General features: G+C 33.0%; 9 protein-coding genes and 1 non-coding gene across 15 annotated transcripts; 4 read left to right on the top strand and 6 right to left on the bottom strand.

Moving 5' to 3' along the window:
- Positions 1 to 9,360: 9,360 nt before the first annotated feature.
- LOC144855311 (transmembrane protein 209-like) lies at positions 9,361 to 21,892 on the bottom strand. 2 transcript variants are annotated; one of them, XM_078713128.1, is made up of 14 exons: positions 21,741 to 21,892; positions 21,102 to 21,248; positions 20,407 to 20,603; positions 19,899 to 20,149; positions 19,093 to 19,207; positions 18,406 to 18,498; positions 17,877 to 18,121; positions 17,569 to 17,665; positions 17,229 to 17,354; positions 16,987 to 17,084; positions 16,329 to 16,443; positions 15,615 to 15,712; positions 10,420 to 10,493; positions 9,361 to 9,869 (listed from the first exon to the last, which is right to left on the bottom strand). In XM_078713128.1, exons 2-14 carry the CDS (start codon positions 21,245 to 21,247, stop codon positions 9,815 to 9,817), a joined length of 1,710 nt encoding a protein of 569 aa, XP_078569254.1. In that variant the 5' UTR covers position 21,248; positions 21,741 to 21,892; the 3' UTR covers positions 9,361 to 9,814. The 2 variants fall into 2 exon arrangements, with proteins under 2 accessions (XP_078569254.1, XP_078569255.1); XM_078713129.1 differs by lacking the exon at positions 21,741 to 21,892 and having other exon boundaries at positions 20,407 to 20,623; positions 21,121 to 21,237.
- A 220-nt stretch (positions 21,893 to 22,112) lies between these two features.
- LOC144856414 (uncharacterized) lies at positions 22,113 to 32,521 on the top strand. Its single transcript, XM_078714420.1, has 10 exons — positions 22,113 to 22,191; positions 22,583 to 22,778; positions 23,396 to 23,479; positions 24,161 to 24,224; positions 24,842 to 24,937; positions 25,147 to 25,232; positions 25,554 to 27,828; positions 28,144 to 28,864; positions 29,558 to 29,613; positions 30,138 to 32,521. The coding sequence occupies exons 2-10, from the start codon at positions 22,626 to 22,628 to the stop codon at positions 30,185 to 30,187; spliced, it is 3,585 nt and encodes a 1,194-aa protein (XP_078570546.1). The 5' UTR covers positions 22,113 to 22,191; positions 22,583 to 22,625; the 3' UTR covers positions 30,188 to 32,521.
- Positions 32,522 to 41,819: 9,298 nt separating this feature from the next.
- LOC144856449 (uncharacterized) lies at positions 41,820 to 44,022 on the top strand. The gene is made up of 2 exons (XM_078714463.1): positions 41,820 to 41,926; positions 42,150 to 44,022. Exon 2 carries the CDS (start codon positions 42,301 to 42,303, stop codon positions 43,858 to 43,860), a length of 1,560 nt encoding a protein of 519 aa, XP_078570589.1. The 5' UTR covers positions 41,820 to 41,926; positions 42,150 to 42,300; the 3' UTR covers positions 43,861 to 44,022.
- Positions 44,023 to 44,601: 579 nt separating this feature from the next.
- LOC144856436 (threonine synthase-like 1) lies at positions 44,602 to 70,473 on the bottom strand. 5 transcript variants are annotated; one of them, XM_078714443.1, is made up of 10 exons: positions 70,203 to 70,473; positions 58,947 to 59,097; positions 58,199 to 58,345; positions 56,821 to 57,617; positions 56,510 to 56,580; positions 56,274 to 56,375; positions 55,757 to 56,025; positions 55,175 to 55,332; positions 45,669 to 45,853; positions 44,602 to 45,305 (listed from the first exon to the last, which is right to left on the bottom strand). In XM_078714443.1, the coding sequence occupies exons 1-10, from the start codon at positions 70,262 to 70,264 to the stop codon at positions 44,989 to 44,991; spliced, it is 2,259 nt and encodes a 752-aa protein (XP_078570569.1). In that variant the 5' UTR covers positions 70,265 to 70,473; the 3' UTR covers positions 44,602 to 44,988. The 5 variants fall into 5 exon arrangements, with proteins under 5 accessions (XP_078570569.1, XP_078570571.1, XP_078570570.1 ...); XM_078714445.1 differs by lacking the exon at positions 70,203 to 70,473 and adding an exon at positions 59,656 to 59,779 and having other exon boundaries at positions 58,947 to 59,153; XM_078714444.1 differs by lacking the exon at positions 70,203 to 70,473 and adding an exon at positions 59,656 to 59,761.
- Positions 51,818 to 53,418, top strand: LOC144856079 (uncharacterized). Its single transcript, XM_078714052.1, has 4 exons — positions 51,818 to 52,259; positions 52,399 to 52,481; positions 52,838 to 53,042; positions 53,158 to 53,418. The coding sequence occupies exons 1-4, from the start codon at positions 51,818 to 51,820 to the stop codon at positions 53,304 to 53,306; spliced, it is 879 nt and encodes a 292-aa protein (XP_078570178.1). The 3' UTR covers positions 53,307 to 53,418.
- On the top strand, positions 60,437 to 64,643 carry LOC144856457 (leucine-rich repeat and fibronectin type-III domain-containing protein 4-like). Its single transcript, XM_078714473.1, has 3 exons — positions 60,437 to 60,499; positions 61,902 to 62,183; positions 62,982 to 64,643. Exons 2-3 carry the CDS (start codon positions 61,928 to 61,930, stop codon positions 63,989 to 63,991), a joined length of 1,266 nt encoding a protein of 421 aa, XP_078570599.1. The 5' UTR covers positions 60,437 to 60,499; positions 61,902 to 61,927; the 3' UTR covers positions 63,992 to 64,643.
- A 438-nt stretch (positions 70,474 to 70,911) lies between the features above and the next one.
- Positions 70,912 to 86,862, bottom strand: LOC144856419 (adhesion G-protein coupled receptor G7-like). The gene is made up of 17 exons (XM_078714426.1): positions 86,754 to 86,862; positions 83,408 to 83,438; positions 82,038 to 82,481; positions 81,620 to 81,724; positions 81,093 to 81,203; positions 80,084 to 80,188; positions 79,706 to 79,810; positions 79,227 to 79,340; positions 78,602 to 78,715; positions 77,729 to 77,847; positions 76,670 to 76,816; positions 75,468 to 75,959; positions 74,754 to 74,909; positions 74,296 to 74,444; positions 73,850 to 74,112; positions 73,079 to 73,145; positions 70,912 to 72,399 (listed from the first exon to the last, which is right to left on the bottom strand). The coding sequence occupies exons 1-17, from the start codon at positions 86,802 to 86,804 to the stop codon at positions 71,835 to 71,837; spliced, it is 3,138 nt and encodes a 1,045-aa protein (XP_078570552.1). The 5' UTR covers positions 86,805 to 86,862; the 3' UTR covers positions 70,912 to 71,834.
- Positions 86,863 to 87,836: 974 nt separating this feature from the next.
- LOC144856230 (uncharacterized) lies at positions 87,837 to 108,688 on the bottom strand. The gene is made up of 31 exons (XM_078714179.1): positions 108,663 to 108,688; positions 108,079 to 108,143; positions 107,315 to 107,635; positions 106,096 to 106,374; positions 105,677 to 105,910; positions 104,817 to 105,056; positions 104,376 to 104,519; positions 104,165 to 104,278; positions 103,750 to 103,904; positions 103,191 to 103,307; positions 102,450 to 102,768; positions 101,540 to 101,683; positions 100,706 to 100,825; positions 100,255 to 100,409; positions 99,736 to 99,852; positions 97,998 to 98,313; positions 97,536 to 97,731; positions 97,284 to 97,351; positions 96,282 to 96,881; positions 95,800 to 96,051; positions 95,510 to 95,619; positions 94,850 to 95,042; positions 94,484 to 94,597; positions 94,169 to 94,281; positions 93,918 to 94,064; positions 92,969 to 93,526; positions 92,607 to 92,762; positions 91,228 to 91,340; positions 90,539 to 90,801; positions 89,663 to 89,777; positions 87,837 to 89,329 (listed from the first exon to the last, which is right to left on the bottom strand). Exons 1-31 carry the CDS (start codon positions 108,686 to 108,688, stop codon positions 88,849 to 88,851), a joined length of 6,345 nt encoding a protein of 2,114 aa, XP_078570305.1. The 3' UTR covers positions 87,837 to 88,848.
- Trnat-agu (transfer RNA threonine (anticodon AGU)) lies at positions 99,096 to 99,170 on the bottom strand. Its single transcript has one exon. It is a non-coding gene; the product is annotated as a tRNA-Thr (tRNA).
- A 22,075-nt stretch (positions 108,689 to 130,763) lies between the features above and the next one.
- LOC144856231 (uncharacterized) lies at positions 130,764 to 140,802 on the bottom strand. Its single transcript, XM_078714180.1, has 16 exons — positions 140,709 to 140,802; positions 140,230 to 140,425; positions 139,978 to 140,045; positions 138,975 to 139,574; positions 138,418 to 138,669; positions 138,139 to 138,248; positions 137,522 to 137,714; positions 137,156 to 137,269; positions 136,818 to 136,930; positions 136,566 to 136,712; positions 135,558 to 136,115; positions 135,196 to 135,351; positions 133,789 to 133,901; positions 133,108 to 133,370; positions 132,317 to 132,383; positions 130,764 to 131,907 (listed from the first exon to the last, which is right to left on the bottom strand). Exons 1-16 carry the CDS (start codon positions 140,800 to 140,802, stop codon positions 131,433 to 131,435), a joined length of 3,519 nt encoding a protein of 1,172 aa, XP_078570306.1. The 3' UTR covers positions 130,764 to 131,432.
- Positions 140,803 to 144,179: the final 3,377 nt, after the last annotated feature.

Raw genomic sequence — 144,179 nt, forward strand, 5'->3', positions numbered from 1 at the left:
TGATGAACTATTACGCAAAATATGAAAATACGACTTTTTTTATTCAACTGGCCATATGATGACGTCACAACATCCGATTGGCAAAATGTTTACATGAATTCGTATCTACAATCCAATAGCTTCCAGAAAACGTTTTAATCGTGATTATCACATTTTATTCTTACGAGCTATTACAGATTAAAATTTACTGTAAAGATGAAATTAATGACCCACGTAATTAAAATTTTTAGGCATGATGACGTCATAAAAATTAAAATATTTTTATCTCATGCTAAAGAAAGTTGATTGACCTACACAATATATAAATGTAGGAGAAAAAGGAATACAGATAAGCGTGATGCGCTCCATTGAATGTGATGAGCAATAACGAAAGAGACAAAAATCCTATATTTTACATTCGTGTGGCCATACGATGACGTCACAATGTTTTTTTAGCCTTATTGATGCATGATCCGATATCTACAACTCATCAACTTCTAGATTTTGTAATAAAAATAAACGGTTAACGGTTTACTTTAGAAACTATGACTGTTTAAAAAAAGACATAATTTTGACGATTTTTTAAGCTTTTTCATAAAAAACGCGCACGAATTGTCTAATTCAACGTGTTCGTATGGCGTTATTTAAACTGGAAAAGGTCTAAATTGTTTTCAAAATTACTAGGAAAGGCTTGAAAAATATAATTCAAGAGAAAAAAATATGTTTTTAACGCTACGTGCGCATCGCGCGCGTAAAAAATTGCGCGCCCGTGGGAATTTTTGACATGCTCAAAATGACAAGAAACGCGTAAAAAGTTGATTAGAAATTAATTTTGCGCATTTTGAAATTTTAAATGCGCATGCGCGCGTAACTTCTTGTGAAACATGCCATTTTTAATCCGTAGAAAGTTTGCCCCTGATATGACTTAAATTTTGTCAAAGTGTCAATACTAAATGACTTTTGGTTTTTAATCTATGATCAATCATTGAAATTCATAAAATTGCGCGTAAGTCACGTTGCGCAACTATGACGTCATTCAAAAATAGGAGGTGCACAACTTCACGTAAATGCCCATATGTTGTCAAAGTTATGAAATGTTATGTTTACACATTTTAGAGAAACGCGACTCACAAAAAGGAAGGAAGGATCCAAGAATAATACAGAAAAAAAATATTGATCCCATACAGTAACAAGGAGTTATCCGCTCTACCAAGCGGATAACTAAAAATACAATATTCACAGAAAACTATCTAGCATGCATTGTTATAAAATGTTCTCAAACATGAATCATGAATGTTCTTAGTGGTTGAGGTCAGTTTAAGCTAGGTCATTCTTGAACTATATCATATATCAAGGAAAATAACAAGGTCCCCTCTAAGAGTTTGTGAGTCATAGATTTTGAGATAAGTAATGAGATTCAGTAATACTTTCTGATCCCCAACACTCTCATATCGAATGCAAACCTTTATATTATATACTAATGTTACTACATTTCATTGTTATGTTAATCGATTATGACGGTGTATACCATTTATAGATAGGGTAGTTTTATTTTGATTAATCGTCACTCATCAGACAAAATAGGCCATTTTTTGTTTATCCAAGTAAGTTAGGCGCAAACATTACCATGCTACGATAAATAATTCTAAAGTATTGTATACATTAAATAACTATAAATAACACTTGTATTTCTGTAGAATATTCACCTTGTTTAAAATCGCTGTATATATATATTTTGTAAATGTGTAAAAAGTCATATATAACTGTAAATCAGAATATTGTTTAAACTATACAGAAAATGCAATTACATTTTATTTTTAATATTGAAAAATAATGTTATTTTAAAAGAAATATGGTACATATTCGTTTTACTATGTATAAATATAGTATATATCAGATTTGATTGCTGTAAATCAGAGATTTATTTTACTATATATTATATAAACAATTTTTAAAATATATTTTAAAGATTCATTAATTTACCATGTTATACCATGGATTACTAAGCCAATTTACGTTTTAAATCGTGAGGAATGTATGTCTATACGAGTACCTGCTCAAGGGCGAAACCATTGTCCTGTAGGGTGGTGTAACCCCTCCTCAGAATGGAAACGGCCTATATCGGTTTATCCAGGTAGATTAGGCACAAAATAAACTAACAAACTAATTTACGTTTACAATGTATAATTAGTCGTTACATTTTCATTAAATAAATAAATAAAATTATGTAAAATATTTAACTGTAACTTCATACGTGAGCAATCAAACTAGAGTATTGAGGAATATACGGCAATAGTGATTAATAATGATTAGGTTCTTTCCTATAACTTGAGACTTACTCACATAATCGACCTCCAAAGAGCTATACTAATTTCTTGAGACTTATTCACATGTGACCTACAAAAAACCATTATTAGTTTGATAGGCAATAATTAATTTACAATACATCATTTTTTGTCTTCTAATTTTTGTTGGTGTAACGAGCATAACGGGCATATATACGATTTTGACTAAATACTAAGTGACTAAATACTTCCTCAATTACGAATATCTGTAGTAATAACTCCCAATGGTACTTTTCAGACAGAGTGGAGATACAGTAGAAAATTATTTTTTTTGAAATAGTTAATTTTTTAAATATACACCGATAAAAACATACCATATTCCGTTTATATGTGTTGTCGTTTCTTGTTTCGGAGGGTGGTGAGGGTGGTACTTTTTATTTTCGTTTAAGCTTAACAGTACTTTTAATTTATAAATCTATAATATCCATTCAAGGAATGGTGGGGACATAACTTATATTATTTTTTTCCTTCTCTCTTTTAAGTTTGCTTTTATTTAAGTACTGGTGTTAATTAAGTATACATTATCTAAACTCGGTAAAGGATGTAGGCCTACAAATATTTTTGCATTTTTCCTGATAACTTAATTACTTTTTTCAAATATGAAACAATATATTGCTATTAAATTACGGTAGAGTTTGTAGTACATGCGTGCCAATTTCCTGGATAAACCGAAAATAGCCCTCTCTCTCCAAAGAAAGGACTCATTTATTTAGAAATTAGCACCCCTATTTGATAATAGATCCGTCCGCGGACCGCTATCTCCCTATTTTACAATTAGTATTATTATTACAATGCATTGTACAGTAAAATAAAAAATTAATATTAAATACAAATGAAATGAAATATTGATGGTTGTACTTAATTTACACTATCACTGGTTGATGATTTGTATGTAAAATGTTATGTAACTTAAACAAAGTATTACTGTAAATGCATATGTGGTAAGGCCATGTAAATGGGAATGTGATTTCTTAGAAAATCCTCACTTATATTGTAGCCTACCACCTTTTAAAAATGTGTTGCCACTGAGATGGCAGATGCAAAAACAAACGCAACACAAGAACAGAGGTCCAGAAGTGCACATGATGATCTATTTAGTAGGCATACTTGTACACTTAACTACATTGCAGTGTGGTTAAACCACTGTTATTATTTTGCTTTTGAAAGTATAGACCTAACATCATAATGAAATATCTGTATGGTAGCTTATGCATGAAAAGTACAGTCCCGTATAAAAAGTACGTTAGTGACTGTTTTAAATGTGTCTTGCAAAAATAAATGAAATGTTCTTTATAAAATAATGTTACATTTTTTATTTCTGTGGGTTTTTTCTTTTGTTATTCCTAATTAAAATTTCGAAAAAATATCGAATCTGAAATGCATACTGCAAAATATAAAGTGCACATCATTTGAAGCTAAAAAGAAGAGAAACCTAAGAGGAAGATACTAAAAGAGCTCTGGCTTCTAACTTTATTTAGGCCTAAACTCACAGATAGATCACATACCTGTCTCTTTCAACCGTTTCAGTCGTTCAACATTAGTTTAATTTACAACTAAAACATAAGGCTATTAAGCGTAGAAAGTAGAATGATTGTAGCATTGTTTTTAGTCGCGTGGACGCGACTCTATAGTTCACTATGTTGGCCTGTCGGTCTGTCTGTCGGTCCGGTATCACTATGCGTTTTTTCGCTTTTCTGTACTTTTTGAACTGTTTTGATGATGTACAGAAAAGTTTTAAAGTACATTACTTTTTGAAAGTTCATTTTTTTCTGAGAGCACGCGACTTATGGCTGTTGGCCTTGTTTTTATAAGGCTTTTGCTTTATTTTTTATGTAGGCATACGTGATAATATATTTCAATCTAGGTACCATTTATTTTACTTATTTAATTCTACCCTTGATTTTACATAATGCTTACCCTGGATTTTACATAATGCTACCCTGGATTTTACATAATATGCTACCGAGTATAATTTGCATAATAATTATACTCAATAAACTTTTTTTAAGCAGCTTTCAAACGAACGACTTGTTCTTGAACTTTTTCAATGGCAATTTCTTTATTGAAACTAATTTAGTTTTGGCTCAAATATGCACTATTTGCACGTTCAATGTAATGTAGGTGCCCTTGTTATGGCATTATGTGAATGTAACACTCATAGCGTCACCTCAACATAATGTATTAGACAATTATGACCTCTCTTTGTAAAATAAATTCAATCAAATTCATAATATCCTTGTTGTAGTAGGCCCACTAAACCCTTAATATCTTAAAAGTAGGTCTAGGCCTATACGGTTTGAAGTTCTTGAAATTCTTACATATTTAGGACTAATCCCCCTTCCCTCACGACCCACACCCTTCCCCCTCCCCACCTCCAAAAGAAAGTAATTACGGTTACGTAACAGTTAGAATGACTGTTTTTTTTTGGTGAAGCGTTTTTTAAATAATTTTCTTCATATTAGAATTACTAGAAATAATTGTAACATTTGATGTTTATAAGTTAAATATTTCGACGGATACTGTTGTGGTCAAAGTTATTTTTTTTATCGTGATGACTCAAGAAAAATACCCAGGTGCAGACCACTATTCTAAGTAATAATTGATATTACTTAGTAGCCTAGTGCCTTGTCATGAGTCACTATCTAGTACAATATCAACCATTTGAGCCCCTATCCGCAAGGGAATTGAACTAATCCTAAATGCTACTGAGGCCTAAACATGAAAGTTGGATGAACACGTACTAGGAGATGATGAATGTTATATCCTAACCACATGGGAGGCAATCTAGACCCAACTGACAAATCGGACGCGTACAAAAGTAAAATCATGATGTGTTTTAATTCATAAATTCCTCAAAAACTTATGGAAAGTATTAATAACGCCTTATGATTATTAATCTTTTCGGCAATTGGGACTCTGAGTTCAAAGCTTCATTTAATTAATGCGCAATACTTGTTTAGAATCAGTTCAGATAGCATTAAATAAACGTGTCGTGTACTTTCTAAGGCTCTGTCTACATTGTCAACTTTGCATACGATTCCCAGTGCTGTATCTCCACATACTATCTATTTCCAAAGTATCATAGGAATATTTTGTAACACAACATCTCATTTATATCACATGTGGTGCCTGTAGTATGTAAGGTTTATGGTTAGGTTAGAACTAAATACACGTGAAACAAATGGGATACTGTATACCAAATATTCCTATAAAAATTAGGAAATAGGATAGTACAGTACCGAGATTTTGAACTTTATGTGACAAAAAATGTTATGTGCCTATATGCACATCATGATGATGTCATATCACTACCATATTTGGGCACATCACACTTTTTTTGTCAAACTAGTTTGATAGTGTAGACAGAACTTTAAGCATGGATCAATGTCATTATTATTTCAGAAATAATTCCATAAATATAGATCAAAGTGAAAGGTGAAATTAAGTTGATTTTTTTTCGACGTATAAATGACACACCCAGATGTATTGACATTTAGTGCATTATAAAAAATATTTAAAAAGTATGTTTTGTAGACAATGTAAATCTCTCCAGGTAGAATATAGTATTCTGAGATGAGAGCAAAACAACTGTATAGTCACTTGTATATTGTTATTATATAAAACGAACTTTTCTATGGACCAGAGATTCCGAAATAAAAGATTGAAACGGAAAACAATTCCGAAATTAATAATACTATCAGACTAGTATACGGAGTAAGCGGGAAAACGTACGTAAATATAAGATAATGACCATCATTTTGAACAGATTTCTGTATTTATACGGAAAACAATACTGACATTAATAATACTATCAATCATAGATAGCGGTATGGGCGGTAGTGTGAACTATGGACTAGTTGAATCATCTAGGCCTAACACATTGAACCAAGGAAGAGTTAAATTAGTAATTTAACTCTTTTCTGATTGAACACATGATTTCAAATGACGAGCATCCATGTTGTTTTTACCGTTTATATTAGCGTCCGTTACAGAGGCAGCATAAACAAACAAACAATCCTACCTTGCACCGGAGGTTTTCGAGACTGTATCCAATAATAGTTGATCTACTAACTCTTTTCCATTTTCACTTTAGAGTAGGCATTAATTCCACAAGACGTTCAGAAATTCCACAATAACATGAGGTATTCCGAGTTACCACAAGACGTAATATTACGTTTAGAAATTCCGATGGATGGCCGACAGTTAGGCCTACGGTACACACTGTCCTTCTGCCTACTGTTTATTTTATATATTCTTCAGTTTATTATGTTATAAGTTATTCCACAATACACCGACATTCATATTATCTCATTCTACAGCAAATCAAAAACAAGGAAATACCAACAAATCATATATTTAACTCAAAAAGTATGTAAAGATTTCCGAATGGATTTCCGACGTTAACTCAATTAGCGGTTTACGCGGCTATTTCAAATCAATGATGCAGAACCTGGTATTCAGTGTCAATTTGAATAAAACAATAGAAAAGGTGTTTTCTGAAAGCATACTTTGCTATAATTGTTACTTCTTTTTGGGGACCTTTTCCTACTCACAGACACTTTTTTTTATTCGAATTTACGGCGGTAAACCTGCGTTCCAGTAATTTCTGAAAATCGAATCACAGCTAGTATGCCGTACGGTATATTGGCAAAAACAAAACAAAAACGACAAAAACAACATCAACCTTCCAGAATAGGCTAGGCCTAATATGTACCTACAACCTATAACATATTTAATGTTCATGTTGATTTATCAACGGTAAGCTAGACGACACAACCGATTCGCCGGTATTAAAGAAAACAAAAATGTAAAATTGTTATTAAAATTAATTGTGTTTTTAGTCTTTTGTTGGTCTTAAAAACTAATCTGGGTGGTTATCTGTTCTATGTTACTGTTAATTGTTGGTTGATGTAGATCTACGCATCTTTTATTCATTTTTTGCCTTCTTGTAGGCCTATACCGAATACTCAGAAAAACAAGCTTTTGCTCAGTTACGTAATCGAACGCGTATGGAAACACACTCCAATACAGCTAGTAATCAGCGCAAATTGTGACCTACAGTATAGAATAGATAAAACCACTAAATGTTTCGGTGTTTCAATATGAATAAACATTTTGACATTCAAACAAAGTATAAATCCTAATCTCTATGATGTGTCATCAGTGTCAATGTTGAACTTTACCGCACCTCTCATTGCTTTTATTTTCTCTGCAGTAAGCTTTCCTTTGATAAAATCGAATGTTAGCTCTTTTTTATATTGTACACTTTCTTCCAGTAAAACACAAATACATATTGCAAAATGATGATGAAAGATATTGTTTGGCATAGTACAAATTTAATATTCATTTGCGTTCATTTGATTGCCAGAAGAGCCTATAAACTAATTATTTAATGTTATATCGTAGTAGACATCTTTGAATTATAACTAAAAGTGACAACTAAATATTTGATGAGTGCATCGGTAGATTGGAACACCCATTCAGGGGACACTCATAATAAAGGACACTTGTGTCGAAGGTTTCCCTTTAATAGTGGTTCTACTCTATATTATGTAGGCCTAACTTGATCAATTGACGCAATGGAGATGTTGGTGAACTACCAAAACGAAAACACCAAACATACCTAAATAAAATATTCATATTTAAATTTACGTATGTAGTTACAAAACACAATCGCATTCAACATAACATTTTTACGAATAGGCATAATACCCATTTCCACATTTAACGCACATACACCTTTGCTGCTTTCGGCGCCCCATGGCAAATTATTTTCAACTAGATTTTATAGATTCATAATTTGATGTTCGAAAAAATAAATATTAATGAGATTAACAATAATAATTATAATGAATGATTAACAATGATTAATAATAATACAATATATTAGGTATCAAAACAAAATTAGACATGATCATGTTTTATTTTATGGCGCATATAAATATAAGCAATCTGAATGCGTGGTGAGGTAAAATAGGAAATCTGGCATTTTTTTAGATAAATAAAAAAGCTTGTTGGAAAAAGAAAGTCTTCAGCTGAGTCACTTCACACAGCCAATGACATTTATATGAAGGATTCAACAATGCTATAACTGCCACAGAAAGCGTCCCGCGACCATAGGTATGCCATACTGGCTAAGACAGACCATCTGCCCTAAGAAATCTATTCTACTGGAGAATTTTACTAATTTTTTAAAAAGATAATACGAGAATAGAGAAGCCTTAGCCGAATTACCAAATAAGGAAGCACTACCGACTGTACAGTATACCTTTATCAAATATAGAAACAGTATTACCAAATATGGATGGAAGCATTGGGCCTTCTAGAACGGTATTACCAAATATAGAAGTAGTATTACCTAATTTGTTTGCAGAATGATAAAACAACTGTTTGTATAAAAGGCACCCGGAAGATCTGAATGCATGTTTACATCTTCAGTAGACCTTTGCAACTATCGGTACTAGGACGGCCAGTGATAGTATGAATACTAACCAAACATCCGATGCTGATAGAGCCATAGCGATGATTCATTAATGGCACGTATCCCCAAATCATGTACCTAGTGCTGTGTAAATACATGTATGTTTTTCTCCAGTTCTCAAGCTCTTTGCAGGTTTAAATCCCATTATTTTTACATACTTTCCTTCTTTTCCTAACTTTATATGTAGCATATTACATACAGTATAGTATTTAGTAGGTAACATACAGTATGTAGCATATAATCTACAGTACAGTATTTTTCGCATTTTACCTACAATATGTAGCATGTAACATGTACTGTAGTATGTAGCATGTAACATGCAGTATGTAGCATGTAATATACAGTATGTAGCATGTAACACACACTATTTACCATTTTACCTACAGTATGTAGCATGTAACATGCAGTATGTAGCATGTAAGATACAGTATTTACCATGTAACCCACAATATGTAGCATGTAACCTACAGTATTTAGCATCGAATAAGCTGCATATAAACCAATGTATGTTTTTTTCAAAACTGTTATTTCTAATAAATGTTCAAAAATAAATCATACCTTAACACAAAATTTGTAAAATTTATTAGGTTTCGTTTAAATACAACAAAAAATATTCATAAAATTAATGTACAACGCCAATAACTGTTTAACAAAACAATTTCACTCAACGCTTTTTTACAAGTTATCCAACCGTGGATGAAAACAAAGGATGTTTTATTATAAGAAACATTTCCTAAAAGGTAATACTGTAATTCAGTGCATATTGCATTATATTTCTGGCTGCCCTGGGCTAAAACCTTTAGCCTCACAGGGGTTTTCTTTCATTGATAAAAGCCCAGTCGTCTATGAATCATCGGTACCTGCAGACTAATGCTTTATCATCCACTGAATGTAGGGCTCTTTGTAATCTTGTACGTCTCAACCATCATCTTTCTATATCTGCGATTTATAATGCAGGGCATGACTCAAGTTTACATAATGTTATTACTTTCGTTTCGTTGCTGCAACATTATTCGCCAACAACCCATAGAATGTTCACTCCGGAAGCACCTAGATTTACACGCCTAAAAAGAAAGAATTTGAATGTTAAAATCGCAAAAGAAATTAAAAAAGCAAAGGCCTACAGTTTTGTATAGAATCTGTCTAAATCCACGATTCCCTGTCCAATACATCTCATATCTCGAACATAGTGGTGGGCTATCGTAATTAGTCTTTATGTTGTTTAAACAAAATTGATACTATTTCTCATTGTATTATATGTTAAATATTGATGCTACATTTTATAAATATCAAAATTATTAATGAAAAGTTTATTTAAGTTTATTTTTTATCAATCAACAATTTTAATGATTTTAACTTTGTTCTGAATATTGTATTTATTTGTTTTATTGAGGGCCCTTAATGATAAGTTCCGACTGGATAGGCCACCCTCATAACAAATGGTTTTAAATAAACAAATAATAAAAGAAAGGTTCACATATTACAGTATATATTGTAAACCACACAGTTGGTCACACAATTTATTTTTTAAGGGTAGATTTTTGTGTTTGAAAAACGTTGATAGAGGATGTGAATCAAGAACCATGGAGGATGAGGATGATTGAACAAACTTACCCTAGCATACCATGTTCCTTTGTTTTAATGCGGTGAAGGAACAATAGAATACACTGGAACATATTGCTTCTACCCTGAAAAAACAATAGAAACATATCGTCAAATAATATGGGTATTCAATACAGAAATATATATGAACATTACTTTAACTCTGATTGTCAGTCGACGTTGACTGGCAGCAAAATGCGTTGGATAGCAGATTCAACGATTTTACAGAAAAAGTGGGTAAAAATAAATGCTAAAAGTAGTTAAAACAATGATTGCAATCGTTGAACTAGGTTTATCTTCAACTCGGCGCAACTTAACGTTGACTGGAAAGCAGGCTTTGTTATTAAGTGCTTCAACACCATTGACTTACTTCAATCGAAATCGCTTTTGTGTCAGAGAGTGAGCGCTTACCGGCTAAACCCAGGGGTCCCAGAGCTTAAGCTGCCCCAATACAATTACTCAGCATTAGGAGTACTAAACCAGGGCCTTTCCCTCCCGTGTTCCACCAAAATTATCGCTAAACAGATCCATGCATTAGCCTAAGCTCAAGATGGGACTCTCTCTTAACAGGTGTTCTGCTACCGGGCAAGTAAGGTCCTGAATCTCACCAGAATATTATAGCATATCCAAGATTCTTAACGCTTAAATTACTTAATTTTGTACAAAAAAAGAGTTAAATTACCCATTTCATTGTTTGGGATCATGTCAAAACTATTAAAAAAAGTTATTTTTATTATTGTATTTTTATCAGCAATTTTAACAGCACTATTCACTTTCATTTTATCTCTAAGATGAGTCATCATACACTCCTCAAGCAGTGTAAGTAAATATTTAGGTAATGCAGTATATATCTATAAACCTTGTATACAATATCCAAACAAAAAGAACCAATCAAAGTCATACAAAAAGCTTAAAATGTCATCAAGAAAGTAAACATGTGAATTCATGTACAGTATACAACAAACACAGTTTTCCTACACAAGTCACAAGCAGAGCGATTAAATAAACTAAATCCATCAATTGTAGACTTTTTCTTATTTTTCATAATGTTAGGTATCAAAATCATTCTTCTGCATTTATTGCAATAAATGTAACTGCAAAAACAGTTAGTCAGAGCAATCTAACAACAGGACACTGAGCTCGCCTTGCCAAGATAGAAACTCGTAACAGTCCTTTGATCTTATGTCTGGCTGCGACAAATACCAACATTGCTGTATACTGTGTACATATTCTTTGAGGCGCAAAGTATCTGTTAAGTGGCGTGGAACTGATCGTGTCACAGCCACAGATAAACCCTTTGATATCCGGAGCTCAGCATCCTTTTGTTAGATTGCCTTGGTCAGAGTGTCACAATAATATAAACAAAATCCTATTTAGGCCTACTGTAAATATAATAAGCTGAAAATGTGGATGGGAATATTTCGACTGCCTCATATAAAATGTTGGTTGATAAATTATGATAGACTAACTCTTATTTGCATTGAGTAATACAACAATACCTGACTATAAAATGTTGACCTTTGTGATGAGAGTAATGATATAAAACAAACAGGAAGAACATACAACAACCATTTTAAACAGTGTGAGAGGAGACATATAGAAGTGACCAAAGCAGTTAGTACTGAAACCATCAACATATTTCAAAATCAAAGAAAACAGTTTAAAGTACAGAAAATCACAATTATTCTATTGGCCCAATTCATTTTATATTGTTTTATTTTTCTAACAATTCATAAGGGATCGTGTCGAAGTAATGTTGCTGCTGTCATTAATCAATGGTATTGCAGTTACTATAGTCAAAATATTTTAACATGATCAATAGCAATTATGTGTTGATGTACGTCGACTTTTTAACTGCTGTTTACTTTTTTTTTGTATCTTGTTGTTCTTTCTTTTGGATGCACCTCTTTGTCACATGCTACTGTAAAATTGTAAACTCCAAATAAATTATTATAATTATTGCGGCTGCCATACATACAGTTATGATTTCATGATTAGGCAGAGTACTAAAGAATCTACTGTAGATGGTCGGAAAGAATGAAAGTTTATTAAGGTCACAAGGTTGAACATTTAACCTACCACTTTATGAAAATTAAGCTCTGTATATATATATATATATATAAATCCAAAGGCAAATTACTGAAAAAAATGACAATGCTGTGGGTATCAGTGGCTGGATCTCAATGGAGATACAAAAAAAAAAAGCGAAAAGCTAAATCAAAACGATAAAGTAAACAGCCAGAAAAGTTAGCAGAGCTTTCGGGCAACACTAGCCCTTCATCAGTGCAATATATATATATATAACTAAGTAGAAAGCCAGAACAACTGGAGAAAGTGCTCAATACCATGGGTAGAGCTTAATACAATAAACAAATAAAAACTATGAACTTGGTTACTTCATGGTGCTTTATTACTACAAATTTGTTTCATATGACCAGCAAAGCTGGCCACACTCATCAGGTAATGTACATATATATATTATCAAACTATTTTGACAAAAAAAGTGTGATATGTCCAAATATGGTAGTAATTATGCCTAAATATCATAGTGATATAACATCATCATGTCCATATATGGGCACATTACATTTGTTTTTGTCACATCAAATTTGATAGTGTAGACAGAGCTTAAGGGCCTGTTTCTGCTGCATATAGCGCAGAATAAACCATTTATTAAAAGGCTTGCTGAAGAATTGCATTTAAAAAAGTTAAAGAATAAACAAAATTTGATTACTGCAGTAATTGCAGTAGAATGTTTATATGGTCCTTTACACAACAATTGGAATTTTCAAATTAACTTTAAAAGTTAGGATCATCAGCTAAATATATTACTCAATTTTTTGTAAAGAACTTTGAGATGGCAACTAAGGAAGTATCTAAAGAGTTCCAAACCCTCGAAGAAGACGTACAACTTTACAAGCAACAACTGGAAGATGGCCTGAAAGCTGTTGATAGTACTGCAAGAAAATTAGAAAAAAGCAAAGAATATAGTTACATAGATATTGATCTCCATGTAGATGAAATGGTTAAAAATATTCAAGAAAGTGGTAAGAGAATGAAGAACCAAGTGGAGAGAATGTTTGAGAAGAAGAAAAAGGCAATCGAAACACAGGCTGCTCACCTCAATAAGAAAAAAGCTGCAGTCGATGCCAAAATGGAATCTCTAACTCAAGTGCTGGAGAAAGGAGAAGTAGAGATGGCATCAGTTAAAGACGGAATAAAAGAGCTGCAAGAATTTATCAAGGAGTCACCGGACACAAAACCAAACGATAACGGAGAGATTTACTTTGTGAAAAACAAGCATCAAAGTTTGTTGACTTTTAACATCGGAAATGTTACACAAACAACGGCAAGCTATCACATTGTGGAACACGATTCTTCCTCCAAAGGGGAGAATATTATTGTTGTAAAATTGCACCAAATTGGAGACATCGACGAAAGTAAACTGAGCGCTACTTGGACACACCCAACGGGAGAAACGAGCATCAATAAAGTCGAGCAAGATGAAAAGGGTGATTACATTGTCGCAGAGAAATACACGTTTCCAGGTGTTTGCAAAATAGAGGTTAGTGCTGATGGCAGTCTAATCGAGCAATCGCCAATAATAATCACAGTTGAGAAGTCAAAACTTTTAAACACGATTCCTGCAAAAGATGGCGACGTACAAGATGCCGTGAAATTTGATGACGACAGCTTACTTGTTTCGTGTAATGGTGGAATTAGTAAGTATAATTATTCGGGAGAATGTTTGGGTGCGATTGCGCTACCAGAGGGTGCAAAGGTCAACCGAATGCTGAAAATAAATGATGATTGCACAGCTTTCAGTGACAGTGGCCGTAAGTGCGTAACAATATGCAACATAAATGGCGAGATTGTTAAATCAATCGGTGAGGGCGTGTTGAAAGACCCTTATGGTATGTGTGTAGATGAGGTGTCAAACACTTTATGTCGCCGATTATGAGGATGATTGCGTGTTTGTGTTTAACAGCAAAAGCGGTGAGATGATCAGAACTATTGGTGCACAAGATGGAGAGGTACTTAGAGGAACCATTGACGTTGCTTTAATTCAAGGGGATGTCCTTATATTGCGACATACCAGTAGGAAACTAGAATTATTTGGTAATAAGGGAAGGTTCATTAAAAACCTTGTCACAATCGGTGGGAGTGGGAATGGATTTGTGCTTTATCCCAGTGGGTCAGTAGTCGATGATGATAACAACATCATTATTGCCAGTAAACAGAAAATCCAGCTTCTAAGTAATACCGGAGATTTCATTAAACGAATCGATACTCCAAAAGATGGAATATTTGATCCGTGTGGAATATCCATCATTTCCAATGATCCGAGAACAGTTTCTGTAGCCAATCGTGGTAACAAAACAGTAAAACTATTCCAATATTAATAGTTCTGTCAAAAATAATCAGAACTGCTACTGTAAACTTATTGTTCTGTAAAAAATAATCAGAACTGCTACTGTAAACATATTGTTCTATAACAAATAATCAGAACTGCTACTGTAAACTTCTTGTTCTGTAACAAATAATCAGAACTGCTACTGTAAATTTTATTTTTCTGTAACAAATAATCAGAACTGTACTTCTTCTTTGACATAATATAATTAGAAATACTACTGATAAAATTATTTTTCGGTAACATAATATAATGAGAACTGCTACTGTTAAACTTGTAATAGTGTAACAATACAGAACTGCTACTGTTCAACTTTTTGTTCTGTAACATGTAATATAATCATATTTTTCTGTAATAAATAATCAGAATTGCTACTGTAAACTTACTGTTCTGTAACAAATAATCAGAATTGCTACTGTAAACTTATTGTTGTGTAACAAATTATCAGTACTCAGAAATGTGTTTATTGAAATGTAATTGACTATTCTTTAGAATTATTTTGATATAATTTTATAAAATATAAAATAATAAGTAATAATAATAATAATAATCCATTATTCATATATAATTGGATATACTCCTCAATACTATTTTGGAAGTTAAAAAGAACTAATTCATATATTATATCATATATATTACATTACAAATTATACATTATACTGGTTTTATGTGTTTTGATGACTTTCCATTTCACTAACCTGTAAGTACTCTAGAATAAGCCCATATTTGGGCAAAAGCCTACCCTGAGTTGTATTCTTACCTAGCTGTTCAATCAGTGTATTAAGACAGGACTTACCTTTGGAAGATCCCAGGTATCGTCACCAACAATCAACTTATAGTGTGGCGGATTAATAGTTGACTGGTATAATATTAAGTTATCTTTTTTCTTTAAATCTGAAACAAAAAATAATATACTGGCTTTTTAACTTTATTGTTTTGATTTAGCTTTTCACTTTTTTTTTGTATCTCCATTGAGATCCAGCCACTGATACCCACAGCATTGTCATTTTTTCAGTAATTTGCCTTTGGATTTATATATCATATATATCTAGTAATATATTAACAGTATCTAGTAATATATTAACAGTATCTAGTAACATATTTATCCTTTATATAATAAGTATAGACTGAATAACAACATGATTTCTAGTAGTGGTTAACTATCTAGGTTCAGCTTACCAGGTTTATCTGATGTCTAAAATTGCTTAACTAACAACTTACCAGGTTTATCTGATGTCTAATAATGGTTATCTAACAACTTACCAGGTTTATCTGATGTGTAGAAATGGCTAACAACTTACCAGGTTAATCTTGTGTCTAGAAATGCCTAACTAACAACTTACCAGGTTAATCTTGTGTCTAATAAAGGCAAACTAACAACTTACCAGGTTAATCTTGTGTCTAATAAAGGCAAACTAACAACTTACCAGGTTAATCTTGTGTCTAGAAATGCCTAACTAACAACTTACCAGGTTTATCTGGTGTCTAATAAAGGTTAATAATAACTTACCAGGTTTATCTGGTGTCTTTAGAAAGTGTTCATTCGTAAAGATTGTACCATCAGGATATTTCGGGTGTGGTGGTAGACGGAAATTAAAATAGCTACACAGAAGGTGCATTATGATCTAAAATGAACGAAAAAAAAACATTTCTGTTATTTTAAATTGTGAATTTGTCAATAAATTGAAATCAAATTTGTTTTTTGTTTTAAAATCATATGTTTTCATTTCATCACATGTGGTGACACATGACAGTAATGATAATAAATACAATTTTGGTGGTGACAATGACAACAATGTTGATGGTGACAATGTTGGTGGTGACAATGACAACAATGTTGGTGGTAACAATGACAACAATGTTGGTGGTGACAATGAAAACAATGTTGGTGGTGACAATGACAACAATGTTGGTGGTGACAATGACAACAATGTTGGTGGTGACAATGACAACAATTTTGGTGGTGACAATGACAACAATTTTGGTGGTGACAATGACGATGACAACACTTTTGGTGGTGACAATGACGATGACAACACTTTTGGTGGTGACAATGATTAAAATTGCTTTTATATGATGAGTTTCAATTTGCTTTATTGCTTATTTTAATTTCTATTATAATATATTATTTGTAATATTAACTTCATGAGAAGTAATAATATTCTTACAACTGAATCTGTGGGTAAATCTTGATGCCATTTCCTTCCCTTATGTGTTCCTCCACCATTCCACCTGAATTCACTTATACTACCGCCACTGCCTAATTCTGTGACACAAATAAAATAACACTGTTAGTTAAATTTAATACACAACAAATTATTATTCGTCTTTATTCGTTGTAATTCTTAAAATCAGCTCACTCTAAAGAAAAAATTAATTAACAAATATAAGATAGTGAAAATAATCTTACCTTTAAGCCTAGTAACTAAGTATTCTTGGTTCGTTGAGATATCTAGGTAGGGCAGAACTGCATTCAGTGTGGGCAAGTGTTGAGCTTTGGTGTGGGCTACTTGCTTTAAAGATGTAAGGCTCACATCTGTTAATAAAAAAAAACATTTTGATTATATATAAATTCTTTATGATAAACCAATAGATACATACGTTTTTGACGTTGCGATTTGCTAACAACAAATATTCATCTGGCAATGACTGGTTGTTAGTGGTTGCTAGAAGTAGCGTTGCTAGATGTTGAGCAGTGCCCTCTATAAGCAGACCTGACCTGGAATTTGTAAAATACAGTACATACTTACCTCCAATTTTCAGCTCTGGGGTGCCAAGTTGAGTCAGCCTCCTATTAATACTATCAATTTCTACGGTAAGTGGCTTCAATACTGACTGGTATATCCACTGAAAAAGAATTACAGATTAATACATTTAGGCCTAAAGTATGTTCCTTATTTTCCAGATGAACAGAAAAATTGATTTGTACTCTCTAAAGCCTCATCCACACTGGCAAACTTGGTGTGCCACTTTTATAAATGAGAAGAACGAAAATATTTTAGTTACTATATTATAATAATAGTGTTATTTCAAAAGAAAAAAAGGTCAAAGTTAAAACCTTTCTTAGATTGGCTGTCCATTCTTCAACGGTATCCTTAGAAATATGGAACTTCGACCACACTTCGGCTGCGGTCAAAGTTGCAGGAAAATCTGGGTCATCGTCGTCGTTACGAGAAGATGAAGACTGCGGTGATCGACTAGCTAATTGGTACTGATATTTACGCAGCACTGGAGTGAATTCTGCCGCTGTGCGATTATAAGTCCAGAACGATGGGCTTCCGCTTGGGGACAGATCAGCACCATCTGTTGTAAAATTGAAATAAAAACATTTATTTTTAATTGACAATAATGTCAAAGGTTATATAATCCCATTCAAGCATGACCAACATACTTTATTTATTTATTCAAGATCCAACAGTGTATCAAGAAAAACACCAATACAGGATCGCCATAAAATATACATTTGATTTAGATAAAAAAGAACAAGGAAAATAAACAGATTTATACATTATTAAAAATGACATTAAAGACAGAAGTATTACAACTAAAAATATCGATGTAAGGAAACATTTAAACTAGATTATTACTTAATTGATTTCTCTTCTCCTTCTCTTCAAAAGCCTTGAGGTAAGACTGCAAAGATGCTGTGTCTGTTATGACATCATCCCCACCCATTGTAACTGAAATGAAACAACACACGTTTATTGAAGTAGTACATACATACACACTATATAGATTTATAAAGCGCTTTTCCAAAAAGACCAAAGCGCTGTACATTAATCAAAATATTTAACTTCAAATTTTATTTGAATAAAGCCTTAATTGTTAGCCCAATCGAGGATAAATAATACTTGTCTTCAGAAGAAGACCGCTACAAGAACAGTAACAGTAGTGGAGCTTGCCTTCTAATCCCAAGGTCCAGGGTTCAATGCTGACCTAGTGCCAGGGTTGTAACTCACGACTCTTTATAAGTACGATAAATTATAAAAATAGTTTATCCATCCTGTAATTGATTAGTTACTCGCTGTTGGATGCATATGAAATAATATTTTTATTTAAAGTAAATATCCGACAGACGCTTTTTTAATGGATGCTAACATAACATTTTATGGCTAATATTAATAATGAATTACTATTAGGAATATATAGAAAGAAACATGAGAATAATTATTGGGACTGTTTCCTGAGAAGGAAGGGGCTTCAGAGAAAGAAAGAGTGAATGCAGGAAGGATCAAAAGGCATTGGATGGAATGCAGACAGCAATACTGGCTTACCTGGTGAACCATTAACAGGTGTTGAATGGGTCCTTGACCTAAAGTAAGTAGAGCTGGCATCACGGTGGATGGGAGAGTAACCTGACACAGGGGTGTGAGGACTGCCTGATGGAGGCTGAAAATAACAAAACTAGAATGTTACAAGGGCCTAGAACTGAAATAATGTAAGCTGAACTTTAGAGAAATTGTATAACTCAAAAAACTTGTACATGTTCAATATAAAATTCCAAGATATCTATTAACAGCACTACATGTTATATATTGCTTGAACACAAGCAATATCTTGGCTATTTAATTTGTAAGCTCGTTACAATAGAATAAAACTAGCTTTACAAGATGGGATTTTTTTGTTTGCTATTGATAAGAATTTCCAAAATTGCAAACAAAAATGCATGATCTATAGATCTATTGTAATATCACTGGTACATTCAAATTAGCTGATTTTTAGCACTACTGTATCTAGTCTGCTGAATATCATACAGAAGTAATTCCTTGATTTAGATGACACATGTTACATACTAGATCTGTAGAGAACATAATGAGATCACTGTATATCTAGACAATAAATGTTGCTTAGTACTTTTGTTTAAATGCTATGAACTTTTGATACAGTAGAAGCCCTCCTGTGGACACTCCTTTTTAAGGGAGACAACTATTAAGAGGACATTATCCCATGTTAAAAAGGTGGGGGGTTATGCTAACACTATGGTCTACCCCTATTCAGAGAATGACCTTATTAATTGGATATTTTTTTAGTCTCGAAGGTGTCTCTTTATTAGAGGTTCTACTGTATTTTGTATACATACCCTAGGAAAGGTAGAATATGACGTGGGTACGGTCGGTGAATATCCTGATGCAAAGTTCGGAGAACTAGAAAAAACATTTTGTGATATGAACGAGTTGTTTCCATCAAGAGCCGAGTGAAAACTTGCTCCCTCGTTGTTCGAAGCGTTCATGTACGACATACTTGGACTCGCACGATGTCGCAATGATGATGACGTATTTGTAGGGTCTGAATGAACACGTGAACGAGTCGGTGTTGTTTTAAATCCATATGCTACAAAATAATATAAAATATAAATAAAAATGTGTTATAATTTACTATCATAATAAATATAAATTATGAAAAACTGAATATATATTTAAGTCAAGATGTTCTAAAGTACAATTTTGAGAACAATTTGTAGCAAAAAAAAATTTACCCTTATAACAGTTAAAATGAAATTACTACTTTGTGATATCTATATCAAATATTAATATTAAATATATTTCCGTACAATACCATCTTTTAAATATAATTTTAGCAATTCTTACCCTTCTCTTTTACTCCAAATATTACTCGTTCCTCATTGGTCAGTTCAACAGGGTTACGGCTGGCGTTCACTGTGAAAAAAAAGTAGCGACTGAAGTCTACTGCCATGTTGATCGTGAATACTGTGGCGAGGGCGCACTCTCCATACCATACTACTGGATGCTCACAACTCAGAAGTTGAGATATGTATTGTAGCTTTCTGTGAAATAAAAAAAAATTGTTATAATTTGAGAAGAAAATTTGCTAATTTAAATAAAAATCATAATACATAGATGAAACTAATCAATAATAATTTTTTTTTTTTTTATAATTATTTAAGTTCAACATACAGTAAGCATTTATTTTCTTTCTTTCATAAACTATTACAATATAAATTAATAAGGTACTTAAATAAGGGAGGTAGTATTGAGTTTCAATTAATTTATTTCGATAAATATATATTTAATAAAAACATATCATTTACTCCTCATAAAATTAATATTTTCTCAATTTACTCTTTTTTCTTTTATATTTATTAACAAAAATTATTGGAATGTTTGAATATAGATTTTTTCACATTAATTTCAGAAGTTCAATCCACCGTTTTGACAGCTACAAAAATGTGAACTACTTTTTTATATCTATTTTTGACTGACTGACTAAATTAATGTTTGTTAGTGCTCGACTGCATTTGGAGCGAAATTCATTTTCCACTTACATTTCAAAGTAGAAAAAAGTGGCAGCCAGCAGATTGAAGAATCCATAGATGAGCGCTCGTTGTGATAGTTGATAATTACGCTGTTGGCTGATTGATAAATTCAACTTTGATGATTCATTACAGTTAACAAATTTAGTTTCTCCCATTCTGAAAAAAATTAATTAAAGTAATTAGCTCTACTCTACAGTTAGCAGAATCTTGTTGTTTATGCTCTAGGCCTAGTAGTAGTTATATAGAAGAAGTACTGTAGGCTATATATGTAGGTACTCCATGGTCTAGGCTAGGCCTAGTACGTAGTCAGATCATGTTTAGTTAGAGCCAATCATTAATCAATGCTAGCAGCCATCCATCCAGGCTCCAGCAGAGTCTGAGACTGAGCCAGCTATAAAATATAGTCTAGGCCTATCTACCTAGCCTACTTATTACTAGCCAAGGCTAGATCGGCCTGCACTAAAGACAGTGAGACACTCAACATGACCTTCTAGGCTAGGCCTACAATACATACAGCCGGTTGTCTCACTCGGCCGTGTTGCTCTCATCGTTCCCGCCGCGACCGTGCGTGTTTTACTCGCTCCCCACCAACCAGGCCAGGCTAGCCCTAGCAATAGAATATTATTATTATTGGAATAGATTACTAACTTGTTATTAATTGTAATTTATTTTTAATAATCAATGTCGACACAAAGAAGTAAAACTGTCTCAAAAAGTATAATAAAAACAACAAATTCACAAGAAAAATAAAACATCCGAAACACAGGCAACAATTCGTGCATGTTTTTCCTATTTATTCATCGCCCGCCGCCAACGTTAACGCTAAGCTATCAACAATTTTTGTAAATATTATTTTAAATTATTTGAAATCGTAAATTTACTTATTTATTACTTTTCATTTAATACTTTGTATAGGAATAATAAATTATTGTTACTTTCTATATAGTATATGAAAACACTTGAGCAAATACTTTGTTTTATGTAAAAAGATATGGATATTGATAAAGGTCACTGTCCAAAGGTCAGTATTACGCAAAAAAATACAAGAAAAACTAGGAAGCTAACAAAAGGAAAGGAGGAAATACAGTAAAATGGACACGTAGGTTACAGAATGTTCTGGTTTATTATGATTTTTATTGTCTATAAAATGGTTCTGGATATTTTTATTGTTTTAAAACTGAATTCCAGGCCGTACCATGCAATAAATACAGCCAGAGACTCTTGGATGGACTGCCTGCTGGATCGACGGGCTGCATGGTTTGGTGTGTGGTGGGTGGGTGGGTCGGCAAAACGTCGTTGGGCCTAGCTATATGAAATGGGCTTAGGTTAGGTCTACTTACCGTACTTACTGTTGTTGCACTAGCGGATTACCTTTCACATAAAAACAAAATGCCTCCTGGCCATACGGTGATGTCGTTTAATTTTAATAATATTATTAAATTATTGGCAAAATAATAATATAATTTAATAATGTTTTCTTTTAATTTCAGTTAATAAACAAATTGCAAAAAAGTTGCTGAATCATTTTTCAAGATGGCATCTAAAGAAGTGACGAGCACTTCTAAGCAACGCTTTGTTGACATCCACCATCCAGATTTCGATAGTTATGACAATGAGATGTCGGTGGAAGATTACAACTTCTACTCAAAAAACAAAGATGAGTTCCGCAAAATGTGGTTTGATCAAGTACGCTAACCTTTCGTTATTGCATGTTAAAGAACTTGTTAGGAGGATCGTCTGAATCAAAAAGAGCTGCTGTGTGAACCATCCATCCATATTTTATATCATAATATGACCAGACGATATTTACAAATCCATTAAAAATAAATCGTCAACACAATACAAAAAGCTTGATAAAATAAATTTCAATTTTTACAAATAAAATAATAATAAATGAATGAATAAATCCGAATACATATCTTTTTCTTTACATTCATGTAAACAATTGATTATTTAAAATTGAATTTTTTGTGATCCAAAACAAATTAGAATTTATGAAAAACCTATCTTCATTTTAAAATCATTTATTTCTCATTTGTAAATAAATTATAAGGCATAAAAAAAGATAAACACAATATGCTTATTACGAACAAAGTCCTACAGTACATGGTCTTTTGGAGTCGAGTAATTTTTGTATTGAAAAAAAAACCCTGGAACCTGATAGGACTAGAACCCAGGACCCTAGGATTGAAAGCCAAGCATCTTAACCACTGAGCTACTCTATATTGTTATATTAGACATGGTCTATTACTAATGCTGGTATCTTGATTGTTTTATTTAACTGGTTTTATTACTTTTCGCAGACTTTACTTTTCTGGAAGCGGTTCAATCTCAACTATAAAGCATTCCTCGTCGACTATGGAACGGTTTACAAACTACGAGCTTCGGTAAGATTTTTTAAAATTAGGAACAATAGAATATGTTTGTATATTTTTTTTTTTCCGAACTTACTCTTCTTATTAATTTACATAGGAAGGATGATATACAAATAATGAATTTTTATGAGTGGAATGGTACAAATAATTTCATGATGCAAATTATGAAATTCTATTTTCACGTGAAAATATAATTTCTAAAAATGAAATTCGCACGAATATAAAAACATTCATTATTTGTTTTTATAACATCTAAGTAGATAATTGCCATTCATGTTCTGATCTTGTTGTTGCGAAGGAGTAATCATGTAGTACGCGTTCCATTCACAGAAGCTATTGGATTGCACAAAAAATAATTTTGTTAATACTATTACACGATCGTTAAATAGTACATACTATTCCACAATCGTCCAATCAATATTTATTTAAGTGTTATATAAATACAATTGAGTTCATTTTCAAATCCAGATAATTGATAAAAAAAAGAAGTAAATAAAATATAGATAATTGAAAAGTTAACAATAATAATTGGAAGAGATGCCTTCGAAAGGTTGCACCACCTTTTCAAAAACAAAGACAAAATGCCCAACACAACATGAACAAAGAATGTTATGGATATGGATGAAGCTGACATCATCATACAAATACAGATACAAATAAAAATATTTCAATTAGTTGTATTGCTTATTACAGGGACCCCTGATGGACATGTTACTGAAGGAATGTTGGGGATACCTGGACAGACAGACTACAAAGTGTAAGTTAAGCTCTGTCTATACTATCAAACTAGTTTGACAAAAAAAGTGTGATGTGCCCAAATATGGTAGTGATATGCCCAAATGTGGTTGTGATATGACATGATCCATATTTAGGCATCACATTGTCATATAAAGTTTGATAGTGTAGACAGAATTAAGAATTAAGAACGTAAACAGATTGGCTTTCAGTGACAGCAAAGTGTTACAAAATATTATTTAGTATATTATGAAAACACATACAGTAAATCATCATATATTTTTGTAAAGCAACATGCAGATAAAAAATTTATATAAATATGAATAATTTCTTGGTAAATGTCTAGCATTTTTGCATACAAGGATCATATACAGTAATATACACGCTGCAGGTGTGTTGATCTGTGTGGGCGCTTTACTTCTGGCTTCCGTAGGTCCGAAGGTGATGGGCAAATCCGAATTTCCTCAGTTTCCAGTTAACCTTGAGGACGATACTAAATACATTTATTAATGCGTGACTGCATAGAGGGCGTGAATAGCGTATCGAATGTTCGATTGCCGCAGCCATATTGTTGATAGCTGCAATGCTAACTATTTATGTATTAATATGGTAGTTGGACAATTTTATTTTGTGTTACAGCAAATGATGTTGAACTTGTTATGCGGCTGATTGAAGATGGTTATGTGTTGATGAAATCCAGAGACAAACTACCGTTTGTTGACGTACGTGATAGAGGTAAATAAATGTTTCAAATCATCAATTAATATACAAATAATGAATGTTTATGAGTTGGATTGAAAATTCCAAATGGACACGTGATGCGTAATTACCCAATAAATTTACAAGAATGTAATCGGTTGTGTTTGAGATATATATCAATTATTACTAATTATATTGTTTGAATTTTCGAAGGTTTTACTCTCTGACTTGTATTCTTTATTTAGAAAAATGCCCTTTCCTGAATGAAACCACTAAAAAAATTTTCCGAAGGTTTTTTGGAGCTCCAAGAAAAAATGGTTTACGGTTAAAGGTCAGTATCTGGTTTTCTAATACAAATGGTTTTTATATGTAATAGCTTTGTATACAAATTAATGTATGAATCCAAAGGCAAATTACTGAAAAAAATGACAATGCTGTGGGTATCAGTGGCTGGATCTCAATGGAGATACAAAAAAACAGCCAGAAAAGTTAGTTTTGGTAAAAGTGAATAACTATTAAAAAAAGGAAGAAAAAAAAAATTATTATTAATAAATTAAAAATGTTGTTTGTCAATACCCACCCTATTTTGCAATTGATTTTTGTCCCATGCCAGTGTCAGGACTGTAATTAACAGTAATATCTGTTGTTCCAGGTGTGGTATCAGTATCCTTTATATGTCAAATATACAGCAGCACTGTGTAAGGTGTTGAAGAGATGGATCAAGGCAACCACGTTTATAGAAGAAGACACAGGGAATTATTGGAAATTACCAGTTAAACGTGTTTTAGATTCGTATGAGCTGGACTACTCTATGCTAATGGGTAAAGAGACTAAGCCTCCATGGGTTCATCCAGATCCAGACAGTAATATGTGGTGGGACAATGGTGGCCTATCCACAATGATGTTCCTTTCGCCAGAAGGTCCAAAGATTCTTGCACGCTACTTAGATCTGTATATTCCTGAATACATGGACAAGAAGGAGTTGGAAGAACACAAAAAAGAGCAGGAAAGAAAGGCAGAAGCTAAGAAACAGGAGGAAATAAAAATTATTGAGTTTGCTTTGAAAAAGGAAGCGGAGAAGAATAATCTTGAAAAGAAGATGGAGGAGCTTAAAATACCGAAATCCAAACTTTCGGAAACAGAATCTCAGAAATCAACAGATAAAGAGGATGACATAGAGGAGGATAAACAAACAGAGGAGAAGAAACCTAGAGCACCAATAGAATTAGTTATGGATGCTGATGAAATACGAAAACTAATTGAAAGTGATGATTTTGAGATGGAGGCTGGAGAAACGCATTTAAACGATGAGATGGCGCGTGATTTGTTCAAAGCAAAATTAACAGGTGCAATCCCGAAAGATTCAACACTCAAATCATCTGAGAATGGCATTCACAAGAATCAAGGAAAAAACAAGTCAAAATCGAAAAAACCAATAAAAGTTGAAATTGATTCAATCACTAACCAGAATGCACGAGCCAGAAAGAATAAAAATAAGTCGGGTGAGAATGCTGGGGATAAGAAAGTGCACAACGTGACAATCAACCTATCTGGTGAGGGAGGAACGCAAAGAAAGGTTGTCCTTACAATCGATAAAGAGAAGCCAAAGAAAGAAGTTGCTGGAATGGTTTGGAATCCTCCAATCTTCAAAGAGGGAAGTTTTGCGCAAGTACTCCTGGCAAAGGTTGATGATGAAGATGAAACCGATCCACATTTGATGTTGTCAAGGAAGATACTAAAAAAGAAGAAAGGTGTTGACTACCAAAATGACTCGGATTTGGAGTATGCAAGTCGACATCTTCATGTTCTGAGTTATCAATCCCGACTGAAGAATGTTCCAGCTTTACGCAAGATTATTGATCCTGAGGAAGAAAAACTTAGATGTCGACAGTACAGAAGGAGTGTTGAAGCCCTTAAAGGTCATGGCATTGATGCAATAGAGTTGGCCAACGGTCACCTGATGTCCTGCAATGCTTGGAAGTGCGATATCTTTATGACCGATGACTGCTTGGATGGGTTAATGCTTGTGAAAAATAGAAAACATGGCAAGGTGCTACATAAGGCAGATCGAACAAAAGGCCGGAAGCAACGTGTGAAAGCACCAAAAAATATGAAGAGAGTTTTACGCGATGAGAAAATCCGACAGAAGAAGGAAGAGCTTATGAAGGCAATTAGATTGAAACAAGAGGTTATGCGAAAAACATGGGAAGAAGAGAAAGCAGTTGTTGAAAGGCGATACAATTCAACGAAAAATCCTTCTGCAGATGAAAGTCCATTTATGATGTACAAGAGTCTGCTATGGGATGTGGTTGGAGGAGATGTACGTGCAATGCGAAATATGATCACTGTCTTGAACGACACATGTAATCATGATATCAATGTAACTGCTCTCACGAAAGAGGAGAGGCAGCAGATAGAAGATGACAACCAACTTATTGGCATTGTGGTAAAGAAGATTGCAGAATACAAAGACGACCAACCATTTATTGCTTTTCCTCCAGGAATGGACCAAGTGCTTGACATCTACCATGCAGTTATCATGGCTAAAATGCTACGAGAATCGTTGAGGGAACAATACAATGAAGATGATGGACACACATCTCCAGGAAGATCGATCATTCTTGACACATTTGCACAGATGGTTCCTCTCTTAGCAGATGAGGTTAAATATGACAACATACAGAAAATAATGAAATACTTTGATGGTAAAGACAGATACAAAGCTACCCTTGAATGGCAAATCATTCAAGAGGCAGAAGTGAGGATGCAAATAGAGGGAAAGATCAAAGGAGTGCCTGTGACTCGTGAGGACCGCAGGAAATACACAAAACATCCTGATTTTGAGAATATGGTCTTTGACAAGCTACTTGAGGGTTACAAGAATCGTGAATGTGGAAGAGAGGTTAAAAGAAGGTCGAAAAAAGGAGGTAGGTATTTTAAATACAAGACATAATATTTATGAACAATTAATTCATTTTTTATTTCTAAATATGAATACATACTACAATAAAAAGATTATTCAAAAACCAAACATTTAGATTCTTAAAAAACACATTCTTATTATATCAATTTGAATAGGCCTTCTGTATTTTATCACTTTTTGATATTGTGTACTGTAGTTAGTAGTTTTTCATATCTCAAGAATATTTAATCAAGTCACTCCTTAAATAAATGCTTCCCTTGAGTAAATTCCCTAGTATGATAAGTATGTTTAAAAAAAAAGAACATTTTTCTTTTTGTAGATCAAGATGTTGGTGATTGGTCAGAAGAGAAGTTTGATTGGACCAATAAAGAAATGCTCTTGATTGAGCAGGTGATGGCAAAGATCGAAGATGATTTGAAGAAACATCTGCATATAACGGTACAAAATGGGTCAACCCCAGAGGTTCACTCAACACCAAAGAGGAGCCGATATGAGGAAGGCAAAATTGAATATGCTTTACAAATGATCAGGAAGCAGGAGATGAAAGAAATGGAAGCTGAGAAGTTAAAAGAATCAGAGAAAAGAAAAGATGCAGACATCAGAAAGGAAGTAGAAACAAGGAAGGAAGCAGAAAAGAGGAAAGAAGCTGAAAGGTTAGAGCAGGAAAGAGAAGATGAGAGGGTCAGAGAGATGTTCAGAAAAGATGCAGATAGGAGGAAAGAGAAGGAAAAAGAACTAGAGAAAGAAAAAGAATTAGAGAAAGAAAGAAAGTTAGAGGAGGAAAGAGAATTGCAGAAGATGAAAGAGAAGGAAGAAGAAGAGAGGATCCAAGAGATGCTCAGAAAAGATGCAGAAAAGAAAAAGAAGGATGAGATCAAAAAGCGGAAGGAAAACGAAGCAGATAAGATTAAAGAAGTCAATGGTCAGGAAGAGATGACCAACGGTGATTCAAAGAAACACAAGAAGCCTTACGATTTTAAAACATGCTCTTTTTGTGGAAACGTCGAAACTGTTCGTAAGCAGTTCAAACGGTGTCAAAGGTCAGTTAATTTACAATTTACAGCAAAAAAACACATAACAATTAGATCCATGGTCTTATTGAAATGCGATGTCATTACAATTTGGATTATTATAATGTTTTAATTAAATTTCTGCCCTCCAATCGAAAGAACATTCATCTATATTATATTGATCCATAGAGTTTGTATATTTGATTTAATACAAATTTATTCTACTGCATATACATAGGGTAACATCATTTTCCGGAATTGTACTGGGAAGGTTTCCAACTACATTTGAATATTATCTACCCCTAGTGGTGTGGTGATGGTGGGTTGGGTGATTGGTTAATAGGGTATCAAAATGATGGGACTTATACTAGAAAAGGTTTTCAACTAAATTTGAAAATTATCGACCCCTAGTGGTGTGGTGATGGTGGGTTGGATGATTGATTGATCAATAGGGTATCAAAATGATGGGACTTATACTAGAAAAGGTTTTCAACTAAATTTGAATATTATCTACCCCTAGTGGTGTGGTGATGGTAGGTTGGATGATTGATTGGTTAAAATAAAGGGAATTGTACAGGAAAAGGTTTCAAAACTACATTTGCATTTGGGTTACAAGGTATCTTTGCTAGTACAGTCATCTGATTCTTATCAAAGTTAACCCAAACAAGAAGGTTGGAGTCTTTACTTCTTTTTATCAATACATTTGTTTTATTTTATGTACAGATGTGTTGAGCAGAAGTCAGAGAAAATACGCTTTTACTGCAAAAAAGAATGTCAAGGTATGATAATTTTTAAGAAAATAAATTAAGAAGGTTTGGGTAGTACAATATACAACTCACTACCCATTCTGATGTCTTCTTTCTGGCACACTGCACTTTTCTGTCAATTTAGTGTCATTACGTATAGTCAGATCATACACATACAGTACTATACTGTATATGATGTTGGTTAAAAACAACATTATACAACAACTAAAAATACAATTGCACTGTATTTTAAAATATGATATGTTCTACTCTGTTTAAAAAATAGAGTAAAAGAGTAAATGTGGCAATCCAGCCCAGCATGGAATGGTGTATATTCGTTTTAAAAGGGATTAGGCTTAATATTTATAAAGACAAAATATTTGGCACACTTGACGTGTCATACCTATTCTGGCGATGGAATCCAAATAAAAAAAATGCTAAAGCTTTGTGCAAGTCTACTTTTCGCACACACAGATTTGTTTTTAATTACCAACTTGTTTGTTTAAGATTTTAAGTTTCTTTTATCTTAATTATAATTTTTACATTTTTCTTTGCAGTTACTGACTGGAAGGTCGTACACAAAGAACAGCATGCGGCTGGTTATTAATTAACCTAATTAAAACATTTATCTTCTCAAATTAATTATAAGTTGTCGCTATCGCTTAGTAATAAGTTTTTGCTTACTGTATGTCAACTCGGCCGAATTTAGATAGCCAATTAATAGTTAAATGTGAAGAAAAAAACAATTCTATAGAAAAATATTTGTTTTGATTTTCTTCCACCTCACTGCACTAGTTAAGTTACCATTTGTTGTTAAATCAATTTCCCTAAAACTTTGTTATCAAAATTTACTGTTGTGAGAATTTTACAGTACAAATTTTTTAATTTAATTTTGATTTAAGGGATCATGTCAAACAGAAGTAGTTATTGCAGTAGAAACATTCTAACATGGTTCCTGAATTTGTTCCACATGAGTGGTTTTGTACTTGTTGTGTGAGTTATCCTCAATAAAGAAATTGTGTTTTCATTTAAAGATGTATTGTGCCCCAAAAAACATGAAAAATGAAGATTAATTAAATCACTTCCATAGAAATGAAAACGGAAAAAATAATGTTTTCACTTATAAAATGACAAAATAAATGGTTAAATTCAACCAAAAATCCATTGGCTGGCAGCCAATTTGACCATTTTTTGCTTTAAATTACATTTTTTTCAGGTAAATACATTTTTTTTCGATCCAATTTTTGGTCAAAGTAGATAACCATTATGTTACATTAAAATGGAATATTCAACAAAAAAATTAAGAATTATTTTTTCAGGGGGACAATACATCTTTAAATAAATAAATTTTAATTTGCATTTTATATTATTAATCGAATCAAAAACAAATAAATTATGTAGTTTAATTAGTATGCGTAATAAAAAGAAAAGTTGAAAATAAGTTTATTAAAGTTGAAAATATTTCTTGTAATAATAAATGGGCCATCAATATAGCTAAACCAGTACTAGTAATAAAAAAAATAATATATGTAATATTTTATATCTTAATTTCAATTTCGCTATGTGATAAAAATCATAAATCATGCCATGCTAAATTATTATTATTAATGTTTTTTTTTTCTTTTTATAATGTTTTATTTTCAATTCAAGTTAAAAATAATTTTGTATGTAAATATTTGGTAGTATGTGTCGTCTGCAAATGTATTGACTAATTATATAATAATTCATAATTAATGAATTTACCATTTGTTTAAATTCCAGAATATTTTGAAAATGTTCAGATTGTTTTTTGGATGTATGTAATATTTTTTATATTTATTCCATTTAAAAAAAATTGTTCCATAATGGGAAAGACACGTTTTGTCTTTGAAATTTTAATTATGCGAATTTAATTTTAATCTTGAATGTAAGTAAAAACCAAACCTCTCCCACCCCCATTTTAGGACACCCCTACTAAGGGGACACTTCTCCATAAAACAAAGAAGTGGAAATAATATGTTTAAACTCTACATTCAACCCCAATTAAAGGTCCCAAAATGTTAATATTTTATTATTATTATGATTATTTTTAAAATGTTACGGTACCAGATATGATGATTATTAATTTGTGTCAAAGTTACATTGAACTTTTTTTTAAACATGATAACTGCGTTGACCAGTGGCTGTGTTGACCAGTGACTGTGTTAACCATTAGGCCAACGAAATATTCCTCTTGCGATAAAGATATTTTTGATGGTGGTGGTGGTTGTATTTTTCAATAGATTTTCTTTTTTAATAATCTTTAGTAGGTAGAAAAATAAAGAAAGCAGAATACAAAAAGTACTCTAGAAAGATTTCTTTTAGTCGATGTTTTTTTTTTAAATTATTGATAGGAGGAAATGTTTAATTTTAACTGATCGAAACAGTGAAAGAAACAACAATTTAAGAATTATGATTTCTTTTTAATGTCAGTAATTTTGTTAATTTTGAATAGGTGGTGGTAATTTTAAGTTTATATGAATATGTTTGTTTACAGATTACTAAATCAAAATGAATTTATTTATACTGACAGCAATGTTGTTTGGAATAGGTGGTGGTAATTTTAAGCTACTGCTTGTGTGTTTAATCAAGGCAATCTAACAGGATGAGCTCAGGAGATCAAAGTGTTTATCTGTGGCTGCAACACGATCAGTTCCACGCCTTATAACAGACACTGCGCACCGCGGAAAATATGCACATAGTACAGTACTGTGGTATTTGTTGCAGCCAGACATAAGATAAAAGACGAGCTCAGTGTCCTGTTGTTAGATTGATTTGGTTAAATACATGATGCAATTCTGCAGAAGATATGCATTTTATTAATTTCATCGAATAAAACTAAGATAGTTAGAAGCCTTGTAGGTTTACTATTTTTGCTTTTTGGACAACTAAAAAAATAAATGAATATAAATGCCTTACCGTATCTCATGTCACTGTAGTATTTGTACTTCTGAAACTTATAGTAATGTCCAGAGCTGAAAAAAGGGAGAGAGGGAGTATTCGCACATGATAAGAGAGAAACAGAATAGGAACTGTCGTTGAGCTCAGTATTAAATTTATCACCGACAAAAATGGTTTCATTGACAGTACAAAATACTGTACGAAGAAACAGAACAGGAACCGTCGTTAGACTCAATAATGGTCATAGAAAATCTGTCAAGTTTCATTGACAGTACAAATACTGTACTGTGCGAAGAAACAGAATAGGAACCGTCGTTAGACTCAATAACAGTCATAGAAAATCTGTTAAGTTTCATTGAAAGTACAAATACTGTGCGAAGAAACAGAATAGGAACCGTCGTTAGACTCAATAATAGGCATAGAAAATCTGTTGTAAGGTTTCATTGACAGTACAAATACTGTACGAAGAAATAGAACAGGAACCGTCGTTAGACTCAATAATAGTCATAGAAAATCTGTTGTAAGGTTTCATTGACAGTACAAATACTGTACGAAGAAACAGAATAGGAACATACAACATGTTCGGTTTCATTGATAGTACACAATATGAAACCAAAAGAACAGTCTAGCTTCGAACTAAATAATTTCCATGGATCTATATATATATATATATATATATAGATATTCGATCTATTTCCACAAGAATAGATATAGGCCTATACAAGTACAGTATAGTATAGGCCTATCTTAATTATGAAGAAACAAACAGAGAATTGTCAGTTTGGTAAATTGGATCTTTGTTTCTTCGTTAAAAAACCATTAGTGTATTCAGTCGATGAATTCATTCTGCTCATTGATACCACTTGTGTGTGTAATTTCAATAATAAGCAATTATTTCGAATTTAATTGGTAAACCTTTTTTTTCAAAATGCTAATTACCCGGTGCATATCAACCAATCACAGACGTAGTAAATTCCAATATTGATTTAATAAATGAAAACGTTTTATTTTATTGATGACATTTTGCTAAAAGTTTTCAAGATGGTCAACGGAACTGTAATGATCTTTTGCGATCTTCCAGTGATATTTGCTGTGCCATATTTCATAATTTCAGTAATAGTTTTACTTGCGAATACCTTGACTGTTATTGCAGTTCTATCACTAAAAGATCTACAAAAATCTAGTTTTATCATTATTGCTAGCGTAGCGATTGTTGATTTTTCTATGGCCTGCTGGATGCTATTGGGACTTGCCAAATGGACTCACACAGGACAATTCTTTTACACTGAAGATTACCTCGGCAATATTTCGTTCAACGTAGCAACCCTTCATATTTTATTCTCTTATATTCATCACATCTTTCTGGTATTCGAAAGGTACTTAGCGATTTTCTATCCTTTTTTCTACGTGGCTAAGGTAAACAACAAACGTGTTATAATTGCATTAGTTGTCGCGTGGACTCTTTGGATATCACTTGTAGTAACACTTATTCGGAAATATTCAATTGATGAATATTTTCCGATTATTATGATATTTCTAGTGTTAACTTGCGTTCCGGTGTATGGTTGTCATACTCGAGTATACATCGAAGCTAGAAAGATATTCTTTGAAATTTCCTCGACGGAAACCAATTCAGCTACGGACAATCACCAACGACACACAAGAATACAAAACTTCAAAGCGACAAAAACTACCGCCATAATTCTTGGAGCTTTTAGTACGTCTATGATACCATATTTTCTTCAGGTAATCTACGAACTAGTTACCGGTCAAATTGACGACAAAGTGTGTAATACCGGCGCTTTTTTGGCAACTACATCATTGTATCTGAATTGTTTGATGAATCCAATCATCTACTGTAGAACAAATAGACACTTCAGAAATTTTTGCAAAAAGTTTTCCAGAAAAATTATTTGCAAATGAACCTAAACAACTACTACTCATTCTACTTCTTTTCCTTCTTTTCCTTCTTTTTAAAAAGATAACATTGTTAAAAAGATTTTTAAAAATAGTCTAAGTTAATAAATATATTATTAAACATAAATGATGTTAAATGATAATGTATGTATAAAGAAAAAAAAATAAGCAGAAAATATGTATATGAACTAACATGTTTTTTAGTGAGAAATACATTAAAATATGATATGTATAAATGATAAGACAAAATTATGGTAAAAAATGATAATGGATAGAGAAAAGATAACAACAAAAATCACATAACAAAAATACAATGTTAGAACAAATATTTATGAATTAATATGCAAATGTAAATGATGGAAATAAAGGCGGGATGAACCCACATAAGACAACAAAAAAACAACTATTTAATCTTCGTATAATTGGCTAAAAGGCAAGCCATTGCAGCAATGATACGGGCCTTTAGGTTAACACAGCACAGTAATGTCAGTAAAATTGCTATCTAATAGGCCTAAGCAATTAAGCCAGGAGCTAGCCTTTAAATTGTAAAATCCAAAAAACTAAATTTATTTTTCATCAAGGTAATTGAGTGTGTCCAGTATTGTACATTTTGCGGTTTGTAAATGGACTCAATTAAGTTTAATTATTTAATTTGATTGCAAAATAATCAGACAATGGTTGCTATTATGCGGATAATTTGTTGTTATGCTAATTGAAAATCAAGTCATTAAATATTGTTAAATTGAAAGAGATTTTGTCATCAAGGTAATTACTTATTAAGCTCATATGCCTTCAGTTTCTGATAGTTTCAAGAATATCAATGCCGACAATTAACAGTCATTAAGGCAAATAAACGCACACAATGGTCATAGCCAAATGATGACCGCCAAAAATATCTGATTTTTCACTCGAGAAATGAAAATTTAACATTAAAGAGTATAGCTCCGGTTATAATATTTTTATTATAAAATATAACCCCGCTTAGTTTTCGACAGCGGAAAAGCAGAACGATTCCTTAAATAAGCGGTGCTACGTGGCTTTTTTTTGTCTTATTTAAATTCTCAGTGATGAATATTATTGTATACATATAAGTACATTTGTGACAATTAAAGTAAGTGTTTAAAGTAGTTTAAATACAGGTATATATACATAATAAGATAGGCCTACTTGAATTCAGTATTACCATATTTGTTTAAAACTTTAGATACGATGTTAATTAAAATGAAAAAAAGAAAGATGGCGGTAAAATACATGATTAAAATCTTTCTTGTTCAACTATCTTATTTGTGTTCTTATTTGTGTTCGAGTAGATGGCGTGGCTTTTTGTAATTATAATACAGTGACGTAAAACATTAATCTGATTTAACCAATAATGATCACGGATGGTTTGATATACACTATGGTTGAATGGAACACAGTTACGGAGGGCACTATGTATACGTAAAGGAAATATTAATTCAACTTATCACAAAGATAGGGTCGACATGTGGGGACTAATAACCGACCAAAAGTAACTTTGGAATTATTTTCGTTCGCTCACCTCAGGCACAAGAAGGTAAGGGACTATACTGAGGTGGTGTATCTACTCTCCAGCTGGCTAAGTCGGTCACAACATGTACATTGAGAGAACTTGTACCACCAACCCGATTTGATAATCCGTTCCCCGATCCTGTACCCAATTTGAACTCAATGATGATGATGTATATAGGCATATTCTGTTCACTGAAACAAAACAGGAACTGACAAAACAACCAAACACACCTTGTTTGCCTCATAAATAAGTCTAGTTTCCTTTACATTTTCCTGTACATGATTGGTCCTTCAGACTATGAGGTTTGTGATTTCTGCCATAAGGAAAAAGAAACACTGATACACTTGTTTTGTGAATGTAATATTATTTGTTGTGTAATGTAATTAAAAAAAATATTTATTAAAAGAAAATATTGAATAAAGTCTCTGAATGGAAATAAAAATCAAAACAAAAATCTTGTATTATTGTTTGCGGTACACTACGTATGTATTTCTGAAAAGAACTTTTGAGATTCTCGAGGTTTCGATCATTAATTATTTTTCATTTCTCATTCCTGAGACGATCGAACTACTGATCGAAACGTCAAGAAAGGCAACTGTTCTATTCAGATCTAGGCCTACTTATACGTATCGTGGTGTCCGCAAACTTTACAGCAACACATTTTGACATTGTGTTGTATTTTGCATTTTATAGGTTTCAATTGTCATCATGTTACTGTTTATTCATGGGGAGTGATTACCAAAAAGAATCGATTAGGTAGCACAATTGCTATTATACTTCCTATTTTAATCCCGAAGACTTCCACTTTGAAACCAACAACCCGGATTACAACATTGTAGATTAGAAGTTAACGTAGTTTTACACAATACAAGACATTGATGTTGTTAGATACGACAAAATCACGTCCATGACGTATTGCAGGGTGTGATGACGTTTTTGTCTACTTCACTGACAATGACATCACAAATAATATAATTTTAATTTTCCAGAATACACGTTTACCAGGATTTATTTTACCACAACATTTTATAAATCGAATGCAGTTGAGGAATTTACTTCATTCCTGTTTTTGAAAATTACAAAGCTGGATGTCAAAAGCAAAACAAATCCAAAGTCATAGAAAAGTAAGTATATTTTTATTTATTTTAAATATCAATAGCATCTAAGAATATTAAACTATAACGATGTTACGGCACCATTTTTTAAAATCTGGTTCAGGTAGAAATCATGAGTAATACATGAGCCTAATATTGCGCTCTATGAATTACAAAGTAGCCGACCTATTTTCGAAATATAATTGAACCTAACCATCTCTCAGTATCAACATTCTATGTGTTTCGAACGCGAGTATTCAAGTCCACAATCTTAAGTCTATACCACTGAGCCACACAGCTGGTTTACAAAAACTAGTTTTTGTTTTTGAAAATTGTAATATTACTTTTTCTACTACACAGATTTTATAGTCAACCAGATCCATTACTTCAAAGACAGAGAGATCAAACTTATTTTAAAACAGTTTAATAACAAGTTTGATACCAGATTTAAGGACGTTTATATAGGCATATACAAGAATAAAAAACTTTAATTATGTTGCGAATTAATCTTGCCAACCTAATGTTGTTTGGTTTGCTTATTACTACAACTCAATGCCAACTTCCAGAACACCAGACGACACCAGAGACAGTGACCGTAACTGGTGTAACTACTGTGGTTGTCACTGAATTAGACTCTTCATTATTGACAACAGACGAGAGAACTACAGTACAAAAGACAACAAGAGCTGCTACTAGTGGAGAGATTACTGCCAGGAAAGAGCCAACACAAGAGATTCTTACAACCAGCATGACCACGTTGGACACTTCCACAGTCACTATCAAATCAGAAGAAGAAACTTTGAATACATCGTTAGTCATTGGATTGTCAGTTGGTGCAGTTGTGTTTTTACTTGTACTCGCAATACTATTCTTACTGTACAAGAGAAAGAGATCAATAACAGTAGAATTATGAACCAGATGAACAAAATAACTGAACATTAATTAAAGTATAAATAATAGGCCTATACAACCGGTTTTAATAAGGTACAGAAATATATGATATAAAATGATTATAATTATGCTGTACTACTAATAAAAAGAAATCGTGTCTACCATATTCTCCTGCAGTAACTATATTATAAACTTAATCTGTTTTATACAACTATTCAGCTGCAGGCTACTAGGTCTAATTCCTAAATCCATAGGAGGTCGCCGTGCACCCACAGCTTCCTAGGCCTAAATGTTAGACTGCATGACAAAAAAAGAGTATTTTATCAAATGATGAATGTGTAGGCCTACCTAGTCAGTAGACCTAGTAACTACAACCTTTTAAAATGTTTTTAGTGTTTTTTGTTTATCGTATAACACGAATTATAGGCCTATTGATAACATAATTGTTCTCAATTATAACTTATTATGTATAAAATTGATCATAATGATAAATAAGTTTTAACACTAAAAACTCCAAAATGTCTTCGTAAATGAAAATACGTAGAAATGAGCTAAATGCCAACTCAGAAAGCGTCGTACGACTTTGCCCGACGAAACGTCTTGGCTCGTCGGTGCTGTATGAGTTGAATCCAGACGAGACGAGTCGTCTTGAGATAGCGTCGGGCGTAGTTTTTAGGTCGTCGCGAGAACTTTAAAGATGTTTGATTTTCTCCCAACGATCGAGATTACTCGTCGGGCCTTGTCGTACGACGCTGTCTCAGTTGGTCTTAAGACAAACATATTCTAAATCTATATAAATAAAACAGTTTAGAGAAAAGATTTACAAGAGTTCAACTTGGAACTAACACGAGGATATGATTTAAAACTTTGCTATGTTTTCCAATGCAACCAAGAACGTGGACGGTGAAATTATTTCTCGAAACCGCTAGCGGATGGACCTCTGCGTCTACAAAGAATGCGATTGCGTCTGCAAAAGTACGACATAAAGATAATCTATGTACCTGGAAAATCACTCCAAACAGCGGATACTCTTTCACGAGCAGTTGACGAGACATACCAACTGTCGTCAGAGCAACAATTTAATGATGACATTGATATGTATGTACAATCAATAATTGCAGCGCTACCTAGCTACTACTGACAAAAAACTCAAGGAAATTGAAGTTGAGTCAGGCAACGATGAAGCGATAAGAGAACTGAATCGCACAATTCAACAAGGATGGCCTAACAAGCGAAACAAATTCCACCCAGCAACACGAGATTACTGGAATTATCGTGATGAGCTATCAATAAAAGGCGATCTCGTATTCAAAGGTGATCGAATCGTAATACCTGCTAAAATGACAAAGGACATGCTTAAGCAAATCCATACTGGACACTTGGGTATCGAAAAATGCAGGAGACGGGCTAGACAATTCTGGCCAAACATCAACAAGGACATAGATGACAAAGTAAAATCTTGTCCGACATGCCAGAAACACCAACCAATGCAACCAAAGGAACCAATGGTATATGCAGCCGATAACACCCAACCATGGCAAAAAATTGGGGTTGATCTTTTCACGGTAAACAATAACAATTACATCACATGTGTTGACTATTATTCTCAATACATTGAAGTTCGTCAACTAACAAGTTCATCTTCAGCAGCTGTAATCAACATACTGAAATCATGGTTTGCGATACATGGTACACCATTTGTACTCTTTTCTGATAATGGTCCACAATTCGTCAGTGAAGAATTTCGGAAATTCACCAACGAATGGAACTTTGAACATACAACTTCCAGTCCATATTTTGCGCAGTCAAATGGACAAGCTGAAAATGCAGTAAAGATAGTCAAACGAATTATCAAGAAATGTACAGAGACAAAGGAAGATATATACTTAGCACTACAGATATATCGTGCTACACCACTCGAGCATGGACTTAGTCCAGCAGAAATGATGTTCTCAAGGAAAATCAGATCAAACCTCCCAGTTAATGAGTCAGCGCTAAAACCAAAACTTATTGACTTAAAGGAAAAGAAGGATGAGCTAAAGCAAAAACAAGCGCGGAACTATAACAAACATTCAAAAACTCTAGAAACCATACAATACGGACAGAAAGTTAGAGTATATGATACAACATCTAAGTTGTGGAACAAAGTTGGAACAATTCACAAATCACTACCTCATAAATCTTATCTTGTGAAATGTGGAAATAATATCTATAGACGGAACAGAAGGCACATCATGCCAATACCATCCATTGACAGATATGACAATGACGACTATGACTCGGATGACGACGTACCGGTTCCAAATGACAGAAATCGTCAAACTACCGATCAAAACCGACCACGACGTCAAGCCCGACGACCAGCATACTTAGACGACTATGTTACAGACAAAATATAATGTATATAGATAATTATGCAACGACTTATGAATAATGCTAGCATGTACATAAATAAATTTAAGTAAGAAGATAAAAATATAAAAAAAAAAAAAATAAAAAAATCTAAGTATAATACTCTTGAAATCTTATGCATGAACTATGGATACATAAATAACGGATTTAAAAGAATACTAAGAAAAATATTTTAACTTTCAAAACAGGGAAGATGTAATGATATTACATTACAAGTGACTGAACTTACAGGTTCAACAGGTCCACACACCTTACTGGTATCTAGGTTAGCTATCCTCATAGCCATGACAACCACATACCAGACGTATTAGTAATGATAGGTAATGTTTCATAACCACTTGCTATATTGCTGAGCTACAATAAACATCTACCAAACCAAACTAACGTCTTCGTTCATTTTATATATTATATTGTTGTGTACAAACAAAGACATAACATCACAGTGATATGACACCATCATGTGCACATTACTTGTCACATATAGTACTAAGACTGGGCACACTTCAACTAGAGGTAGAAAAGAATAGAGCGCAGCAATAGGTTATGTAAAATATGTAATATAAATGAAGTTGAAGATGAAAATCATTTTGTTACAGTTTGCCCTCGTTACAAGGAAATCAGAAAAAAAATGTATACCTTCTTTATTTTTTGGAAATACCAAATACTACTGTAGTGCATTGCGCCGCTAACAGTTTCATCGACTGAACTTGATAAAATATTTATACTACTGTGTTTCTAGAATAATTCGAAATAAACAAAAACGTATTGAAGATGTCTGCTGAAATAGTAAAATATACATTTTAATGTCACATAATACTTATTTAAAATTGGATGTTTTAAAAAAGTAGATCACCTAACAACACCGTAATACAATGAAAAAGCAATCAACCAGAAACCAAGTTTTTTATTGTTGTTTATTTTGTATTTTTTATAAGCGAAATCATAAACGAAGTCCTTAGTAGGCCTAGTAGTTCAACTCAATACTCACTTTTTAAATGATCAGAGTGTGACGCACGCGATGCGCGTTCCAAGTTGCGAGTTTGTTCAAAGAATAGCGAACGTGGTAGGTAAATTATATATCAACGTCTTAAGGTTGATATAGGTCAAACAAGGGGTCATGTTTTGGGGACAACAAACAACTAAATCAAACACAAATTTAGATTATAACCGTCTACGTAACGGTTCAATAACCCACCCTATAAGCCACTGAGTCTCTAAAGAACATTAAAACTACACCAAAAATTGAAACAATTATGTGTTTGCACAATCACTAATTCTTATTCCTTAAAGTCTGTGCTTGCAATAATGTTTTATAGTTCTATTATTCATATTTCGTTTTCTAAAATGCTGAAACGTGTTTTGAGAGACGACAAAATCAGTTACATGACGTAACACAGCGTTTACTCAGAATGATATAGTTTGTTTTATGACTTGTCAAACCTAAACAACTTCCTGTGTGGCGCCAGAGTTCACCAACCTGTTATATACGAGAGATAGTATAAATACAAGAGACACCAGAAGGTAGTCAGATATTGATGTAATTTTGAGTGAGGATACAAAACTATAAAAGCATTACAAAGTAGTAAGTAACGGTATAGATTCTTTCTTTTCGTTTAATTTTTTAAAATTTTGTTTAGCAATCTATTGACGATGCAATGAAAGCTTTAGAAACCCTCAATTTCCCACCTGGTCCTTTCCGGGGAAATCCTGTTTTGTTTAGAGTAACGTTATACTTGTTATTCAATTAATCTGAAAAAAAAAAATGGTTTAATAATAGGCCTCTGTTCTTATACTTTACCTCACAGATATTTCTTACCAACAAAGAATTGACAGACTCGCCGCTTTCATAAATACTGATCAAAAGCAAAAGTTATCTTTGACAAACTAAGACTGATTTGTAAGAACTATTATCAGTTAAGTTTGTTTGGGTAAGGTTAAACTCAGAACTACAATATTATGACAATGTTTGGAATTAAACTACAAATCTTGCTGTCGATTATTTTGCTAGTTATGCCAACTACAATCCAATCTACCATCATACCTTTGATTGGAAATCAATCGACTGAATTATTGGCTATTGAAGGTGATATTGTACACTTTTCATGTACAAATTCTCCACCCAGAAACGATAGCTATGTCAGTTGGTACAGAAGAAGCGCAATTACTGGAAATGTAACAGAGATTTACAGAAATGGAACGCTTTTGACCTCTGACCTTGGTCAAGAAGCACTGGCATATTCAATTAACAAGCTTAAATTTGAACTGAGATTATCGACCGCCAATGGGTTTGGACAACTTCTCCACGAGAATGGATATAAATGTAAAGTTATAAATGCATCTTCTCATGAGGTGTTATATGAAACCAACAATTACATCGAACTAAAAGTTTTCTATACTCCGCCACCTCCATACCCACTTTGTAGTTCAACCAATTACCATGAAGACGCTATCGGAAAATCCACTAGACTTACCTGTACATCAACGGGCATTTCTATATTGGCTACATTGATTACATTGTTGAAAAATGATAATATTATTGCTAGTCATGTTGAAGAATACAATAGAGAGAATAGATTTGAGGAATTTTCAATTGTGTATGATTTTGTTCTTCAACAAGAAGATTTAGAAGCAACTTTCCAATGCAAAATCAACAGCGACTTTGATGAAAATTTTGATGCAAAGACTTGTACTATAACGTCTGAAACAACAACGCAATCGACAATAACAGAATCAACATTTTCACCAATTACTACATTTATAGCTGAAGCAAATAGTCCTACTAGGCTTCTGCACGATGATATGCCTTCAGTTTCGTCAATATTGACCACGGAGTTAAAGCAGACTACATCGGAGACAACAGTCGCTGAAACTACAAGAGATTTATCCAACGTTCCTTCAACTTCGTCAATATTGACCACAGAGGTACAGCAGACTACACCGGAGAAAACAGTCGCTGAAACTACCAGAGGTTTACCCAACGTGCCTTCAGCTTCGTCAAAGTTTACCACGGACGATGTTGTACAACAGACGACTACCGGAAGTCTTTCGACCGTGCCATCAGTTACTGCACCATTGACAACAGAATCGATTCTAGGAAATACAGCACCAGAGACCACATTCGGTAAAACTACTAGGAATCTATCCAATATGCATTCGGACTCTTCAATATTAACCACAGACAATGATGAGTACATAGAATCAAAGACAACAAGAGCTATTAGTCTAGAAAGTACTTTCAGAAATGAGCCAACACCAGAAGCTCTGACAAAAAGCACCAGCACATCTAAGAATCAAATAATTCTTGAATTAATCGAATCTAAGAAGAAATCATCTTTGGCCATTGCATTGTCTCTTGGTTTTCTTTTACTTATAGTAACACTAGTCTTCTTAATATACAGAGAAAATCGCTCAAGTAGACCTTCAATACCAGACGCCGAAAATCGCTCAAGTAGGCTTACAATAACAGACGTCGAGTTAACTGGAATAAATAACGAACCAGACAAATATAATAAATGAATAATTACAAGAAATCAGTTTCACTTATGAAACTTATTATTATTATTCAAGTTATATTATTGCTACGAGCTCATAGAGCTTATACGTAAAAAAAAAAAACGTTTGTAATTTGTGCCGAGTACACACATATTTTTAACTCAGATGATTATTAGGCCATGACTAGCACATAGCCAATTATAAATGTAATTATGTTGTGTATTTAGAGAACTTAAATAATATAATCAGATTTGCTTAAAATGAAAAATATAATTTAATACCTTTTTATAGGCAATAATTGAATTATTATTTAATGTAAATGTTTATATATTCATAAATAACCGTTTTTATAATTACAACAAATAAAACAAATTATTTTTTTTTTAAAACAAATAAAGTTTATTTGATACTATATATTTGAATTGTATTGTTTATAGAATCTGTTTTATACCACTACCATACGCCCGGAGCACTTTCCTTGTATATAAAACCATAGAGATATTTAATATCTTATCTTAATAAATTACTTTTAAACGAGCCTGGATTCGGGTACGGTGGCCGGATAAAAAATAAAGAACCGTTTACAATAGGCAGTTTGGACAACCTAAGAAAGCGTATACGTGTGTTTTTTCCAAACTCTATTAACTCATTCCGGACGTAGGGCCTATGTATTATCGAAAAACATAACGCATGACGTAAGGCAACCTCCGTGTTAACGTAGCTACAAATACAATTTATGTAGAAATTGGAATGTTTTTAATAAACTAACTAACTAACTAACTGGTGTAACGTGTTGAACTTTTAGTAAATAAAGCTGTTTTATATATATATAATATTATATATGCCTAAGACAATGTCTAAATACCCTGTTTTAGAATAAAATAGTTATTACACTAGCATTTTAAACCATAAGGTAAGCCCATGTTTCAGTTACGTCATCTTTAATATTAAAACATGTACACTTTTTTTAGAACACATATCTTAGCTAGGTTTTCCACTACACAAGTTTATTCGTGCTACACTAATCAAAAAATTGGTAAATGCATTCAAATTTACATCTACGTTTTGCAATGCAAAAAAAGGCCAACCAATCAGAGCACTGTAATATTTGATTAGCATAAAAAGATTCGCCTATTGAATGGAAAACATAATTTACATCATTTTAATAAAATGTTTCAGTTCAGAAATTATTTCGTTTACATTAGCAGATAAAACTTGTGTATGCATTTTTGGTCTACGAATGGACTCTTCCAGTTCAAGGTGCATCATGGGATATGGGTTGAAGTCTTTCAACTGTCGAAAGAGTGTCACAGGGTCATCTGCATCAACTGACCCCTCTAGCGCGGTCAGTACATCTGAAGCGAATTTCCCATAATGTGCAGTTGAACAAATTACCATAGGAACAGATTCATCATGGAACCTGTCTGCAACCGCCTTAGCCACCGCTGTGTGCGGGTCCAATAAATAACCTAGAGAAAAAAATAAATGGTAATAATAAGAAATGAATATAGGCCTAATAATATTAACAATACTTAATAATAACAGGTTTGAACAAGTCTAGTAGTGAATCTATACAATAATATTACAATTAATATTGATATGTAATAGTAATAATAAAAAATACTATTTTTGTTTATCTCTCTTTAAGGCAAATTTACACAGACGAGTGGTAACGGTAATCAAAATATAGAATCTATGTTATTATTCTGTGTGACCATTTACACACAACGGGGGAGTGGACGGGCGGTTTGCAGATGCAGACTCCACGTGGTACAAGGTACGCTGTTTTCTGCTTACCGTTACCACTCGTCTGCTGTGTAAATTGGCCTTACCTGTTCTCTTAAAGACATCATGAATTGCCTTTGAACACAATTCCTCTGAACACCAATCAGCTACGATGTCTCTTTGCATCCGCTCTACAACCTCTTGTGAAACTTGGAAGAATTTATTGCTCGAAAGTTCATCAAAGCAACGTCTAACCTCTTTACTGTCCTTATTTGTTATCATATATAAATACCTAATTTAAATAATATTAAATAATCAAATTTGGAATGTTACATTTTAGGTTAAATATAAATAGTTAAGGAGAGTATCTATTTATGAGGTTAGCTGGACAGGACTGACAGTGTCTACACAGTTGTTTACTCTATAGTAAATGGGGTTAAGCTTGTCATTATATGCAACAAAATAATGTAAAATAAACGTCATTTAAATGACACTGAGCATATTGGCCAATAAGCCAAATCAATCAATCTATCTATCAATACATCAACCAATCTAATTATTGATTAATATATCCATTCATTCATCAAATCCATCCTTCAATTTGGGGCCGCGGCGGATCTAAACATGTTTGAGAGGGGGAAGGGGAGGGACAGAAGGAAAGTTTTGTTTTGAAGCGAGTTTTGGTAACCATTAATGTTTAAAACAAAATATCAGTCTTTGTGGCGCATTTGGCGTATGCGTATGGCATGTCGGTGCGCTTTGCATGACGTCACATAATCACCATGGATAAAAATGTAAACGTACGCACGAAACAAAACCTCAAATGGCAACTAGCGACAGCTTGTGCCGGATGGCTAGTGAATAGCCCTATAAATATCGGTCGACTTTCCAGTCTTTACAACCGTTTTCGAAGTATTTTTAAATTAATAGATATGCCTATTTCTCTTTGTTGTGGAATTAAACTCCGCCTTCCCAAATGTTTACGTAGAACAAGAATCGGTAAGTTGATTCATACGTTAATACATTACAACATAGGTCTAGTCTGATTCTAAATTTAGGCAATTTTTCCTATCTAGGCATATGCCTAATTTAGAATTATTATACTGATCTGCGCACTTAATTTGTAAATGGTGTTGTTTTATTTACACTTTTTGGTATGTACATTTTAAAAAGATAAGTTTAAACGTATTAAAACTATGGGAAAATGGCATAATTGTTATTACAATAATGTATGTTTACATAACCATAGTTACTAAACTTGTAGTGACGTGTGTGGAAGGATGATGACTTGGTATCGCGCGCGCATTTGGTGAAAATCATTCTATACGCAAGCACGTCACGAACGTGTGTATGTGCGTAAAAAATAGTCGCGTAAAAGAGCATCAGCAGCGCGGTTTTGATTGACCTTCTAGCTCAGCTCTAGCAAGATCGCAAAAAACGTTGTGACGTACGTTATGAAAACAAAAACAATGAATTGCTGGGCGTGGCCTCCCTGTATTCACAATGCTATTGGTGGAAAGTTGGCCGCTTATTTTACGTCATGAGAAAAGTTAAAAAAATCGTGATCAACGATCGCGCGACGTACGTGTGTCGTGTGCCTGTGGTCGGTCGGGGTCGGATCCGGTCCGTTTCTGTGGACGTGGTACTAGTCTAGGCCCTAGGCCTACTACTACTAGCCTAGCTAGGCTAGGCCTAGTAGCAGCAGTACAGGCCAAAAAGCCTCATCATATAGATAGATGGGTCGACTAGGTATAGGCCTACTAGCTACTAGGCCTAGCTAGGCCCTATAGCTCCTAGCTAGGGCCTAGTACTATTACTATTAGGCTACATACTATACAAGGCCCTAGGCCTAGGCTAGCCTAGGCGATATCCCTTCCCAACAAACACTCTTCACACATTGCAAGGCCTTAGCGAGAGGTTAAAAACAAGCGAGGCAATGCTATAAATATAATTATATTATATCAAATTTGACGATCTCTACTTCTTAGTTGGGTGGGTTGTGAAATTTTCAGAGATGGGGGCGAGCGCCTCTTCTTCATCATGCTAACTACGGCCCTGCATTGTTAATATTAATAGTAGTATCTTTTTTTTTAGTTGTAGCAGTCCCACCAGCAGGAACCCCAGCCCTATTAGTAGCAGCAGCAACAGGAGAATCCTATAGACCAATAGATGGAAGTTCAAATAATCAATCATCATCTTCACCTGCTGCAGGTAGGCCAGCCTAGCATAATAGCCTATCAATGTCATTTAGTTTTACTATTTTCTTTAGGACACCACAGATTTGTTAGTATATAATGGTATGCTGTTGGAATATATTACTGTAGAATTAAAGTTTAATTTGACAAACTTTTATCACAGTCCAGCTCGTTTAATAGACCAATCAATCTTTCATCTTTTGTTTTATAGTTGGTTAGATTCTTGTTCACATTTATATTTAGATTTGTACTCAGAATTGAGGGACAAAATATATAGCTCATATTTTTCTGTTTACTTTTCATCTCTTAATTTCATTTTCTTGTTTTTTTTTAGATAAAGAATAACGATTATTTGAATTAAAAAAAATAAATAAACATTCATTTTTTTTATCATAATCATAAAAGAATTGTCTAATAATTGATTATAATTTTTGACATATCAAAGTAATTGTAATATTTATCAAAAATAATATCTCTATAGACAAGGAAATTGAAGCACAGCAGCCAGCTGAAGCCTCCACCTCTGATGAGGATGTCAAGCTTGACAATCTGGCAACAAGTCTTGTGGAAGAGACATTGTCTAAGGTAATGGCAGAACATCTTGCCACCATTAATAACCTGCCAACTGAAGAACAGCAGCCAGCTGAAGCCTCCACCTCTGATGAGGATGTCGAGCTTGACAATCTGGCAACAAGTCTTGTGGAAGAAACATTGTCCAAGGTAATGGCAGAACATCTTGCCACCATTAATAACCTGCCAACTGAAGAACAGCCAGCTGAAGCCTCCACCTCTGATGAGGATGTCGAGCTTGACAATCTGGCAACAAGTCTTGTGGAAGAAACATTGTCCAAGGTAATGGCAGAACATCTTGCCACCATTAATAACCTGCCAACTGAAGAACAGCCAGCTGAAGTCTCCACCTCTGATGAGGATGTCAAGCTTGACAATCTGGCAACAAGTCTTGTGGAAGAGACATTGTCTAAGGTAATGGCAGAACATCTTGCCACCATTAATAACCTGCCAACTGAAGAACAGCAGCCAGCTGAAGCCTCCACCTCTGATGAGGATGTCGAGCTTGACAATCTGGCAACAAGTCTTGTGGAAGAAACATTGTCCAAGGTAATGGCAGAACATCTTGCCACCATTAATAACCTGCCAACTGAAGAACAGCCAGCTGAAGCCTCCACCTCTGATGAGGATGTCGAGCTTGATAATCTGGCAACAAGTCTTGTGGAAGAAACATTGTCCAAGGTAATGGCAGAACATCTTGCCACCATTAATAACCTGCCAACTGAAGAACAGCCAGCTGAAGTCTCCACCTCTGATGAGGATGTCGAGCTTGACAATCTGGCAACAAGTCTTGTGGAAGAAACATTGTCCAAGGTAATGGCAGAACATCTTGCCACCATTAATAACCTGCCAACTGAAGAACAGCCAGCTGAAGCCTCCACCTCTGATGAGGATGTCGAGCTTGACAATCTGGCAACAAGTCTTGTGGAAGAAACATTGTCCAAGGTAATGGCAGAACATCTTGCCACTGTTAACCTGCCAACTGAAGAACAGCAGCCAGCTGAAGCCTCCACCTCTGATGAGGATGTCGAGCTTGACAATCTGGCAACAAGTCTTGTGGAAGAAACATTGTCCAAGGTAATGGCAGAACATCTTGCCACTGATAACATGCCAACTGAAGAACAGCAGCCAACAGAAGCCTCCACCTCTGATGAGGATGTCGAGCTTGACAATTTGGCAACAAGTCTTGTGGAAGAAACATTGTCCAAGGTAATGGCAGAACATCTTGCCACTGTTAACCTGCCAACTGAAGAACAGCAGCCAGCTGAAGCCTCCACCTCTGATGAGGATGTCGAGCTTGACAATCTGGCAACAAGTCTTGTGGAAGAAACATTGTCCAAGGTAATGGCAGAACATCTTGCCACTGATAACCTGCCAACTGAAGAACAGCAGCCAACAGAAGCCTCCACCTCTGATGAGGATGTCAAGCTTGACAATCTGGCAACAAGTCTTGTGGAAGAAACATTGTCTAAGGTAATGGCAGAACATCTTGCCACTGTTAACCTGCCAAATGAAGCACAGCAGCCAACAGAAACCTCCACCTCTGATGAGGATGTCGAGCTTGACAATCTGGCAACAAGTCTTGTGGAAGAAACATTGTCCAAGGTAATGGCAGAACATCTTGCCACCATTAATAACCTGCCAACTGAAGAACAGCAAGCTGAAGCCTCCACCTCTGATGAGGATGTCGAGCTTGACAATCTGGCAACAAGTCTTGTGGAAGAAACATTGTCCAAGGTAATGGCAGAACATCTTGCCACCATTAATAACCTGTCAACTGAAGAACAGCAGCCAACAGAAGCCTCCACCTCTGATGAGGATGTCGAGCTTGACAATCTGGCAACAAGTCTTGTGGAAGAAACATTGTCTAAGGTAGTGGCAGAACATCTTGCCACTGTTAACCTGCCAACTGAAGAACAGCAGCCAGCTGAAGCCTCCACCTCTGATGAGGACGTCGAGCTTGACAATCTGGCAACAAGTCTTGTGGAAGAAACATTGTCTAAGGTAGTGGCAGAACATCTGCCAATTGAAGCAGAGCAGACAACAGAAGCACATCCAACTGCAGGTAGGCCAGCCTTGCATAATACTGTAGCTTATCATTTACCATTTTCTTTAGGACATCCCACATGTTTTGTTTTAGTGTATATTATTATTAGTATGCTGTTGGAATATATTACTGTAGAATTAAAGTTTAATTTGAAAAAACTTTCATCACAGGCAACTCACTAACTCCTGGCCTGAATGACTCATTACAACTAACATTGTAATAATTATCAAAAATAATATCTCTATAGACAAGGCAACTGAAGCACAGAAGCCAGCTGAAGCCTCCACCTCTGATGAGGATGTCGAGCTTGATAATCTGGCAACAAGTCTTGTGGAAGAAACTTTGTCCAAAATAGTGGCAGAACATCTGGCCACTGTCAATTACAATGAAGCACAGCAGACAACTGAAACAGCCTACACGGATACAGTAGAGAAAGATCAGAGGAAAGGTACAATATGACTTTACATTCATATAAATTTTCATTTAAGCCTAACCACCGATTTCCTATACTGTTATATTTGTTAACAATTTGAATCTATATTATAACATATCACTAACCCAATTTGTTTTTGCTCTCACCCTCCCCCTAGACCTCAAAACTGATACATGCACAGATGGATGGTCAAAATATGGAGACCCTTTCTTCGGAATCAAAGGAAATACTGCTATGGAAGGTGGACAATTTGTAAGTAACTCATAGACACTGCCCCACAAAAACAGGTTTACGATTTTGCCCTACCCCACAACATTTCATTAGGATATAGGCGACTGGTAGTATCAAAATAGTATCATCCATAGTCCATATTATTTTTTATTTTCACTATGTTTGAATTTGTTTATAGGCATCAGATTGCAAAAGCATCCAGGAACAGAATGACGAAATGGATGAAGCATTTTATAAGTATGGAGTGGAAAGTGACTATGACTGGATAGACATGGGACCTTCAGACCCAAGCGATGAAGAACCAGATGCCTGGGTGAGGCAGAGAGCTATCGCGCAGAGATTGGCAGCCAAGGCTGCAAGGAGATCTTTGAATATTAACCCTGGTAAGCCAACACTACCATAATGCCTAAGCCCTTTGATAACATAGGGTATTTATTTGTAGATACCCAAAAGTAGTTTTAAGCTGTCAAAGGTGGAGCATGTGTACCTGAAGCCAACCTCTCCCCAAACACCCACCCCAGTCCACCTCGTTAAATAGACTTTTTTTACTCAGTTTGATTCTTTTTTACATTTGTTCTTGTAAATTTGAAGGAAACAATTATCTTAATAATTATTATTGCAATTATTTCTTAATTTCCTTTTCATGCTTTGTTTTTTGATAAAGAATTTTATGATGAATAAGGAAAATTTGGATAAAAAAAGATAAATATTCATTATTTGTTATAATTGTTATTATTATTAAATATTATTGTATACTGTTTAGTATATTAATTAATTGTAATGATTATCAAAAATAATTTCTCTATAGACAAGACAACTGAAGCACAGCAGAAAACTGCAGCACAGCAGACAACTGCAGCCTCCATCTCTGAGGAGGAGGAGGAGCTCGACCAGCTGGCAACATCTGTTGTTAAAGAAGTTTTATCGAAGGTAGTTGCAGTTGAAAATCTTGCCACCGTTAACCTGCTAACTGAAGCACAGCAGAAAACTGCAACACAGCAGACAACTGCAACACAGCAGACAACTGCAACACAGCAAACAACCGCAGCCTTCATCTCTGATGAAGAGGAGGAGCTCGACAAGCTGGCAACATCTGTTGTTAAAGAAGTTTTATCGAAGGTAGTTGCAGTTGAAAATCTTGCCACTGCTAACCTGCTAACTGAAGAACAGCAGACAACTGAAACAGCCTACACGGATACAGTTGAGAAAGATCAGAGGAAAGGTACAATATGACTTTTCATTCATATGAATTTTCATTTAAGCCTACCACTCATTTTCTATACTGTTATATTTGTTAACAATTTGAAATCTATATTATAACATATCACTAACTCATTTTTTTTGCTCTTTCCCTCCGCTAGATCTCACAACCGATACTTGCACAGAATATGGAGACCCATTCTTTGAAATCAAAGGAAATACTGCTATGGCAGGTGGACAATTTGTAAGTAATTCATAGACACTGCCCCACCAAAACAGGTACACAGGCAGTGGCGTGAGCCTGTTTCGATGTACTCAGTTTACTGATTGTGAAAAGAGTGAAAACAAATTCTGCTTCCCAAAAATAACTTTTTCCCAACAAAAGCAAAACCCAGAAAAAGAAAATTTAAGCAAAATAAAGAAGATCTAGGCTACTAAACAACAGGACACTGACCTTCCCTACATAAAACGTTAAGTTGCGGATACTATACGATTATGCCCCCCGCCCCACAACATTTCATTAGGGTCTATGCTACTGGTATAATAATAATAATCTGTATTATTTTTTTTTTATTTCGCTATATTTGAATTTGTTTATAGGCATCAGATTGCAAAAGCATCCAGGAACAGAATGACGAAATGGATGAAGCATTTTTTAAGTATGGAGTGGAAAGTGACTATGACTGGATAGACATGGGACCTTCAGACCCAAGCGATGAAGAACCAGATGCCTGGGTGAGGCAGAGAGCTATCGCCCAGAGATTGGCAGCCAAGGCTGCTATGAAATCATTGAATATTAACCCTGGTAAGTTTATGTTTATTTTTAAAAGCTGATTTGTTTGTCTATACTTTAAAAATTCTTTCCTAGACCTAGTTTGGTCTCACAAGTACTAAAAATATTCATTCATTTTAATGTTTAGACCAACACGAGCTACAAGACGTCGACAATGATGAAGAAACAAATTGCCGACCAATAGTAGTTGACATGATATCACTGGCTGACATGACTGCAGATGATGATCCAAACTTAACCGATCATGATGCTACGATAGATCAATACAATTACTGAATACTTTAATCATATTTACAATGGACTAATTATAATCATTTCAATATTAATTTTACGATAAGGATACATTATTTGATATGTTTGTTTTATGAATTTTACAGTTGTGCAATAATAAATGATAATTTGATATATATTGTAAACTTTGTTTCTAATTTTATTTAATTATTTCTCTTTCGGGCTTTTGATTTAACATAGTTAATGAAATCTTTTTACTTTCCTACATTTAATTACTTTCTATTATAATAATTATAAATAAGATAAGAATTTCACCTAAATAACACATACAGTACTACAAATCATTATTGTCAATTCTGTATGATTTTAATTGGTTCTAAATTAATTACATCCTTATTCTCATATGAAAAAAAAATCAATAAAACCGCTAAACTCAGTTTTTAAATAATTATGATAATTTAATAAATAAAATTTGTGAATATTGTAAGATGGAACGACAGAAATGTTAAAATTAGCTCGATAAATATCAACTTTTCCAGTTTTTACAACCGTTTTGGGAAGTATTTTAAAATTACGAATAGATATGCCTATTTCTCTTTGTTGTGGAATTAAACCTATTTCGAGCCTAATTTAAAATATATTGATCTGAGTGAGGTTTTCCTTACATGTACACTTTAAAATTAAAAAGATAGGCAAGTATTAAAACATGGAAAAATGACATAATTATTATTATCACAATGTATGTTTAACGTAACCATAGTTACTGAACATGCAGAGGGATCATCAATGACTCGGTATCGCGCGCGCATGTGCGTAACAACAAGGACAAGAGAGAGCTGTCACGGCGGGTGACGTATGCAAACAATGAATTACTGGGCGTGGCCTGTTTTAGGCATCAGATTGCAAAAGCTTCCAACAACATGACGAAATGGATGAAGCATTTTTTAAGTATGGAATGGAAAGTGACTACGACTGGATAGACATGGGACATTCAGGCCGAAGAACCAGATGCCTGGGTGAGGCAGAGAGCTATCGCCCAAAGATTAGCTAAGGCTGCTATAAAATCATCGAATATTAACCCTAGTGAGTTTATGTTTATTTTGAAACAAGGCCATATACACGGCTGCAGTCGCGTGCTCAAGTTAGTGTTTACCGACTAACCGACCGACATAGTGAGCTGTAGAGTCGTGTTGCACGCGACTAAAAAGCTGATTTGTTTGTCTATCCTTTCTTCACAATTAGTTTGGCCCCATGAGTACTAAAAATATTCATTCATTTTAATGTTTAGACCAACAAGAGCTACAAGACGTCGACAAGACGTCGACAACAGATCAATACAATTACTGAATACTTTAATCATATTTTAAAAACAATTTTTTGGCTTTTTACATTATAATATGATGATTATGATACCTCCTATGGCCCAGATGATAATCATGAGTCATGTTTGGCTTGTGCCAAATCTTTTTGATTACATTTTCTCTCCCCTCCCCCTACAAGGCATCTTGAGACGCAATGTCTACTACCCCTTATGCTGCTCCTGATCGGCCGCTGGAAATTTCTATTTATAACCAAAAAGATCGCTGAGGATTGACTCTCACATCATGGGAAATTTTTATTTTTGTTTTTGCCGTGTAAAAAAGGGTAACCGTAAAATTTAGGGGACCCCCATGGACCCACTTTGGGATACACCCTTGTCAATTAATCAATCATTCCACCAAACAATTGATTCTTCCATTGATCAATCAATCAATCCAAAAATCAATCAATTCATGAATCAATTAATCAGATTAGTAAATTACATTATGCAATTAATTTATCAATGAAAATGAATGAATCGGTCAGTTTAGCAGATGAATAAATTCTTTCATTCATCAATAAATCAATCAGTTTAATAAGTTAAAGCTAAATACCTTTCAAGATTTGAAGATTTTAGAATGTCAATAGCAGGAGAGGTTGTCACATTTAGCGTCTTCTGTCTTAAATCATACATGCCTGTATTGAAGAATTCGCTCAGCACATTATTCTTATTGGAAGCACAAACAAATCTCCGAAAAGGAATTCCCATTTGCTAAAAATAAAGAGAGCATAGAAATTGTATGAATGACAAGATATTATATATACTGTATACTTGTCGCTTGATCACTCGATTCTCAGTAATGCATTCTCATCAAATGACAACATTTTTTGTTTAGCATCATAGACAAATGTCTTGATACAGCATCACAGTTAATTATGTATTAACTGTTTCTAAGGTTAGGTTAAATACAGTATCACATGTGACATTATTCCAATTAAATAGATGTATCACATGTGATGCACATGGTATGCTGTATCACAGACTTTGCTCAATACAGTACTAGGCAAATTGTAAAACAGTACTTGTACTGACAATTGACTTTGTCAACTATTGAGGCAGTTTTAACTTATTTGATTTTGATTTTTTTCTATATCCTGCCTATGCAGCTCTTTGATTTATAAAATTCTTATTATACCTTTGAATAAATCGCTCCAAGAATGTTCCCAAAATTTCCGGTTGGAATACAAACATCAACAGGATCTCCCATGCTAATAATTCCTTGTTGTACCATTGTCAGATATCCTGATGCATGGTAGACAACTTGCGGAAGTAAGCGCCCCCAATTGATGGAGTTTGCAGCACTTAGCTTTAAGTTGTGATTTAAAAGTAGTTCCTCTTTGAGGGCAGTGTCACTGAAGATTCTCTTGATGGCAGACTGGCAGAAATCAAAATCACTGTTGATTCCTGGAGAAAAAAGCAATGAGGTAAAACCAGCATTCTGTTTTAGGACCACATGCCATTTAATTGTTTCCTGATACTGTAAATTATGCATTTTTCTGATTAGATTATAGTCAATAGAAAATATACATTAGTTCATGCCTTCAAAATTTGTGAAAACATCTTTAGATACGATACATTTCAATACATTGATAATATATAAATGCTTGACCAATAATAATTAATTGACATAAATTTTTTAGTTGTGCACATACCAATGACTTTGATGTTTTCTCCTGTAGCGGATGTCATGAGCGCTTTTTGGACAGCGCTTACACCTCTCTCAGGATACAACACAACGACAGATGTATTTTTATCTTCAACATAAAAAAACTTTTTAACTTTTATTTGTAACAATAATAGTATAAATATTCTTTGCTGTTTAAAAAAAAACTATTATGCAAATGAAGTATTAATTTGCATTGGTTTATTTGCATACTTTTAAGAATACCTGCGTATTTGCTGAATCCATCAAGTACGGCACTACCTGTATCACCTGATGTTGCAACCAGTATTAGATGCCTGTGAAAAAACAGTACAATTGGTAAGCATTATTGTAAGTTGTTTAAGGCTCTATCTACATTATCAAACTTTATGTGACTAAAAAATGTGATGTTCCCATATATGGACACGATGATGTCATATCAGTCACTATCATAGAGCACATCCGACTTTTTTTTGTCAAAATAGTTTGATACTGTAGACAGAGCTTTACATTTCCAAAGTGTATGTATGTAAGATTGTATTATACAAATTCCCCACCTTGTATTTGGAGAGTCCCTTTCCGATGCATTTGAAAAGAACTGAGGCATCAGCTGGAGAGCACCATCTTTAAAGGAAGCTGAAGGCCCATGGAATAACTCCAGAATATACTGGTTGTTCTCCAGAGGAACAACTGGAGCAACGACCTTACAGTTGAAATTTTCAATGGAATACGCCGTGTTGATCATATATTTCAGCAGTCCTGGATGAAGATCGGATGGATGTAAAAGAAGTTCTAAGATTCGAAGAGCTCTCTCCTCATATGTCATTTCCACAAGTCTTTCCCACTGTTTTATTGTCATTGATGGCAATGGGTGTTCTGGAACATAAAGACCTCCATCCTGTGCAAGACCCTGTAAAACAACTTGATTAAAATCTGCTGTACTCTCACTAGGAACCTGTGACCTTGTCGACACATATCCTGATTTATTCTGGAATCTTCTCACTGCTTCAGAAATCTTCTCCCCGATGCTTTCAAAAGACTCTTCTTTTTCACAAGTCACTCTAACATCGTAGTTGTCCTCATAAAATTGCTGTCGATATGCTAAGATCTCTTTCATTGTCATTCCAGAACCTTGTCCAACAATTCTGTCCACCTTCATGGCTTCCAGTCGTGAAATAATGTCGTCGCTATTTGCATCAATGAAGACGACGACTCCAGACTCAGAAATATACTGCATTGCTTTGTTATGCAGTGGATTGGAACCAGTCAATGAAATGATTGTGTTTGAAGCTTTTAGCTGCAAAAGAGCTTCTCCTTCAGCTTCTATAAATTTTTCTGCCCCAACTTCATTAAGCTGGAATAAAAGAATATTTTATATTACTTTTTAATTATTTTGATCCGTTATTTTATAATTTTTATATACAATACTATTAAAGGCAATAATGAAAATCAAAATATTTGATGGAATGACTAAGCTCCTTCCATTTTGAATGGAATGTCAAAGGTTATAGGTATAATTAAAAAAAACTATGGCGCTAAACAAAAAAGTACTTTAATAATAAGTTGGTTAGAGGGTTTGCACTACTATCACATACTGTAATTGTACTGTTTTACAATACATATACAGTTACACACAACATTGTAGGAGTGAGAGTGACTGACTGGTTAAGACAGTGGAGCTGCAATCCATAGCCATAATATTGGCAAGGGTTTGAGGCTCACTCGCTTCATTTTTCTGGTGTTCTCAGATAACCTATGTACAACATCTTTCAAGACGAGTGTAACAGGGATTTCCTGGTTGACTAATTCACATACAACTACTGTCGTGGACAGGAGAGAGAGCACCTGAATTGGCAGCACTGACATTACATGACCCTTAGGGTAGATAAAAATTACATTGTAACATGTAATTATCAACACACTCTAAATAGTAACCTTTTCGGACACTTTCATCTGCCAGAGTGGTTCCAGATGATGATCATCAACGTCCAGTACAGGCATACCAAGTCTTTTAGACAGTTTTCTGCCATGAGTGGTCTTTCCTGATCCTGGACTTCCCATCAGGATGATGTTTCCTTCATTCTGAGCAAAGAAAAGGTAGAACATTATGAAAAAAATAATTTAAAAAAAAGTCTCTCAATTATTCATTATATTTTATGGATTTGAACCATACCATGAAAGCACCAGTCTAATGGTAGTATGCCTTCATATAAAGAAGTTTCTGGGTTCAAATTAAACTTTGAAATTTGTGAAATGAAGTGCAAAACTTAACCTAATGTCCTATCTTTATCAATGTAATTTAAGGGGTCATCAACCGCCTGTGCACCCCCTTAAAACCACCTATGCTAATGCATCTATCAATAATTGCAACCTTTTTATAGAAATTCAACAAATCTGGCAATGTGTGAGTTCACATTCATCTACAGTAGGCCTACTTCTATCTAAAGTCTACAGTATCAAACTTTATGTCAAAAAAATGTGATGTGCCCATATATGGTAGTGCTATGCTTAAATATGGTAGTGATTTGACATCATCATGTCCATATAATATGGGCATATCACATTTTTTTGACACATAAAGTTTGATAGGGTAGACAGGGCTCAAGACATTAACTATTGGTATTGATAATATAGTTCACATTTGATTTACTTCTAGGCCTGACAGGGTCTTCAATCACCTTACCTTGTAAGAGAATGTGCTGGTTGAAAAGGATTTGGCCCTCGCTATCCATGATTTTGAAATCTGGATTTTCGACATCCATTGGGCCCGCGGCCTCATGCTCAAGTTACGTTGGATGGACAGTATGGAAACCCACATTTTGACCGGATGATTACTTAAACATTCACGAAAAAGTATGTAATATTATAAAAACTGGAAATCTATACAAAACTGATAAAAAAAATATTGAATAGAAGCAAATAAAAGATATCTTTTTAAGAAGTCTGCCTTTCATTTGAGACCTGTACTGTCACTAGAACAGACTGGTGCAAGTACTATAATATAATATTATTAACTCTCTAATCAGTAGTCTAAGCTCACAATGAATCAATGAATATTGGTCGCATTTCAATTTGGCCAAAATGAGTTATGGAATGCCTGGCTAGCTTGGCTAGGCTAAAGCAGTAGTAGCCTCTAGATATCTATCTAGGCATAGTTAACTATTATCCAGTGTAAGCTAGGCTAGATTGGTTGGCAACAGGCCAAGCCGCTCTAAGCCCAGAAGCTACTAGGCCTACTACGTACTAGCCTGGCCCTCCTAACTCTAGCTAGGTAGGCCTAGTAGTACTAGTAGTAGAAGTAGGACGTAGGTAGTATTAGGCTTAGCTAGCCCTCTCTATCTACTACTAGCTAGGCCTAGTAACAACGACGATTAATCTTCACTCTTAAATACCTTCAGACAGTATTAATTAAGAAAACTATCTTTAAGCCGTTCGTATGCTACCTAGTGGGTAGGATACATCACTTTTTATATTCTGACATTGTCATGTGCGAGAGAAAAAAATAAAAACTTTGGCGCCACGTATTTTTTGTTGATGTCGTCACGGTTGACTGAACAACAAGGCACCTCCTGCACTGACGTCACATAAACAAATTTACTGTATTTATAATACAGTACTATTATGTTGTATAATTTAACTCATATGGTTCACAAAACAATTATGGGCGTGGTAGATAAGCAAGTACATTTTAACAATAAATATACGTTACTCAAACAAAGCGCCAAAAAAAAAGAACGACAATATAAATGTATTTGTTACCATAATTCCCACTGGTCCTAGGTGAACACTGATGGGAAAACACCTTTTATTTTTTAAAGTACCGCGGGAAAATCCCGTTATCCGCATGACAATTCACATGACTGGTCCACCTGTGTACACGCGCCGGATTCTTCCACTGTAATAAGGGTAAAGATTATCCCCTTTGCAAGTAGATCATTTTTAGAATCTTATTTTTTAATATAACTTAACCTAAATGAATCAAACTCTTACTCGCAAAATATGTTTATGTATTTGAAGTGCCTTTTGTTATTCAAAAAGATATGTCTATTGTCATTTAAATTAAGTATAATAATATTAAATCAATAATGGTCGCGACTGAAGCGTCAACACAGCAAGAATCAAAATATCAACTCGGTAAATTCCAATTCCCAATCATTACTTGTTGTCCTGGAAGGAAACATTATCAGTAAAATCAGCGGAAGTTTATAATTTACCGTTATTTGTAGATCTAAAAAGGTAGGTGTAGACTTACTAATAAGTATGGTGCTATGATGGGCGGTTTTATTGTGTATATAGTCTCTCTCTAAGCATAGCCAAATTCACTCAGTCAGCTAGGCCGCAACAGCTGATTTGATGACTTGAAGTCAGTCGCATGTCACGCATGCAGTGCTGTGTGTAGACGTCTGCCTGGTTGTTGGAGCATATAACCTTGCTCATCATAGGCCTAGCAAACCCTAACTTTATGACAGGAGCCCACTAGCTGTTATCAATCAAATATGCAATAAGTTTAAACATATGTATAGGTATTTTTTTTTAAGTGATGGAAATGTTTTATTCAAATAAATTTATTTGAGGTGAAGGGTTTCTTTGATCTGATATAGGCCTAGTGTTAAGTCTAGTCTCAATTTGTTTACTCAGCAAGATTGTGAATTGCTGATAATACACTATATTTCAGGCATTTCCAGGCCTAAAATAAAAATGGTTGTTTCTCTATATTGTAATTATTTACCGAGTTATCAACAGCTATATTATTTCATACATAACACCAAGAACGGAACAAATTCTAAATAGCGCTGTGATATACTGACAATTTTTGTAGTAATTATGCACCCATCCGTGAATGTATAATAACATGCTTATTAAGATTTGGTTTTATTATACTGAAAAATACAGTGTGTGCACTAACTTTTCATTATACTGTAGTGCGCAATTTGAATCAAGCATACAAAGTGTAACTTAAAGCTAAACATTAAAACTATCAGTAGTTTGACACAAAAATAGTGTGATGTACCAAATATGGTAGTGATACAGTATGCCCAAATATGGTAGTGATATTACATCATCGCTATATATGGGCACATCACATTTGTTGTCACATAAAGATTGATAGTGGAGGCAGAGTTTAATGCCTTTTTATACCCACTTCAAATGTTAATACTAAAGACAGGATAATATTAAAATTTAAGAGGGCTTACTTCCTGAAAGTACAAAGAAAAAGGAATACAATACCAATAGGATGTTTGTCATTATTCGCAGAAAATAATATAAAAAAAACCTCACAAAAAAATTATGTAGTTTTATGAAGAAATAAATAGTATATTTTCCCCCTGAAAATATCTTTTTAAAAAAGTTTTGCTGAATAAGCCATTTTAATGTCACATATTAATTAGTTATTCACTAATTTGACCAAAAACATTAACTTTAAAAAAATGGTTTACCTTTTTAAATCGTAAATAATTAAAGGGAAAAAAATTGCCAACCGGAAGCCCGTTGACAGGAAGTCAACTGGCATTTGGTTACATTTAACCTTTGACCTGAATTAGCTCATGAATAATGCATATTTATGGTTATTGTTCTACAGAAAACTGAGAATTGTTAGCTGAGAAATTTTAGTTGTGAATTTTTATTTAATTTACAGGAACAGGTATTACATTTTAAGTGATCATGTACTATTCTGTGATGTCACTGTTGTTGGGTTTAGCAACGTTGAGTTATGCGAAGCAGTGTAATAATACCATCACAATGACCAATTGTAAGACGTTTGGTATACGATGCGAATGCTCTGATCTTGACTGTTTTCCAAATCATAAACCGTGTGACCCGAGCACGACCGACATGGTGTTTTTTGGAAGTTCGTTTGATACAATACGTAAAGACACATTTACAAATTATGGTGATATTACATTCTTGGGTATATCTGGTAAGTATTGTGTTTATTTCCTATATAAATTTGTATATTTTCAAAATGGCTTCTTCTATTCCATACAATATCATATTGTTTATTTCAGGTTAAGGAAAAAATGTTTATTATATTATAAAAAAAATGTTATTTCTCCAGGCACAATTTTAGACAATTGCGTGTTGATCACATAATTGCATACCTTCTTTGAACTAAGGCCTACTGTGAAAATTTGATGAAAATCCGCTCATTAGATTGGAAATAATCTTTCTAGATAAAAAAAAAGACATACAAAAAAAGATGTCATTTTATAACCTTCTTGGCAAAGGTTATAATATAACCGACCATACAAGTGACTGGTTACTTTGGATTTAGCCGACATACAATCAGTTCCATGCCCGCATGCCACAGAGAATATGTACATAGTACAGTACTACTGTTGGTATTTTTCGCAGCCAGACATAAGATCAAAGGACTGTTACGAGTTCCTATCTTGGTAAGGCGAGATCAGTGTCCTGTTGTTAGATTGCCTTGGTTTCACCAAAGTAAATTTGTTTTGTTGAAAACTACACAAATAAGGTCCGACCTTGTTTATGTTTTGTGACAATATTGAGTCACTTTAATATCATGAATCAATGTAAAGCTCTGTCTATACTATATCAAACTTTATGTCCATATATGGACATGATGTCATATCACTACCATATTTGGGCACATCACACTTTTTTTTCGTCAAACTAGTTTGATAGTGTAGACAGAGCTCAAGAAAAGTATAACTGGAATAAAAACTACTCATAACATATACTTTTTTTTCCATAGGGTCTGTTAGTGACATTGAAAGAGAATCCTTTAAAGGAATTAGTAATCTTCTTATGTTGCGTATCAATGCTTTTTCTATCAGTGCATCCAAAAGGTCCTGGTCCTCAGACGTTGACATGTATATAGCCCATTCGACTGGTCTAATAGGGTTGAGCGACATTGAAGAGGGCGCATTGAGCAACCCGTCTATGACCAGCCTAGATCTTAGTTTCAATCGAATTAAAACCATAAATGAAGATATCTTCAACGGACTTGATAACATGAAAGAAATCGGACTGGCCGGCAACTCGATTGAAAAGTTCGACGAACGGATCTTCAAACGTGTTCCTTTATTGGAAAAGTTGTATCTAACCAATAATGTTATTTCACATATGGTTTTTATGACTAATACATCATATGGCAATTTAAAACATTTAAAATATCTTGATCTGTTTGGAAACGAACTGACAACGTTTCCAAGTTTTATACTAGAGACTGCTTCCACCAATTTAGATATTGACATCCGCGAAAACCCTTTAATTTGCGATTGCAACATGGTTGATCTGCTACAAAGAAAAGGTAGTAAACAACAGATAATCGGTTTGGATCCGGCTTGTCATAACCCAGTTGAAAAATGTTCAGCGCCAAAAATCGCATCCTCGCGTCAAGAATTTCAAGTTTTAAAAGGAGAAAGTTTATTACTTGAGCTTGGAATACAAGGACGCCCTCATCCGTTTGTTTCCATAATGGGACCTGACGGAGAACTGTGCGATGGAATGTACAATATTAACACTAACGAAGTACTCGCAGTCATCAACATTGAACACGAGAGCGACTTTGGCGTTTATACTTGTACTGCTAAAAACAGTCATGGGTCAACAATTTTTAACATATCGGTCAAGGCTGTTATTCACGATAGAAATACGACGACAGCAGAAAATAAAAAACCTCACTCAACTAACGATACAGTCAAACATACTTTATCAATTCTGCTAATAATTGTTATAAGCATCATAAGCATTATAATTTAGTTTGAAAAAAAAACCACATTCCAAAAACATTGATTATCTGTACATAATGTATCATAGGAAAATTCTGTAATACAGTGTCACACTATGTACAGTATCATGACACCTGTATCATAGGCCAAGCCTAACATTAAAGACACTAGACCTACATTTTTTGACCTAATTTAAGGTCACACACTACATTTTATGTAAAAATAAATACTATATGGACCTATTGTGATAATTTTTTTCGTCTTAAAACGGTTAAAAATGTGAAAAATAAGTCAATAATCTACTAATTTTAGCAGCCCACTATAAATCCCAACATGCTTTGCGCGCAGATTGATATTTTCATATTGTGATGTGATGCACCCACTTTGATCGATTGCGTGAAAGGATAAACAACTAAAAGCTAAAATACCAGGTCTTACCCAATTTGTATATAACGATTCTGCCAAAAAAAGAAAGACAATTACTTCAGGTTGCGACAACATCAGGCTAGGTCTATAGCTAGCTTACGTTGTTTGTACAACGTGACCGTTCTTTACCAGCTAGGCCTACAAAACTAAGCATATAAGCTAGGCCTAGAAACATCTATGAGAGAACTTATGACGTGAGCTACATTAGGTAGTGCATTGTTTTTCTCTTTTTATCATAATTAACCTTAGAACGCACATTTAAGAAAGAAATGACCTGGTTTAATGTTTCTAAAGTTTATGTGTATTATTTTTACAAAAAGTCAAAAATTGCAGGTCTAGTGTTTTTAACTGATAACATAGTACAGGGGCCACCATATATTACAGAATTTACCCGTGATGCTGGGATTGTATTATCATATGTGGAGATTATAAAGAACAGGGTTAAAGCTATGTTTCACATCGCGCACAGTCCGGCGGCCTGAGGAACATATCGCGAGCGGCATGCTTTCACATCGAGCATGAATTTAGTTATCCATTGTCAAGCGATGTCACTGTTGATTGGTCAAAAGAAAAAAATCATACGATTTTAGCAAACAAATGGATTCTTGATCCACACGCCCCTTATCAGGTACGGATTCAAATCGTACAAATTTGTTGTGAACGAATGAATGCTTTATCACTGGACCCATTTTCCGGACCAAATCCAGGTGCGATGTGAAGCAGCTTAAATAAGGAAGGTAACAGCATAACAATTGTACAGTAATGCAAAACTTTTCCCACCGTTGTAATACATGTAAATAAAAATGCTTACAATTTAATGTTTGGTTTAATATCTGCCTCATATAAAATACAGTATCATACAAAATTAGCTAGCTTTATATTTATTTATATACCTTAAAAAGCTTTATCTGCCTCAAATTGTACAGGTTATAGTACTGTATATACAGAATTACTGTAGTTCATTTTATTAATAGTATACCTTAAACGATGATAAATAGATATACATTTTGTTCTACTAAAAAAAACTATTAGCAAAAGCATCTATAATGTCTTTGATAAAAATAATATTTTCAAGTTTCAGATGTTGGTTTTTTTGGGTCAAAATTTTGAATCCTTTATACTGGCACTGTTTTATTTTATGTAGGTCCTATAGCCAGTCTCTAATTTCTCAATGGACAGCTTGGAATTTTAAAACTTTAAAGGCCATAAAATGCACAATTGTTGACAATTAATTCGTTAAAATATTATTATTGTCTAAATTGATTTTTTTTATAACTGTAGGCCATCACTTTACTATAATAAAAAATACATTCCCATATCTAATTTTATGTTAAATATAGCATATTTTTATAATTTTAATTTAAACCTTAAATGTGACAATAAGTTCTATATTTAACAGTATTAATTATGTAGGTGAATCATATTGTAATGTTAAATTGTTTGTTTTTTTCTTTTGATAACTGCTTTAACACTGAAATAGTATGCTTAAACCTTAAACGTAAAAATATATTTAACCAGTATTAGTTAGGTAAATTATGTAAAATACAGTAAAACTCCTCCTTTGAGACACCCCTATTAGGACACTTTCCCAAAACAAAGGGCAAACACTTTCCCAAAACATAGGGCAATATAGGGCAGTATACCCCTATTCAGAAAATGCATTCCCAAAAAAGGGCAATATACCCCTATTCAGAAATACTTTCCCAAAACAAAGGGCAATATACATGGCAATATATCCCTATTCAGAAAACACATTCCCAAAACAAGAGGCAATATACCCTATTCAGAAGACACTTTCCCTGACAATATACTGAAAACACTTTAAGGTGTCCCCTTAATAGAGGTTCTTCTGTGTAATGGTATATCTACTACACTAACAGTAAATAGTAACTTTTCACCTTTTTTTAAAAAATTATACTTTAACAATTCCAATAAGTTATGTACATTAAGATCAGAGATGTATTTATTTTTTTGTAAAATGTGTTTGCGTTGTTTTTGTACTGTTGTCTATAATAATAGTTTATAAAGGATGTTTAACAAGGAGGAAATTAATACACAGTCTTCCAACTAACAGGAAACTAAATTATTATGTTGAAAAGAATTTAGTTAAAATTGCATTGTGATATGAATTTCTTTTTTTTAATTGTGTATAAAATCATTATGTCATCTGTCTCACATGACATGAAATCATATACTTATATAATCCATTGGAAATTGTTGTACAAAGATTGACTATTTCAATGTTAACGAATTGCTATATATACTGTACTGCAGGGTAATAAAAATGTATTATCGACATTTTAGTATTTTAAAAAATGATGTTCCAGCTCTATGTAATACAATTGCTTTGTTAAAACCTTAAATAGTTGCTGGTACACACTTACTATGCAAAACAAAAACAATTATTTTATATTATTTGAGTGAATTTTATTGTAGTGTATGATAATATTATTACTGTATACTGTGGAATTAATTATACTAAATGATATTGAGTAGGCATATTATTTTTAGAACTGTATGAAATGATTGTGCATGTATTTTTAATCAAATGCTATGTCTAGTTTAGAAAGAAATGTGGTTTGATGTTGATAATTTAAATGATTTTAAATGATTCAAATCATTAAATAATTAAATAACATTGTAAAAACCATGTTTTTTAACAAATTACAGATAAATGTATAAATATTAATTTAATATTAGGACTGTAGGCTAAACAGGGAATATCATTATGACATTAAAATTCCATATTTTATTTTTATGTGTGTAAAAATAAACCTTTTGATAATAATCAAATTAATATTATAATTTGTTGAAACAAATTTTGTATATATAAATACTTAGTTATCCATTTGAAGAGAGTGTTTTATTAATGATTATAATTTTTATGTTTTGATAAACAATATTATGATGTACATTTGTAAAAGAAGATATTGTCCTGCTTTATTAAGGATGTATTGTCCCCCAAAGACATCAAAAATGAAATTTAATAAATCAAATTTCAAATAATGTTGATTTTAATTATGTTGCACTTCCATTGAGCAAAAAAAACCCCAAAAAATAATGTTTTCACAAGACAAAATATTAACGATTAAATTCAACCAAAAACCCAATGGCTGGCAGCGAATTTGACAATTTTTTGCTTTATATTACAAATTTTCAGGTAAATAAATTTATTTTCGATCTGATTTTTGGTTTAAAAAAATGAATAACTATGTGACATTAAAATTGCTTATTCAAAAAAAATGTATTAAAAAAAAAAATGTTTTCAGGGGGACAATATATGTTTAAGTACATACACTAATTTCCAAACCTTACATTACCTTATTTTTGTTTATACAAGTGGTAGGCCTACAGTTTATTAGAGGGTTTGGGTCAACTAAGATACACAGTTTGGCTAATTATTGGTGCACATCTGGCAAGAAACATAGACCCCATGTGCACCTCCATGCTATGTCTGCTGACAAAGGGTTGGAGAACATAGCAGGTGGCAAAGGTTCCAGTGGCAAAACTGAGTTGTTATAACCTGTAGTTTTGTTCGGTTGACCGATATAATTTTCTACAAGTTATTCTATTATATAAATAAAAAATATTATAGGCTATAATTTTTTTTCCCCAATGTGGACATACACTACCTCTGTGCTGTAAATTTAAACCAAATAATAGAACTTAATATATAGACATTTTGTGTTGGCCATAGCATTTGTAGAAGAATTCGCAGAAAAAAAGAAATAATTAAGAATTTTGTTTAAGACTTTAAGACTTATATAACAGATATAGAACTTAATATATAGACATTTTGTGTAGGCCATAGCATTTGTAGAAGAATTTGCAGAAAAAAACAATAATTAAGAATTTTATTTTAATAAGACTTATAACAGGTGTAATCCTTTGAAGTCTTATTTAATTTAAAAGCATATTATTTTTTTTCCTCAATTATTCAAGGAGTAAGGTAAAGACAAAGTAACATTAAATTGTCTCGAAACAATAAAATGTTATCCTTAATAGGCAAGATAACGAGGAAATTTTCTTTCGTTTACAGCATTATTTGTAGCAATACAACATTTACTTCCTTGTTTTGTTGCAACATACATGGTAGGTTCACCTTCGGTTCAAGGAGAGGACATTTTTGCACACATGGCGTTTCATACATAGTTTTGGTCTGGAATTACAGACTAGAATTAAACGCCGATAATAGGCTAACATTAAAGCATAAACAAGACAACAACTACACCTGGGGCAAATCTATCAAGGCAATCTAACAAACAGGATGTTGAGCTCCGGAGATCAAAGGGTTTATCTGTGGCTGCGATACGATCAGTTCCACGCCCTTAACAGACACCGCGTGTTGCAGAGAATTTGTACTCTACAGAACTGTTGGTATTTGTCGCAGCCAGACATAAGATCAAAGAACTGTTACAAGTTCCTATCTGCCAAGACGAGCTCAGTGTCCTGTTGTTATTGCCTTGATCTTACTAAGGTTCGATTTTATACGCATTGTCAAACTCAGCGTAATAATGTCCTACGTATTTTTCATGTATAAATTCCAACAAAAACTAACTTTATTTTCTAAAAAAAAAAAGACAAACAATTCAACCAAATAGTTATATTTACAAAGGCCAGTTTCGGGGGAAAATACATAGTAATGGGAAACAGTTAAGTCTTATTTTTTATGTTTTGTTAATGTTTGTTTTAAAATATTTTCTGTCTTTGCAAAAAAGAAACAAAAAACAAAGTTGTAAATAAAAGTGTTATGAAGCTTACTTTGAAGTCTGTGTCAATCATTACGTCACAATATAGTGTTGTTTGAGCATTAGAGGATTGGGGTTAGAAGTAAGCCCATGAGGTTAAAAGTTAGAAATAATAAAGACATTATTTCCAGTGTATCTGGCAGTTAATTGGATGGTTAATTGGACTTTAAAATAGATTCAAAATACAGCATTTCTCTCAAAGTAAACAAAAAAGCAGTATCATCACAGATGTAAACAGAGGATGCATTTTAAGCAGAAGACGATTATTGGACCAACCGACAAACCTGAATATGCAAAGTCACTTATATTGAACATGTTATTATCACTGCTCTATACAATGAACGGAAGAAAATTCGGGACCTGTTTACAAATTACCCTAAAAAACACAAAATTTTCGGTACTTTCACATGTATCATATACCATAACCTAACCTACATGATACCGGTACCACATGTGATACAATGAGATGCTGTATTACCAAATATTCCTATGATACTGGGCAAATATAGTATTTTGTGAAGAGATACAGCACTGAGAATCGGGTACCAACAATTTACAATTTGTTGTGACGTCATCTTAGGCGAGACCAGATTACAGAATGATCGATCCGACGATACAACTATTAAGAAAGTTATAACAGACAAACGGGATGGTACAACCAGGGAGTTGTAAAATAAGTAATATTTACTCCTTGGTACAACATTATTTTTCAGAAATCTAAGTAGGCCTACTCTCAACATAGGCCTATACTCAAACGTACATAATGCAACATACCATGGTATCCGGTAGGCTTATAAGTCCTATCGCCGACAAACGCCGATTGTTTAAGGTGTACGTGTGTAGAAGTTATTATAAGGCCTAGGACAACAATAAACAGTATTAATTAACTAAACACTTCAATCATCGCCTTTTAAATGGGAAAACTTTTACCATGAAGTTTAAGGTTTCATTAGTTATTTTCTCGGGTGGTGGGTGGCTCACCAACCTACCCCGTGTAAATAACGATGCTTGAACGTGCCCTAATTCAAATTAAAAAAACAGGATATGAAAACAATTTGCACAACTTACCTGTTTGTCCTCTTTTCATTGACGAGAGCTCCTCTTGTTACAAAATATAAAATCCTGATCATTGTAAATCCAAGTGTTTAAAAAATTCTTTCAAAATAACATCACTGTTCACAGTATTTACATTCGTGGTACCTCATTGATTCTCCTGACGATGCAAAACATTCCAAGTATAAACAATACTATTACTAATTCAAAACAAAACAATTCTGACAAATATAATTCCAAGCATGTTAGTGGTTCGCTATTTTCAAGAACAACGCGATTAGATGAATACCCGGTATAGGCCTACATACAACAAACCTAAAACACTCCGTGTTGTTATCTCGACAACGTCAAAATGGTTAAGGACACGTGTGTACAAACTTATGCAAATTAGAACAAGATGGACGCATTGTTACTGTACAGACATTCCGCAATTCGATCCACCATCGGCTTAACGTGCAATCTCAATTTTCTGTGCATATTACGCGAGTTTTTAACCGCACCGAATCAACCCGGATTACCGACAAATTACGGAAAATAATTGACAGAGTCGGGCCTAGACCTACTTTCATTTTCATACACATTCCTTTAAATTAATAACTCAACATTAATTATAATGTTCATAACAACTGTTAGTAATTCATTGAAATTTATCACTTTTTGTTACATAATGTTAATATATGCATATATATAACACTAGCAATAAATAACAAAAGAGAGAAAATGATGAGTTAATATTTCAATTTATTTAAATATGCTCAATCCATCAATTCTTTTTTTAAATATAATAACGAGTAAAAAATAAGTCATACACATTTAAATTACGGATATGTATTAGCATAATATATCTCGATTAACATAATGCAGTTTTTATATTCTGTGGGTATGGTGACATACCCACCATTGCCATCCATTTTTTGCAATAAAAACATATAAGAAATATAAGCGAATTTAGCACTTTTTTGCGTTTAAGCAGACACAACAATTAAGCATTAAACAATGTAATTTATTGCTATATATATTATTTACAATATTGAGTACTTATATAGCTAGACTCATGATAGATGACTTGCGATATTCAGTTAGATAAGTTCGGTACAGTGCTATTAAGAATTAATACTAAGGCCTAAATAAATCTTGTAAAAACTGTTTAAATATATTATTTACAATATAATCCTCTTAGTATATTTAGTATAAAACAGGATGTTTAATATTACAACATTAAAATATGAAATATTTCATGTTTCAAATGATTCTATGCAAATCTGTTTATATTCAGCATTAGTCAGTATTCAGCAGCAATGAGAAACTTCTCATAAGGCATTTCGACTTTTTTCAACAAATTTGGTTTGAAATTATTCTTTCAGTTTTCAAAAAGCAATGTCTCGTAAATGTTTCCGTAATATTGACCCACTGTAATATATCTTTCATGCAATAAGAAATATATGATAGAATCAAAACAAACGACGAACGACTTCAAGATGTAGCCCCACTGACAGTGTTCTATCGCATGGTCAGACGAACATATCGAAAGTTCACACGTACGGCGTAAAGATGGCGTAGCGTACACCTTTGAGTGTGAAATGGCAATGGTGTTGTTAACAACCACTACTACTATGTGGTTGTTAGCGCTAAGCCTACGGCCTAGGCCTAGTACACGCTGCTGTCCCATAAACGATTGTCATTACCGGGTGCTTTCCACGTGAAGCTGTCTGTATTAACCATAAACATCGTCTGTTCAACCAAAGTACTTCCACCAGATTGTTTTCTATCGCTACTGAAACTAACATGAAAACAGTCACGAGTTGGGTTCGTACAACATGCTCCAGCGGGACAAAATGAGCAAATGCACTTCTTAAAATCGCCCGTGCGTACAGCGTAGAACAAGAAAATAAATACGCCTTGGAGAGTATTGAATATACAGAATAGCAGTTGCATGGTAAATTTCAAATTTGAATTTGGCGCTTTGTGTATATCACCGAACCCAAAGACCCACGTGAGGCCGAGCAGGATGGACAGTCCGACGGCGGTAGACAGTTGATCTTTAGCAACTTGTACTCTGCTTTTTGGCTCAGTAATTTTCTGTATTGGTGAACGGGAACGCAGGACTATGCGGTATATGACGATTGCAAAGATGATCGCGTTTATCCAGAATAGAACAGCAATTACGGATATGTTACCATAGTACAATGCGGGGCCTGGCTTGATAAAGCAACTAAAATGAGAAAAATAAAGCATTACCACCTGCTTCAATACAGTACTATTAAAATTAAATATCTTAAATGTAGGCCTATGATTGCTACGTTTACCAAACACGTGAACTGAATTGTATTGTGTTTTACATATAAAAGATGTTTATATTATTATTATTATATAAAAAACTTATTAGATATTTAATTAGGCTTATTATAAAGTGATGTTGACAATGATAAAGGTCTCGAGATGATTGATATTGATTATCAATTAAAGAACTGTGTTAAAATTATTCCACTGCACTGCAGTGACTATGCAATTACCTACCTAAGAAAGAATTGCTTAAAGAATTGCATAATCAGGTTAAATATTACATAAAATGTAGTTACTGCAGTAACTGCAGTATACTCATTTTGACATGGTCTCTAATGATGATACGCATAATCTTCTAATTTGAACATACGCCTCCAACTACATTCTGTCTCCTCTACCAGAATGTATAAGGCAACGCAAGTTTTGTTTTATGCCTAACTTATGAAACCATATAGTGTACTACATTTAAACACACGGATTCACTGGTGTGTCCTTTTTTATGCATCTCCTATTTTTTATGTTCACAGATAAAACTAAAACAGGTTCGTTTGTCGTTAATGGAGAGTTCGTACTAAAAAGAACAGTCATGTATAGTAGGGCCTACTTACTAATTCTCATTATTATAACTGTCGGTGTCAAGGGACAAAGAGAGCACAACAACAACAACTGGAAACCCTGTGAGACAGTAGACAACATTTGAATTACTGGACAACATTTGAATTACTGGTCATTATAATGCTACAAATTGGTTACAATATGGATCGCATTGGGTATACGTCCGGTCGCATCATTAAGAAATAAGTTACGCAATTTCTCCTCCGCGATTGGATAAACCAATGTATTCGATATAAACTTAGTCTTGATCTGTCACAGTTAACACATTATTCTGAGGTAAATGCAGTAGGCCACAGACACACGGAATTATGCATAAACGTCCGACAGAAAATATGCTACAACTTCAATTGTAGACTGTTTGCTAAAGGTTGGTTCACACTAAAGATGCAACGCAAGTGAGTTGATCGACGAACATCACTTACGTTGCGTTACGTCCTTGTGTTGCATAAAGCTTGGTTCTCACTAAAGCGTGGTTCCCACTAGAGACGCAACGCAAGGACGTACGCGCAATGCAAGCGAGTTGACCAATGACAAGCCACTGTTCGAATAATCCATCGCTTGTGATTGGTCAAATTACTTACGTTGCGTTACATCCTTGCGTTGCGTCGCTAGTAGAAATGAAGCTAAGACGCAACACAAGGACGCAGCGCAAGCGAGAGAACCAATGACAAGCCACTGTTCGAATAATTCATCGGTTGTGCTTGGTCAACTAACTTACGTTGATGGACATTCGAATGGAAAAATAATTAATCGTATAAACTTACCCCAGCCGAATGCATAAGCTTTCAGTTTGAACTTGGATATATACGTCGGGAAAACCTTCACCAACGATTGGTATATATTAACAGCTTGAACGGTCATCCATGACATTGAAGAGACCGTGAAATAATGCATTAGAACGGCGAACAGTGTGCAGATGTTTGGTGCATTTGTTAGTTCGATTCCGAAGGCGAAGACCACGTAGAGGAAACATAGCGACACTGATAAGTTGATCAAGACCAACTTAGGACGAATTAAGTGTTGTTCTCTAAATAGAAAAAGAAGAGAAGCCGTTTAATAATTACTATTTGATGAAAAGGGTAAACAATGATCATTTGGGAAGACATCTCGCAACAATGTCAGAGAACAAGGAATGAAGATAAATCAAGTGCACCGTCACTCGGCTAACTACAAACTAACAACATCCTAATTTAAAAAAAAAAACTCTTACCTGGAATGTGGTATTTTACGTTTGGCGTTAAGTTGCACGATGATGGTTAACAACAAAGAAACAATAGACACACAGCAACCGACTAAGCTAATGATGTCTATAAGTTTGTACCGTGGATCATCTTTTAGTTCATGCTGACCGTGAAAATCCTTTCAGTTAAAAGAAAAATAGTAATTAGACACGTTTTACAAATTACATTACTGAAGAAATAATAAATCAAATACACATAAAATATGCTTTATTCATTGAATAATATCAAAAAGTTACTATACTTGTTGATGTGCCATAAACTACCACACGATGACACGTAGCTGCATGTTTTTGTTTAAATTATGTTTTGCATTCTGTTAATGTTTAAGAATAATTTCAGACTTGTTCTGCTTTTTGTAATGTTTTTTATATAGGCCTACCTGAATAAAAAATAAATAAATAAATAAAAAACTGTGTACAAAGCTCACCATCAAAACAGCAAAATTAGTCAGGTGATTACAATGACATATGACCCGACCATCTACGATTTTCTGATAATTGCAACCTTCGCTTGACCAATTACCAGTGCCATCTTCAAGATCAAAATCCCAGAAAACACATTCTCCGTCAGAGCGATTCATCCTCTGCGAATGATAGCATTACAAATTGTTAAAACGGTGCATATGTTTTTGAATTCAGCAAATCGGTTGGATGAATATTTTAAATGACAGCCGATTTGCTACTACAGCAGTACAGCTGACTTTAAGAGGCCCTCTTAAAACAATACAAAAATATACAGACGACATACAAACATAAAGATGCTAGAGGATTCATAAAAGTTAAAATTCACATAATTAAATATTTAGTACAACATATTGTTTATTGCATGATACCTTGTATATATTAGAAGGGCCTGCAAATAATCGGGTGTATTATCTATATTACCGTATCTTTACAGCAGCAATGCAAATCAGAAAACGAATATCATTCTTCAAACATCTTAGTGAATACTAGTATGTGATGCTTTTGAGGTGGCTTTATAGACATGATTTAGAATGTCGGTAAAGTTGCATAATAATAAGGACCTTTGTATTAGCTATCAACCGGACACAGATTCAGCGGTACAGTTACAGGTTACAAGTGTACCGCCTGATCTCTCTGATGACATAAAATGAAAATTCACGGCAAATAAAGCAACTTACTGTTGGTTCAAAAATTCCAATGACAGGATTTTCCAAGTCTTGTATCTCTTCATGAAGGATTTTAGCCGATATAACTCTGCTTGCGAGTTGCTTGTGATCATGATTCGATTTGAACAACGTCGGTTGCTGATAGATAGTAAATACAACAGAAATATTCACCCCCGACTTATCATCAACAACTTCAGGAGGCAGCTCTAGAGATGTATCTACTTCATGAATGTCGACAGAACTCACCAGTGACGGCTGGTCGGATGTCTTAAAGGCGTATACTAGGCCATTGGATGCGACCTCTTTCTTATCCACCCTTGCAACTGTCACGGCAACGTTCTTGCGGCTTAGGGTAATGTCTAGATTCGCAGATGCTACGGTTTCCAACTGGTGTTCTAGTGAAATGATGGTATTGGATGATGCTCGTCGGGTTTCTTCTGTATCTACCACCTCGTCTGCAATCTCTAAAATATTGTTCACGCTGTCTACCACTGCGATTGTAACCTAAGAAGAAATTAAAATTATTTACTTTCTTCAGGTCCAAATGTTTGGAATACTCTGTTCAACTCTGCAAAACACATTTCCAATTATTAGGCCACTACATTAATTAAAGACTTTACTTTAATCAATGGTTTAATAATTGATCGAAACATCGGGTTATTATAGTTCTCTTCAACAGCCACAAGGTTTCTTTTCTTCTCTATTTTAAGGTGTCACATTTTTTCACATTTACCGCCGTTGTATCTCCTCTATCCATTTCATTTTAAATGATGATGTTTTCACTATTTTATAATAAGTATTTTTTAATATGCCACTTTAATGTCATGTAATAGTTATATACTTTGATTGAAAATTGGATCGAACAAAAAATTATTTACCTAAAACACTGTGATTTAACGCAGAAAATAGGTTTTTTTAAAACAATTTATTTTGGGGCTTTTTTATAAGTGAAACATTATTGTTTTTAATTGTTGATGATAAAGATGTTTCTACGAAATATTACAACCGTGAAATGGCCTATTCAAAGTCTAAATTATTCTTCTGTTTTCATGTTTTTTGTGGGACACTAAATCTCTAAATGGAAATGCAATTGTATATAATATAGGCATGTTGATTCTAACATAACATTTTTTGAAGCTTCCATATGCAAATAATCTATATACCGGCGAACTTTACATAGCGAATACTTTAAAATAGAAATATAAAGTTCTTACTGATTTCGATGAAGAGTTCATTGAGACAATATTTTCAAGAACTTGCGATGACTGTATAAAAACGTTCTCTCCATCACTGCTGACATTGCTCGTCAAAGTCTCGAGCGCATTTGCAACAGTCTCAATATTATCATCAGTGACCTCTACCTAAAGTACCACATAATGAAAATGTTTACTTTGAGAGGAAGTGGTTTTGTTAGTTGTGGCCTAATGTCAATTTCTGTATTAAATGTTAATACCATTAGTGGTGCTATTTGTGTCTGATTGGCAATTCTTGTCTTAAACTATTTTACCATATAATTATTTCGCTCAGACGTCGGTCTGAACAATCACATTTTGGAGCTGCTCCGGGTAAATAGTAGAAGCAAGGAGACATATAGATTTAGCTTGTAGCAATTGATATGTACACTGCAACAGCAGAGCTGTTGCTTGGCGGTTAACGTACTTGCAGTCCAAATCCCATCCCAAAGTCCAGGGTTCAATTCTGACCTTGTGTCAGGGTTGAACTCACGATTCTTTTAACTCCACTCTTTGAGCCTCAAATTTACTCTTCTCTTTATTGTATCAAACAAAAAATGTCAATGCAAAAGGTAGCCAAGATATAGCCGAAGCTAATCAAGCTTGGTACCTTTTATCTTAACTAACTTAAGCTACGAAATTAACAAATAAATAACAGAACTTAAAAGAAAATAAAAATTTGAAATGAAATGGGACATAAGACATGGGACATCTATATTAAGCACAATCAATTATAGTTTATCCATTCCATGTGGGAAGTTGCTTACTGTTAGATGCATATGAAATAAAAAGGAATTTTACGAATATTGTTTATTTGTGTTTGTTGACTTTACAACTCTTTGATATTGTTTATCCTTAGTATCTATATCTTATTGTCTGTTATATTTATATTTACTATACTTTTATTTATGTTTGAGCGAAGAAAGTCTGAAATGAATTTCCGTAAGGACTAAATTAATCTGAACCTTCTATCATTCGAATTATTTTATCTTAATTAAATTATTATTTGATTAAATTATTGAATTCATGTTGTTTTCTTACTTGTGACAGATGCATGAGATTTTCTGTGGTATTTTCTACATTACAATTAAAAACGAGCTCTCCCCAACGTACGCCATCAGTGTCATTGTTACAGGAACGATTAGCCATTGGTGAATTAGCTAAACAAAAACATAATGATGGTTAAAGGCTGATTTACACAGACGAGCGGTAAAAAGGTAAACAGAAACAAAATATATAATATAGAAGTTAGTCCTCTTTCATTGATACTGGCCTATGTTATTTTGTATGACCATTTACACAGAGACATTGGAGCGGACTGGCGGTTTAGCAGAAGCACGACCAGGATAGATACAGATTCTATTTGGGACAAGTTACGCGGTTTTTGCTTACAGTTACCGCTCGTCTGTATGTAAATTGGCCTTCACAAAGATGATAATTATGACATAATACTGACAGATATATCAAATATTTTTTTCCGATTTAAAACGACGAGTGTTTTAAAAGTACATTTTAATAGAGAGTATTGCGTTACAAATTAACGAAGCATGGAATGTAACTGAAGCTTAGTTCTTACTAGGACGTCAACGCAAGAAGATAAGCGCAACGCAACCAATGACAAGCGACAGATCGGATAATTCATCGCTTGTGATTGTTTAAGTTACTTAAGCTGCGCTCACGTCATTGCGTTGCGTCCTAGTGGGAACCAAGCTTTATCGATTATCTGCGCAAGCGTGCACTATGATTAGGCGTTGCGATAGCTACTCATTTCAATTTCCAATACCATGATTGTCGATTATTATAGAGTCGTAGCAACTACTGTGTTGGAAAAATACACATATGTACGTTACGTTTCATTGTTTCATAGTTTCAGCAGAGCAATAGCAAAAATACCGTTATGGTAAATAAACCTACCTTTTTGAGAGTATACTGGACAGAGTTGTGTTGAGGTTGCTACTGCTCCTGATTGTGTGTCAGAAAAAGAGTAGGTGATACCCTCCACCGATACCGAATCAGCAGTACAAAATTCTATAATAATAAAGAAAAAGATATATGTAATATGCTGTATTTATTCTGAAGGTACGGGAATGAACTTAGGCATTATATCAAAGAACTTATAACACAAGAATCTCCTGTTCTTCAATTTGCATTCAAAACACAGTATCGGAAGTACAGGGTTAAAAGGTCAAACTGGGCGACGCCATTTCACAGCATGGAGCAGCGTCCCCTCCAAACTAGGAAGTCAATTATTCGACCCCCTAGAGTATTAGCAGATCCCCTCTATGATTTTGACTTTCTAATTTGATGCGGGCGCCCTACTCCATGGCTCACAATGGCGCCACCCATAGCTCTATTCTATCCCACAATGCCTTTCGAAATTGTTACGCGCTTCGGACGAACAGGAGATTCTTGTGTTATAAGTTCTTTGATTATATGCTCTCATTGTACTTACGCTCATTCATTTACTTTTATTGTCTTCTCATAAAGGCCACTAAACAATGATTCCCAACATATATAACATATTCAAATGGTTACTTACGAACATCACAAAATTCCCCTTGAAATCCAGATGTACAGTCACACCAATACGATCCATTTCTTAACTCATAACAAGTTCCGTTGTTTTCACAATTTACAGTTGCACAAATGTTTTCTGAAAGAGAAGCATTTGATTATAGTATAGGTGCTCTAATCTCGGTTCTAAACCGTAATTTGTAAAAATATAATATTTTGGCGTTTCATACGTATAATACACGGAGTCGTACTTTCAGACAAAAATCGACGACTGGTGGATTAACCAGAAAAAATAGTCCATTATTTATAGGTTTCTCAGAAACCTATAAATAACGGACTATTGTTTCATTGGTAGCAGTAGAGTTTAATCTCACACATGCCACATACATCAGTATCATCGGTACATAAGTATTAAACATTTCACCAATTAAATTGAGAAGAATTAGGTGTTAAAAAGTAGGCCTATATCACAAAAAAAAATTAATATTTTGGAAAATTACTCACCAACAGTAATATTACAGAATTGACCTTCGAACCCAAATGAACAGTCGCATGTACCATTAGCCAGACAAAAACCGTTGTTACAATTTACATTTTCACAATAATTTTCTACAAACAGAAGCATTCAAAATAATCAAGTTATTCTAAAACAATTAATTGTTAAAATCGGTAAACAATTGAGCCAATACTCACCAATAGTAATATTACAGAATTGACCTTCGAACCCAAATGAACAGTTACATGTACCATTAGTCAGACAAGAACCGTTGTTACAATTTACATTTTCACAATAATTTACTACAAACAGAAGCATTCAAAATAATCAAGTTATGCTAAAACAATTAATTGTTAAATTCGGTAAACAATTGAGCCAATACTCACCAATAGTAATATTACAGAATTGACCTTCGAATCCAAATGAACAGTCGCATGTACCATTAGCCAGACAAGAACCGTTGTTACAATTTACATTTTCACAATAATTTACTACAAACAGAAGCATTCAAAATAATCAAGTTATCCTAAAACAAATAATTGTTAAAATCGGTAAAAAATTAAGCCATGGGTTTAAAAAAGATCGTACTTTACTTAATGATAATTGCCCTTAATTGGTCAATAATACAGAGAAACACTACTACCTCAAATACCAACAAAGGGATGTGCTCTTATTCATTTTTAAATTTACCTAATTCATAATGATCATAAGGATTTCCAATATAATTTGTCTTCAAGCCACCGACCATATCCTTATTTTTATTGCTTAGATCACACTTAAATTGTGTTTTGTAATAATCAAAAGATCGACAAACAAACGATGTTTCTTCAATACAGCGTTTAGCACATTCTTCTGGGTTAACATGGGATAAGTGGACGTTGTTATAACCATATATGGCAGAGTTTGGATACCTTGTGAATTTTGACAAATCTACAACAATTATATAATAATAATTTAATTAAATATATACAGTACAATTTATAATGTATTGTTAAAACTGGGCATACATTTAACGTCTCATCATCTATCGTACTGCTCCTTAAACTTGTCAATTGAGTTGTTAGCAAAACTATTAGGTATATCATTAACAAAAATAAAAACTAAAAGGTGGTCCTATTTATATTCTTTGCCTGAACATATCGACCTTATTCATTTTTAAATGTTTCCTCAATAGCGGTGTTCCAAAAAAGGTTCTACTGTAATCGGCCTACTAAAGGTTCTCAATACATTTTTGATCAATTGGTGGACATCACATTCAACAATAAACAACTGGGTACTACATTAAAATATTACATCACTATAAACTAACCGGATATCTTCTAATGTATGTTGAATAGTGCAAGTCGACATTGTGAAGTCACAATATGAAAACAAACTAATTGAAAAATTACTCACCATCACTAGTAATGTTACAGAATTGACCTTTGAACCCAGGTGTACATTGGCATGTACCATTAGCCAGACAAGAACCATTGTTACAATTTAAATTAGCACACACATCTGTTTCTGAAACCAAAGACAGCATAAACCATTAATCATCAATAGCAACAGTTGGTTTTACATTATGGACTATTGCTATTTTTGTTTTAAATTATAAAATTCAAAAAATATCAAAGAATAAATGCCTGTTTACACTACGGACGATAACATCAACGATATTATTTTGCAAATCGTTGAGTAGGTTGGGTGACCAATTGGTTACATGTAAACGCCTGCTACTGAGCAGTTTAAATTAATCGATAAATACAACTCTACAATTGATAATTCAAGACCCTTTAACCGATAAACCTTTCAAACATCATTGAAAATCTGGAAATCTATAGCCCGATGTTTTTACACAAAATGCACGTTGTAGAGAAACATATCTACTAGGCCTACGAGATAAGTGTAAGAGATGTTCTAAAAGAATAAACAATACTCACCAGTAATATTACAGAATTCACCTGTGTAACCAATTGAACAGTCACATGACCCATTAGCTAAACAAGAACCATTGTTACAATGTATACGTTCACAAAAATTGATTGCTGAAAGAGAAAAAAAACAAACAAAATTCAATAATAAACTCTCAACTGAAGTTCGATGAGGCTACTGAAACGGCACATCTGTTAGGCCAACCTCATTTCGACTAATTTTCATATATTGAAAGCTATTGAAAACGTATTGTGTAATTTTACTGACGCTATTCAATTGTTGTTTGACGTTCATCGCGGAGGCGAAATACATTCGCCAATTTGGTTCAACAAATTACACAAGAAACTCAAATCGCGAAAATAAAAGGTCGCGAAATAGTTGGAAATGCAAAATCGCGAAAATGTAATATCCTTCGTTTCAACTTACGTTGTGGAACTATAGGATATTCGTAAATATACGTAAGTCCGATTCTTGCAGAAGAATCATCACCACACTTAACATCAAGAAAGTTATCATCTTGCCAAATTACTCCTGCACATAATGTTACTTGAACATTTGGTTCACCACCCGATTTCCACTTGTCCCACAGCGTCAAGGAATCGTTTGAGGCCCATTTCCAGTTACCAACTACAGTTCTATCTGAGCCTGGCTCTCGAGATAATCCTATATAAAACGTCCCTTGATTGGTCGTAGTTTGTATATAGTTTTGAATTTCCATAAATTTGTCCAATGTCTGTATGCTTACTAGCTGAACATTTCTATTGCGAGCGTCTTCATTTGATTGGTCCCAAGATCTGTATTCTCTAAAGTTGGTAATGGGATTAATGTTCAACTTAATGCAAGTCGTATTGTAAACCAAACCATCGCAACCTACAGAAGAAAACAAACTATTATTATTAACATTTACAAAAATACACTAATTGACATTACAATCACAATAGGTGAGATTCTCCTAGGGCGTATATATAACATTGTATATTAAACCAGAGGCGCCTTTTCCTCCCCCTCTGGGTTTACGCCACTGGGTCGTCGTCTTTTTAACCTTTCTAACCAATTGATAGGTCTACAAAGACACAGCGCTTATAGACATAAGTAGCAGAAAATATAGTTCATAAGAAGAAAAAAAATCTTCGTAGATCTAAGTATTCTAGTCATCTGTGTTAATATCAAACAATAATAGTACACATTAATAACCGGAGTTGATAAGTAATAAAATAACGAGAGTTGTATTATATATGTAAATATCATACGCACCAGGAAGCATTTTTCCAGTGTAGCATATATTATAACCAAAGGCTATCGTAGGCCTACACAATACTATACCGAGTTATTCAATTGCTAAATCTATCAAATTAATGGTATACCCAATAAGACAATTGAAAAACTATGCTGCGTCCCTAAATTTCAAATTGATCAGTGGTTGTTTCTAATGAAAATGTTGCTCGATTCCTCGCCATATTTCTACTCTCGTTAATTTCAGTTTTTAGTCTAGGTTAGGAAATGGGGTTCCCATGGACCCCTGATGTATATTTTTTTGTATATGTTTTTTTTATAATCCCAAATCGTGTCCTATGGGATTGTTTTTTACCCATTTAGTCGCAGGCATTTAATGTCTATGTCACCAATACACACTACGAATGATTTCTTTATAATTATTCACTCTTACATATTGAGAGAGAGGAGGTACGGTAGTGTGTTCAACTATGTATCTTAATATTTACTTAAAATGATATGGTCTATAATCAGTGGTTAATTTATAAATTATACCTAACCATATCGTACTGTATTATTCTTACCGTGTGTAGGTCTAACTTGATATAAAAACACCTGAAAAGAATAAAACAAAAACATATTATAATAGCAGTCTTTTAAAAGAGGAAGTGATTTTGATATTCAATGCATTCAACTAAAACGATTATGGTTGTAGATTAAAAATGAATACTGGGTAATAGGTCCTTAAGTGTTAAAAACTTTATTTTAAGGCTAAACAAATGTATTTATACAATACGATTATACGATACGTAATGTAAAATGAATTTCTAGCAGAAAATCCGAAGGTTTAACTCATGTTAATAACTTAAAAACAAGAACGAATTCCAATCGTTTAAAACTTTCTCTGGGAAAATACATGAAAGGGACATTGAATGTTGTGTCATGTTGTATCCATTATGTGTGGTTGTTTAAACACGTGGACGAACAGAACTTTCTTTGTATGGAGGAAGAAATCTATCAACATGTATGCATAAGGGTCGATTCGTACGCCTACTCATAGACATACTCATTCAACCCAATGAGAGGAACATATTACTTCTTCCTGTAGGCCTATAAACTACCAGGTCAAAGGGCTATTTCATACGTAACCTGTCTAAACTAACAATTCAAATGGCTAGTGAACGTAATGTCTAAAAATCTCTCTATCTCACTCATCCAACACGACACACACAATGAAGTATATTGGCCTTTAGTTTAAGACACAATCATTTTTAACCACCAGCAAGTAATAATAATACAAAAAATGAAAAATATAATAAACAAAATTGTTGAAACATTTGCATAGTACCGGTATAGAAGTTCCATGTCCAATGGACGGGCACTATAATATTAATATGATACATAATAACTATGCAACTTGATTATGAAATTGGTTTTAAAATACATTTTTTCGACAATAAATTTGCGTCTTAACGTAGCCGAAGGTATAAATGACGTAAGAATAGAATAGAGTTGGGGGTTAATGTTATTATATTTTAATATATAGATGTAATTTACACCCGATTTATAAATTTGAACTCCAAATGCTATGGGCCTACACTTTTTGAGTAAATTGTCTTTATGTGTCATTAATATTAGAATTATGAAAACATGACATAACGTTTGTAGTTTGAACCTTACTTTAAAAAAATTATTTAAAATGATGATTATTTTTTAAAATATATTATTTTGGCGTTTGTATTTACGTGACTCAAACTATTGTCATTGCCACCTGTAAGATTGATAGATTACGATTTATTTTAATACGTCATCATTTCAAGAGGTGTATCCAGGGAGACCAACTACATTGGAATGCGGACCTGTATTTATTCAGCCAATCAGAGATCGTAGAAAATGTCCATAAATCATAACTTGACATAAGAACATAAACGTAGACAAAACTGTAATACAAGACGAATTTCGTAATGTAGAAAACAATGACTAATTTGATTGCGGTAACATTTTTAGTGAGTTTACCTTCAATACGTGCATTCCGTCCAAGAAGAAAAGTGTTTGTGAACAAAAATGTAAAATTCACCTCTATTTTAATACAAAGTGGAAACTTTTCTGTTTAACAAAATAGGGGCAATATTATGACCGACCCCTATTAATGTAACTGTACTATAAGACACTTTTGTCAAAGATGTCCTCTTAAACAACAACAACACTCATTGTGAGTGTAAGCCCATAGGTTGTTCACTTTACTGTTGATAAGAAGTGACTTAGGTTAAAAATATAACTGTGATATGAAATTAATAAGACTATTTTACGCCTATCATGAATATTGTATAATTAAATTACAAAACATTAAACGTGCAATGAATTTATTGATAACTTAATTAATTAACTTGAGTCGCCATCACAACAATTTTTTTTCAAGTAAACTGTTTCTTTTTCATATCAAGTCTACTTAGTACTAACATGACGTGTAACAATATACAGTAAATGTTCTTTAAACAAGGCCATATCGCGTGCTCAAGTTAGTGTTTACCGACCAACCGACCGACCGACCAACCAACCGACATAGTGAGCTGTAGACTAAAAGAAACCCAGTTTACTAATTTTAGTTAATCGTTTAGGCCTAGTATGCTTTATTTTCCTAATAATGGTTTATAGACATAACAAACACATAACTCGTGTCCGATATGGGTAACTGGGTAATAACGGAAGTGTTTTAATCGTTAGCTATTACGGGAGAAGGAAATATTTATTTAATAAAGATAGTTTTATTGCCCCTCATGTCGTCATATAACAATTTTTCAGTGAATAGTAATTATAACTTTGTCGTATTATTATACCCTATCGGTGTCTGCTACAAAGGATTTTATGTTGGCCTTCCCTACTGTATTTTAAGTATCCAGTTTTCTACTTTTCTACCACGAACATCTATTTAATTAACCCGTGATTTATAAATATTTCCCTGCTTTTTTTCCAATTTGTCCAACTTTTAACAGTATTTCATTGATGGACATTTTATCTGTTTTAATTTTAATGAATTAAAAACATTTTTTTTTTGATGATGTAATCTGTATTGTATGTGGAGGCGGGACATGGTGTGAACGTAGTCTTAGCTAGTAAAACATACGTCGTAATATGGATTGTTATGCGGACGTGTGAACGTAGTCTTAGCTAGTAATTTGGATGTTAATTGTTAGGTGGCTGGTTAGTTGGTGTGAACCCATCTTTTTAGTTCATTGTAAGTCATTTTTTTAACATTTAGGCGCTTTAAGACAATCTATTGATCGCAAAATCCGATATTTAAATTTGACAACATTACATTAACAAAATTCTTACTCTTAGTAATACAAATGTAAATGGTGATGTTGCCACAAATATAGTAGTGATATGCCCAAATATGGTAGTGGTATGACATCACATGTCCATATATGGGCACATCACATTCATATACAGTCTGATAGTGTAGACAGAGCTTTATGCAGACTTGTTGTGAACGTAGCTTAAAAGGATATTTCAATAGCATTTATTTTACAAATTAAAATGTTTTGGTAGCACTGGGTCAAGGCCAGGTTAGGCAGAATGCCTTGCTGATGCGATATACGATGCTAAATAATACGAAGATACTTTCTTGACGCACCCAAAACAACCTCCAACACAACAAATGGGCATACAATCTCATACATAGAAATGCATAATTGTTAATAGATCAGCATTATCAACTACCTTAAATATGAACTCATCCTTTGTGTAATGTACTGTATCATCACATTTCAAAACTTTAATCATCGTGTCTATTGGCCTATGTTTTTACTGTGCTTAATGCTGTGTGTTCAGCTTCATAAGTAAGCCTATAATATGCATTTATCTTATACCTATCCCATACTTATGCTATAATAATCAACACGTAACTAAAACAACATTAATGATACTTACCAAAAAAAGTCCGATTATAATGTTATAACTTCTACATGCATATGTTTCCATAATTGTATAACAATCAGCCAGTAGACTGTATGCTAAAAAAATAACTCTCTTCTACTTGAATTCAAGGTGGTAACTGACATAAATTGAGACTTGAGTACTCGCTGTGTTTTGAAATGGGTACACAGAGGTCAGCTACCAATGTGGTAAGGCTACACCACTTCCGCCTGAGTTTAATTTCACCCATGATGATAGAGGTAGGCGGAGGAACGCAAGTCATAATGATGCCGAGATGGTACGATTTGGTCAATTTAGGGAGGCTAGTAATACCTCTAACGAAAATCACCCTATTGCACTGTTTTGTTCTTTTATTTTAAGAACCTTTACTAATTTCAATAATGGCATATAGTTATAAAAAATATGCATTTTATTTGAACATTATTAAAGACCACGTCTACGTTTTGCATTACCGAATGTATATCACGAATCGGACATTCTTGAGTTATGATTGGTTGCGCAATTATATTACGCATGCGCACTTTCGATTCGCGCGAATAAATTCGCCTACTGGAAAACCGGCTTAAGAAACAATGTTTGAAAAGAAACATTCTTGTCTAATTGCATGCAAATCTCCCCCCTATTTAAAGATATAGGCATATAATGTCAATAATTTGTGAAAATGTTTTTTGTTGAATATACCATTTTAATGTTTCTTAATATTATTAATAGTTGAAAAAATGGATCGAAAGCAATTATATTTTTCTATAAAAAACAAAAACTGTAGTTTATTTTGTCTTTTTATAAGTTAAAACATATTCTTTTTACGGAAGTGTTTAACATTATTAAAACTGCCTATTCAAAAATTGTTTAATTATTCGATTTAATGGTCCAAAATTTCAAATGGAACTGTCGATCGAGACCGGTTCACTGTAGTATCAGTATTTTCAGGTGGCCTTAAATGACTAGCGAAACAAACGATACCCGCCAAAAGTGAATACTCGTATAATGTCACTACTCATCTACGATAATAAAACACTATAAAAGCACTCTGACAAAGGCATGGATTCCGATCCCGATTCATGCAGTTATGTAATACACCAACATACACATTTTATAAAACGTAATACAATTTAATGAGATACTCTTGTAAAAAGCACTATGACAAATACATGAGTTGATTATTGTACTTTATCTGGGTGATATGCTAATCTAGCCTGGGTATACAATTTTCACTTGCTATGATATATATATCAACTTCTTAAAAAATAATATCTGGGTATATGCTCAAATCTTAAAGAATTATGGTATGAATGACATAAAGAAGGAAATCGATTTGCGACGACCGCCGAAGACCAACCTAGGTCAGGTAAGGTCAGGTCAGGTCAATCGATGTACCGTTCGGATTACAATTTACACATCATGTAAATGGTCGCGTAAGGAGCAATTTTACCTTACTAATGTAAAAAGATGCATGAAATATGACCTTTCTGGTTACGTATTTTTTTAGTTTATATGTATACATTTTTAACAGTTCGTCTGGTTATTCCAAATAGTAATAGCAATGCTATTTCCAGGTTATATATGCTAAACTGTGTATTAATAAAAACTATCTTGACTTGACTCGATTAAAATGTTTAAAATAATATGAAAAATTGTATTGTAAGTAATGTAACGAAAGTTTCTCATAGGTTTAACTGTTTATTTATTATTTATTATAATTATATCATCCAATATATATGAAATATGGAATATTTTTTTTATATACTGCCTTATTTATTTATTTATTTACTTATTTATTCACTGCTTTTATGTTTATTGTAATTATTATTATTTTCTAAGGTTGCTTATTAGTTTAAAGATCTATCCTCTGCACAGATCTTAAAATATGCCTCCTACATGTACTAGGTTGTTGTAGTTGTATGTGGAAATGAATCGAAATCTGTTGTATTTTTCAAATATTTTTGTCCTTTTCTGTATTACTAACCTACAACTAATGTTGATCAATTGTATATCAACATGCATTTTCTTTTTGACAAATAAAATGAACTATAAACTATGGATATTGGCCTAATAGGAAGGTACAATCGAACAGTGCAGTATATTTGACTTAAATACTAAGTTTAGTATCTCCATATGTCAGTTCAACGCTTTCATTTTTGACATTGGTGCTTCCTGTACTCATACCATTTTTAACCTTCGATTTCTTGCTGTTGTCACTTTCTTTGTAGCATGACGTCCACGCGTCGCGAATATCCTTCTGGCGTACGCAGAAGAAAAGGAAAATAAAGAGCCCTTGCAGTGAGTTAAACAGAGAGAACAACCACTGAAACACGTCGCGAGAGCCTGAATCTTCATTAATTGCGAGGAATCCAAACACCCATGTTAGGCCTAGAAGGACAGAAACTGCGAAAGCATTCTGCAGGTGTTTAATCACTTCTTCTCTTTTGTCAACAACTTTGTTGCCAATCTTTGGTCGGCAAATCAATTTACGCATTACTAAAATGAACACCACGTAATTGACTACCATAAGAACACCAATGATCAAAATGAAGCCAAAGTTCCGAATATTCCCTGCAGAAATAAAACAGCTGAAAAAAAGTAATACTTTTAAAAATATGACCCGACGATGTCTTTTAGCTAAACAAAAGTTTGTCTTACCATAAAAATACAGTATTTATTTTCTTGAAGAAAACAACAAGCCTTGGATAAATTTCAGTATGTTATAGTTTTTACGAAATAGTTACAAATAATTAGGACAATAAGACGTTGAAAATAGTATACAGAAGATACATATTAAAACCAAGAGAGGGGTCATAAGACACGGTATTCTTAGCCCCATGGATTTTATTTTCGCTCTCAGTTTTGGAATTTCTAAATTATCACTTTATCCACAAACGCTTTTAAACTGATCTGTTACTTACTAATTTTTAGTCACGTTTACAGTTGCGTTGTCAGGGTCGCAGTCAGTAATGCAGTCGGGCGCGTACTCATTAACATCAATTCCAAGACAAACAGCAACAATTATCAGAGGAATTCCTGAAAACAATTGTTAAAGAAACATTAAATTAGTTCTAGGCTACAAATGCTATCACTGATTCAAGAAAGGAAGACATAGTGTTAATCAAAGATTAAGCAAGAACATAAGTTATTTTCAAACTTAAATTTTATGTTTTTGACTGTGCGCAAAATGATCAAATAGCTGCGTAGTTGTTGTTCAGTTATTACGTCATTCTTTATTATTTAATAAATCACAACGGATTGTAACTAGTATCATCACACTCGCATGGCGTGTCGTGAAAACGGAAGGTCATTAGTATTGAAATATTTTAACAGACATGCAAAATAATCCGGACCAGAATGGTGCCTTTTATAACATTTGTCGCACGAGAATACAGGTTATTAGTAGGTCTATCTGTCATGAAATGATTCGTTCTCAAAATTAAAAAGAAAAGTACGTCACAAAAAACAACTATAACAAATCATTTTTTCCTGCAAAAATTATTTGTTGCCACTGTAAACGAATGTTTATCGATGTTTGCTTTATTATCATAGTCATTTAGATTGTCTTCTTTACCAGGTATTTAGATCAGACGAAGCGGCGAACTCTTACTAATATTTTCCATCAGGAACGCTTATTCTATAATAGAGATTCAACACAAGGACGTAATGTGATTTGATCTATTACAATGGAATGGAATATTCGAACTCCTGCATCGCTTGCGTTGCGTCTCTAGTGCGAACTAATACACTCACTGTTGGGTAGGCCTATGGGCAATAATGGAATGTAATATATTTACCGTAACCTGCTACACAAACTTTGAGCATAAAATATCTAATTTCACTGTGGATGACTTTGACGAACATTAGGTACATGTTTACAGCTTCGATTGTCATCCAGAAAACAGAGGCCAATCCAAAGTAATGAATCAGCGCTGCTACAGCGATGCATCCATTTTTAGAGCCTGTCTGCTCGATGCCAATTGCAAACACGAGGTAGAGAAGAAGCAAAGAGAGCGACAGGTTTAGGAGGATTTTCTGTGGACGTTTACTTCGAAATTGTCTGCAAAAAATAATTTATGTTAGTACCATAGCCGACACAGTGTTTATTATACTCTATGGCATTATGACACATCGTCTATAGGCGGCCATGTTTATATCGTTATATTTTTACACAGTGTCACAAAGAAACCCAGAATGAAAAATGAATAAAATAAACTTATTACATGTTCATAATTACAAAAGAGAGCAGTACAGGCTTATACATAATAGAAAGGTATCATTAAATGAGATCATTTTAGATGAAAGGTTAATTAAGTTGGTTAAAGTTTTAAAATTGTATTTTCTATGCATTATATTGAGCTGGTTTAACCCCACATAAGCCTATGTTTATGTCGAGTTAAACTTTACTACATAAAAATGTCAATGTTATTGGAATATTGTAATTTATTGTTTTCTTCTCATTGTTTTATACTATTTTTTTACTTACTTAAAGTACAGGTATGTAGCAATTGTTGCCACCAAACTGACAACAGAAACGATACATCCAATAAGACTGATAATAGATAAGGCATTGTAAGTCTCTTGGGGTTCATAATAGTCCTGTAAACATAATATTAGATATATGTAAATCAATTGTGTTGCGTAGCACTGTGTAAATTATATAGATAAATCATACTGTCAAATTATTGAAACAGTGCTCATTTCGAATCACTAACAAATACGGAACTTTCGCCAATGTGGCGTGACAAGTCCATCAACCATGACAGCTTCTATTGAAGCTGAAATGATCTGACTGTCAACATGGCGCTTAAAACCTTCTCCAGACTTCTTGATAACCAAGTTGTTGCTCGACGCGATTATGAGGTCATGTTACGAATATGAGCACCGTTTCAATATTTATGTAACAAAAATAATAAGAAATGCATAACACATTAACAACACTGCGTTTCAATTGATTTGAATTCATTGGGCTGTAAACAGTACTCACAGCTAGTACAGCAATACGTTAAGATTCTCATACAGTAGGTATGTCTAAATTAACTTCAGTCGTAAATATGGCTTATACATTAATAATGTAATCAAGTCTGTACAATGCACGATAGAGCAATATACCAGACCAATTTACCTATCAAAATAGGCCTAAACAACCAGTTATAAAAACAGCCAGTTATAAAAACAGCATGGAAAATAGTCATATTAAATTGATGTATTATGGACAATTCGCGTATTTGTTTTAATAATTTAGAGTTGACGTATTTTGGAAAGAAGTCGGCGTATTTAGTTCACCAACCCTAATGACATTTTTAATGTTAAAGAATGCTGTTACAACCACTGTAGAAAATGCCAGCTAATGTCGAAACAACCGTTAATGTAGAACAATCCAACGCTAATGTAGAATGTAGTAAAACATCCAGCTAATATAGAAACACTACATTAGCTGGAGGTTTTAATAATAATAATAATAATAATAATAATAATAATAATAAGATTTATACAGCGCACATATCCACTAAAGTGCTCAAGGCGCTTGTGAAAAACCATGAAACAAATTAACCTTAAACCTAAATACAATTGATAAATTTGACAAAAACCGAATAAAAAATAAGACCAATCGAACCCACATCACTGCTTCCGTTTACCAGCAATTTAAGGTGCATAGATCAGCCAGTACATAACTCACAGGTTTTTTTAGTGATGTGGGTATCTAGCTAAACAAATTAATTCTTACAAATTGCCAAAAGTAGCCGACAGCAGATGTGTCTGTGTCTATATTAGCGGTGGATTGTTCTACTAGGTTGTCTACATTAGCGGTTGTAACAAAATGCCATTAACAAAAACTAAAAAAGATTAAAAAAAATGACTTACGACAAGAATGGCAAAGTTGGTAAGATGGTCACATAAGCATACAACCCGACCGTCTGTTGTTTCATTTAACTCACATCCTTCGCTTGACCAATCACCTACTCCATCATCAAGTGAAAAATCCCAGAAAACACATTCTGTATTGTTATTGATAATTTCCTATAATAATATAAACAACAATATTATTATGTAAAAATAATTATTATGTTAAATAAATATTAACACAAACAAATGGAATGTCGAAATATCTTTGAACTCAACCAGAGATTTTTACAGAAACTTTTATATTTTCTATTAGGTACACAACCTAGTCTCAATCTTATATAAATGCTTTCTACATGAAATAGTTTAACTTAGTTACTTACATGCCGTGGTAAGAAAGCCAATTTTATAGGTGTGACAAGTCCATCAACCATGACAGCCTCTATTGAAGCTGAAATGATCTGACTGCCAACATGGCGCTTAAAACCTTCTCCAGGCTTCTTGATAACCAAGTTGTTCGAAATAAATAAAGAACTATTCTGGTAAACCGTAAAATATAATCGGATCTCATCTATGCCCAGTTGAGCCTGACTAAGTAAGGCGATCTCAGGAGGAAGACTGATTGAAGCTCCTACATTATTAAAGGGAGGAACATTCTCATAATATATGTCTACATCGTTTGATTCAAAAATGTTCTTGAGTGAATCGCCATCAGACAAAGCTACATAAGCCAGCCCGTTCACAAGAGAATCTGGGCTTACTGCCAAAGTCATCACGCCAACATGTGGTTGTACACTGGTGAAGTTCATGCCTGCTGCTGCCACTGTTGCAAGTTGTCTTTCTAATGACGTCACAAAAGACGATGCTGTTTCTCTCATTGATAAATTCAGCATACCAGAATGAATTATGTTATCAACAACTTCAACCACGTTTGAAGTTATCTGTAAATAATCATTAAAAGTAGGTTCAAACAAACGCCATTTGTATTAACTAATAACATGAATACAATATATTCACATTGTTGTTAAAGTTTAAATTAGCACATTCTATGTTCCACATTAGCATTAATAATCTTATTTCTATGCAATTTGTTTAGTAAATGTAAGTGTGAAAATTTAACATGAGCGAAAAATCTGCTCTGGGTGTAGCTGTTTAGCACGTAGTCAATCACGTAGAGCCTGATTCGTGATCCGTGTTAACATTTTATTTGGTACACGTCATAAAAGCAAGTTTTTAATAAATAATATAGGCTAACTGCTGACTTTTTATATGACGTTTGAGCATAATTCAACAGTTTTATCTGTACTGTTGTTGATAATAAAAAGAGCATACCCTTTCATCTGGATTCTCAAGATTAACAATATCTTCTAAAATGTTTGCAACTGACTCAACAGACTTCTCATCCATAACTGGTGTATCTTGTGTAAATTCTGCAAGAGCGTCCGCTATTACAAAAACATTATCTTCTGTAACTTCAATCTGGAAAAAAGAAAACAAAAGTTGAATCAATGTTAATGTAATATACATTTAAAAAAAACTATTTCCACAAAGGATTTTCCTAAATATGACAGTAAATTAGATACCTCGTCTAGTCTACTATTTTTAATGTCACAGTCTGTGATTATGACATTGTCCCATTCAGCTCCTGATATGAAATTTCCATCACAGTGTCGTGTTGCAAGAGGAACAGTTGTATCTGTGAAAACAGAAAAAAATAAAATCATGAGAATACTTTAGTAGCCTAAACTTTGCTAGCAATGTCAACATTTTAAGATAACTGTGTCACTAAGAGAAATGTTTGACTTTAATCTGTTTCTTAATCGTAATCTCGATTCGTAATCTGTTTAAGTAAACATAAGGTGATTTAGAAGTCTCAATATATTTATATTTAAACTTACCTTCGTGAGAATATAGGAGGCAATCTTGTATTGAATCTGCAGTTACACCAAGAGAAACATCTGGAAAACTGTAGAGAATGCCATTAATTATCAAGTCCTCTCCAATGCAGGATGCTGTATAAAAAGCAACAATGAACTGAATATAATATTTTTTTTTCCAAATGATCATAAATGAAAACGATATAGAAGTTATAAAGAAGTACGATTGAGAAAGTCTGTCTCATGGTGGTGAATATAGGATGATCTGGAGAAAAAATGCATTCTTTTGAAAAACAATTTCCGAGTGCTTACAGTACGCACAAGTTATCATCATAAATTATGTGGTTATTTAAAATCATTATTAGGAAAAATCATTTAAAAACTTACATATACTTGTTACAATGATAGATTCAGAGTCTGTGAAAAACTCAGGTAACAAAGTGAGAGAATCATTTATCATGGTACTGTATGTAGAAGCATTTTGACCTTGGTTGATGTATAATTCCATTACTGTAATAACACTACCAGATTTCAGGCTCATAACAAAAATGTCAGAAACTGGCGGTATATTTGCAGACAACTGAAATAAAAGTATTTTATTTTACTCTATGTTCTTTTTTGGTGTAAAATGTTGTAGGCCTATTTTGTAGAATTCTTTCCGTTTACAAAATTGTTAGTCTAGGTTCCGAATTATTATTAGTACAAAGATACATATTTTGTCCCATATGGCGTTTCATACGTATAACACCTGAGCTCACAAACATAGTTTAGGCAAATACTTATTTTTCAAACAAATTTAAATTAAACAACAACTCCAACCCAACCCCCCCCCCCCCCGTACCCCGTTGAAAGGAAATAAATAACAATAAATAATTGTATACGGCATTTATTGCAAAATTATTCACAGGGGCAGTTTTTAAAGGGATTCGCTGATTCATGTCGATTAGTGTTTATTCTAGATAATAGCACTTGTAACCACTATGTTTACTCAATATGAACATTTGTAAATTCATCATTTCAGGGTTTGATAATTTTAGTAATACTTACAGATTTCTGCAATTCATTTGTAAAATTGTTGAACGCCTCACTTTCTCTGTTCGTATAGTCTTCCTTGAATGAAATATTGAATGTAACATTTACTCTAAACGTAGACAAACCTAAAAAAGACAATAAATAAAACAGTTCTAACACTTAAACATTAACATAAATATCAATAACATTTGCATTTTTCAAATTTTAAAAACATGTATCACATTTTCAATGGTTCTGAAACATAAACTGCTCTTGGATTATATGGTAATGACGTGGTAATGACATGACAATGAAAAGTGACCCACCTGTTATGAGTACGGTGGCAAGGTTTGATGCTACATCTCTTTTATCTTGAGATCTAGATCCAAAACAAGTATAGTCACCCTGACTCTGGCCTTTATCTAGCTGCACACTGTATGTAGGACTGTTAGCATTGTGGATACGGTCGCCGTTTTTATACCATTCATAAAACTCCACATTTTCTATAATGCATTCCAACATAACTGTCATACCAATATCAACAGCACGTGATTCGGGGTTACGAACTACACGAGGATCTAAAAATAAAGATAATGAAGAAACTGTCTAAAACTATATTAACAAAATAGCAATCTTTAAAAAAAGACTTAATATGTACTGGAATGTTCTGAAGAAAGAACACTAAGTCTATAGCCAGGTGATTCTTTTTCACTGAAAATGGTTTATCTCAATTCCTATATTAATAACTTTTTCAATGTCATTAAGGTACAAAAAAATACAGATTTACATAGCTTTACTAATACTATACCTTCAACAAACTCTCCAACGCAAACTTCAAGGGCTGTGATTTCCACATCTGTCTGGCTGCAGCCAGCATTCGCCTGAATGTTCCAGGTACTTAAAAATTGCAAGCACTCTGGTGAGTCGTTTTTACAAGTAACTCCGTTAATTGCAATCGCCTCATCAGATAGTTGAACAGGAAGATGAGAATGACTAGTTAGTGTAATCTCATACATAGTTGTGCTTTTAATTTTGATTGGTTGATCAAATATCAAGCCAATTTGAAAGCTTGCTTTTGTAGGACTAATTATTATACCGTTGAACGTTTGAGAGTAAACAGTTACACCTGTATTTTGATTCAACATGGTGAATTCTATGGAAATTATGACGTAATTATAGTTTGTTGAGCTGGAATTGGAGTAGGATCCATTGCCGATGTCAAAGTTGGAAGAGGAAAATGACATACTGTACAGAACGGATCCTTGAACAAAAGTGTCTTTGTAATACTGCCCTCCAGAATCACGTGGATTACGTGTAGGTGTGATATTTGTTATAGTACTGTTGTAACATGTTTGCTTCGACTTTGAACTATCCCGAATTGACGCATGATTAACCGTACATGATGCATCTAAAAGGATATAAAGGGAATACAGTTATTATGTACAAAAGAAACTAGGTTAACCTTAATAAAATGTACTGTAAACGCAATTTTATACAAAAATTATTCAGTGATAGAAAATTATTTAAGCAAAGAAATAGGCCAATTGGGAAAAAAAGTACAATAAAAAAAGTTTATACAAGACTGGCAACATAGAATTAACTGTTACGCCTCTTTTGAAGAAAAAACTATGAAACGCTCTTTAATATAAAAAGAAAGAGCAGAAAGCAATTTTACTGGAGAAAACAATAACTATGACATGCCTTCAGTGGAATTGGAGCAGACAATGTGAATAAAGATCAGATGTGATTGAGTGGTTTAAGTATACATTGCAAGGTAGGAATTTGTATAGTATTTATGTTTGCTCTTTACCTTCTAATGAAATAACTACAGTCTCACTGATTATTGTACCTGCGATATTCCAAACACGGCAGGCATATCTATAATACAAAATCACACATTTTTTTAAATAAGATCCGAGAAAAAAAAAAGACAATTTTAACTTGTGGTTAGGTTTTTATATTTTCTGTATTGCATGATTCATATACTTAAAAGACCGATCGAAAGACGAATCAAAGAAAAATGAGGATGTTCAAGATAATAATAAAAACAAATTAGGCCTACGTTGCTGAAAAATCCATTAGTTCGTAAACTGCTTGTCTAGTAGATGGCTCTGTAACTGGTACGTATTTATCTGCGTCAGTGAATTTCCCCCATTGAACAATCGCTGCTGGAACTCCAGACGATACACAATACAATGTGACGCTTTCTTCTGAATTGATGTTCATTGAACTACTGACTGACGTAATAGTTGGTGCAACTAAATTGTAAATGATAATGATAATATGCAATAGTATTTAAAAAAAATACGATGCAATATTTGTACTTATTACATATTCATAATGCATTAATAATATTAATTAGGCTGTGCTGCTATTAGAATAATTATCTATACTAATTCTTCGTATTTCACAATATCAGAATGGTAAAGAATTAATAATTATGATTTGATAACGATTACAAGTTCAAATTAAAAATAAATACAAGAACACACAATTCAAAATAATAATTTAATTTCCTACATACCGATGCACTTGCCATACAACTCGTCAATAAAACTATTGATTGAAGTAATCTCACAATTGTATTTATCTTCGCTTGCTCGTATCCATTCTGCATATCTATCAATACATACATCCTTACAGTCTGATATAAATGATCTTATGGTGAGAGTTACGCAAGATTGTTCATATTGACTCAAACAAGTGATCGGTGAAAGTAATTTGTGTTCTGTATCGCTATCAGGAAGAAAGGATAACGAAACAAGCTGGCCATTTTGTTCGAAATTGTGGAGATCAGTCAAGTTTTTTTCGAAGAATTTTTCATCGTCTTTGAGATATACCTGAAATTATTTGTTATGATGTAAACAAAAGTACCTAAAATGTTGAATATTCCATAAACAATGATTATGATAGAAGAAAGAGTCCTTTCTAGTAATAAAAGAAAAACCAAGTTTCAAGCTCTAATCAGAGGGTCCACTAATAAGTTTGATAATATAAAACAAACTTATGATTCAATATTTCAAACTTTTTCCAGGCTCTGTGAATTGCTAATTGTTGCTACTTATATATGATTCGTTCATGATTTGTTTATTTTATTAATTTTAATTATCACTTTTTTAAAGTACAATATGTAATGATCATCAACATGATCTCATCAAGATTTTATTAGTTGGAATTACAGTATCTTTTCTCTTTAAAGTGTTAATAAATAAACAAGGGATGAAATATATTATTATTATTACTACTTACTTAATTGTAGTTTTTGCGTCAGGGAGTTGAGTAATTAGATGTTTTTGCCCTACTCTGACGTAATTTGTACTTTATACTAAGTACATTTGAGAATACTTGCGAAAAAATTCGCAAGTAGTTCTCGGGTGGGACTCGAACCAACGACCTCCAGATCACTAGCCTGGCGTTCATACCTCTAGACCACCGAGCTTGCGCTGATGGCTAGTGGCTAGATTCGAGCCCACGTAAGCAGCGGGTACTGCACCAACAGGATTGTAATTGTAATTTTTGCGTCAGGGAGTTGAGTAATTAGATGTTTTTGCCCTACTCTGACGTAATTTGTACTTTATACTAAGTACATTTGAGAATACTTGCGAAAAAAAAAATTCGCAAGTAGTTCTCGGGTGGGACTCGAACCCACGACCTCCAGATCACTAGCCTGGCGTTCATACCTCTAGACCACCGAGCTTGCGCTGATGGCTAGTGGCTAGATTCGAGCCCAAGTAAGCAGCGGGTACTGCACCAACAGGATTGTAATTGTAGTTTTTGCGTCAGGGAGTTGAGTAATTAGATGTTTTTGCCCTACTCTGACGTAATTTGTACTTTATACTAAGTACATTTGAGAATACTTGCGAAAAAATTAAGTAGTTCTCGGGTGGGACTCGAACCAGAGTAGGGCAAAAACATCTAATTACTCAACTCCCTGACGCAAAAACTACAATTACAATCCTGTTGGTGCAGTACCCGCTGCTTACTTGGGCTCGAATCTAGCCACTAGCCATCAGCGCAAGCTCGGTGGTCTAGAGGTATGAACGCCAGGCTAGTGATCTGGAGGTCGTGGGTTCGAGTCCCACCCGAGAACTACTTGCGAATTTTTTCTTACTTACCATCTTTACCTTAATCGAAATTGAATACATTAGGTATTCTTTAGTTTAAAGCAATTTGGAGAAAGTACTTCTTTATTATGAATACACAATTGTTTAAGCATAACTAATAATTATTAAGAATAATATTATGATAATAATTTTTCTTACCTTGAAATGAATAACTGGAATGATAATGACTGTCGGATCAGATGAAAGTAAGGCTACAAACAATGTTCCGTCTTCTGCAATCTCATTCCCAATGTACGCAGATAAATTAACTCCGATCTATGAATCAAAACATGTTTTTATTAAAGAAACTTAACAGGTAAATTGCAGCCCATTTTGCAGTTTTATTGTAGTTCACCTTTCTAAACAAAATAAAAAAGAGACAACATAAATGTAATCGAAATGCTTTTAGGAGGGCCCTGCGACATCAAAACACGTTGTGCTATGTATAGGACTTCGCGACTGTACAGATTATCATGAGGGAATTGTTCGGCACAGATTGCAACTTCCTTCCCTTCTATCTTCAAGTAGGCTAGAGCCGCCGCTTAAATGTTTTTTAGAGAATATTTGTAGGTCTATGGTTATAGATCTGCTTGGAGAACTCACTTGCACTTTGTAATCTCTAGTAATAAATGTTGATGTTGACTTGAGTCAAGTTAATTAAATTGATTATGTACGTACCCTTGCTATTATGTTATTAGCCTCTGGGAAATCAAGTCTAAAACTAAATAGATTTTTCGAACCTCCCAACTTCGGAAAGCCGTGAAGTTGGTGAAGTTCACCGCATGTTTCTGTCATATTGTCCAAAAGTTGCAACAAATCGTCACATTCTTTATCTTAAATATAAAATAAAATATATGCGTTAGCCATATTTCATGAATGCATTGGATGAGAGTTTGCTCTCTACACTAACATCCACATTTTGTATATAATAAAATTCTATTGATAATGAGAATATATATATATATAAAGCTTTACTTGGAGAATGCTTTTAAAGACCGCTATGAAAATGTAATAGTTCGTAACAAAAGGAGTTCATTCATAGGTAATGTCAGAGTTTGATAACCTACACACTAGAATAAATAAAACCGTTAAAATAGAAAACCTAAAGAAGCTTATGAATAGTTCTTACTTTGACATTCGTCTGGTTCATCTGAGTTATCTGCACAGTCATACGGCACATTATCACACATCTTGCTAAGTGAGATACACTCGCCACTTTCACAGTTTAATTCATTGTGACTACATTTAACTATAAAAAGAAATTAAATCAAATATTTAAAAACAAGATAAAAAAATAAATCGCTACTGAAAGGGTAGAACTGTAAAAAAAAAAGATTGCAATTTAAAATACATCAGCTACATGAAAAAGTCATAAAGATTGTAGAATATTATGCAGAATACTTTTTAGAATCAATTCAAAAGATAAACAATTTTAAATTAAAATGAATACAGGACTTCAATAACGCTGTTGTTCTTGTGTACAAAAACAGTTACTAATGCTGTTCTTTTTTGCATGGCTTTGATTATGAAGAGTAACATTATAATGTGATTGTTACTTTTCCATGAAAACTTCATTATTTTATAATATTGTCAACAACAACATTTATTTAGAAACATTTCGTGAAATAAAAATAGCATACATTACATTACAATATCTTAAATAGTAACATTAAATAAGAACTGTTTCTGGAATCAGAAAAAGAAATAAAAGAACTTGTCAAATACAAACAAAGCAATTGCATGACAATATCAATAGCTAATAGTAGTTCTATAAATTATAATCCTAAAAAAATTCATAAATGTTTTAGATATTTCATTTAACAAATAAAAAATCTAATTATAATGGCAGGACATTTCATTATTATCAAGGTTTCTCCAGTTTACTATTAGCATTCTGTGTGGCGGCGTAGGTTTTCACAACAATGCATACACATTTATTATATCAAATGTAAAAGTAACAAACCAATTTCTCCTGTACAAGTTGGACCTCTAAAACCAGGTGGACATGCGCAATAAAAGTCATCGGTTACAGTTTGAATTTCAAAAATCGTTTCATAAGGCTGAAAAACAATGCCTCCATTTCTACAAGGATTTCTTGCACTGTTATCTGTAAAAAAATGTAATAAATGTATCAATTTAACAATAGTTTAACTCCTTTACAGTTAAGACAGTCATAAGTTAGTTAATGAATTATTATATTCACTGCATAAATATAATTAATAATTCAATAATTCATTCATTTATTTAATCCAGGAAACACAAACTTGGTCCGAGTTTAACGCGCCTTTATGTTCCATGGTGGGAACTTGATTAGGTCAATGGATAGAAAGGTTAATGAAGAAGTATAAAAAGAAAGAGAGAAACGATACTAATAATTAATTCCCAAACAATACAACATTTTGTTGTGCTAAGTGGGATTTGATGTCAATATGGTACCATCTCCCAACTACTGTTCCTGCCTTGAGAAAAACAAGACTTTTGTAGTGTAATAATGACTGGAGTGGTTTTTGACATATCGGGATGTTTGGTTTTGAGATTACTGTAACGTTTACTTTTAATTTGTGTACTGGGCAAACCAGAAGGAAATGGCGTTAACTCGTTATATTCTCAGAATAGGGAGATTTCTTATCGAATGATAGACTAAAAAATATTAATTTACGTATGCGTATAAACACAGTATAAACCGTTCTGTTTAATATCGATACTTTATTTTATTTTCTGTAATTTAACGTTCGGTCCAAACTACTGATTGACGTAATGATTGGTGCAACTATTTCCTATTTAATAATCTTATAGTTATATGATTTGATAACGATAAAAAGTTAGAACAACAAAACACATAATTCAAAATAGTAATTGCGTTTTCTACATACCGATACATTTTCCATACAACTCGTCAATAACACTATCTATTGAAGTCATCTGACAATTGTATATATCTTTGCTTGCTCGTAACCATTTTGCATATCTATCAATACATACATCCTTACAGTCTGATATAAATGACCTAATGGTGAGAGTTACGCAAGAGTGTTCATCTTGACTCAAACAAGTGACCGGTGAAAGTAATTTGTGTTCTGTATCGCTATCAGGAAGAAAGGATAACGAAACTAGCTGTTGGTCATATTGTTCAAAATTTTGGATATCAGCTAGGTTTGTTTCGAAGAATGTTTCTTCATCTTTGAGATATACCTGAAATATATTTGTTATGAGGTAAATGTCAATTACCTACCGTTTGAAGTATGTCATAAACAACGATTATAAAACAAGAAAGTAATTATAAGAATTATTCTAATACTGTTTTTCTTAGATAAAAATTTTTTAACTTGTATTAATCATCAAAATGATGACATCAATAGTTGAATCATGACCAATTTACAAATATTTATATTCATCTACCATGCCTATCCAGCTCCTTGAATTATATTACTGTACGTATCAGAAATTTTAAGGATATTATGCCCATTACTATGTTTGTATTTGGCTATGAATTTGTTTTCGTATACATTTATATAATATTTATGATCAATTCATAATGTTACATTTTTTAAGTAAAAGTAATTCTTTATTATGCATACATAATTGTGGTATTATTAAGAATAGTGTTTTCTTACCCTGAAATGAATAACTGGAATGTCAACGATAGACAGATCAGATGAAAGTAAGGCTACAAACAGTGTGCCGTTTTCTGTAATCTCGTTCCCAATAAATGCAGATATATTAACTTCAATCTATGAAACAAAAGAAGTGTTGTGATAGCATTAAACTAAATTTAAATCACTTTCATTCATGTACTATATATTGAAATTTTGATATTTTTATCTATCGAGATGCTTTATTAAAAAACAAAAACATGAATAATATTGATGAATAAATCAAACTGTGAATATGTCATTCTGTTGTTTTAACAATAATATTTAACCAAAAAGGCATTTATTCCAGACAATGAGCTTCTTGTTGAATTTCATTTAAAATTAAGGTTTATTATTATGTAAATATTTTGTAATCCATAATTTTGCTCAAAGTAATATAACTATAACACATATTGTCTCTAAAAAACAATAGATACAGGGGAACAAGTTTATTCAGCTGATAAAATGTATTTAATTAAATTCTTTCTGTGGATTCTAAATCTGTTTTGTTTTTAATGAAGGTAATACATATTATACGTACCCCTGTTATTATATTCGTAGCCTCTGGAGAAGTTAATCTAAAATTAAATAGGTTTTGGGAACCTTCCACGTTTGGAAAGCCGTTAAGTTGTTGAAGTTCACCACATGTTGAGGTCAGATTGTCCAAAAGTTGCAACAAATCATCACATTCTTTATCTAAAATATAAATTAAATATATACATTGTAGCCTCTAGTTTGCATACAATTTCATCCACAATTTGTATCTAATAAAATCCTGTTGGTAATGATAATATAAATACAATTAAGAATATTATTTGGCGAATGCTTTTAAAGCTATGCCCGCATTTGAAAATGTATTAGTTCGTGGCAAGAAGAAGTGAATTCATTACATTATGAATAGATATTATATAGATAACCATTTAGAAAAAATTAACAGGCTTACGAATAGTTCTTACTTTGACATTCTTCATCAGAATTATCTGCACAATCATACGGGACATTATCACACATCTTGCTAAGTGAGATACACTCCCCGCTTTCACAGGCAAATTCATTACGACTACATTCAACTATAATTAAATAAAATAGTTAAACAAACATGAACAAATAATATCTATGAATGGGTTAGAACTTATTATTATTGAATATACAATATTGATAACAAACCAATTTCTCCTGTGCAAGTTGGACCTCTAAAACCAGGTGGACATGCGCAATAAAAGTCATCGGTTACAGTTTGGATTTCAAAAATCATTTCATAAGGCTGAACAACAATGCCTCCATTTTCACAAGGATTGTTTGCACTGGTGTCTGTAAAAGAATGTAATACATTTAACAGATTAACAATAATTTATTTCAATGTACAATTATATTTTACGGTTAAGGCAGCCATAAGGCAGCTAATGCATTGTTTCACTGAATGAATATATAATAATTCAGTAGTTCTTTCATTCATTCTTCACATAATACTCTTTCAAAATCACAAAAGCATTTAAAATAAAAATAAAAAAGCAAAAAAAAAAAAAGAACAAGACGACGGGATTCCAAGTAGTCAAGAATAAGCTAGGTCTATGGGTATATTGAATGGAATACTTAAAATTGACTTACCAGTGATATTCACTTTAAAAGTACAATTATCTGTATTTCCAGCTCTGTCGATAGCGGAACAGGTAACAGCAGTTGAATCGATTTTGAATAATGAACCAGAAGGTGGAGTACAAATAGCTGACAGACCTGAATCAACGTTGTCAGTAACAGTCAGGTTAATCCAGGAAACAGGTACTTGGTCCGAATTTAACGCACCTTGAGTAATATTAAGAGGACAAACAACATCTGGACTGACGCCATCTGCCAAAACAATGTGAAGTTTTAATATATTTTAAAAAGTGAAATTACATAATATAATGATTTAAAGGTAAGGGTAAGATAAATGTATTTATTTTTTGTCCTCAAGCTTAACTGAAAATTTGGATTAGGCCCTCCGCGGACCCACGGCAGCCAGCAGTCTAAAGCCTACATGATTAACACACCGGGAGACGATCCCCTACGAATAGTGTGTACCAAATTTTTTAACGTGCATTATGTACATGAGACCAACAGCTTAACATCCCCTCCAAAGGAAAAGGCAATGAGAGCATAGCATCTTTCCTAAGGATACAGTTAGTATGGTACAGATACAGGCTCGAACCAATGCGTATCACATGCTAGTCTGATATTATCATTACACCATCACTCTCCGGTATGTAAACAAGACCCGCCGCGATTCCAGACGGTCTCCCATCCAGAATGCGATCAGGCCCAACATTCCGAATTAGATTAAGTCAATGGATAAAAACAGTTAATGATGAAGAAGTATAAAAATAAGATGGCAATTGATGACCATTTAACGAATCCATAAATTTAAGAATATACATTTACTCTTTATTATTAAAATTAGGCCTACTTGTTTATTTTTTTAATATACTTACCGATGATAGTGATATTAAATGTACACTTTCCTGTATTCCAATACGTATCCGTAGCGGAACAAGTAACATTAGTTGTACCAATATTAAATGAGGAACCAGAAGTTGGAACACAAATAGCTAACAGACCATTATCAACATTGTCACTGACTGTCAGGTCACTCCATGTAACTGTAGTTTGGTCTGTCCCCGATTCCTGAATGTCAAATGGGCATGTCAAAATGGGATCACCAGTATCTTTAAAAAAAATATTTCTTTATTAGGCCAAAAATAATAAACAATTACTTAATAATAAACAATCAATAAACACAATTTACATTTGCTTATGTCAAGTTCTGAAGTGTATTGGTGCCATTTCGTTCTCACAACTGGTGATTTTTAGTTTAATTCAAATGATATAAAACGTTTAAAATTAAACTTACCTGTGACATGTACAAAAAAACTACAAATACCAACATTTCCAGAAATATCAGTAGCGATACATGTAATTTCAGTTAAACCAACTTTAAATGACGACCCGGAAGGTAGAGTACAAGTAGTTGACAGACTTGTATCAACGTTGTCAGTAACAGTCGGGTTAATCCAGGAAACTGAAACTTGGTCCGAGTTGAACGCACCTTTAGTAATATTAAGAGGACAAACAACATCTGGACTGACATCATCTGCCAAAACAATGTACGTTAAAGTGTTAATAATCTTTTCTAAAAATGTAACATTACATATAATTTATAATCTATAAGATAATGTATAAAAATAAAACTCTGCTACAATTGATAACTTGACAATATAATTTGTATGTTGTGTTTTTTAATATTTTCAATTGCAATATTTATATTTCTCAAATACAAATTGTATGCAGTAGTACCGTAATATTATAATAAGATGACATAGGGTTCGAAGCGTCTCTTGGTCCAGTAATCTACAGTAGGTCGAAAACTACATTCCGCAAACTTTTTATTTTGTAGCCTAAAATGTGTTCCTTAACCTCAGGAGAAAAAATAATGCTCCATGGAAAAAGCAACTGCCCAATCACAAACCTGGACCAACGAAATAAATCTAATGTAAAAGAGTTCGCTCCTTCAGCCCCAACATGGTTGGAGTTGAGGTCCGAACATTAATGAATATGGACCTAGTTCATTGCATTTTGATTTTTAAGGCACGTTGTGCTAATCCACCGATCAAGAGAAAAATCAGCGTAGGATTTCTTCTTTATTGTCTTGACTGTGTCGCGTCACAGCCACACAAGATTTTGCATTACATCGCGATCACCAGTAATTCAATACTTCTGAAATTTAAGCCACACATATCAATAACGTTTGATATGTTTACAGACTTTTTTCGCCACGATCAAACTACTAAACCACGTAACAAAAAACGGCATTCTCGACACTTCACTATTTTTGTTGTAAAGCTCCGTACCATGCTAAAACATCGTTATTTTGTTTTCAATTTCTTAAGCCACTACGCAGATTTGGGTCGCGATTCATTTGCGGAACGTTTATTCAAGCAAACACCAGTACGAGCACCAGAACATTACCAAGAAAGATTTTTACGTTATTGAAATTGTAAAGAAAGAGTACAATCTGAAATACATATTACTTTTATAAACTATTAATGTAATTGGGAAAAATGTAAACTTACCAATAACTTTCAGTTCTAAAACAAATCCTCTGGTAACACCTTCATAGTTTTTTTGTAATATAATACTTAGGTAAGTGTTAGCTAAAATTGTGTTAACATGTCTTCCGGTGTAAAATTCAGTCAAGGTATTGCCAGTGGTGTCAACATAAGTGATATTCACAAAATCACAACAGCTCTTTAGCTCAAAGTCATAAAACGTGAGTAGAATTCCTGTATTCTGCGGACTTTCCACGATCCACTCACAGTACTGATTGTTATGGTTTTCTAGGGTTGTTATGTTGATAGCATCACTTGTTGTTAGATAAATATTTTTCACACAATCTATTGATTAAAGAAACAGTTATGTTAGTACGTAAAATGACTATATTAAATAAAATATTACTATTTGTGCATCTATTCATTTGATGAAACTAACGACTAATAATAACTAATAATAACTAATAATATATAATAATAACTAATAACAATTACAAAGGAAAACTAAAACCGGAAAATAAAAATAAATAAAAATATAAATAACAACGTATGACGTAACTACAGTATGTCATAATTATGATAGTTGTGACATCATAAAATAAAAACTGCTTTAATAACTGAGAAAATGTTAAAACAGCAGGAATACAACTTCCTTGGCATTTTTTCTGTTGAAAATGATCATTAAGTTTCCTCATTTACAAAATCTCATACAAATAAGAATAATTCCATAGAATATTTACATGAAGTTTATGATCATATGACTGGTACCAAGTAGTTTGGCAACGTACTTGCACTCATATGGAAGACTAGCACATAATAGAGGAACACTGTTAGCAGATCAGTAATTTTGATTCTAATGGCAAATCAAAAGAAATTTTTGAACAAATTAAACAAATCTTCCTCAACACAGCAAACATGTATTAAAGACAGATATGGAAATATGCTCAATGAATCAGTAGATATCAGATCAGATGGAAAGAATATGTCAGAAATTTCTTTAAAAAATCAGATGGAGAAGAACCACTTTCCATGCCAAAATCACTCGTGGAAGAAGCTGTACCACATCCACTTTTGTCTGAAGTTGAGCATGCAGTCAGCAAACTGAATTCGGAAAAATCACCTGGATCTTGATGGAGTGCCTTCCGAACTTAAAAATAAATACATCTACAGAGCAGCATAGAACAGAAGCATTACACCAAATTTGAAAAAGCATTATGGATAAATATAAGTGGCCGGACGACTGGGAAATACAAACGATTGTGATGTTATACAAGTCTGGAGATCCCAAACATTGCTTAAACTATATAATCACCATGTATCGCCTGAAGGCAAAACTGGAGCAACAACTACCAGATATCAATTAGGTGCTTACCGGAAATGATGACGAACCAGAGACATGCTGGTATGTCTTCAGATACTAATGGAAAAGCATTTTGATTAGATCAGTCACACGTCAAACTGCTTGTTGTAATGACAGAAATGGCAAACTGTTGCCTTTGTACATAAACCAGAGAGAGAGAAGATCAGGTCGAATGATGAAATACTGACGGAATCAAAAGGTGTAAGACAAGAATCATATATTTTTGTGACATACACAGAGAAAGTAATGCGTGACGCTGAAGTGGAACCTTATGGTGTCAAAATAGGGGACACACCAACCTTTAACATCCGATATGCCGATGAAACAGCACTTCTTGAAACAACAGTAGAAGGCATCGGAAGTTTAACATCAGCGATAAATGAAAATGGAAAGAATATGAATCTCAAACCTAACGTGAAGAAAACAAAACTTCTTGTTGCTGAGGGAGATGCAAATGAGTATAATATCATGAAAGATGTAGAATATGTCGAACAGTTTAAACACTTCAAGTATCTAGACTCAGTTTAAACCTCCGATGCAAACTGCACAATTGATATTAAAAATCGGAACAGCCAAAAGAAGGATGCTATAACTTCAGGATCTATGATCGCAATCTTGTAACAGAGCTGAAGATGAAATTAATCACAATTCGTGTATGGCGTGTACTTCTTTTTTTTGGCTTCGACTCTTAAAAAAGCAGATGAGAACCGGGTGCTTGCTGCCGAAATATACTTCTTGAGAAGATTGCTAAACATCAAATGGAAAGAGAAAAGAACAGAAGCATACTTGAAAAATTTGGGGTGAAAAGACAACTACTGGGGGGAGATAACAAGAAAAGTATCCTACTTTGGTCACATCATAAGAGGAAGCGGCAGTGCACTACATATAACAGAAGAAAGTGTGGAAGGGAAGAAAAAGAGAGGACGTCAGAGGAAACAATGGTTTGAAAACATCAAAGAAAGGACAGGATTGAATTAAGTGCAAGCCAAGCGTCTTGCTCAAAACAGACCTGCTTGGAAAAAAGAAACAAGGATTGAACAAATGGTAGCCAATCGTCAGTATTGACAGCGGCCGCACTTGAACTCACTTTTTAAAAGCAATAACAAATATAACTTTTTTATAGGGAGGTCATTCCATTGTTTAGGTCCGGCCACGGTGTACTTGAATTTACACGACCCAAGTTATTCAAATTTTGCATGCGTGGAAACGTCATAACTTTATCAAAATAAAAAGGTAACCCATGAGAAAGTCAGCTGCTTGATTAGAAAAATACAAATTTGAAATTCAAAATTCAAAAATTCGAAATTCAAATTTTAAATTTTAAATTATATCTATAGTTCATTGGCTTCTATAAAAATAAGAAATAGGGTCACCGTTCATTCTGATTAGCATTAAATTGCCCATAGCGCATGCACGATTTTCTACGTTTCACGTATGACGTTATTTGGATAGTTCATGGAAATTGATGAGGGGTTAAAGAACAAACACCTTATCTTAGAAGCAGTTTGAATTCTCATTATAGAGCATAATTATTTTAAATTTTTTTTATGGATTACATTTTACCTTCACATGTTCCTCTACTGATGTTTACGTTGTCAATAGCTACAATGTTACTATATGTTCTCCCATTGAATCTCAGACGGTTGATAGGTGTACTCGTGGAAAAGCTAGCATGGCCTAACTTCCATTCTGTGTTTGTAAAGTAGAACCTTTTAGTTGTAACCGAATTGTCAAACGAACTATAGTGTTCAATTTCAATACGATCATTTGTATCACTCAAATAATAGTTGAAATTAACGCAGAAATCACCCCAACTCGATGGTATCTCTGTGGTGTACATATATCCATTTGTATAAGACTGGGATCCAGACTTTTGAATGAAGGCATATTGATCGCCTGTAAATAAGAAAACAAGTGGTGTTTAAAAATCAAGCCTGTTATTTTCTATGTTTTAAACAATTTTATTAAATGATGAATAACAAAATTGTTACGATTGATTGAATAAAGTGTAAAAAAAAAAACAAAAGAAAAAACAAACAAAAGAAACATACTGAACTGGGCATTTGTTTAGATTTATAATTATTTAGAACTTTGGTAATTTTGTCAGAAAAAAATAAAAATCTTATCGTCGGATCAGCTGATCTTGTTTACTAAGATTACTATAACAATCAAAGTGTATATATACACAGTATTATAGCTGAGTAGCTAAGTTTAAAGCCTTGTAAATTTGTGTACTCTTATTTTTATATCTCTTTATTTTATTCTTACAAATTACAAACAAATATTACCTGGACCAGGGTTGGTAGTATTATCAGTTGTCTCGTTGGAAAGTTGCCATGGTATATACGAAAAACCACTATTCGGATACGGGTCCCATCCACACATGTCAAGATCAAAGTTACAAGTTACAGAACCTAATATTTAACAAAAAAAAGCCTAAGGAATAAGTTAACATTGATTATATTTGTTTCCTGCTTTTTGGTTTCCTAATATACTTTTCAAAATTGAATTAATCATATATTTTTCTTTCTTTAATTCAAATCAAATAAGTAACAGATTTGACCTGAAATATTTTCTATTCTTGCACCCATATAAACTTTGAACAAAAGGTCCGACGCATTTCTTCGAAAAAAAAAACATTACAGGCTTTAAAATATGGATTATACTTGAATACACAGAGTTCGAAGTGAATCTTAAGTAACCCAAAATGCGCTTTGGAATGTATATTACGGTAGAAATAATGCGCTTCGGGAGGTAAAACTGACAAATGGGGATGGTATATGTAAAAGGATACGGAAAGTCTCCATGCCGGAGAGGAGATAGGCACCGCTGGGAGCTTTGTCTGTGTATCGTATCATGGTGAGTATCTCATCTGCTACGACCCCTACGATCACCTAGGTCATTGGACAACTAGAACTAGAAGTTATACAAAATATGAATTTGCGTATGCAGTACTGTATATTCCGTTCCGTTCTCATTGGTAGTACAATTTGTGGATTTAACGTCCGGTCCGATAGAACAATACAAAAAAATGGTCGATCAGTACGAAGCGAATGCACGTGGAATGACAAGGTTGTTCATTTCTAGTTGTAAAATTAACTAAAAACCTCAAAATGCGTAGACTATTAATTCATTTTCATTCTTCTAGATTCATAATAAATAAATAAGAATCCTTGTACGCCTCGTTTAAGGTTTAAGGTTTTCCATATCTTGGAAAACACAGCGCTTTGAAACCTTTGTCTCTTGCGCTTTATAAATGTTATTTATTATTATTATTATTATTATTATTATTAATTAGATGTTTTTAGTTCAACTTTAGTTTGAACTTCGTAAACCTAAGACTAACGCCAACCAAACCCGCGTCTACATGGTTTGCGCCACGCTCTGTTGCTTACAGTCCTCTTTGCTTACCGTTCCGATGCGAAAGAACCCCATTGCGAGTTGAAATAATAAATCCAAAATCATATTCATTACTACGGAAAACAAATTCTGACCCATAATAGCATTATATTATTAATTTCAAGTTGCTGTTTTACTTATATACTAATTAACTCACGATCTGTGCACCCATGTTTTTCATCCGACAAATCACCACAATCATCATTTCCATCACAAACTAAAGATCTATTTAAGCAAACTCCAAGACGAGAACCATCCACGCACAAATATTCAGAACATTCTAAAAGAAAAGAAAATATGTTTTATATTAATTAAATTAATAAAAAAATACAATCTGAAATACATATTAATATTTGTAAGCAATAACAATGTAATGAAAAAACCCGACAAATACAAATATAAAATGTAAACATACCTATGTCAACAACTTTCATTTCTGCAGCAAAGCCTCTATTAACACCGTTGTAGTTAGATTGAAATATTATACTTAGGTAACTTTTAGCCAGAATATTGAAAATATTGTTTCCAGTGTAAAATTCAGTCAATGTATTGCCAATGGTGTCAACATAAGTGATATTCACAAAGTCACAACAGCTCTGTAGCTCAAAGTCATAGAACTTGAGTAGAATTCCTGTATTCTGCGGACTTTCCACAATCCACTCACAGTACTGATTGTTATGGTTTTCTGGGTAATACGGGGATGTTATGTTGATGGCATCACCTGTTGTTAGATACATATTTTTCCCACAATCTATTGAATTAAGAAATACTTTAATTAATATTCTTAATAATTATAATGATTTTAATTTGTAGGAAATGTTACTACATTATTTGTGTTGTGTGTATTTTATATTATAAAGAGTTAAAATAAAAAAATGATATCCTATGAAAAGACAGAACATTCCTAATAGATAACTTAATTAATTGAATTAGCATATAGAACCAACATACATCATTATTTAATTTAGACAATAACCAATTCATAAATTATTTTGGTACACATTTTAAATATCTACCTATGTATGTGTATAAGCTCATTGTACCTACTGACAATTTTGCACGTAAACAGACGTACTTGCAAGTACACTTAAACACTCATATCAGTTGGTGGGAGCTACGCTTATCTTATCCAGTTGAAATGTTTACCCACTTAATGCATATCAGAGCTAAGATTTAAATTTGCTTTGTTATTTCATTCCAGAATATAAAGCCCAAATGCCATTTTGTGCATTATCTCAACAGCTGTTTTAGTTATCATTAAAGGGCATAATCATTTTTTTATTTTGTAAAATAATTATGCCTACCTTCACATAATCCTTTACTGATATTAACGTTGTTGATAGCTACAATGTTTCTTGTTTCTCCACTAAATCTCAGGCGGTTGGTAGGAGTACTCGTAGAAAAGCTAGCTTCGCCTTGTTTCCAATCTGTGCTTGTAAAGTAGAATGTGTTTTCTGTAACCAAATTATTGAACGAACTATAGTGTCCAATTTGTATATAATCTCTTTTTTCACTCAAATAATAGTTGAAATGAACGCAGAAATCACCCAAACTCAATGGTATTTCTGATGTCCACATAAATCCATTTGCCAGCCTTCCAGGTCTGTTTTGAATGAAAGCATAGTAGTCGGCTGTAAATAAGAAAACAAGTGGTATTTAAACATCAAGTCTGTGTTTAAAAAATGTTTATTAAATCGTAATTAATAGATGATACGAACAAATGTGTTTGGAATTATATTCAGAACTTTGGTAATTTGTTCCTATCGGATTAGTTTATCTTGTTAACTTATATTACTATAGAAATCACATCAGTTTAAATTGTGTGTAGCTAGACACAATATTGTATTGTTGTAGTTACTGTGATTAATAATATACTCTTGTAGATGTGTATACTCTAATTGTTATATTCTTATTCTAACTTGCAAACAAAAAACCTACCTAGACCAGGGTTGATATTATTATCAGTTGTCTCCTTAGAAAGTTGCCACGGTATAGTATAAGTACCAGTAAACGGATACGGGTCCCATCCACACATGTCAACATCAAAGTTACAAGTTATAGAACCTAATTTGTACCATACACAAACACAAGAAAAAAAAATGATATTGGTTTCCAAGTTCAATTACAAGTGTTACAGAAAGATAGTTTTTAAAGCATTGCAGCTAAACAATAACTTCACAATAACATAAGTGGTTTATGCTCGTTTATCTTCTTAAGAACATTTATAAGGGACGTGTCGGATTGAACAAGATACAATAAATAAGTTAGAATTAATTACATCTGTTACTTGCTATTCTGGTAGTATATCGGTTCCTAATAATAGTCAATTGTGCATTATTCATAATTAAATAATGAACTTACATTAAGTAGTTATTAAACTAAACAGACATTCTCTAAATCATTTAATTTTCCCAACGTCAAACATTATTATATATAGGTAATATATATAATTATAACAAAACAGATATTTGACCTAGAATATTCCCGATTTTTGCACCATTAATTTATTTTGAATTTCAAACAAAAGATCCGACTCATTTTGATAAACAAAACTATATTTTTTATTTTCAAAATATGGATCATACTAATCTTTAACTCAAAATACGCATCGGGATGTATGTTATAACATATCAGTAACATGACGTGCTTGCTCTATATCTGAATCTGTCGACCAAAAACTCACGATGTTGATGCAAACACAAGGCATAACGCTTACATATGACTGTAAATATGTATAAAGAACTATATCTATTATGGTTTTTGAATTTGAGTTATATCGAGCCAGAAATTAGATGTTTATCAGCCCCGAAGTGGGGAGGTCATTGACGTAGTAACAAAAGCATTGATGTTAACAATATAAGGAAATCGTTGGCTGTGCGGCTTCTATATTTTGTACTCTTGGCATTTGCATGTTCAATGGAGCGAAATCCAGGGTCTAACCATCATTATTCAACACCACCAAATAGAATGGAATTGAAAATACAAATTGAATTTTGTCAAATAAAAAACGTATATTTGTTATGCCTAACTTATCTAAATAGAAAAATATATTCTCTTTGTACTCCCAAATTATGGACATTTGATCATTGGGATGAGCAGCAGCTGTTTAATTGTCTAGTGTAATTTGGTGACCATTTTTAAAATAAGCCCCTTATTAGGATTAGAAGTAAGGAATCGAAAGAAATCTTTCATTAATAGAATGTTTTCAATTTCTAGATGTTGTCTTTTATTAGACTAATTACCGCAATCATCAATTTTATCTTACTAATACTGGGAATCAACATTCGTTATTAACAATATTACCAAATTTGAACATATTACCTTCACATGTTCCTCTACTGATGTTAACGTTGTTGATAGCTACAATGTTTTTATATGATCTTCCATGGAATCTCACACGGTTGATAGGAGTACTCGTTGAAAAGCTAACATTTCCTAGCATCCATTCTGTGCTTGTAAAGTAAAATCTTTTTTGTGTAATCCGCCTATCAAACGAACGATAATGTTGAATATATAAAAAATCAGTTTTATCACTCAAATAGTAGTTGAACTTAACGCAGAAATCACCCCAACTCGAGGGTATCTCTGTGGTCCACATATATCCATTCGCATTCGACGAAGTTATAGACTTTTGAATGAAGGCATAGTAATCACCTGTCAATAAGAAAACAATTGTTGTTTAAAAGTCAAGCTCCTGTTTTTGTATGTTTAGATTATATATATTAAATGGTTATCAAAAGACATGTTACGGATAAATGTGTTAGGAATTACATTCAGAACTTTGGTAATTTTGTCACAAACATAATATAGTATAAGTTTACTAAAATTACTATAGAAATAAAATATGTTTAAATTGTATTCTATTATTAGGCTTGTGTATATACAAAGAGCCCTAACAATAATATTTAAACTATTATTTTGGTGGAAGAAAAGTTTAAATGTAAAAAGGTATTAAGCTAGACATTGTACTGAGGTAGCTACTGTGATTAAGTGAGGCTTGTAGACTTGCGTACCCTTATTTTTATATTCCTTATAATTTTATGTTCTAACTTTCAAACAGAAATCTTACCTGGACCAGGGGGGATGTTATTATCAGTTGTCCCCGTGGAACGTTGCCACGGTGTATCATAAATACCATTATTCGGATACGGGTCCCATCCACACATGTCAACATCAAAGTTACAGGTTATAGAACCTAATTTAAAAACAAAAACAATATCACCACTCTATTATTTCTGCCGACGCTTAAAAATCTACCGATGAAACCCAACATTTCGTTTTAAAACCCTCCATGATATCTTCCTAAGAGAGTAATATGGAACAATATCGTAATAGTGAGAACTAATGTTATCAAATCTACGTTTAGCGGTACATCTGAGATAGATGAGGTAGGTATCCAAGGCGGAGATCTTTCACGATCGCCTATGTCAGAATTACGCATAATTTATATATATATTGCAATACTATATCTCAAGGTTTTAAGATTTTCCCCCAGGAGGAACCCATACATTTACCTACTTGTGTTAAACCAATAATTATACTGAGACTGAGAGATTTGAATGTTCCATTCATAAATCAATACATTTGTATACACGTACTGTATATTAAATCTATCAAAATAGTATTTTTTTTAAATCGGCCTTTCTTTAACATTATGATGCTGTACTCGAGCAGTTCAACAAGTTTTCAGCTATTAAAAACAATTATCCTAGAAGAAGATAGGTAAATGCGAAACATCCACGTATTATTGTGTGCAGGTATTTTTCAAGATGAACACCCATTAGACAGTGTATACCACGATCGGAAAACACCTCTATTTGGGGCAAATCGTTGAAAAAGGTAGAAAAAAAAGGTAGAACACTTCTAACAATGTCATAAGATAAGATAAAGACATCTGTCTAGTGTATTGTTTTTAATGTTATTGTATCTTCTGTTTTTGTTATGGATTGTGATCCCTGAGCACTTGATGTTATTGGTTTTGAAAACAAATGAAAAAGAAAAACAACAACAGCCACAACAGCAGCAACAAAATAATAATTCCGGCCTATAATGAACGTTATTTAATTTCATATGCGTTTTTCCTTATAATAATATTTGACTCACGGTCTGTGCATCCTTGTCTTTCATCAGACAAATCACCACAATTATCAGTTCCATCACAAACTAAAGATCTATTTAAGCAAACACCACGATGAGAACCATTTAAGCACAAATATCCAGGACATTCTAAAAGAAAAGATGTTATTGTATTGAAATTGATAAAAAAAAAATTCAATCTGAATTACTTAAAATTTTTAAACAATAGCAAATATTGGAAAACGTGTGTCACATACATATAAAATGTAATCATACCTATGTCAACAACTTCCAGTTTTGCAGCAAATCCTCTATTAATACCGTTGTAGTTAGATTGAAATATTATACTTAGGTAAGTTTTAGCTAGAATATTGTAAATATGCCTTCCAGTGTAAAATTCAGTCAATGTATTGCCAATGGTGTCAACATAAGTGATATTCACAAAGTCACAACAGCTCTGTAGCTCAAAGTCATAAAACGTGAGTAGAATTCTTGTATTCTGCGGACTTTCCACGATCCACTCACAGTACTGATTGTTATGGTTTTCTGGGTAATGTGGGGATGCTATGTTAATAGCATCACCTGTCGTTAGATGCATATTTTTCACACAATCTGTTGAATCAAGAAATACTTTTGTTAATACTACTTTATTTAAACGAAATGTTACTATTTGCGAATCTAATCATTTGACGAAGACGACAACGACAACAGCAAAAGCAGCAGCAGCAACATAAGTAGCAACAGCAAAGCAGAAAGAGCAGCAACATAAACAGCAACAGCAGCAGCAATAACAATAACAGCAGAAATAATAATAATAATAATATTAATAATAATATTAATAATAATAAAGTAAAAAGAAAGACAAATTATTATGTTGATTCAAATAATGGCATACTTTACGATGAAAACACAGAGCATTCTTAAAATAACTATATTTAAAATAACATATAGAACCAACATTATATATCATTATCTAATTTATATAGTTTACTAGATTAATATGCTCACTTTAGAAACTGAGTGTGTAAATATGCTCGTATAAAACTTATTTTCAAGTAAAACAATTCTAGCGGTGAGAACTGGACAATTTACTCAAGTAATACATGTCTGAACTCGTTCGTATTATTTAATTTCAGAAAATATATCCTCAAAGCCATTTCCTTTATAATTATCTTTATTATTAACAGTAGTTTTAATTATCATTATAGGGCATCTTGTTAATACATTTTGTTTGAGTTTTTTGTTAAATAATACAATAATAACAGTAACAATAATAACAATAATACCCAATTTTAACATTTTACCTTCACATGTTCCTCTGCTGATGTTAACGTTGTTGATAGCTACAATGTTTTCATATGTTCTCCCATAGAATCTCAGACGGTTGATAGGTGTACTCGTGGAAAAGCTAGCATGGCCTAGCTTCCATTCTGTGTTTGTAAAGTAGAACCTTTTAGTTGCAACCGAACTGTCAAACGAACTATAGTGTTCAATTTCAATACGATCATTTGTATCACTCAAATAATAGTTGAACTTAACACAGAAATCACCCCAACTCGATGGTATCGATGTGGTCCATATATATCCTTTTGCATTTGACTGAGATCCAGACTTTTGAATGAAAGCATAGTAATCGCCTGTAAATAAGAAAACAAGTAGGTAAGTGTTTAAAAATCAAGCCTGTGTTTTTGTATGTTTAACCTTTGTATAAAAGCTTAATAAAAACACGGATTTTAATCAGGATTTTTCGGATAAGTTCGTCCTGTTCAGTAAGATTATTATAGAAATCAATTCTGTTTAAAATGTGTCTAGCTAGACACAGTATTGTATTGCTATGGCAAGATGTCATTCGGAAATAAAGATATCTCTATTAAAAATTAAGATATCTCTATTGCTTGAATAAATGACAGCTTGGCGCGCCATATATTGGGGTACACAGTATTTACAATTCTATATATTCCAATATCTATTTATAATCCTAAAAATAAAAACTTACCTGGACCAGGATTGATAGTATTATCAGTTGTCTCGTTGGAAAGTTGCCATGTTGTATACGAAATACTATTCGGATATGGGTCCCATCCACACATGTCAACATCAAAGTTACAAGTTATAGAACCTAATTTGACAAAGAAGTCACCACTTTTTTATTTAGTAGCATATACACGCACACGTTAAAAAAAAAAACTTAGAGCACTATGAAAACAATTATTGAAAACTAATTTAATTTGCAACGACCGCCATAAATACAATAAGACGAATTGTTACTAACAGTATTTCATTTAGAACCATTAGAATTATACACAATGACCCAATGAAACATATATGGAGCAAATAATTCATAATGGATCTCGATAGGCATACAAATAAAATAAGTAACCAATAAACAGCATGAAAGCTTTTTTTATTTTACCGGGTATTTAATTTATTATTTATCTTTCCAATGTTTACCAATTGCCTGTACGGAAATGCAAAAACCATCCAGCATATACATTCATCTAAATAATAATTGGTTTAAGTACGATTATGTGACGCTAATTATACCAAAGAATATATCCCAAATACATTCCTCCATGCCACCACTTGACCGTTGTGGTGGGTACTAATTATGGAAACACTATTTTTACAGGCGAGACCTTGTGATTCCAGTAATATTCTCATGATATAATCCAAATACAAAATAAACAAACAATGTTTTAGCACAACACCAAAACGAAATTATTCTATCAAATCAAGTGTGGTATGCATATAGGCCTACAGTACAATAAATAAACACAAAATTGGGCGTCGGACTCTATTATAAACATGTCCAATTTGTATGGTAAAGGATAGAGACGAGCATCTTATTCTCATCAGACTACCTTGTTTAAAACCTTTATCTACTCGGGAAATAAAACATAATGACCACGTATGTATAGCGCGTTACAAGTGTTATATTTGTCATTCTTGTTCACTAAATAGTTCCTCCTCTCAATCCTCTGTATTTAGAGGAGAAAAAAATGTGCGCATATGACCAGTATAAACTCCAACGCCACTTTTTTGTACGTGCCTGAGCTACTTATTGTCTATAAGTGTATTTTTATTATACTAGGGGTAATAAATCTAAAAACATCTTTATTACTACGGAATCCATATTTTGACCCATAATAGCATTTTCAGATGCTGTTTTCCTTATATTATCTTACTTACGGTCTGTGCATCCATGTCTTTCATCCGAAAAATCACCACAATCATCAGTTTCATCACAAACTAAAGATCCATTTAAGCAAACACCAAAATGAGGACCATCCAAACACAAATATCCAGAACATTCTAAAGAAAGATATTTAAATGTTATTGACATTTATTAAAAAACAACATAAAATACCTAATTGTAAACAATGAAAATGTAATGGAAAAACTAGTGTTAATTACTAAACAACATACATAAAAGTAAACATACCTATGTCAATAACTTTCAGTTCTAGAGAAAATCCTCTGTTAACACCGTTGTAGTTAGATTGAAATATTATACTTAAGTAACTTTTAGCCAGAATATTGTAAACATTTCTTCCAGTGTAAAATCCAGTCATGGTATTGCCAATGGTGTCAACATAAGTGATATTCACAAAGTCACAACAGCTCCGTAGCTCAAAGTCATAAAACGTGAGTAGAATTCCTGTATGTTTCGGACTTTCCACAATCCACTCACAACGATATTGATTGTCATTGTTTTCTGGGTAATATGGGGATGTTATGTTGATAGCCTCACTTGTTGTTAGATAAATATTTTTCACACAATCTATTACGCAATAAATACTTATGTTAATGTTTATTGTCAATATAATATATATTATAATTATTTAAACGAGATGTTAATATGTATGCATCTACTAATTTGACAATAATAATATACAGAAGTATTAAGAAAGACCGAGATTCTGTTGATTCAAATAATGTTATCTCATGAAAGGATAGCACATTTCAAAGATAACTTTTAATTCGCATAAAACTAAAACAAAAAAATAATTATATCAATATCTAATTTACTGAATATCAAAAAATAGACATGCAGCCAAGTCATCGATTCCAGCAGGGAGCGATGTTTATCTTCTCGGTTTTTCGAAAATTTACTCTGTTAATACAATATCGGAACTTGGATCTAAATTTGATTTATTAGGCCTATTTCATTTCAGAAAATAAAGCCTCGATGGCATTTTCTGTACAGAGTTCATATCTTAGCAGCATCTATTTTACTTTTAATTCGCATAAAACAATAAAATAATTATATCATAATCGTCATTTTATAATCATTCTTTGCTCATCTTTTTTTATTCTTATTATAGAAAATCTTGGTTTATTATGATATTTTGTTTTTAGTTTTCAATTATTAACACAATTTTAACAATTTACCTTCACATGATCCTCTACTGATGTTAACGTTGTTGATAGCTACAATGTTTCTATTTGTTTCTCCAGAGAATCTCAGGCGATTAAAACCCGTACCAGTGGTAAGGCTGACTTGACCTTGCTGCCATCCTGTACTTCTGAAGCGAAAATATTTGTATGTTGACTGATAGTTAAATGAGTTATATTGTTCAATTAATATAATATCACTTCTATCACTCAAAAAGTAGTTAAACTTAACGCAGAAATCATCCCATCTCGATGGTATCGCTGAGGTCCACATATATCCTCTCGCTCCAAAAAAACTATTATGGTTTTTAATGAAAGCATAGAAGTCGCCTGTAAATAAGAAAACAAGTGGTCAGCACACCGGAAGACTTTTCTAATAAAGTTTTTTAACGTGCACTATATGTACACGGGACAAACGACTTTACGTCCCATCCAAATCTCGAGCCAACGAGAGTAAAGTTTCTTGTAAGGACGCAAGCAGTTTAAATTAGTACAGATATTACCATTACACCATTACTCTCCGGACGTGATTCCGAGACGGTCTCCCATTCAGAACGCAACCGGGCCCAACGTTACTTAACTTCGGTAATCTGACGAGAAGCAGTGTTTCAATGCAGTTATATATAGTTAGTTTAATAAAAACAATAACAAAAAGTTTACCTGGACCAGGGTTGATACTATTATCAGTTGTCTCGTTAGAAAGTTGCCACGGTGTATAGTAGGAATTACTCTCCGGATACGGGTCCCATCCACAAAAATCAACATCAAAGCTACAAGTTATAGAACCTAATTTAACACACAAAAAAACAGTTATTATCTAGAGTAGAACATAGTTATTGACAATACTAAATTGTTAATTGTTAACAAGTAAGTATTAATTGAAATTCAAAGTTCTGCTTATATCAAGGATTCTGAGCTCTGTTAAATCAAATGTTTTATACTGCGGTTGCGACATTATTGACCAGTTTGATTCCTCTTAAACGCTTGAATGACTTTCGTTTGGTAAAAATTCGCTTTCTCAAATGTTTGATTGTAATGTACAGAAACTAGAGAATATGTACATAATAATTGTTAGTTACTTATTTATTCAAAAACACAACCCAATTACTTTAATTGTGAATTATAATAAATGATGTAGTTTTGGGTAACATTTGAGGAATTGTTAGTTAGGGAAACAAAACATTAAAGAATGCTCTATTCAATAATAGTTTGACGTGACAAAAAATTGCCCTTTGCCGTTATATTATATTATGGCAGTGATATGATATCATCATGTTCATATATGGAAAATTTTTCTCAGCACACTTGACGTCCAGCAATTTACGGCGACGGCTGTGTGGTGAGCACGCGACGATATCGTAAATATCGCAATTGAAAATTCTGTACATCCTTAATACCTTGTCAAAATGGTAATGTTGTCCTTTAACAGTACGAACACAATTGAATTCAGACAAAATCGTCAACTAAATTATATCTTATCTAAAATACCTATTAAAACTTTGTTTACGTCATTCTATTTGTATTGCTAATTTACAGTAACATATCATAACTCATAAGTATGTGTTTTTGTTTTAATATTATGTCTGTGCTTAATACATTATTCAACACTACTTGATACATTTACTCATTCAAATATATTTATAAACATAAATCATCTTTATCGTTTCTAAAATAAACATTATAAATAGATACGTGTGTGCAACAAGTGCGCATTTTTTTGGTTGTATGAATAAGAACATATAAACACACAGTTTTTCATATAAATATACAGTCATATCAGGAGAGGAAAAGGTCATTTTTTATAAAGCTTGCTCCAGTAAATTGGATCAATCATCACAAAAATGTACTTACTAAAAGTGAAAGGCATGGGATAAAAACTACATGGTTTTGTTCCTTTGCCTTTACAAGCAGTAAGCTGTTCTAGTTTCTGAACGTTTGTAGGCACTGGACTGCAAACAAGTATTAAAATAATCACGTAAAGAAATACAATGGAATACAAAACCGTAACAGGGAAGAAAAATACTCACTTTGTGAACTGACAAGATTACAAAGTCCAAATATCAAAATCAGACATTTTAGAAACATGTTCGTGTAAATGTAAACAAGATGTACTGTAGTACACTAATCATCTAATACAATCAAAACTGAAAGAAAAAACATTTCGCTCATAACAATATCTGCAACATAATTTAAAAATGTTTGAATGTGCACAAATAATAGTTAACGTTTATTTTAATGCTATTTTGTTTTAAGTACAATGTGGTTTAAAAGAATAACGATGATTAACTAGAATAGCTAAGTTAAGTAAGAGTTAATATACCAAATAATGTGTAATGACTAAAGTTGATATGATGTCATCCACGACTTTTAGAAAACCCAACTAACGTACTTTATGCAATTTTTTTTAAGCAATTAAAAACAATTATTGTATGGGGATATGTTTTAGCATCGACAACCATTAGCTATACCACGTTCAGAACACACCCCTATTTAGGCCAAATCGTTGAACCTGAATTTTTTTTAATCGTAAATAATAACCAAAAGTGTTCCAAGGTCTTCAAATAGATACACGCTCACTGCTTAAAAAATGTTGAGGTAAAAAGGGGTATTTAAAAGAAAGTAAATTGATGAGAATTATACTAGTATGCAGCAACATAAGAGAGTTACTTACCAAAATAACAACCATACAGTACCTATGGAATCAAACTTGAAAACAAAAGCTGTAAAGAAGTCGATTTCAAGTTTCCAGTTTGTGCTTTAAATTGAAAGGCAATTTGAAAGGCACACGTATTGCTGCAAACAAGTATTATATCTTTAACTTCTTATTTATATGCTATTTTTTAAAACTGCATTTGGATATAATAAGCGTCCGATTGGCTATTTGATAAAAAAAGTGTTCTGTAATTGTTGTTCTTGTTCTTTAATTGTTCCTGTAACTCATGAAAAACTATTCTATTAATAGTTTAATAGCAATCTTCTAAAAATCTACATTTTGATCTAGTTTTTTCTGATACGGTAATACCGGATTTGCATAGTCATTTGCGGTCGTTCTAAAATTGAATGAATAAAAGGAAAAAGAAATATGTAATATAAATGGGTGTGGGTTTATGATGATAAGTAAATTGCAATTTACCTGGTAGTTTTGTGTAAATGGTGTGTATAACAAAAATATATAATTTTTATTTGTGTATAAATTAATGCTTTCAATTTACTTAGACCTATCATTATCATTGATACAGAAAGTTCTCCCCCACCTTTTTTTGTCTTTCTTATCTTATCTTATGGTATTTTATTTTTTCCCAATTTTTATAAGAAAAATGTAACGTATACATAACAAAAATTATACAAATTAATTAAACAAACAGTAAACTAAAGACATTTCAGAATGGGATAAATAAAATGTTGAATGAAAGTACTTTGGCCTGTGTACCAAACTATTTCTTTTTTTTTTAATTCAGAGAATCAGCCACAAAGAAGAGAGTGTGTGTTTGTTTGACCTTCTGCAATACGGGTCGTTGCAACAGAAAAGTATATGTGTACTTGTATGTTTGCTACTACTACCAGTAATTATCTATTTATCACGTTTAAATATTATAAAAAAAAATTAAATGTAAATTGTGCAAGTTGGCGCGGGAGAAATCGCAATTCACAATAGTTCTAATTGTTTTGTTCTATGATTTTCAAAATTATATATATATATATATATATTAAATCTATAACCCTATAAATAGCATGATATGTTTGTTTTTATTTTTTCTCTGCTACCCACACACACATAACATTTACAATGAAAAAACAGAATTGCAACCATTAATTTTCAGTATACTCAACATTATTCCTTTAAGAGTGAGAATATATTATTATAATACAAAATTAATAATTATATATTTTCTCGTGACCAATGAATAATTACTTAAATTTATACTGTATTATTAATATTTTCACAGCTACAAGTTCCAAGTTATGTGCTCAATAATAGAATATCATTATATTTTAGATACCTATTCTATACTATATTTTACAGTTTTCACATTTCTGTTTACAAACATAAAAAGGAAGTGAAAACTTTGATGCGTTATGTTTTGACGATAAGGCCTTAAAAACACGAACATCAGAAATCAATAATCTATATATAAATTTACGCAAGGGCAAAATTCGGTAAATCGCTTTACTTCTAGAATTTTTACTCGATGGTATATAAAGTTGGTTCGTACTTTCGGTACTGATTTTAACCACCTGATGTAACCATGTTTACTAATTAAATTGAGTTAGATAATTAGTTATTGACGATTAAAACGAATTTAGGTTCAACGATTTGCCCCAAATAGGGGTGTTTTTCGATCGTGGCATTTTCCTATCTCCTCCTACGATAATTGTTTTTAATAGCTGAAAACCGGTTGAACAGCTCGAGTACAGCATCATAATGTTGAAGACAGGCCAATTTTCTTTAAAAAATACTATTTTGATATATTTAATATACGTTTATACAAATGTATTGATTTGCGATGAATGGAACATTCCAATCTCTGTTCCACAAGTGCCTATTCCCTCAGGCGTCGTAAAGGCAAGTACTGTATACTCATAACAGAAATTCGATCCATTTTGTTTTTCAATCTGTGCTGCAGAGGTTGGATATAGATTTTTTTTAAACGGATAATGAGCTAGCGTTTTCAGTCGCCGTATATTATGTACAAATCTTTATTATTGCAGTTAAACCACCCACATCATCACCCTTCCCTAACTGGCATGAGTAGCGCTGTAAAGCCAGTAGAGTGTAGGCCTACGGTGAATCACATGCCCTAAACGCAGAACAACTTTGGTGTGTAGGGTAGGAACCAACTTAAGTATGAATTGGCACTAAGAAACAATTGAAAACCATTAGGCCTACTAATTAAGTTGAGTTAGATAATTTAATATTTATTGACGATTAAATTGATTCTATGATTTGCCCCGAATAGAGGTGATTTTTACAAATTGTTTTACATTATTTAAACATATACACGTCGTAGTATGTATCGTTACATGTACTGTACTATTTCAATCGACTAGGACGGTGACAGTTTCAACAAAGTATTACATCGCAATGTTTTACTGTGTTTAGTGGTATATTATTTGTAAAACATGAAAACAATTAATATTTCGTCACTAAATGAATAACGAATATATTTAAAAGTTGTTCCTCTTTGCACCCATCCTCTTCCCCAAATGTTACATACAAAACATAAATTAAGTTTACTTAAATTTGACTTAAAAAATTGGTCTCATTTTGTGACAAGTTTCTCTTTCGGAAGTAATTCCCAGGGTGCTAATTTTAGTTGAGTACATAAATCACAGTGTCTATTTATTCGTTCCTGTACACGACATGTATTATTGTCCTGCGGTACGTACATTTGAAATCGCCAGTTTTTTAACGCTGAAATTATTATGTATTCGAGAACCATCTAGTACGTAAAATATGTTGATTGGCTATTTTATATGTGTGTCGTGTGAACAGGAGTGCCACCTTTGAGAGAAGGACAGTGATTGAGTTCACTTGTGGTTATCCTTGGAAATTTGCCTAAATTGAATAATAAAAAAAAATTTAAAAAATAAATAGTGTTCTGTAATTTTTCTTCTTGGTTTAATTGTTCCTGTAACTCCTGAAAAACTATTCTATTAATAGTTTAATAACACTCTTCTAAAAACCTAATTTATATAATGACATTTAGATCTATTTTTTCTGTGTTTCTAAAGGTTGAAGTTCTTTTACAAACAACAAATACGGTAATACCGGATTTGCATAGTCATTTGCGGTCGTTCTAAAATTTAATGAATAAAAGGAAAAAGGAAATATCTAATATTATATAAATGGGTGTGGGTTTATGATGTTAGATAAGTAAATTGCAATTTACCTGGTAGTTTTGTGTAAATGGTGTGTATAACAAAAATATATAATTTTTATTTAATAAATAATACCGGATTTGCATAGTCATTTACGGTCGTTCTAAAATTAAATGAATAAAAGGAAAAAGAAATATGTAATATGAATGGGTCTGGGTTTATGATGTTAGATAAGTAAATTGCAAATTACCTAGTAGTTTTGTGTAAATGGTGTGTATAACAAAAATAAAGAATGTTTATTTTGCATAAATTAATGCTTTCAATTTACTTAGACATATCATTATCATTGTAGTACATTATAACTTTCACAAAAAGTCCCCCCCCCCCTTATTTTTTTTTAATTCAGAGAATCAGCCACAAAGAAGAGAGTGTGTGTTTGTTTGACCTAGTGCAATACGTAGTCGTTGCAACAGAAAAGTAGATGTGTACTTGTATTTTTGATACTACTACCAGTAATTGTCTATTTCGTTTAAATATTATAATGTGTAATTGTGCAAGTTGGCCCGGGAGAAATCGCAATTCACGATAGTTCTAAATTGGTTTTCTTTGAATCCCATATATAGCATGTTACGTTTGTTTGTTTTTATTGTTTCTCTGCTACCTACACACACATAACATTTAAAATAAAAGAACAGAATTGCAACCATTAATTTTCAGTATACTCAACATTATTCCTTTAACAGTGAGAATGTATTATTTTAATAAATAATGGGTCTTTAAAAAGAAATACAGTATTCGAAGCAACTCACAAAGCTGTTGTTATTTAAGTAGGGTGGGCAGGTGAAAATATTGTTTTTTACCTCCGCCAACTTGAGGTATATGTAATCGAACGTGTTTGTTTGTAAGCAGGATTACTCAAAAAGTAATTACAAGATCTTATTCAGATAGATAAGTGGTCAAGGACCATTCCATTAAATTTTGGGACCACGGTCCCAATTCTGGACCACTTTTTAGTATACTTTTCAGACCTGCTAGTGTTAAGATAGGACAGAATTTTTTAAAAGCCGGCGAGCAGTCTTAAAGTAACAAGTAAATTGAAATTGCATTTTCTCGAGAACTACTTGTCCGAAAAAAATTCATTTTTGTACAAGAGGCAAGAGTTATAATTTGTAAATTGATTTAATTTACAGGTTTTGTGATAAGAGTAGTTTTCAAAAACCTATTTCTTTTCAAATTCACCCGTTTGTTTTTGGCGTGGCTGTTCTATTGTTGGTCAACAGAATCTATTGTTAGTTGAAAGGCTGGTTACATAACCGTTACACCAAATTCGCATACACATGGTTGTAGTGAAATTAGCCTAAATCACACACAGCATTCTATATAATGTATATATATATTTCCCGGAGAAATCTTATGTAGGAGAATTTTACAGTAGGCGGAGGTATGCACTCTCAGAGTGGCTTTCTAGTTTTAGTTGTGTTTTTATATGAGACTCAATACACGTTAGTGCTTCCTTAACTATAAGTAAAGGTACAGTATTACTTGCATTTTTCCAGAATACAAACGGTGTCGTTAACAAGTAGGCTGGTTTGTGTTATGGTACTGAATAAACTAATCATTAGTACCTGTACGTATTTGAAATAGACTCTTAATAAGTCTACCCTCATTCAGCACTTCTACACAAAACACCAATACAAACATAAGAAAAGTAATTAATTGAGCTGATTTGCACATTCACCTTTCCACAGTCCACTTTTGTCAGTAAAACCATGGAGTAAAGAATATTCTTTACTCCATGGTAAAACTAACCACACTTGAAACTAAACCTATTAGTAACACATACAGAAATCCCATTTACGGGTGCGTCTTAACATTTGAGACTTGTACACCAAAACATACGGTACAGTAGTTACATTTAGTTGATAATTGAGATTGGAACCTAATTTTGCAAAATAATCTAATTTAGCGTGATAACTGTCATGATACGTACGTACTGTGAAAGCCTACAGTGCAGTTTAGTAATGGATATGCCGCCGACACAATCCAAATATCATGGCCTCCTTCCTATAACTCAATGTACAGCACTCTAAAAAATGTACCTAAACCTTACCTGTTTCAAACTTGCCACAACACATAATACACACAAAGTCCAAGCAACTGAATCTAAGACATATTTTAGGCTAATTGGAGTGGAGTTTCAAGGGGAATCTTACAAGTTTGTTGCTATCTCCATGATTTAAACACGCCGCTCAAAACATCTCGTGTATGAAACGCCAATAATGCATTTCATAATTACATACGTGGTGTACCGTAAACTTTATACAAAGTGGTTAGGATTCCGGCAGATTGATTCAGAATCAACACAATTGATTGGTCAATTGAAACTCGCTCATGCATGCAAATTTTTATAACCTCATGTACAAACACCAATTTTCCCGACTGGTTGGCTGGCTTAGTGGTGTGGTACTGCGGCTAGGCTAGTGGTTTTTGTAGGTTCAATTCTCGATCATTTTTTTTTTCATTTTAGTAGTTTAACCCTTTGTATCAATTATGGCAGAAGTAGTTTTGTTTAATGTTTGAAAGGAAAACCTCTCAGGATAAATCCTCTTATAAGGGCAGCGACTGTCCCTGGTAAGCCTACATGCAAATCATATTTTTTGTGCTCTCTCTGCCTCTTTCTGTGACCTCTAGTAGCAAAATAAATCAATTAATGATTTAGGTGCAATGATTTGTAAATAAGAAGGCTGGTTGCTGTCTGGGTATCTGTTGTGGGGGAGGGGGGGGGGGGTTTGAGTGTGGGGTGAATTAAACTAATTAAAAAAAGAACTACTAATTCATGTACAATAAAACCAGATAATTTTTAATCAGTATCAAACCAGTTTGACAAAAAAAGTGTGATGTGCCCAAACAATGGTAGTTATATACCCAAATATCGTAGTGATATGACATCATCATGTCAATATATGGACATATCACATTCACATATCACATCACAAACAAAACAAACTGATTATTTGCTATTTTTGTCAGTTATTTTAAATCAGTTATATTATATTTACTTTATGTAGTTACTTAAACATAATATTAGTTAACATAATTTGAAAATCTACTACCCTTCCTCTGTGAACGTATTATTACAAAATAAATAAATTAGGCCTAACTAAACTTTGACAATGATACAGCCCCCATCTCCTTCTCCCATCTATATTGGTCTAATCGACTTGATAATAGTTTAGAAGCACTTAATATGATGACTCAAAGTTGATATAACATAGATTCAATTATTTAAATTAGGCATATTCTACTTTGATGGGAAATATAACACTTGACTTCCATCGTTTTTATTAATACAAATCGACTCTGGATTTGTCAATAGTATAACTTGGAAGCATTTGATATAATGTTCAAATTTATGACATAGTTTAAAAGCACTTTCAAATTGGAAGACTGACCGATATCAACAATATAGGCCTACTTTATTTCTGTGATATATAGGCTTTTTTCTGATTGTTTTAATTCTATATATATTCTATATATTGTATTGAATAAACTGTGTACACATATACCGCGTATTTACATTATTATAATATATAAAATGCATTCGGTCTCTATAATTGGAGTACCCTCGTGTTTTAAAATGAATAAAAATACAGAAACAAATTTAAACTAATACAACTAATAATACTAAACATTAAGGCTACTTGTAATTCCGATTAAAATGAAAAGAAATACGTGTGAACTGATTATTATTTGATAATGCGTAGTCACTTGGATTAGATTGATGCTTATATTCAGATTTCTAGAAACTGACAAACCCATTATGGGACATAGTAATAGGCTATTATGTTCCTACTAAAATGATGAAATGTTATAATATAATATATAATTTCTGCGTAACTATTAATATTATTGATTTTAATGTATCTATCGTACCCAATCAGGCATAACTTTATTGACAAAGTATTTTAAACGACGTTACTGAAAAGTAACGTACAAGATAACGTAGCCCAGATATCATAGCTTATATTATATGATAGGCTAGTACTAGTTAGTAATAGGCATGTAGGAGAGTAAATAACATTTTCACTTGATCTAAATGGTTAGTTTAGTATCTCCATTGTATTTCATTTCAACGTTATCATCCTTAACCTTGCTACTACCGCTATCCGTGGTATTTTTAACATTCTTGCTTTTGTCACTTTCTTTGAAAATTGACTTCCACGCGTCACGAATATCCTTCTGGCGTACGCAGAAGAAAAGAAAAATAAAGAGCCCTTGCAGCGAGTTAAACAGAGAGAACAGCCACTGAAACACATCGCGAGAGGTCGAATCTGCATCGATTGCGAGGAATCCAAAGACCCATGTTAGGCCTAGAAGGACAGAAACTGCGAAAGCATTCTGGAGGTGTTTAATCACTTCCTCTCTTTTCTCAACTTTGTTGCCAATCTTTCGTCGGCAAATCAATTTACGCATTACTAAAATGAACACCACGTAATTGAACATCATAAGAACACCAATGATCAAAATGAAGCCAAAGTTCCGAATATTCCCTGAAGAAATAAAACAACTGAAAAAAAGGAATAATTTTAAAAATATGACCAGACGATGTCTTTTAGCTAAACAAAAGTTTGTCTTACCATAAAAATACATTATTTATTTTTTTGAAAAAAACAACAAGCTTTGGATAAGTTTCAGTTTGTTATTCCTTAATCCATGGTATTTTATATAGTTTTTACGAAATAATTACAAATAATTAGGACAATACGACGTTGAAAATAGTTTACAGAAGATACATATTAAAATCAAGAGAGGGGTCAACCCCTCCGCCTTCATTTAAATACATGAAGAAAAATAGACTTTATACTCAATATAAAACACGGCTTTCTTAGCTACCTGGGTTATTTTTTACTCTCAGTTTTTAAATGCTTAATTTATAACTTTATCAACAAACGCTTTGAAACTGATCTGTTACTTACTAATCTTCAGCCGCGTAGTCATCAGCATCAATTCCAAGACAAACAGCAACAATTATCAAAGGAATTCCTGAAAACAATTGTTAAGGATACATTAAATTAGTTCTAGGCTATAAATTATATCAGATTTAAGAAAAGAAGATATCGTGAATAAACAACAACACGTCACTAAATTTATTTTCTAACGTAAATTATATTATATTTCTGACCGTGCGCAAAATAAATTTTCGAATCAAACAGCTGTGTAGTTGTTGAGTCATTACGTCATTTATCAGTATTTAATCATGCGTAACTGATTGTAACTAGCGCCATCATAAGCTCATGGCGTGTCGTGAAAACAGAAGGTCATTAGCATAGAAACACTTGAATAAAAATGTACCGAGAGTGATGGAACAGACATGAAAACTAACAAAGACCAGGATGGTGCCTTTTATAACATTTGTCGCACGGAAATACAGGTTATTAGTAGGCCTATCTCTCATGGAATGATTCGTTCCCGAAAGTAAAAAGAAAGTACGTCACAAACAACTACAACAAATCCTTTTTTCCTGCAAAAATATTAGAATTATTTATTGCCACTGAAAACGAATGTTTATCGATGTTTGCTTATTCTATAATAGAGATTCAACACAAGGACGTAAAGTGATTCGATCAATTACAATGGATTGGAATATTCGAACTCAATGCATCGCTTGCGTTGCGTCTTCGTCGTCCTTGCGTTGCGTCTGTAGTGCGAACTAATACGCTCACTGTTGGGTAGGCCTATGGGCAATAATGGAATGTAATATATTTACCGTAACCTGCTACACAAACTTTGAGCATAAAATATCTAATTTCACTGTGGATGACTTTGACGAACATTAGGTACATGTTTACAGCTTCGATTGTCATCCAGAAAACAGAGGCCAATCCAAAGTAATGAATCAGCGCTGCCACAGCGATGCATCCAGTTTTATGACCTGTCTGCTTGATGCCAATTGCAAACACGAGGTAGAGGAGAAGCAAAGATAGCGACAGGTTTATGAGGATTTTCTGTGGACGTTTACTTCGAAATTGTCTGCAAAAAATAATTTATGTTAGTACCATAGCCGACACAGTGTTTATTATACTCTATGGCATTATGACACATCGTCTATAGGCGGCCATGTTTATATCGTTATATTTTTACACAGTGTCACAAAGAAACCCAGAATGAAAAATGAATAAAATAAACTTATTACATGTTCATAATTACAAAAGAGAGCAGTACAGGCTTATACATAATAGAAAGGTATCATTAAATGAGATCATTTTAGATGAAAGGTTAATTAAGTTGGTTAAAGTTGTATTTTCTATGCATTATATTGAGCTGGTTTAACCCCACATAAGCCTATGTTTATGTCGAGTTAAACTTTACTACATAAAAATGTCAATGTTATTGGAATATTGTAATTTATTGTTTTCTTCTCATTGTTTTATACTATTTTTTTACTTACTTAAAGTACAGGTATGTAGCAATTGTTGCCACCAAACTGACAACAGAAACGATACATCCAATAAGACTGATAATAGATAAGGCATTGTAAGTCTCTTGGGGTTCATAATAGTCCTGTAAACATAATATTAGATATATGTAAATCAATTGTGTTGCGTAGCACTGTGTAAATTATATAGATAAATCATACTGTCAAATTATTGAAACAGTGCTCATTTCGAATCACTAACAAATACGGAACTTTCGCCAATGTGGCGTGACAAGTCCATCAACCATGACAGTACTGAAGCTGAAATGATCTGACTGCCAACATGGCGCTTAAAACCTTCTCCAGACTTCTTGATAACCAAGTTGTTGCTCGACGCGATTATGAGGTCATGTTACGAATATGAGCACCGTTTCAATATTTATGTAACAAAAATAATAAGAAGGCCCATAAAGCACGAATGATGAATTTATAGTTTGGTTATGCATAACACATTAACAACACTGCGTTTCAATTGATTTGAATTCATTGGGCTGTAAACAGTACTCACAGCTAGTACAGCAATACGTTAAGATTCTCATACAGTAGGTATGTCTAAATTAACTTCAGTCGTAAATATGGCTTATACATTAATAATGTAATCAAGTCTGTACAATGCACGATAGAGCAATATACCAGACCAATTTACCTATCAAAATAGGCCTAAACAACCAGTTATAAAAACAGCCAGTTATAAAAACAGCATGGAAAATAGTCATATTAAATTGATGTATTATGGACAATTCGCGTATTTGTTTTAATAATTTAGAGTTGACGTATTTTGGAAAGAAGTCGGCGTATTTAGTTCACCAACCCTAATGACATTTTTAAAGTTAAAGAATGCTGTTACAACCACTGTAGAAAATGCCAGCTAATGTCGAAACAACCGTTAATATAGAACAATCCAACGCTAATGTAGAATGTAGTAAAACATCCAGCTAATATAGAAACACTACATTAGCTGGAGGTTTTAATAATAATAATAATAATAATAATAATAATAAGATTTATACAGCGCACATATCCACTAAAGAGCTCAAGGCGCTTGTGAAAAACCATGAAACAAATTAACCTTAAACCTAAATACAATTGATAAATTTGACAAAAACCGAATAAAAAATAAGACCAATCGAACCCACATCACTGCTTCCGTTTACCAGCAATTTAAGGTGCATAGATCAGCCAGTACATAACTTACATGTTTTTTTTAGTGATGTGGGTATCTAGCTAAACAAATTAAATCTTACAAATTGCCAAAAGCAGCCGACAGCAGATGTGTCTGTGTCTATATTAGCGGTGGATTGTTCTACTAGGTTGTCTACATTAGCGGTTGTAACAAAATGCCATTAACAAAAACTAAAAAAGATAAAAAAAATGACTTACGACAAGAATGGCAAAGTTGGTAAGATGGTCACATAAGCATACAACCCGACCGTCTGTTGTTTCATTTAACTCACATCCTTCGCTTGACCAATCACCTACTCCATCATCAAGTGAAAAATCCCAGAAAACACATTCTGTATTGTTATTGATAATTTCCTACAATAATATAAACAACAATATTATTATGTAAAAATAATTATTATGTTAAATAAATATTAACACAAACAAATGGAATGTCGAAATATCTTTGAACTCAACCAGAGATTTTTACAGAAACTTTTATATTTTCTATTATGTACACAACCTAGTCTCAATCTTATATAAATGCTTTCTACATGAAATAGTTTAACTTAGTTACTTACATGCCGTGGTAAGAAAGCCAATTTTATAGGTGTGACAAGTCCATCAACCATGACCGCCTCTATTGAAGCTGAAATGATCTGACTGCCAACATGGCGCTTAAAACCTTCTCCAGACTTCTTGATAACCAAGTTGTTGGAAATAAATAAAGAACTATTCTGGTAAACCGTAAAATATAATCGGATCTCATCTATGCCCAGTTGAGCCTGACTAAGTAAGGCGATCTCAGGCGGAAGACTGATTGAAGCTCCTACATTATTAAAGGGAGGAACATTCTCATAATATATGTCTACATCGACTGATTCCAAAATGTTTTTGAGTGAATCGCCATCAGACAAAGCTACATAAGCTAGCCCGTTCACAAGAGAATCTACGCTTACTGCCAAAGTCATCACGCCAACATGCGGTTGTACACTGGTGAAGTTCATGCCTGCTGCTGCCACTGTTGCAAGTTGTCTTTCTAATGACGTCACAAAAGACGATGCTGTTTCTCTCATTGATAAATTCAGCATACCAGAATGAATTATGTTATCAACAACTTCAACCACGTTTGAGGTTATCTGTAAATAATCATTAAATGTATGTCCAAACAAACATCATTTGTATTAACTAATATAAATTAATTAATTCATAATTACATGAATATTCACATGGTTAAAGTTTAAATTTGCACATTATATGTTCCATATTAGCTTTTGAAATTTAACATGACCGAAAAATCTGCTCTAGGTGTAGCCAGTTAACAATAATAAGCTAGAAATACCATGACTTCGCCCTACCCCAGCGAACTAATCCTAACACCACCACAATAGTGGATTCGATAAAAAGAAGAATAAGTCAATCAAGTAGAGCTTGATTTGCGATACGTGTTAAAACTACCTAAATGGTAAATGTCATAAAAACAAGTTTTTGATAAAACCTTGACCATTTTACCAATAACTAAATACTTTTCATATTGAGGTTGTGCATAATTCAACAGCTGTTTGATAATAAAACGAGCATATACTTACCCTTTCATCTGGATTCTCAAGATTAACAATATCCTCTAAAATGTTTGCAACTGACTCAACAGACTTCTCATCCATAACTGGTGTATCATGTGTAAAGTCGGCAAGAGCGTCCGCTATTACAAAAACATTATCTTCTGTAACTTCAATCTGGAAAACAGAAAAGAAAAGTTGAATCAATGTTAATGTAATATACTTAAAAAAAAAAACTATTTCCACAAAGGATTTCCCAAAATATCACAGTAAATTAGATACCTCGTCTAGTCTACTATTTTTAATGTCACAGTCTGTGATTATGACATTGTCCCATTCAGCTCCTGATATGAAATTTCCATCACAGTGTCGTATTGCAAGAGGAACAGTTGTATCTGTGAAAACATAAAAAAATACAATTATGAGAAAAGTTATTTGTGAACACTTTAGTAGCCTAAATTTTGCTAGCAATGTCAACATTTTAAGAGAATTGTGTCACTAAGGGAAACGTTTGACTTTATTCTGTTTCTTAATCGTAATCTCGATTCGTAATCTTTTTAAGTAAACATAAGGTAATTTATAAGAACTGAAGTCTCAATATAATTTATATTTAAACTTACCTTCGTGAGAATATAGGAGGCAATCTTGTATTGAATCTGCAGTTACACCAAGAGAAACATCTGGAAAACTGTAGAGAATGCCATTAATTATCAAGTCTTCTCCAATGCAGGATGCTGTATAAAAAGCAATAATAAACTGAATATAAAATTTTTTTTTCCATATGATCATTTTATGATATCAAAGAAGTACGATTGAGAAAGTCTGTCTCATTGTGGTGAATATAGGATGATATCAAGAAAAAATGCATTGTTTGAAAAACAATTTCAGCCGAGTTCTGACATTACGCACAATTTATCATTGATTGATTCATAAATTATGTGGATTTATTTATAATCATTATTAGGAAAAATCATTTAAAAACTTACATATACTTATTACATTGATAGATTCAGAGTCTGTGAAAAACCCAGGTAACAAAGTGAGAGAATCATTTATCATGGTACTGTATGTGGAAGCATTTTGACCTTGGTTGATGTATAATTCCATCACTGTAATAACACTTCCAGATTTCAGGCTCATAACAAAAATTTCAGAAACTTGCGGTATATTTGCAGACAACTGAAATAAAAGTATTTTATTCTATGTTCTTTTTTTGGTGTAAAATGTTGTAGGCCTATTTTGTAGAATTCTTTCCGTTTACAAAATTGTTAGTCTAGCGTTTTGAATTATTATTAGTACAAAGATACATATTTTGGCCCATATGGCGTTTCATACGTGTAATCACGTGTAAGCTCACAAACACAGTTTAGGCAAATACGTATTTTTCAAACAAATTTAAATTAAACAACAACTCACCCCCACCCTTCGACCCCCGTTGAAAGGATTGAAATTATTCACAGGGCCAGTTTTTAAAGGGATTCTCTGATTCGTATCGATTAGTGTTTATTCTAGGTAATAGCACTTGTAACCACTATGTTTACTACTCAATGTAAACATTTGTAAATTCATCATTTCAGGGTTTGATAATTTTAGTAATACTTACAGATTTCTGCAATTCATTTGTAAAATTGTTGAATGCCGCACTTTCTCTGTTCGTATAGTCTTCGTTGAATAAAATATTGAATGTAACATTTACTCTAAAAGTAGACAAACCTAAAAAATACAATAAAAAAACATTTTTAACACTTATTAAATAATAACATAAATATCAATAACATTTGTATTCAAGTTTGAAAAACATATATCACATTTTTCTATGGCTCTGAAACATAAACTTCTCTTGGACTATGTGGTAATGACATGACAATGAAAAGTGACCCACCTGTTATGAGTACGGTGGCAAGGTTTGATGCTGCATCTTTTTTATCTTGAGATCTAGATCCAAAACAAGTATAGTCACCCTGACTCTGGCCTTTATCTAGCTGCACACTGTAAGTAGGATTGTTAGCATTGGGGATACGGTCGCCGTTTTTATACCATTCATAAAACTCCACATTTTCTATAATGCATTCCAACATAACTGTCATACCAATATCAACAGCACGTGATTCGGGGTTACGAACTACACGAGGATCTAAACATAAAGATAATGAAGCAACTTTCTAAAACTATATAAATAAAATAGCATTACAATCTGGAAAAAAGACTTAATACGTAAACAAAAATCCGCAGTTAAAGAAAATGTAAAATATAAGTACTGGAATGTTCTGAAGAACAATCCTAAGCCTGTAGCCAGGTGATTCTTTTTACTGAAAATGGGACTTACTTGCAGGTCTGTATAGCAAGGTGGGGGTTATCTCAATTCCAATATTAATAACTTTTTCAATGTCATAATGTACATGTACAATACAGATTTACATAGCTTTACTAATACTATACCTTTAACAAACTCTCCAACGCAAATTTCAAGGGCTGTAATTTCCACATCTGTTTGACTGCAGCCAGCATTCGCCTGAATGTTCCATTCACTTAGAAATAGCAAACACTCTGGTGAGTCGTTTTTACAAGTAACTCCATTAATTGAAATCGCCTCATCAGAAAATTGAACGGGAAGATGAGAATGACTATTTAGTGTAATCTCATACGTAGATGTGCTTTTAATTTTGATTGGTTGATCAAACATCAAGTCAATTTGAAAGCTTTCTTTTTCAGGACTAATTATTATATCGTTAAACGTTTGAAAGTAAACGGTTACACCTGTATTTTGATTCAACATGGTGAATTCTATGGAAATTATGACGTAATTATAGTTTGTTGAGCTGGAATTGGAGTAAGATCCATTACCAATGTCAAAGTTGGAAGAGGAAAATGACATACTGTACAGAACGGATCCTTGAACAAAAGTGTCTTTGTAATACTGCCCTCCAGAATCACGTGGATTACGTGTAGGTGTGATATTTGTTATAGTACTGTTGTAACATGTTTGCTTCGACTTTGAACTATCCCGAATTGACGCATGATTAACCGTACATGATGCATCTAAAAGGATATAAAGGGAATACAGTTATTATGTACAAAAGAAACTAGGTTAACCTTAATAAAATGTACTGTAAACGCAATTTTATACAAAAATTATTCAGTGATAGAAAATGATTTAAGCAAAGAAAAAGGCCAATTGGGAAAAAAAAGTACAATAAAAAAAGTTTATACAAGTCTGGCAACATAGAATTAACTGTTATGCCTCTTTTGAAGAAAAAACTATGAAACGCTCTTTAATATAAAAAGAAAGAGCAGAAAGCAATTTTACTGGAGAAAACAATAACTATGACATGCATTCAGTGGAATTGGAGCAGACAATGTGAATAAAGATCAGATGTGATTGAGTGGTTTAAGTATACATTGCAAGGTAGGAATTTGTATAGTATTTATGTTTGCTCTTTACCTTCTAATGAAATAACTACAGTCTCACTGATTATTGTACCTGCGATATTCCAAACACGGCAGGCATATCTATAATACAAAAACACACATTTTTTAAAATAAGATCCGAGAAAAAAAAAAGACAATTTTAAGTTGTGGTTAGGTTTTTATATTTTCTGTATTGCATGATTCATATACTAAAAAGACCGATCGAAAGACGAATCAAAGAAAAATGAGGATGTTCAAGATAATAATAAAAACAAATTAGGCCTACGTTGCTGAAAAATCCATTAGTTCGTAAACTGCTTGTCTGGTAGATGGCTCTGTAACTGGTACGTATTTATCTGCGTCAGTGAATTTCCCCCATTGAACAATCGCTGCTGGAATTCCAGACGCTACACAATACAATGTAACACTTTCTTCTGAATTGATGTTCATTGAACTACTGACTGACGTAATAGTTGGTGCAACTAAATTGTAAAAGATAATGATAATATGCAATAGTATTTAAAAAAAATACGATGCAATATTTGTACTTATTACATATTCATAATGCATTAATAATATTAATTAGGCTGTGCTGCTATTAGAACAATTATCTATACTAATTCTTCGTATTTCACAATATCAGAATGGTAAAGAATTAATAATTATGATTTGATAACGATTACAAGTTCAAATTAAAAATAAATACAAGAACACACAATTCAAAATAATAATTTAATTTCCTACATACCGATGCACTTGCCATACAACTCGTCAATAACACTATTGATTGAAGTAATCTCACAATTGTATTTATCTTCGCTTGCTCGTATCCATTCTGCATATCTATCAATACATACATCCTTACAGTCTGATATAAATGATCTTATGGTGAGAGTTACGCAAGATTGTTCATATTGACTCAAACAAGTGATCGGTGAAAGTAATTTGTGTTTTGTACCGCTATCAGGAAGAAAGGATAACGAAACAAGCTGGCCATTTTGTTCGAAATTGTGGAGATCAGTCAGGTTTTTTTCGAAGAACGTTTCATCGTCTTTGAGATATACCTGAAATTATTTGTTATGATGTAAACGAAAGTACCTAAAATGTTGAATATTCCATAAACAATGATTATGACAGAAGAAAGACTTCTTTCTGGTATTAAAAAGAAAACCAAGTTTCAATCTGTAATCAGAGAGTCCACTAATAAGTTTTATAATAATATAAAACAAACTTATGATTTAATATTTCAAACTTTTTCCAGGTCAAACTTTTCCCATGCGTGTTCTGTTAATTGCTAATTTGTTATTTATGTTTGGTTCATGATTTGTTTATTTTATTAATTTTAATTTTCACTTTTTATAATACATATATCAATGTTTAAAACTACCAATATGAAAAAATATCAATATGTAATGATCATCATCAAGATTTTATTAGTCGGAGTTACAGTATCTTTTCTCTTTAAAGTGTTAATATATAAACAAGGGATGAAATATATTATTATTACTACTTACTTACTTACCATCTTTACCTTAGTCGCAATTGAATACATTATGTATTCTTTAGTTTAAAGCAATTTGGAGAAAGTACTTCTTTATTATGAATACACAATTGTTTAAGCATAACTAATAATTAAGAATAATATTATGATAATAATTTTTCTTACCTTGAAATGAATAACTGGAATGATAATGACTGTCGGATCAGATGAAAGTAAGGCTACAAACAGTGTTCCGTCTTCTGCAATCTCGTTCCCAATGTACGCAGATAAATTAACTCCGATCTATGAATCAAAACATGTTTTTATTAAAGAAACTTAACAGGTAAATTGCAGCCCATTTTGCAGTTTTATTGTAGTTATCACCTTTTCTAAACAAAATAAAGAAAACTATTTCACAGAACATAAAAAAAAACAACATAAATGTAATCGAAATGCTTTCAGGAGGGCCCTGCGACATCAAAACACGTTGTGCTACTAATGTATAGGACTTCGCGACTGTACAGATTATCATGAGGGAATTGTTCGGCATAGATTGTAACTTCCTTCCCCTCTATCTTCAAGTAGGCTAGAGCCGCCGCTTAAATGTTTTTTAGAGAATATTTGTAGGTCTATGGTTATAGATCTGCTTGGAGAACTCACTTGCACTTTGTAATCTCTAGTAATAAATGTTGATGTTGACTTAAGTCAAGTTAATTAAATTGATTATGTACGTACCCTTGCTATTATGTTATTAGCCTCTGGGAAATCAAGTCTAAAACTAAATAGATTTTTCGAACCTCCCAACTTCGGAAAGCCGTAAAGTTGGTGAAGTTCACCGCATGTTTCTGTCATATTGTATAAAAGTTGCAACAAATCGTCACATTCTTTATCTTAAATATAAAATAAAATATATGCGTTAGCCATATTTCATGAATGCATTGGACGAGAGTTTGCTCTCTACACTAACATCCACATTTTGTATATAATAAAATTATATTGATAATGAGAATATATATATATATATAGCTTTACTTGGAGAATGCTTTTAAAGACCGCTATGAAAATGTAATAGTTCGTAACAAAAGGAGTTCATTCATAGGTAATGTCAGAGTTTGATAACCTACACACTAGAATAAATAAAACCGTTAAAATAGAAAACCTAAACAAGCTTATGAATAGTTCTTACTTTGACATTCGTCTGGTTCATCTGAGTTATCTGCACAGTCATACGGCACATTATCACACATCTTGCTAAGTGAGATACACTCGCCACTTTCACAGTTTAATTCATTGTGAGTACATTTTACTATAACAAGAAATTAAATCAAATATTTAAAAACAAGATAAAAAAATAAATCGCTACTGAAAGGGCAGAACTGTAAAATTGCAAAAGTTGTAAAAAGTGCAATTTAAAATACATCAGCTACATGAAAAAGTCATAAAGATTGTAGAATATTATGCAGAATACTTTTTAGAATCAATTCAAAAGATAAACAATTTTAAATTAAAATGAATACAGGATTTCAATAACGCTGTTGTTCCTGTGTACAAAAACAGTTACTAATGCTGTTCTATTTTGCATGGCTTTGATTATGAAGAGTAACATTATAATTTGATTGTTAACTTTTCCATGAAAACCTCATTATTTTATAATATTGTCAACAACATCATTTATTTAGAAACATTTCATGAAATAAAAACTAACATACATTAATTACAATAACTTATATGGTAACATTAAATAAGAACTGTTTCTGGGATCAGAAAAAGAAGTAAAAGAACTTGTCAAAAACCAAAAAGCAATTGCATGACAATATCTATAGCTGATAATAGTTCTATAAATTATAATCCTAAAAAAAATTACAAACGTTTTAGATATTTCATTTAACAAATAAAAAATCTAATTATAATGGCAGGATATTTAATTATTATCAATGTTTCTCTGGTTTATTATTGGCAATCTGTGTGGCGGCGTAGGTTTTCACAACAATGCATACACATTTAATAAATATCAAATGTAAAAGTAACAAACCAATTTCTCCTGTACAAGTTGGACCTCTGAAACCAGGTGGACATGCGCAATAAAAGTCATCGGTTACAGTTTGAATTTCAAAAATCGTTTCATAAGGCTGAAAAACAATGCCTCCATTTCTACAAGGATTTCTTGCACTGTTATCTGTAAAAAAATGTAATAAATGTTAACAATAATTTAACTCCTTTACAGTTAAGACAGTCATAAGTCAGTTAATGAATTATTATATTCACTGCATAAATATAATTAATAATTCAATAATTCATTCATTTATTTAATCCAGGAAACTTGGTCCGAGTTTAACGCGCCTTTATGTTCCATGGTGGGAACTTGATTAGGTCAATGGATAGAAAGGTTAATGAAGAAGTATAAAAAGAAAGAGAGAAACGATACTAATAATTAATTCCCAAACAATACAATATTTTGTTGTGCTAAGTGGGATTTGATGTCAATATGGTACCATCTCCCAACTACTGTTCCTGCCTTGAGAAAAACAAGACTTTTGTAGTGTAATAATGACTGGAGTGGTTTTTGACATATCGGGATGTTTGGTTTTGAGATTACTGTAACGTTTACTTTTAATTTGTGTACTGGGCAAACCAGAAGGAAATGGCGTTAACTCGTTATATTCTCAGAATAGGGAGATTTCTTATCGAATGATAGACTAAAAAATATTAATTTACGTATGCGTATAAACACAGTATAAACCGTTCTGTTTAATATC

This window comes from Antedon bifida, chromosome 11, assembly GCF_963402885.1.
Source record: "Antedon bifida chromosome 11, ecAntBifi1.1, whole genome shotgun sequence".
Taxonomy (NCBI): domain Eukaryota; kingdom Metazoa; phylum Echinodermata; class Crinoidea; order Comatulida; family Antedonidae; genus Antedon; species Antedon bifida.

Excerpts from the sequence above, each read along its gene's own strand:
- LOC144855311 (XM_078713128.1), bottom strand. The coding sequence starts at position 21,247 with ATGGGAGAAACTAAATTTGTTAACTGTAATGAATCATCAAAGTTGAAT. Across the intron at positions 17,666-17,876 it reads GGACAGCCAATCTAAGAAAG|TGGATATACCAGTCAGTATT; the intron begins GTTTTAACTTTG and ends ATTCTTTTTCAG. Across the intron at positions 17,355-17,568 it reads CCCAGAGCTGAAAATTGGAG|ATGTGAGCCTTACATCTTTA; the intron begins GTAAGTATGTAC and ends TTTTATTAACAG.
- LOC144856414 (XM_078714420.1), top strand. The coding sequence starts at position 22,626 with ATGGCATCTAAAGAAGTGACGAGCACTTCTAAGCAACGCTTTGTTGAC. Across the intron at positions 23,480-24,160 it reads TTTACAAACTACGAGCTTCG|GGACCCCTGATGGACATGTT; the intron begins GTAAGATTTTTT and ends TGCTTATTACAG. Across the intron at positions 27,829-28,143 it reads AAGAAGGTCGAAAAAAGGAG|ATCAAGATGTTGGTGATTGG; the intron begins GTAGGTATTTTA and ends TTCTTTTTGTAG.
- LOC144856449 (XM_078714463.1), top strand. The coding sequence starts at position 42,301 with ATGACAATGTTTGGAATTAAACTACAAATCTTGCTGTCGATTATTTTG.
- LOC144856079 (XM_078714052.1), top strand. The coding sequence starts at position 51,818 with ATGATTATCAAAAATAATTTCTCTATAGACAAGACAACTGAAGCACAG. Across the intron at positions 52,260-52,398 it reads TGAGAAAGATCAGAGGAAAG|ATCTCACAACCGATACTTGC; the intron begins GTACAATATGAC and ends TCCCTCCGCTAG. Across the intron at positions 52,482-52,837 it reads CTATGGCAGGTGGACAATTT|GCATCAGATTGCAAAAGCAT; the intron begins GTAAGTAATTCA and ends ATTTGTTTATAG.
- LOC144856457 (XM_078714473.1), top strand. The coding sequence starts at position 61,928 with ATGTACTATTCTGTGATGTCACTGTTGTTGGGTTTAGCAACGTTGAGT. Across the intron at positions 62,184-62,981 it reads TACATTCTTGGGTATATCTG|GGTCTGTTAGTGACATTGAA; the intron begins GTAAGTATTGTG and ends TTTTTTCCATAG.
- LOC144856436 (XM_078714443.1), bottom strand. The coding sequence starts at position 70,264 with ATGATCAGGATTTTATATTTTGTAACAAGAGGAGCTCTCGTCAATGAA. Across the intron at positions 59,098-70,202 it reads AATGAAAAGAGGACAAACAG|TAATCATCCGGTCAAAATGT; the intron begins GTAAGTTGTGCA and ends TGAATGTTTAAG. Across the intron at positions 45,306-45,668 it reads TGATGTCTTTAAGAGAACAG|GTTATTTATTGGACCCGCAC; the intron begins GTAAGGCCAATT and ends TTTTTTCTCTAG.
- LOC144856419 (XM_078714426.1), bottom strand. The coding sequence starts at position 86,804 with ATGGAAACATATGCATGTAGAAGTTATAACATTATAATCGGACTTTTT. Across the intron at positions 79,341-79,705 it reads ATTCTGTAATATTACTGTTG|AAAACATTTGTGCAACTGTA; the intron begins GTGAGTAATTTT and ends CTTCTCTTTCAG. Across the intron at positions 74,910-75,467 it reads TTGGAATTTTTGAACCAACA|AGGATGAATCGCTCTGACGG; the intron begins GTAAGTTGCTTT and ends TATCATTCGCAG.
- LOC144856230 (XM_078714179.1), bottom strand. The coding sequence starts at position 108,688 with ATGTCTCTGGTTCGTCATCATTTCCG. Across the intron at positions 100,410-100,705 it reads TGAACCAGACGAATGTCAAA|ATAAAGAATGTGACGATTTG; the intron begins GTAAGAACTATT and ends TTTATATTTAAG. Across the intron at positions 89,330-89,662 it reads GTAAACGTGACTAAAAATTA|CTGTTTTATTTCTGCAGGGA; the intron begins GTAAGTAACAGA and ends ACTTTTTTTCAG.
- LOC144856231 (XM_078714180.1), bottom strand. The coding sequence starts at position 140,802 with ATGTATGTATTGATAGATATGCAGAATGGATACGAGCAAGCGAAGATA. Across the intron at positions 138,249-138,417 it reads TGCCACCGTACTCATAACAG|GTTTGTCTACTTTTAGAGTA; the intron begins GTGGGTCACTTT and ends TGTATTTTTTAG. Across the intron at positions 136,713-136,817 it reads AAAATAGTAGACTAGACGAG|ATTGAAGTTACAGAAGATAA; the intron begins GTATCTAATTTA and ends TCTGTTTTCCAG.